The 133,997-nt window shown below is 40.3% G+C and overlaps 1 protein-coding gene and 1 long non-coding RNA gene across 4 annotated transcripts; one reads left to right on the top strand and one right to left on the bottom strand.

Annotated features, from left to right (window-relative positions):
* Positions 1 to 12,655: 12,655 nt before the first annotated feature.
* On the top strand, positions 12,656 to 130,001 carry PARM1 (prostate androgen-regulated mucin-like protein 1). 2 transcript variants are annotated; one of them, XM_025386487.1, is made up of 5 exons: positions 12,695 to 12,949; positions 19,988 to 20,092; positions 95,578 to 96,303; positions 116,442 to 116,520; positions 126,050 to 126,242. In XM_025386487.1, exons 1-5 carry the CDS (start codon positions 12,907 to 12,909, stop codon positions 126,132 to 126,134), a joined length of 1,038 nt encoding a protein of 345 aa, XP_025242272.1. In that variant the 5' UTR covers positions 12,695 to 12,906; the 3' UTR covers positions 126,135 to 126,242. The 2 variants fall into 2 exon arrangements, with proteins under 2 accessions (XP_025242273.1, XP_025242272.1); XM_025386488.1 differs by lacking the exon at positions 19,988 to 20,092 and having other exon boundaries at positions 12,656 to 12,949; positions 126,050 to 130,001.
* Positions 33,526 to 47,725, bottom strand: LOC112625252. 2 transcript variants are annotated; one of them, XR_003119551.1, is made up of 4 exons: positions 47,650 to 47,725; positions 46,838 to 47,004; positions 44,066 to 45,003; positions 33,526 to 34,937 (listed from the first exon to the last, which is right to left on the bottom strand). It is a non-coding gene; the product is annotated as an uncharacterized LOC112625252 (long non-coding RNA). The 2 variants fall into 2 exon arrangements; XR_003119550.1 differs by lacking the exons at positions 33,526 to 34,937; positions 44,066 to 45,003; positions 47,650 to 47,725 and adding exons at positions 42,501 to 42,758; positions 45,054 to 45,105 and having other exon boundaries at positions 46,838 to 47,487.
* Positions 130,002 to 133,997: the final 3,996 nt, after the last annotated feature.

The raw sequence follows: 133,997 nt of genomic DNA, 5'->3' as shown, positions 1-133,997 counted from the left end.
AAAAAAAAAAAAAAAAAAAAAAAAAAAAAAAAAAAAAAGAAGTACATGGGGTTTCAGAATGAACAGATAACTCGATAACCAAATGCTCTCACTTAAACTCCAGATTTTAGCATTGCATAAGATTCTGCAGCTACGGTTAATAAAAGATCCAGAAAGATAGGAGTAACTTATAATAACTAAGGTTAAACTTTTCAACCTACGTAATGATATGGGAAGCTTAAATTGGAAACTGTGTTAGAGAAAGTAAACAAAAAATAAAAAAGAGAAAGAAAAAAACAGGGCTAAGAAAACACAAGGGACTTTCGCTTCTGTAAATATAGAGGCGTGGCTATTCTGAAAAACCATATCTACTGCTATAAAAGATCTTTAAAGTGCTGGATAAACTATCAGTTTTTATAAATATACAGAAACACTTGAAAACAATCAAGGGAAATTTTTAGGGCTATCAAAAAGTTGGGGAATGGAGCTGTAATTAGAGTGCCCAGCAGTAGTTGAAGCAGTAGATGCCCTAGGTTTAATGGCCATATGAGATACAAAAGATAAGCTCTTGGCTTCAATAAGCTGGAAAAACGTAACCGAACTTGCATAAAGTCAGGGCCTTTGAAAAGTAGCTAGAGCTTAAATGAAAAGCTATGTTAGGAAAAAAATATGCCTCATGGTAAAAGGAGACATAGAAGATAATTTGTAAAAATCTCAACTAAGCTCCATAGTGAAAAAGGAAACAAAACAAATAAGGAAAATAGTCTATCTCATAAATCAGAATTATAGCCCTAATCTCACATGGATTTGGAGTTTGAATATACACTAACTAGCTCAAGAAACCCCAAGCTAATAATTTGAAGTTGCTATAGGATTGAACTAATCCAGAATATGTAGCAAAATCAAATGGAAATCTCTAGAGCATGGGTTGATAAACTATGGCCAGCAGGCTAAATCTCTTTTTGTACAACCCGTGACCTCAGAATGGTTGGAAAAATGCCAAAGAATATTTAATGACACCTGAAAATGATTTGAAATTCAAATTTCAGATTCTATAACAAAAATTATATTGAAACAGAGCTACAGTCATGTCTTTATTGCTTGTGGCAAATTTCATACCACAACAGCAGTGTTAGTGCTGAGTAGTTTTGACAGAGACTGTGGCACTTTCTGGGCTTTGCACTGCTTTTTGGTACACTACAAATTACAGTGAAAAATGCACAGGTTGGAAGCATTTTGAGTGTCACATGTATTGCCTGTCTTTGTTTTGTGCTACTACAACAAAATACCAGACACTGCATAAATTATAATGAGCATGAATTTATTGGCACTTGTTTCTGGAGACTTAGGCCAAGATCAAGGGGCTGGCATTGTGTGAAGGCCTTCTTGTTGTGTCATCTCATGGCTAAGGGCAAAGGAGGGCATGGCAGAGAGAAAGGGGTTGATCTTTTATATCAAACCCACTCTCATGATAATAATATTAATTCATTCACTTTACCCCCATGGTCTAATCATCTCTCATTAGGCCCCATCTACCAACACAATGTACTAGGAATTGAAATTTCAATACATGCTCTTTGGAGGACACATTCAGCACATACCACTGCATTTTATCTTATTTTTTTTATTGTTATTGCATACCCATCCTGCCAAAATAAAACAAACAAGAAAATGAAGAGAAAAACAGATTTTGAATATCACATTTTAAAAATAGAATGGAAAGTAGATTATTTTGTTATCTAAATCAATGGTAAGCATTGTGTTTTATACATGTTATTACATCATTACTACATTAAAGGAATACAACACAGGTCTACAGCACAAGACCAAATAATTGCCACACTATCTTTGATGTACATACTCCCTGAGTCAGAAAAATTTGAAACTTTAAACAAAATATCTCAGTAGATTTTTCCCACAAAAGTCTGAAATGAATCTTCAACCAAAGTAATTTTCCAAGTAGTTTAGTTTTTAGTCAAGCAAGAACAGCCATTTACCAGATGTAAGTTAATTAAATTTTATTCAATTGCAGCAACAACAACAAAAATAAGATGTCCAAAGACAATAAACTTGTTTAGATTATTAATCTTTCTGTGAGAACAGTTGCTTAATAAGTTGAGGATGTTGGGAGTCAATTTTGGATAAATTAAGAAACAAGGAAAATAATTTTGAATGTTTTTCTTTGACTCTTGATGAGTTGACAGTTGTTATCAAATACTATTCAGTTGCTGATGCTTATTTGATAATTTAATACTGACTTTGAAGTGAATAACATGAATTCATAGCCTCTATGAATGGTCTGAGTAAAACTGCAGTCAGGAATATTTTCAAAGTTGAGAAAACTCAAATTCAGTGTAATCTGAGGTGGAATCTACTAAAATGTGTAACAACTGATGCTAGTAAAAATGTTCAGAAAAAAAGACAGTTGGACAAATTCATAAAGTTTGTGAAAATATAAAGTGTTTAGAGGCAAGGGAAATTTATCAAAATGCTCACAGAGTAGCAGGAAGGGCAAGAGTGTGGTCGGGCCTCAGGGACAAGTGGAACCAGGAATTGGAATGGTACCAAGCCTTCTCCCATTTCTGATTCTCTCTGAGAGTTGGGTTTCTTTATCTTATTTTAGACTAGCTTTTTCTACATGGTTGGGTAATTCACCAAAATGCTAGAACTTCATAACTTTGATCTCAGAAAGCAACTATTAGTGGCATTTTCTGGTTCCAAGTTTAAGAATTCTGAGAAAGTATACTGAATATACAGAGTCTGGTGTCTACCCTATAACAGTTACCCATAGGGTAGGAGGCAACCTCCACAGGAAAATAGCCCCCACCATTGAAACTAGTTGCTTAAAGCAGAGGAAAGAACACTTACCAGAAGAAAGGGATACTCTAGGCAGATAAAACAGTTAATGTCTTTCATAATTTTCTAACATATTTCTCTAAGCCAGCAGTTCTCAAAGTGTGGTTCACAAACTCCTAGGAGTCTGATCCTTTAGATCTGCAAAGTCCAAGCTATTTTCATAATATTACTAAGACGTTATTTATCTTTTTTTCTGCATTTTGATTTTTCCATTGATACTACAAAAGCAATTCTGGATGAAACTTCTGGTGCTTTAACACAAATGTAGGCAGTGACACCAAACTATACTAGTAGTAATTGTATTACTCACCACCATTCAGGTCTTTATGAATGTCCTTGATGAAGCAGCAAAAATTCTTAATTTTCATAAAATCTTGATCTTGAACACACATCATTTTCATATAAATGAATGAAAAGTATGCATAAAGCATTTTTGCTGAATACCAACGTCAGTGGTTGTTCCAAGGAAATGTATGTGCATGATGACTTGAATTGAAAACTAAACTAGCCACTTTTTTATGAAACACTATTCTCACTTGAAAACATTACTAACAGACAAACTATGATTATTTAGGCTTCAGTATTTTTGACACGTTTTCTCTATGAAGTTAGCATTTTGTGTCAAACAAAACAAGTGTGACCAGGTGCAGTGACTCACACGTGTAATCTCAGCACTTTGGGAGGCTGAGTCTGAAGGATTGCTTGAGTTCAGGAGTTCAAGACCAGCCTGGGCAGCACACAGAGTTGCATCCCTACAAAACATTTTTAAAAAATTAGCTAGGCATGATGATGCACACCTGTAGTTCCAGCTACTCGGGAGACTGAAGCAGGAAGTTCAAGGTTACAGTGAGCCATGATCATGCCACTGCACTCCATCCTGGATCCTGGGAGACACAGCAAGACTCTGTCTCAAAAAAAAAAAAAGAAAGAAAGAAAGCAAAGAAAAATAAATGAAAGAAAGGAAGAAGGGAAGGAAGGAAGGAAGGAAGGAAATAATATAATTGATGTTGTTTGGTACCAATAAGATTCAAGCTTTCAAGGGAATATTAGAATTCTGGGAAACTTGTATTTTTTACTATTAGTTTGACAGTTTCCAATGATTAAAGATTTTTCTGATGATATAGGTGAAGATGTTAATAAATGTGACTTTTTGATATTGTATAATGAAATATGTTAAAATTTGAATGAACTTAGTGAACCAATATTTTCTATGTGACCAATGCATTATGATATAAAATCATGCATGGACAAAAGATATATTCAATATATAAGATAGATCAATGGATTCTAATTTGACAGAATATGAAAATTACATTGAAATGCTTTTGGATTCTGTATTGCAACAAACTTTTAAGAAACTACTACTTGTTGAGTATTCATGTTGTATAAAAGAGGACAGATTCCAATTATCTGAAGGGGATCTTAAAATGTTCCTTCAACCTAAATAAACAGTTTGGCCAGGAGTCAGGGGCAGGTTCTTAATAAGTGTTAGGGGTATAAAGGTTTTTTGGTCCTAAGACCAAAAAGGTTGAGAAATGCTACTCCAAACTATGCATATGTAAATTTCTAAGGATAAGGTATATTGTCAGTGTCTTTGAGTAGTAAGGAATCTAATTCTTCAAAATATTACAGAAATATTTGGCATGATTTTACTATTTTTATTTTTTATTTACTAAATGTATTTATTTGTTTTGAGACAGGTACTCACTCTGTTGTCAAGGCTAGAGTGCAATAGTACTATTACAGGTCACCGCAGCCTCAGCCTCCTGGACTCAAGTGATTCTCTCATCTCAGCCTTCTGAGTAACTAAGACCACAGCATATACCACCACACCTGACTAATTTTTTTGTGGTTTGTAGAGTCAGGGTCTCCCTATGTTGCCCAGGCTGATCTTGAACTCCTGGGCTCAAGAGGTCCTCCTACCGTGGCCTCCCAAAGGGCTGGGATTACAGACATGAGCCACCACACCCAGTCTGATTTTACTATTAATTATAATTTCTCAACATCATCATAATCATTTCTACCAAAAATAACAGCAAATATTTGTTAAGCGTCTACTCTGTTTAGGCTCAATTCCAAATAACTTCCATGCATTTAATACTTAAAACAATGCTTTGAAGTAATGGATTATTAATATCATCTCCATTTCACAAATGGAGAAACTAGGGGTTACAGGGGTTAAGTAAATTGCCTCAGGCCATGCAATCAGCAAGTTTCAAGCTTTCAACTACTATACAGTACTGTCAGCTGGGAAAGCCTCAGTAGCACTGTTTCTTACTTTTATAGAACATATTCAGAGGCATGGCAAAAGACTAGGTCCAGGTTCTAAAACTGCACTGTCCATTATGATTGCTATTAGCCATGTTTGGCTTTTGAACACTTGAAATTGAGATGAATTCATGTCTGAATTACAATTTCCTACAAGTATAAAATATACACTAGAATTTGAAGATTTTGAATTTTTTAAATGAAAAAATCTCAATTTTTTATATTTATTACCTGTCAAAATAATATTTTAGATATATTGAATTAAAGCATATTGTTAAAATTAATATAACTTAGTTTTACTTTTTAAAAATGTGTCTACTAGAAACGTTTAAATTTCTATGTGGCTTGTAATTTACTTCTATTGGATAGTACTGTATCAACTCAATTAAGTTTTACACTAGTTTAAATAGAGATTTCATTATGTGCATCACATCTAAGAAGGAGTTTCTTCCTTCCTGAAATATTGTCAGGGCTGTAAACCAAAAAGTATTTGAGAGAGGTCTTCATCAGTTTAGAAGTTTATTTTGCCAAGGTTAGGGACATGTCCATGACACAGCCTCAGGAGATCCTGAGAACATGTGCCCAAAGTGGTTCAGGCCATGACTTGGTTTTATACGTTTTAGGGAGACAGAAGACATCAGTCAATACTTGTAAGATGTACATTGGTTTGGTCCAGAAAAGCAGGACAACTTGAACTAGGAGCTTCCAGGTCATAGGTGAATTCGAAGATTTTCCAATTGGCAATTGGTTGAAAGAATTGACCCAAAGACCTGGAATCAAGAGAAGGGAGTATCTGGGTTAAGATAAGGGACTGTGGAGACCAAGGTTCTTATTATGCAGATGAAGCCTCCAGGCTTCAGAGAAAATAGATTATAAATGTTTCTTATCAGACTTAAAGAGTCTATTCTGTCAGTCTTAAGGTCTCCATTTTAATGTTAATGATGATCATCTATGCCTGAGTTCCAAAGGGAGGAGGATTAATGAGGCATGTCTGACCTCCACTTCCCATCATGGCCTGAACTAGTTTTTCCGGTTAACTATGGAATTCCCTTAGCCAAGAGGAAGGGTTCATTGGGTTGGTTGGGGGACTTAGAATTTTATTTTTGGTTTAGAGGGCTTTATTCTTAGTTAAAATAAAAATTACTGACACATGGTTTATTGTCCTCAAGTACCTCATGCAGCTTCAAACAATGAACAATGTTATTTAAATCAGGGAAATTATCATGTTTCATCATACTCTTTTAAAACTGCCCCATTCAAGCAGATATGTCTTAATTGAGTTCCAAATTTACCCTTTTGTACATATTGCACTTCTTCCTTTAATCTTTTTTGCCATTAAAATTAAAAATTGGGGTTAAGAAGAGAAAAGCAAAGTAATGGGGAGAAGTATGGCAGACCCAAAGAAAGTATTTTGCAATGCAGCTTGGAGAGAGAGAAATAAAGCCAAGACAAAATATATCAGGGTCTTGAGGCTGCTGCATTTTTGCCTTTGGGGAGGAGGGTGAGGTGGGGAAGGGGCTGACAGAGATAGTTTAGAACTTTCCACTGCAGCTCAGTTGTAGCAGGAGAGTGATTACTAGAGGTAGACCCCAAGACACATAGTTCTGTGTGTCAAGAAATAGCCACAGCAGGTATTAATGTTTTCTTCTTGTTTTTTTTAAATTTTTTTTTATTTTTTGTAAGACAGAGTTTCGCTCTTGTTGCCCAGGCTGGAGTGCAAAGACGCGGTCTCAGCTCACTGCAACCTCTACCTCCTGGATTCAAGCGAGTCTCCCACCTCAGTCTCCCAAGTACCTGAGATTACAGGCATGTGCCACCACGCCCAGCTAATTTTTGTATTTTTAGTAGACACGGGGTTTCACCATGTTGGCCAGGCTGGTCTTGAACTCCCGACCTAAGGTGATCTGCCCACCTCAGCCTCCCAAAGTGCTGGAATTACAGGCATAAGGCAGCATGCCCAGCCATTTTCTCCTTGTATTTTAGAGCATGTAATGTTTTAATGTACTCCAAAGCTTCTCCTCTAATAATGGCTGACATTCATTGGTACTTAGAACACACCAAGCCTCTCACATATATAATCCTTTCACTCTTCCCTATAATGCCAGGAGGAAACTATCCTATGCTTGTACCACTATTATATTTTAGAAGCACAAAACTTGTCTGATTTCATAGGTTGACAGCTAGAGAGGAATTTTGCCTCACAATGAATTATACCTCAAGTCTCACCCATATCTGATTTGTATAGTATTTCAGTGAGACTTTGGATTTTAGATGCTGGAATGAGTTAAGGCTTTTGGGGCTGTTGGGGTTGATGGAGTGAATGTATTTTGCATGTGAGAGGACATGAATTTCGAGGGGGCCAAAGGGTGAAATGTTATGAACTGAATGTATCCCCCAAAATTTATATGCTGAAGCCCTAACCCCCAACAGACTATAGTTGAAGATAGGGCTTTAAGTAAGTAATAATGGTTAAATGAGGTTATATAGACAGGACTCATCCAACAGGACAGGTATCCTTATAAGAAGAGGAAGAGATACCGGGAGTGTGCACATACAGAGAAAAGGTCAAATGAGAATATAGTGAGAAGACAGCCACCTGTAAGACAAGGAGAGAGGTCTTATCAGAAACCAATACTGCCAGCACCTTTGAGACAGGAGTAATACAGGGTGGTAGCAGGAGATTAGAAAATTCCAGACAGCAGTTTTGCCTGACTAGCAAAAGGAAACTGTTGAAATAGCTGCAGAAGCTAGGAACTGATAAGACCCTGAAAACCCGAGGTATGGACCCAGCTGGCTAAGACTAACTGGACCCAACATGGCACTGGATTTGACCTAGATTTCTCCTAGGACCTCATTATATTATTGTTAACATTAGCAATTACATACCCACCAGTGCCAGGACAGTCTGAGAACACCCATATTTGGTGTAAAAAATAGGTGGTACCACAGTTCTGAGAAATCCCGAACTTTTTCCAGGAATTTTAATGAATATTCCACCCCTTGGTTAAAGAAGCCCATAAAGACAGAAACTCCAAACTCCATTGAACAACTCTGTCTTAAGTACCCCCACAATCCCCTTTCTCGAGTATATGCTTTTCACTTCGCAATAAATCTCCTACTGTTACTATTTTCTGACTCATCCTTGAATTCCTTCTTGCAATGGTGTCAAGAGCCTGAACACTGGTATCGCCTTGGCCTTAGACATCCAACTTCCATAAAAGGGAAAGAATACATTTATGTTGTTTAAGCCACCTAGTTGGTGATGTTCTGTTACGGCAGCCCTAGCAGACTGATACAGAAACAAAGGAATAGAGGTGCCAAATAATTAATTAGAATCACTCAGTTAGTAGATGGCAGAGGGGATTAGGACCCAACCTCTAACCACTGCAGCTCTCTCAGCCAAGTTATTCTCTCACTTAAGCCAAGAGACCAGATGAAACCATCTCATGATATCAAGAATCCAGAAATAATACTTCTATATTATCTAAAATTATAAAGTATAATATATTCAGGATGTAAAAATCTAAGTCAGCCAAGAGTAATTTTTTTTGGTAAAATATTAAAAGTCCACAACACTAAAAATTCATTTTATCAATGATCAAAAAAGAGTCAAAGTCAGTAAAAGGTAGATTTATCTGAAACTTTATCCCAGTGGAGTATTATGAAAGAACTAAGAATTCTACTAAAAAAAAAAATGACTTTTGCTGTAAGTCAATGGGTTACATGCAAATTCCATCCCTGACCGCACTGAGGAGTACTAGTTCCCCTGCTATTATATCTCATTGCATCCCTTAGTTTCCTTCAAAGTTTTATTCTGTATAAGTATTTCTCAGTTTCTTACTTTGTAAAATTTGGATAATAATAGTATTTGGGGGGAGAAAAGATAAGTTTTCTCTCTATCCTTTATGAGTTCTAAGCTGGGATCCCCTATAACAAAAGACAGATTAACAACAACAACAAAAATCCCACAAGTTTATTAACATGTATATTTCATATATATATATATGAGATAGGGAATTAGTAATTTTCAAAGAGGTGGCTTTGAATTCAAACTTAAATATCATCTTCAGCTGAAACAAAGAAAGAGGAGTATCGGGGTAGGGGTGCAGTTATGAGGAAGTGACCAGGTAAAGCATGGTAAACAAAGGTAAAGTTTGTTATGCAGATTTAAGTCAGTGCCCTCTCCATTAATAAGAGTTTCTAGTAATTTAGTGCCATCCTTTTCTTCCTAGTACTCAGAGGAAGACATTCTTACAAATGAAAATTCCCTTTATAGATTTAAATTCACCCTACAAAAAGGTAATTCCACTCTATTCTCAGAGTTGCTCCTATAGCTGCTGTTTCTCAAACAAATACTTATACCAAAAAGACATATTTTGAAGTGGCATATTCTGGTCTTCTACAGTATCTATCTCACAAAGTTAGAGTGTAGAAATTTAAACACATGACTGTACATAAAATGCTTGGAACAATTAATAAATTTTCATTATTATTATTGTGGCATTTAATATAATGCTATTGCATATGTCTTTGTGATTATTCATTCAATGTTTAACTCCCCACTACTAGAAAATAAGTTTACTGGTGCAGAGACAATTAGCCCCTGTGGCACACATCACAGTGTTCCCTGCTATAGAGTTCTCGTCTCTATCCGAGCACACAAAAATAACATGCTTTCTTGCTTTCCTGAAGTTGGGCATGACCATTGACTTGCCTTAACCCATAAAATATGAACAGAAGTGTCACTTTTAGATGGAAGATTTGAATATTTAATTCTCCACTTCTCTCTTCCCCTAACTCAGTGGATGTGAAACTGTTAGCGGTGGAAGCTATCCAAGTCACTGGTGGGGAATCAGTACAGGTCTGCGGCAACCTCAATTCTTGCCTCGGAAGAAAAAATACAATTGAGAGGCATAAGGCAGAAAAAGAGACTGAGGCAAGTTTCAGAGCAAGAGTGGAAGTTAATTAAAAAGCTTTAGAGCAGCAAGAAAGGAAGTACAGTTGGAAAAGGCCCAAACGGGCATCTTGGAGGTCAAGCGCCCCATTTGACCTTGGACTTAGAGTTTTACATGCTGGCCTACTTTTGGCATCTTGCATTCCTTTAATGCCCCCAGAAAGTCATATCCCAGTTAAACTCCATCATTTTGCGTCTTAATGCACATACTTGAGTTCAGTCGCCCAACTCCTGAGATCTTATTGGAAGCTGCTGATTACCAGTTTCAGGTGTTCCCTATTTATGGGGAGATGGCCATTCCCTCGTGCCAGCTGTAACCAATTATTATTTTAGAGTGATAGTTAATAACTGCCTGGCCACCACATGATGGTTTCCTGATTTTCCTGGTGGGGTGTGGGGGGAGCCTTCTTCTGCCCTACTCATGCCTGGCTAGCCACCTATTGTAACAAAAGCAGTTTTCGATATGGTGGTACAACACTGAATCCTGAGGACAGCTACCCTGAGGAGTAACCTAGATCCATAGCAGATTTTGATGAGCAAAAAATAAACCATTATTGCTTAAGCTTGGGAGACTTTGGGCTGGTTTATTACAGCAGCAAAACCTACACTACCCTGGCTACTACAACCATTATATTCCCATTGCCCAGCATAAGGGCTGACATAAAATAAGTGATTAAATATGCTCTGACTAAATTAATAAATTAAAATTTTTAACCAGCAATTAAAACCAACTATTTTAATCAAATAAATTATTTCAACTCTATCCTGCATACAATAGAAAAGTGTTGGAAATTTTCACTGATTAGTGTGTAGGGGTCCTGATTATTTGAGAACCAAACCAGTATCTTAGATATCAAGGTTAGAGTTGCACATGCTTAGCACTCCGGAAAGACTCCTTAAAGTTTTGCTGAATTTCAATTGAATAAATTTTTCCTGTGAAGTGGTCTTCAGAAATCTTTATTTCTGCCATACAGTCACTTACTTAACCTGCCCTATTTAAAGCGGCCAGTGCCTGATAGAATGTCGCTACATAACTCCATCTGTGTGTGGTCCCTGCATCCATGACAACTAAAACCCAGATGCAGAAATTGTTCATAATCACATAGATTACCCTAGAAACCGGAAGTACCTTGAAGTCAAAAGCATTCAGAGAACGTGTTGAACAAATTGAATTTGCAGTTTATCTGGCCAGGGAGGACAGAGAGGGGATGGGCACTTGCTTTGAGTATTTTTTGTTTCTCATGCCAACAGAAATTTACCAACACAAAGAGAAAAAAATGTGATCCAAATTTAATCTTGTTGTGGAAGTGTGAGCAAAATCTACAAGTGGTAGTGTGATAGAGTCAGGCAGAGGAATTGACCATAGATAAGGTGCTCAGGCCTCCTAGAGTCAGCTTCTGGTATGTGAGAAAGAAGTGAGAACAGAGCCCATGGCATATGAAGAAGATATCAGAGAAAAAAGAAAGCTGTCTTCCACGCAAATAATTTCTTTACAAAGGCTTGTTAACTCCTGCAGTGCCCTAGCTCTGGTGACTAGGGGACCAACAGGTTCATTAATAACAGAATTGGGAGAGAACTTGCCATCTGCTTTGATCGAAGTGTGAGAATTAAGCAAGCCTAAAGTGTAGCAGGAGCAGGGAGCGAACTGAATGAAAGGTCAGTTCTAATCTGTAGGCTTTGGAGAAGCTTTGGGCTCTGGAGAGGGAGTAGAGCACAGAGGTTGAACAGGGTGCCCGGGCAGGCATCTTATCACTACTTGCGAGTTGTTTGAACTCGGGCAAGTTAAACTTCTCTGTGCCTCCACTTCCTCCCCTGAAAACGAGGAAATAATCTCCAAGGATTGTTGTGAGAACTAAATGACTTGGTTGATTCTTGAACAGCCCGTTGTCCAGAGCCTAGCACATAGCAATCACTCAGGAAATGTCAGCCTTTGTTATTATGGGCCTAGTGCACAAACTATTCTTACCAGTTATGCGACCGAGAGAACATTGTCTTCTCCGTGCCTTCATTTTCTCACCTGTAAAATGGAATAATAATAATTCTTGGAAGGATTCATGAAACAACGCCCAGTAGGGTGTCTGGCTTAGTTATTCCACCATCAGTTACCTGACATTAGTATTTTCTTCTAGTAAGAAGCTGAATACAGCGGCAGACATCCCGGTTCAGGCCCCAGGAAACTCAGCCGGGTTGAATGTGGATGGGGGTTTACTATGTACACGCAGAAGTGTTTGGACAAATGAAGAAGGTCCTCATTCTTGGAACATGCGTCGGTTCTCCGAGGGAACACCTAAAATGACGTAAGGTCACCTCTCTAAAGGCTGTAAGCTCATGTAAGAAAAGCTGAGCTAGATTCCTAAGGGCAGAGATGTGCTCACACTTCTTTGTATCCCTAGTTCCCAGCACAGTGCAAGGTGCTGCAAACATTTACCGAATCCAGGGTCTCGCGTCCTGACTGTCCAGCAGAGGCCGCTCTGGGCCGGGGCTCTCGGGACCTGAGGGCTGAGAGCTGGAAGGCCAGGGGGCGGCCCTGTCATTGCCGCGGGGCCCGGGTGGGAGGGGTTTGGCAGCGGCAGGCGCGGCAGCGGCGGCGGCGGCGGCGGCGGAGGCGGCCCCGGACTCGGGCGGCTGGGATGGAGCAGAAGCGCGCGGAGCACTGGAGGGCACGCAGCTGACGGAGCTGGGCTGCGTTCGCCTCGTCTGCCTCGCGCCTTCCACTGTAGCTGTCCGCGCCTCCTGGCTCCCACCGCAGCCCACCCGGCAGAGGAGTCACTACCGGCGCCCAGTGCGCTCTGTCAGTCCGCAAACTCCCTGCCGCCCGCTCCGGGCTTGGCACCAAACACCAGGCTACCATGGTCTGCAAGACTCTCTTCGCTCTTTGCATCTTAACGTCAGGTAATTGGCGCCATCCTCCCGGAAGGGCAGGTCGCGGGGTGGGCCCCAGTGGCGAGCGCGGGGTCGGGGCTGAAGCTAGGAGACCCGGCAGCTAGTCGCCGCGCGCCGGCGCCTCGAGTGGTGCGAGTCTCCGGGTTGAGTGCGCAGGTGTGTGCGCACTTAGATTTGAGGTGATGTGCGCCTTTGGCCGTCCCGAACCGTGCAGAGGGAGGGGACGATGGGGTCCTTCCTGCCGCAGCCCGCGCCCGCACCCGCTCAAACTCCAGCTTTGTGGAACAGGTGGCTGGCTGAGCTGCACGTTCGAGCCCAGGGTGGGCAACACGGACTGCGCCTCAAGGCTTCTCTTTCTTCACCAGGGTTTCGGAGCGCACTCTGCCAGAGTACGGGACCAGACTTCTTGTTGCGGTTCAGCACTGGAAGGGATGAAAAAACCGGGGAAGTGGGGGTGGGAGGTTCGCATCTGGGAAGGCTTCAGCAGCGGCTGCGCGCCTGGCGGGGCAGGTTTGCTTTCTGGAGTCTTGGCGGTCTCTGATCTCCGGCGTCCATTCCTAGTTACGCTTAGGATGATGTGGCACTAACAGCAGCGGCCCGGCCTTGGTCAGGCTCGCAGTCGTCACTGGGGGTTGCAAGGCTACCTTCTGCCCCAGAGCTCCCCAAAAACGTATCTCATGGAAGAAGCTATTAACTTAGCTAAACTAGCATCCTCTCCCCTCCCCCTGCACCACCTCTGAAAGGCTTCCTAGGAGCCACTCTCGGGTTTCGAGACCACAGACGGCGGCGACCTCTGGCAGCGGGGATGGGGAAAAGGGGAGCCAGACGACTGAGCTCGGCTTGGCGGGGACCGGGGAGAGATTCAGAAAGACGCTTTGAATCTGGAGTTCAGGTACTCATTTTTTCCAGAAAATGTCTCCCGCAAAGGGACAACTGGCTGTGGATATGGTGCTGGTGGAAAAGGTAGCCCGACTGCGCGGCCACTGGCATTTTCAGTTAAATGTGAACCAAAGTCACATAGCGCAAACCGATTCTACTCATGCTTGAGTCTGTATTTCCTCCCTCTGAGTTCGTCGGGTTCCTGCAATTGTGGACACGGGTCGTCGCAATCCCTTGAAAAGAAGCTAGAGGTTTCCTGGCAGCTCACAATGGGTAATGCAGTTATAAGGAAAAGTTTCCCAATTTGAAACTATAGCGTATTTTCTCTACTTACTGAACATCCATCTGAGAAAACCTCTTTCGCGCTGGTATCTCGGCACGGTTTGGAGACGCGTCCGCGGACAGTTCCCGAACCGCTGGGCTTTGGCTGCCCAGCCTCGGGCTGGGCTCAGAGAGCCTGGGTCAGGCAGGTGTAATAGGCAGCGGAGCTCCTGGCTGGCTGCCGGTGGTAATTCCCGTAATCCTCAAAGCAGGAGATGCTTACGTAATGACACGAAAGGTACCTTTACTTCTCCTCACTCAAAAATCTTTTCTTGAGGTTCAGAAACCCTTGAGTGAGTCAGTAGAGGGGTTCATTTGCTAATTTGATTTAGTGGTTTGTCTTATTTATTTAATCATTTCCTTTTTTGAACAGCTCTGGCAGTTGTCAAAACCGGGATTAACTCGAACAAGCAGTGTATTGTAGCTTCCCCACCCCCCCCCCCCAAACCGATTTTTTTTTTTTTTTTTTTTTTTTTTTTAGTTTAACTCCGCTATTGCGGGAGGAATATCACCCTTGACCCACCACCAGAGTGAGGAGACTGGTGGGCCAGGGACCGGCTGAGCACCAAACCTACCCCCATGCACTAATTAGGATCAGATTCCAGATGGTCACAGCCTTCCAGCTGTGAGGCTCGAGACTCAGGAAGACATACTGCCTCATTTCCCTAGTTATGTTTCGATGTGCATATCCCAAGCGGACAATGATGAAGCTAATGGACGCTGCATTCCCGCTGAAGTTTGTGCCTCTGAAGGAATCTCTTTAAGACATCAGTTTGTTGTTAGAGCTACTTTGCAATAAATTTCATGAAAAAAATATGAAAATTGTAATAAATACCTCATGAGATTCTTTGCACCTTAATTTTAAGGTGTTTTCAAAATGTAAAATATAGTTTTTAAAGAAAAAAATAGACGTGTTGGTAAAGAAGAACGAGATGAGGACTCTTGAAGTGGAAGTGGCACATGTGTTTTGGGGGCTTATCCCAGAACTCCCTAGCAAACCTCTAGTTACTTTCACCAGGCCTTATTTCTTTTTTGTTTCCTTCTCTTTTTCCCCTTCTAGCTATAGGCTTCAAAAATATTTCTGTAAAATTCTTAAGGTGATACTTTCTTGAGCCAGGAAAAGCGTTACGCAGGGGCTTATTTTTTGGCTCAACAAATCCTCTCAAAATATACATAATATTTCCTCCAGCACATATAATGGACACTTGCAAATATATGTGCATTGTCAACAAGCCAGCAAGGGTAGATCTCCACATTTATTCACTCGGGTATATATAAACATATTTATATATTTATGGAGAAAGGGCCTAGCTCTGTCACCCAGACTGGAGTGCAATGGCGCGATTCCAGCTCCACTGCAACCTCGGCCTCCCCATCCTCTCACCTCAAGCTTCCGAGTAGCTGGGACTACAGGTTCACACCACCATAAACAGCTTTTTTTTTTATTTTTATTTTTTGGTAGATATGAGGGGTATTCCTATGTTGCCCAGGTTGGTCTTGATCTCCTGAACGTAAGTGATCCTCCCACCTTGGTCTCCCAAAGTACGGAGATTACAGATGTGAACCACTGTGCCCAGCCTCATTTGTATTTCTAAAAGGAGAGAGAAATCTTAGATGGTCTTCAGTTCTCTCAAGGTTGATTATAGTAGAAAACTAGCATGTCTATTGTATAAACCATTATCAAACACTTCTTATGCCAGTATAAGGCATATTGCAGTACTGATTCCAGATTAAAATACAAACCAGAGACTCCAGCGTTTGTCCCCAAAACCAAGAAGGGAACGAGAATGGCAGGCCCCTGGTAGCTTCCACCTTTATCCCTCTCCTGCTCCCCATCTGGATTCTCTTCCTTTGTTCTTGCCACCATGGTTGTTACATTCAAGTTTTTCATGGCCCTATTTATTTAAAAACTCCCTCAGTGAAGTATGAGCTATATTAGAACTTTCAAAGGCATTTTCTGAATACTCAAGAAGGACAAAAAGGAAAGACACTAGGTAAGAGAGACACAAACCTCATGGTCCTATTTCTCCTGCACTGGATCTGCTCTGTTTGCCCCTGTCTCCTCTCAGGACCTTCCCCCCATTACCCAGCCACCCTGCGCAGACATGTTGGTGCCTTGGTGATTAAGACGTAGATCACCAGAGAGCTAGATTCCCAGTCTGCCACACAGCTAGGGATCCTATTTGTGTTCTGGTTCTGGTAGGTACCTCTTCTCCAGGTAACTAACACCTAGAAAGTCCTTATCCTTGAAGGAAGACTGACTTCACCCTGCACATTTATGACTCTGTACTTGATATATGTCAGCTTAGTAGCCTTATCACACATATATTAAAATGCACAAAGTTGTGCACACATTTAAAGGAAAAGGAAGGTTGATTATGGTTTGTTGGGGGTGGTTGTGAAGAGTCACTTGCATTCCTTAGCCTGAGAAACTCCTATACCCCTGAAATCGTTGGTCACAGTCAAAGATGTGACATTTCCTTCACATGAAAACTGACCTGAGAAGGTGCATGAACACTCTTTGTTGTTCTCTTTGTTGTTAACTGAGGCATTTACAGAGGTAGTGTTTCAAGATGGTAGGTGTGTAGATTCTGCAGCTAGATTGCCTAGGTAAAAATCTAAGCTTTACTACTTACTAATTGTGTGATTGAGGGCAAGTACATTAACCACTCTGCATTTTCTTATCTACAAAATTTGGAGAATAAAAAATTGGAGTTATTGAAAGTGTTCAATAACTGAATATACCTATAGGTATACAGTGCTGGAGACATAGCAAATGCTCAATACGTGTTAGCTGTTGTTGTTGCTATTATTCTTATTAATGAAGTGTACTATATTCTGCACTAATTAGGTCATTCTCTCCAAAAGCAGAGTTTATATGTTTGTACTTGGACTATGTAAATCAAAGATCTCAACTAATATTCCAGTGCAGTGCCAGCTGTTCCAGCAAACCAATGTGCAAATTAAGAAAATATTCAGCTGAGCCTACTAAATGCCTAATTTGAAAAGGTTAATAATGTGCCAACTCAGATTTAGCACAAGAGTCCAAAAAATTCTCAGTAACAAATAGATGTAAAGTCTCATCGAGGACTTTTATTTCTTCCATAGAAACTTTTGCAAACTGGTGTGTTTCAAAAACTCAACTCAGCTAAACCTCAAAGGTCAGTTCCCCAGAGCTACAAACTTGAGATAATTCAGATTAACAACTTAGGAAAAGACAGGTCATTTTGTCCGAATGCTCCAAAACAATGGCAATCCTCAATAATTTCCACATCTCTAATTTAACTTCAGCATTTGACCCCAGTCTAATTGTGCTTGGGTTTTTATGAGAAAAACATTGGCCAAATATTATACTGTTTAAGCAGACTTTCTTAAGCAGTAATTTACCCTAAGGGGGTTATAGCACCCCACCGGAAGCAATGGACAACAACATTTTTTAAGTGTTTTCAAAACGAATTTGACTGTCTTAAATCTAAATGAAGGAATCCTGAAATAGCAGTTAAGACTGTTTGCTTCCAAAAGAAGTATCTATCACTAAAATTGGGCACATTAGTTTAGAAATCAAACTTATTTGTCTTGTTCATAAGATATCAAGTGAAGCAGTTTCTTGGAAAAATTCATGTTTTATGTAGAAGACGTGGTAATTCTGAGAAAAGGTGGGCAGATAGTGAATGTCTGCTTTATCCAATGTTTGCTTTTTACTTAGACATACAGAGCTAATAGGTTGTCATCTAGTTAATGTGCAAGCCGGGCAACTATTCAGTAAGACTGATTTGTGTATGTAGTTCATGACATTTATTTTTTTAGTTACAGCTTAAATTATTTAAATGACAGGGTTGATGTAACATTGTATTTTCTGATGTGTGAATCTTTAAATGTTCCTCACAACCCTTTACACCAGCATAACCAATTTCTTTCACCTGTTTTAACATGGCTTATAGATGTTGGGAACTTTGCCATTGGGTAAGTAATAGAAATCATTAAAATGAAATAGACAGTTATAGAATTCATCTCATCTGTGCTTTTCATTGGTACAGGATGGTATAGTGTCAATTGAAAATAGTCTTAATTTTCCTTTGGCTAGTATTGCCGAATTTAGCAAATAAAAAACAAAGGTTGTCCGGTCAAATTTGAATGTAAAATGAACAGTGAATTCTTTTTTTTTTTTTTTTTTTTTGAGAGGGAGTCTGGCTCTGTCGCCCAGGCTGGAGTGCAGTGGCCGGATCTCAGCTCACTGCAAGCTCCGCCTCCCGGGTTTACGCCATTCTCCTGCCTCAGCCTCCCGAGTAGCTGGGACTACAGGCATCCGCCACCTCGCCCGGCTAGTTTTTTTTGTATTTTTTAGTAGAGATGGGGTTTCACCGTGTTAGCCAGGATGGTCTTGATCTCCTGACCTCGTGATCCGCCCGTCTCGGCCTCCCAAAGTGCTGGGATTACAGGCTTGAGCCACCGCGCCCGGCATGAACAGTGAATTCTGAGTACGTCCATGCAATATTTGGGACGTACTTAGACCAAATCTTTCTTTGTTGTTTATCTTAAATTCAAATTCAACTGGTTGTCTTGTGTTTTAACTGCCAACCATACTTTTGGCCTTTCATCTGCAGTTCATTTATGCAGAGACTTTGATACAGGATTAGCTTTATTTTGAAGCCTGCCTCATGGGGCTTTAGTTACCCTGCACCATTTCATTAGAAATAATCTGTTCATGGGAAAACATGGAGATTTAAGAGCAGCTCTCTGGGTTAGCAACTATATGGATTAGGATTTCGAGGCAGCACTCACACCAATGAGATATTTTGATTCTGATTATATATCCATTAACTGTGTATTTCTGAACATTGATGGGATTTATATGGCCTCCCTAAATGACTTTAACCCCTTTTGACTCTTCCTTTATATAAAAAAGTATATTTTTAATGGTAGCAATGGTCTTACTATAGGGGCTGGGACTCGAAGCCTTCCGGACTCTAACTGGCATTTAATTTAAAAGGAAAGTTATGATTAAAACTGAAAACTTTGAATTTCAGTGCTGTCTTTTGTGCCAGGATCTTAAGAAGTCTCACAAATATTAATTATATAAGGTTTACATAATCCCTGCTGGGTAAGTCTATTGGTATCACTTGCAAGCTGTGGCTATATAGAGCCTGAAGCAACATATTAGATAGAATTTTAAGACAGATGTTTAAAAAAATCCTTTGATCAATTGAACTGTGGTGGATATTTGTACCTTTTATACCTAAGGCAAAAATCTGTGAATACCTTACTGTTAAGTGGAAAAAATATTAAGATAAATTACCAGGTGTGATATTTAGAAAACATGTCTATTCAATACAAAATAAGGTGAGTGGTGGAATACACCTTTGATGATAACATCTTCCACTTACATTTCAAATTCCAACATTTGATTTTCTTTTCAATGAACAAGGAAATAAGGATCTGGGAACTTCAGTGCAGGTGTTGAACATGAAAGGAATTAGATGACAGAGGGTTTTGTTTATTTGTTTTTTGTTGTTGTTGTTTTGGCCATGATTATAAACTTGGAGCTACCATTCAGACTTCCCAGAGGTTAGAACACCTTATATTTCCTAATACGAAGTTAACAAAATCCACGTTACCTTTTACGTTGTGATATTTTTACCAGGGGTAGTATACAAGCATAACTTCATTACTTACAGAGTTCATTCACCCACTATTGTATCCATAATGGATAGTTATTGGTCCTCTATCCTTTATGACATGGTTTTAGTTTTGTTGGAAAAGCTTTTGTGATCTGTCTTAGTTCGTCCAGGCCACTATAACAAAACACCATAAACAGGGAGGCTTATAAACAATATTTATTTCTTACAGTTCTAGAGACTGGGAAGTCCAAGATCAGGGCATCTGCAGGTTCTGTGTCTGAAGGGGGCTATCTTTCTGGTTCATTAGCTGTGTCCTCCTCATGTGATGGAAGGGGTAAGGCACCCCTCTGGGGCCTCTTTTATAAGGCACCACCCTCATGGTCTAATCACTTCCTAAAGTCTCCACCTCCTAATACCATCTTTACCTTGGAGACTAGGATTTCAACATATGAATTTTTTCAGAATGCAAATATTGAAGCCATAGCATGATCCCACAGATAGACAGCAGATAGACACCATAACTAACTAGTGTTGACCATTATTTGATTGTTAGAACACTCCATACTGTAGGACTCTTGCTTTGTACTGTAATTGGATTCTTCAGGAAGAACAGTAACAATTATTGTAAAGGTTAAAGGCGGTCTGTTTATTTAGTATGTTAGTTACAATGCACTGACTATGTGTATTTAGGACGATGTTTAAGATCCCAGTCATTCTATTAAGTTAATGTAATGTGTCATATTAGGAAAGGATTTCAGTGTATCTCAGAATTACAACATGAGGTGACCTCACTGCCACTTGTTCATCAGAGGGTCCTAAAGAAAATCTGGTGAATTGAAGATGTCTTTCTTGGCCTTGAAAAGAGGCAAGTTATTGGTAGATCACACACTCTACTGATCATGGGAATTCTTGCTATTAATGAGCATTGCTGCCTGAAAGGCAACATCAAGACATACACTTTTACCACATTCAACTAGTGGGGAACCCTGGAGGTTTTATCTTAAAAATTACAATGTTGATGGAAATGACATTCAGGAGGAGAGCCCAGATAGTCTCCTTTTTGGAGACCTAGTCAGATAGGTCAGACCAGAAGAAAAAATATTCATCATTTACATGATAGGAAATGTTGCTGGGGGCAGGAAGTGTGATATCAAATTACATGCAGAAACATGGTAAGAAATGCGCAGTAGGAAGGGGCAGTGGCTGTTTCAGAATTTCTGCACAGATTACGGAGGAGAAGTTGGGGGCATAATGTTTCATGAGACCAAGAAAACATCAAATGGCTGAATCGGGGGGCAGGAGGATTAAAATTATTTTGGAGTACTAAGTCTCAAACCAACACTAGATGCTACTTCTAGATATGAAAAATTCATTTGATTTCATTTTTAAAGGAATAAGGGATACCTCTTCAAATTTATATGAATATAATATTTGTTTTAGTATGCCTCCTTAGTTCTGTGAAAAGTTACAAAGTGAGCCTTTCAGATGAAATGATGTGTTAGACTTTATGGTGGGCAATTAAGGTAACTTTGGCATCATGAAAGGGAGTGAAGAATAAGAAAATGCCCTGTGGTGTAAAGATGAAAGCGGCTACATGGTTTGACTCAGTTAAGGAGGGCAAAGTGGTCTAGGGTTGCCTACTTCCAGGCATCCTTCCTAGAACTGCTCTTCAAAAACAAACTGATTATGAGAAGACTCTCCTTTAGATGCTCATACGAAGAGAAACATAGCCCTGATATTTATCAGGTGATGAAGGGATTTGTGTTATTTTATATGAGAAGCAATATGGTGTGGTAACAGAGGCTTTAGAGTAAGATAGACCAGCAAGCAATGCCAACTCTGTGCTCTCAGTTTCCTTCCTTGTAGGGTTATGACAATAGACATAGAGTGCCATGGGAGTAGACATTCAACCAGTCTCCATCGAGTACGTACACCAACAGGAAAAGGATTTATTTTATTTTACTTCATTTGCTTTCTCTGTCTCCCACTACGAGATTGTAAAGTGCATGAGAACAGAAATGATGGTGGGGTTTTTTTCCACTGTTGTATCCCCAGCATGTAGAACAGAGCAAGAAACATAGTGTGTGCTTTATAAATTTTCATTCAGTTTACTTTTAGTTGAGAATCGACATGTGCTAAACCCTGTCCAAGGCTCTGGATATACATTAATGAACAAAGACAAAACTGCCCTCAGGGAATTTACATTCTTTGAGGATGAGAAATTTTGACTTAGTCAAAAGGAAATCAGTAGTTGAATATCTAATAGTCATCTCAAACTCAACATGTCCAAAACTGAGCTCCTAGACTTTCTTCCCCTAAGGGGCTTACCTAAAGCCTTCTCCATATCAGTGAATGGAAATGCCACCTTTCTAGCTGCTCAGACTGAAAATCATGAGTCATCCTTGAGTCCTCTTTTTCTCTCAACACTCCTCATCCCAGCCTTCAAGAAAGTCTGTCTGTCTGCTCTTGTTTTAAAATATGTACAGAATCCAACCACGTTTTGCCACCTCAGTTTCTCCCACTCTGGTTCAAGCTACTACTATCTTTCTCTAAGAGCACTGCAGTGGCCTCCTCTCAGATCTACTTGCTTTCACCCCTCCCCTCTCAGGTCTGTTTTCTGCATAGCATAGCAACAGCGAATTCATTGGAACTATGTCAGTCACTGCTCTGTTCAGAGTCCTGTAATGGCTCCTTATTGTTTTTAGAGTAAAAGCCAAAACCCTTAGAGTGACCATCAAGACCTCCATGAGCTGGGGCTTCGTTGGTTCTTGAATCGGATCTTCTACACTCTTCTTTGCTCACTTTGCACCAGCCACAGGACTACCTAGTAGCACATAGTAGCCAAGTCCTCTGTCTGGAATGTACTTTCTCCAGATACCCACATGACTAATTCCCTCACTTCCTTAAAACTTTTGTCAAATGTCACCTTCTCAATGAGACTTAACCCTGACCGACCTCTTAAAATTGTAGTCTGTTCCACTTGCCAACACCATATTCCTGGTGCCCCTTATCTGACTCTTGCCTCTACTTTTTCTTTAAAGTCTATCTCCCTCCATCCCTCCTTACGCCTCACTAAAACATAGCTCTAGGAGGACAGAGATTTTTGTCCCTCTTGTTTGCTATGGTATCCCACTGTGTTAGAACACTGTGTGGGCACATGAGGATACTAAAAATCTATTTGTTGAATTGGATGATTAAAATACATTTCTGAGGGCTGGCAAAATGAAGACTTAATTCAGATTTTGCCTTAAATGACCCAAAAATGAGACATTGGCAAACTTGCTTACTATCAGGTGCTTATGTCTAGTGCTTCCAAAAAGCTTTAAAAAAAAATGAGTCAGGCCTTTAGTCTTCATTGAGGATTACAGAAGCTAAACTTTGAAAATCAGCTATTTTTGAGCTATACACACACAAAATTCTTCTTCTTAAAATGTAAGCTTTATTTGGTGCCATAGACATCATTTAAAAATAGCTGAAACTTTATAAACTCCCTGGACGATTAAGAAAATGTCACCTTTGAGCTCAGCTAGGGAAGATAAAGATACCTTCACCATTTGAGCATTTTTGAGAATTCCAAATAACTAAAAATAACCTGGTGATGAAAAGTGATTTGAGTCTAAGGGAAGCACGATTGAAAGTTACCCAGTTAAGTCTGAGAAATTTAAGTAAATTAAGATGATGAGTGGTAAAGTTATAAGTTAGTCACTAATAAGCTCAAGAACAGAATGGGAGCTTTGTTGACCTTAGAGACCCTGGGCTACCGTCTTTGGTTATTCTGAAATATGAATTGTGTTTTATACTAAGCAATGGATAGAAGGGATGCAGAAGTCTTGCCTCAAATAAAACCTGTACCTTAGCCAAGGTTGGAGAAGGAAGCACTTGTCATCTACCCAGCAGGGCTGACACCTCTTGATGTGGCTGGTGTTAAAGTCCCCAAGGTTGGCATATCCCCCAGCTTCATCATGAAACAGATCCTCATGGTACACACTGACTTACTCAAAATAAGAATGTTTAATTATTCTTTGGCTGACAAAAAGAATATGAGCTTAAAAAATAACATGCTTGCCTTGCAGCCTTAGTAATCATGGTAAAATTTAAGATTATATCAACTCTAAGAGCAACTTATAAACAAACCAAAGAAGAGGATGACACTTTGTGTTTATTTAAAATATTTGCTTTGCTTGTTCCATGATATGTCCATTTGTCCATTCTTGAGAAGGGCAGGCTCTCAGCCATCTTGATGTCAGCAGCCCTGACTGTAAACAGAGGTGTGTTCCCAGAGAGTAGCTCTGACCTGTGCTGGAGGCCCAGCAGGGAGCTGTGTCTGGTCTTGTGCTTGTGGCGCTGGAGGACAGGTGACCATGGCCCCACCTCTTCTCCCATGAGAGTCACCATGTTCTCCGAGTGAAATGAAAAGCAGGGCCTAATTTCTCACCAGAAGGAAAAGAATTGCACATCAGCAAGAGCAGGCAGGCTTTCAATGCCTCCAATCTCAAAGACAAGTGTGGCTGCTCAGGAAGTGAAAATGGTTCCATCACTGAGAATAGAGTTTCAGATTGGAGGGGTAACAGAAAAGAGGAAAGTGTGGTTTTTGAGATTCAGAAATTTACAGCCAAGATTTTGGTTAAAAAAAAAATTAATGTCATAAGAAACAGCTGTCTCTTGTTTTATAATGCTTTTTTAAAGCCACATTACACAGAAATAGATAAGAATGTATCTGTCACCTACCCATACCTGATTCAAAGTCCTGTTTGTTTGCCTGTTTGGGTTAAGAACTGTTTTTAATAAAAATAAGTTAGAAACAATGTAAATGTCTAACAATAATGTGCTGGTTAGATCAACCAACATAAATTCAACATTCATACTGGGCAATATTAGGCAACTGCTTAAAATAATGAAATGGTCCATGATGTACTGACATGCAAAAATGAATATAATATATTGACATAATATATTGTAGCTTTATATTTCTCAGTACATTGGAAAAGCAAACTACAAAATTAAATGTGCATTGTGTGTGCCTGTGGAGAAAGGGTTTAGAAGGATACAGTGGTATCTGATAAGTGAACCTTGGGTCACTTTTACTTTCTCTCCCTCTCTCTTTCATTCTCTGAACTTTCAAAAAACAGTTTGTACTCCCTTTACAATTTTAAAAGTAGAGATATTATGAATATTGTTAATCCCTCTTTAGCAACAGTTAATGTGGTTATAGTGACTGCTAGATGGCTATTTTGATGTTTAAAATCTTGATTCAAAATTCATTCTGCTGGAGCCCTCAAAAATAAGATTTTAGAGAAGCAAATAACCTCAAAAACGTTTACCGGGCATCACTGATGTAATGGTCAGAGAAGGTTCTGGGAAGGAATTGACTTAAAGAAATATCCCATTTTCTAAAACCAGATGCTGCGTAAGTCATTGATCAGGACAACCATCTTGCATAGTATTTTAAGGGACTCTGTCCTAACTGATCAGTATTTAATATACTTTGTTAGTTTTTTAGGTCTCCTCTCTTCATCATATATGGGAGAAATTTCTTAAAACATTATTCTGAGCTCTTCTAAAATGAAAGTGGCCAATACAGATATCAAAAAAGAAAAACAGGCCGGGCGCGGTGGCTCAAGCCTGTAATCCCAGCACTTTGGGAGGCTGAGACCGGCGGATCACGAGGTCAGGAGATCGAGACCATCCTGGCTAACATGGTGAAACCCCATCTCTACTAAAAAATACAAAAATAAACTAGCCGGGCAAGGTGGCAGACGCCTGTAGTCCCAGCTACTCGGGAGGCTGAGGCAGGAGAATGGCGTAAACCCAGGAGGCGGAGCTTGCAGTGAGCTGAGATCCTGCCACTGCACTCCAGCCTGGGTGACAGAGCGAGACTCTGTCTCAAAAAAGAAAAAAAGAAAAAAGAAAAACAGCCCTCAGAAGAATATACAATTTATTTTTCTTTTGGCAACGTTAAATTTGTTATATAATCTTTTCAATAAAATAATCGATAAAATGTGGTGTAGGCAAATTACGCTGGAGGATACATTATTAATATTCTATGACATTATCAGAGAGCAGCACAGGTGTGACTGGGGAGAGAGCCGGAGCAGAACTGACTGGAAGTTTTAGGGGTGATCTAGGCCAACCTCTCACATTATAGATAAAACTAGATATTCGTGAGTGTCACATTTTAAAATTTTTAGTTTTGCTAGGTATCACACATTGTGCTACATTCATTTCATCTGCCACTTCATCTAATCCTCTCAGCACCCTAGAAAGTAGGTTATTCCCATTTTGCCGTTCAGGTCACTGAGGTTCAGAAGTCAAGTAATGAGCCACAGATCACACAGTAGATAAGTAATAGAACTGGACTGGACGTTGAACCCAGGTCTCTACTTTTTACCCACCTCTGCCCCATTCGCTTGAACTACCAAATCAGTTGCTAAATTCTCTTGCATAAATGTAGCCTCCAGAATTTTTTCCAACTCTGCTTCTCTTCCCCATCCCCACAGCCTTGTTTGAGAGCCTTATCATCTCTTATCAGTAACTCCTAAATGGTCACCCCTTTTCCTCCCACAGTCTCTTGCCAGTCTTGGGATTCATTTAGGCCATGCCAAATTGCCTGCTCTTTTCCAAAGAAAGAGGATAATCTTATAGGTGCTCAGATTATGGTTTGTAAATTTTATTTCCGCTAAAAAGAATGAAGGCTCCTTGGAGAAGTGGCTAATTCCAGGTCTGGGTTAGGAAATACGTAAGATGAATCTGGAATATCTTGTTAGACCAGATAGTAAACATATTCTCAAAGAATACTAGGATCCTGTCAGAAGGACTCAAAACCACTTAATGAGGCACCAACTGGCCAAAGGTGGGACAATTAGAGCATTGATGATGATTATAATTGTAATAGATTGAAACACATTAAATACGTTTAAACTCGTAAGTTCACAGTAATACCAAAAACAAAACAATAATAATACAAAATTCATTGACCTTCATTGGAGAATGCTAATAAGCAACATATTATTTTGAATACATAATAGATGACTAGAAAAAAAAATCAAGTATCTTATTGATTTATTTACCTAAGCCTGCCTTTATTTTATGAAGTGTACCATTGAGTGACCAAATATTAGATGATGGGATAATTTTCTCTATAGGATTATTCCAGCTAATAAATGAAGAAGGCATGAAAAAAATAGAATATCACCATATTGTATGACCTACTGAGTTAGTGGGCTTGGGTACTAATCATCAGTGACTGCCACCACCATGGAGTATGATGCTCTCAGGTACTACATCTCCTAATGGAGGAATGCACCATCCCCTATGAAGCAGTCTTGCCAAATTGAAAGAAACCTACATCTGATCAAGCTTCTACTTCCAACAATAAAGTCACAGGAAATACAGAGGACTGGGGAAGATGTTAAATCATACTGTGGGGATGATATCAGCAAACTCCAGACTGTGGAAAACTCTATGGGAAAAATAACCAAGTTTCTTCAATAAATAAGTTGCAAGGAAAAAAAAAAGAGATTGAGAGAAAGATTGACAGAGATAGGAGGAATTTATAGTCAAGAAAGAGACTTAAGAAACATAGTAGCCAATCACAATTATGAACCTATTTGGATCCTGAATCAAACCAAAACTGTAAAAATAAATGATGACATTTATGAGACAATTGTGAATTTGAACACTGACTAGATATATGATAACATCAAGGTATTGTTAATATTTTCAATATGATAATATAACCCTTATGTTTTCAACAACCCTTATCTTTTAGAGATACATACTATTTTGTTTATAGAAGAAATGCTATGATGCTTGGGATTTACTTCAAAATAATATGGGAGTGGGAATATTATAGGAAAAATGACTGTGAGTTAATAATTGCTGAAACTGACTGAAAGGAACATGGGGATTCATTATACTCTTCTCTCCTACTTTGCAGATGATTACGTTCTTCCATTATAAGAAGTTTTGAAACAAGTCCTCTAGACCCCCTAATTGCTTGCAAAACAAGTCCACAGTGTTTAGCAAGTGACTTGGGATCTGAACTAGAGGTGGAACAAAACAAGGGAGGTGCCTCTTATCATGATGTGAAAGGCCAGAGAAGCAGAGGTCATTCTTGTTTGGAAAGTCTTCCCCAAGAAGACTGCTGGACACTTTCAGGCCTCTCTGCCTTTGCTCATGCCATTTCCTCATTCTAGAATGCCACAGTCCTCCATTCTCTGCCAACCAAAAGTCTCTTCATTTTGCAAGCTCAAATTTTTCCCTGTGTTCTTCACATGTCAGCCCTACTAGTCTTTCAGCTTTTAGAGAACAGAGATCATGTCTCAGCTTCATGTCCCTTCCTCCCAGGTATGAGCACATATGTGGTAAGTGCTCTGTGCTTGTCAAATTGAACTACAGAAACTGAGGCTCAAAATGTGGACTCCCAGGTCTCACAGCTAGTTAGTGAAAGAACTTAACTAAAAATCTCATGTAAATGTTAGTCCCTTGACTTCAGGACCTCCAAAGCCTCTTCATGCTTGTTCACCAGCATTCCTTTCCTTGGGAGTTAAGATTTAAAGGCTTTATGATCTCTGAGAGAAGTAACACATTAACTTAGAGTAGTTGAAAGTTATTATCCATTACCATGTACTGGCGTGTAGAAAAGGAAGGCCCTGGGTGAGTGGCCTATAAGACAAATACATCTTATAGGGAAGAAGGAAGTAGGCTGGAACCTGCATCACCACTTGGATCAGAAATTGCACAGTGAGAGGCATGGTGAATGCACTGGACATCAAAAAGACACAGAGGAAACACGGGAGAGATGACAGGTTCCAGGAGATCCAGCTGGCCGGTTTCCTGTGATTACACGTCAGCAAATGGAATTTGAAAGGGCATTATAGGCCATGCGCCATGGCTCATGCTTGTAATCCCAGCATTTGGGGAGGCTAAGGTGGGCAGATCACAAGGTCAGAAGTTCGAGACCAGCCTGGCCAACGTAGTGAAACCCTGTCTCTACTAAAAATACAAAAAGTTAGCCAGGCATGGTGGCAGGTGCCTGTAATCCCAGGTACTCGGGAGGCTGAGGCAGGAGAATTGCTTGAACCCAGGAGGTGGAGGTTGCAGTGACCCAAGATCATGCCACTGCACTCCAGCCTGGGAGACACAGTGAGACCTTGTCAAAAAGAAAGAGAGAGAGAAAGAGAGAGAGAGAGGAAGAAGAAGAGGAATAAGGAGGAGGAGGAGGAGGAGGAGTGGAAGGAAGGAAGGAAGGAAGGAAGGAAGGAAGGAAGGAAGGAAGGAGAAAGCAAAGGCATTATAATACATGTGCCATGCTGGTTTGCTGCATCCATCAACCCGTCATCTATATTAGGTATTTCTTCTAATGCTATCCCTCCCCTAGTCCCCCACTCCCTGACAGGCCCCAATGTGTGATGTTCCCCTGCCTGTGTCCATGTGTTCTCATTGTTCAACTCCCACTTATGAGTGAGAACATGCGGTGTTTTGTTTACTGTTCTGGTGTTAGTTTGCTGAGGATGATGGCTTCCAGCTTCCTCCATGTCCCTGCAAAAGGACATGAACTCATCCTTTTTTAAGGCTGCATAGTATTCCATGGTGTATATGTGCCACATTTTCTTTATTCAGTCTGTCATGGATGGGCATTTGGGTTGATTCCAAGTCTTTGCTCTTGTGAATAGTGCTGTAATAAACATACATGTGCATGTGTCTTTATAGTAGAATAAGTTATAATCCTCTGGCTATATACCCAGTAATGGGCTTTCTGGGTCAAATGGTATTTCTAGTTCTAGATCCTTGAGGAATTGCCACACTGTCTTCCACAATAGTTGAACTAATTTACACTCCCACCAACAGTGTAAAAGCGTTCCTGTTTTTCCATATCCTCTCCAGCATCTGTTGTTTCCTGACTTTTTAATGATCGCCATTCTAACTGGCATGAGTTGGTATCTAATTGTGGTTTTGATTTGCATTTCTCCAATGACCAGTAATGATGAGCTTATTTTCATATGTTTGTTGGCCACATAAATGTCTTCTTTTGAGCAGTATCTGTTCATATCCTTTGCCCACTTTTTAATGGGGTTGTTTGTTTTTTTCTTGTAAATTTGTTTAAGTTCCTCGTAGTTTCTGGATATTAGTCCTTTGTCAGATGGATAGATTGCAAAAATTTTCTCCAATTCAGTAAGTTGCCTGTTCAGTCTGATGATAGTTTCTTTTGCTGTGCAGAAGCTCTTTTGTTTAATTAGATCCAGTTAGTCAATTTTGGCTTTTGTTGCCATTGCTTTTGGTGTTTTAACCATGAAGTCTTTGCCCGTGCCTATGTCCTGAATGGTATTGCCTGGGTTTTCTTCTAGGGTTTTTATGGTTGTAGGTCTTCCATTTAAGTCTTTAATCCATCTTGAGTTAATTTTTGTGTAAGGTGTAAGGAAGGGGTCCAGTTTCCGTTTTCTACATATGGCTAGCCAGTTTTCCCAACACCATTAAAAGTATCTTCTCAGTTCTGTGTAAGTATTACTGGATATGGGAACATAAGAAGTTACAAGAATCTTTCACTAAAAAATATAGAAAATGTGACCTTCTAGGACAGTGGTTTTCTGTTCGCCAATGTGAAAAGTGTGTGTTTATGTGTGTGCATATGCAAAATGTGTATATGCATATATTCATGAGTGAGATATATGTTTTCCTCTTTCCTTACCTGCTTCATTCCTTACTAAAGTAATTAGAAGTCTTTAAAAGGAGACCAAATAGCATTGAAATAATTTCTTAAGAGAAAATTAATATTCTATAGATTAATCCATTTTCTGGAGCATCTAAAATTCACTTTCCCTCCCCACAAAAATAAGATAGTCTGTATATTGAAGAGCCATAATCATATACATCCATTTCTTCTGATTAGTAACTACAATGTTTATTAGGTAAGCAGGGACATTTGTTTGGCTCTGTAGCTACCTATTTCATGTTCTTTTGGAATCACAGCTTTCCTTATATGTCATAGTGAAAATCAATATTTGAAACTTCTTCCTCTGTAAAAAAATGTAATTTCCCTTATAGGAGATTTAACTACTTAAATAGTTCTGCTTATATAGGCAAGAGAAATATTCTAAGAAAAAATGAGAGGTCTGCTGTCTAAAGCCTTTATTAATGAGAGATTTATTTATTATTTAAGGAATAAAAAAAATTAAAGCTCTGATGCTGCAAACAAAGCTCCTTGATGAGAACTGAGTTCATGCTGAGATAAAAAGTTACAAAGCAAGAGAACAGCCTCATTATATTTTTAAAATTCCACGGAAAATCACTGTTTTGCTAAAGCAATGTGGCAAGACAGCCTGGGACCCAACATTGGTGCCCAGGAGGGTAGGAGTAAAGAGCTTTAGAAGCTTTGAATCTTTTTCTAAAACAATTAAGATTAAAGGACTTAATCAGGAAATCTGAGGTTATGTAAGAGGTGAACAGGTCAACCAGCTCATATATCTCGTTTGGGGCACATGCTTTGGATGACCAAACTTTTCCATGGAAGATTGTACTTTATGATAATTCTTCCAGAATGAAAGAACTGACAAGAAACATTAAAGTTTGAAAAGCGATCCCCACCACCACTGACATCTGAGAACATCCTGGCCTCTCCAGAGACATCTGACTGAGGGAAACAGGTGAGCCAGCTTGGGCTCCAACCCCAGGAAGAGGAAGGGAAGTGGGTCACGCCTGGTGAAGTGGCCTGTCTCTCTTGGCAAGTCAAGCTGAGTGATTTGGAGACTACAGACTCTATCTTGGCTGGCCTGGCCACCTCACAACCTCCTCTCCAAAGGTGACATGTACTGCAGCTTAAGACATTACATGGCACCTGAAGCAAAAACTAAGAGTAGATATGGAATAAATCTTCTAAAGCTGTAAGGCTTGATATCCACAGTAGATTATTCTTAAGTTAGTGAGAAGAGAAAATTCACTATTTCAGCAAGAACTACCCAGGAAGAACCAAAAGCCTTCTGAGATGGTGTGTTCAGGGACAGGAATTTAGGGAATAGACCCAATTTTTCTTTTACTTAATCAATGTTGGGTTTTGGTGTTTCTAGGAGGGCACAGAAAACTTGAACTGGAGAAGCAAGGTTCATTGACATGTGCCCGTTGATACTTCACTAAGTCTTTACTAGTAAAAATGATGACATTTATCTTCCTTCTTAAGCCATGTCTATTCTGTTCCAATTTTACCAAGAATGACACCTAGGATTTGAAAGGGTGCCTGTGTTCTTTGCTGAGCACTTACTGCAAGGTTTCTAACAATGTAAACTTGACCTGTGTTTGACTCACAATGCCCAACAAAAAAATACTGCTGTTTTGAAATTATAGAGATAGCAAAGTGTAGCTTGAATCTTGCTGTACACTCAGTGATTCTACCTGCTCGTTTTCTTTTCACTTATGATGCTGATGGCCTATTCTAGCATCGTGCCGCATCATGTTAAGAAAACACCAATCAATCCTGCACCTGTGGGAGAGCAATTTCTGCTGGTTTCAATGACAGTGGAAAAGTAATAGGTCTCAAATCCTATCTGCAATGAGAATGTTGGCCCTCTTCACCAAGGCTTCTAAATGTGCAAATTATATTGTTTATGCATTTTCTTGATCTTATTGTTATAAAACTGCATTTTTCTTAGCATCAGACTTCAGTAACACTTGATTTTTCTTTTTAATGAGGAATTTGGCAGAACCTAGGCAATTATCTGGGAGCTGTGTAAATTCAGGAAACCTGATTAACAGATCATAATTCACCTAGGAATTTAGGCTTAAGCCATGGTGGATAAAGTTTCTTTCTAAAAGTGTTTGGCAACTTGGCTTTAAAAGGAGCACTAGATTGATTCAGTCTGTGCTTTCTTGCCATACGACATCATTTCAAGATACAAATTCCATTTATATTGTTGAAAATGTATAAGATATGCATAAGTTTATTTTGATTTAACAGGGAGGATAAATGAAATGTTCTGCTAATGAACATATTCCAAATAACTAAGCTTACTCTATATAATGTAGGCTGCAGATTTTGAAAAATGAAAAAAAAAACTCATTAAAGCTATATTTAGCAGTGGTAAGGTCACTGATAAGCTCCATACCTCCAGTTATCATCTGTTAAATAAGAGGATGAAATGAGATGATCATTAGTGTCTGCTTTTCTTTATGATCTGAAACGGATTCTTAACCTGAGGTCTATCTAAACATAAATGAACCACAAATTAGCAACAGAAAGCCCACAAAACACCCGAAATTGTATAAAACATTATGTGTATGTACTTATTTGCATTTTTTCTTGGATGATCCATAAATTTTATCCAAGACCTGAACTTTGTGCCCCTAGTAAGTTTAAGAATATCTAACATTCATTCTGTGATTAACTTAACTGTTAAGTGATGTAGCCTTTCTTTGAAAATTCATAAGGCTTCTCAGGATATTCTAGTATTGGCTTTAGTTTTTTGTGGCCATAGCTTCCATCACGTAGATGACTCTTGCATAAATTCATCTCACCCTCAGATCACCCTTGAAGAAAGACATTGTCCTCTCAAGTTACAGATGAAGAAATGGAGGGGCAGAATGTTCAGGTATGTCAGTAAACACAGGAGTCAGTTTTGGTTTCCTGGTCTGGTGCTTTTCCCATTACAGTCCATTATGTAGAGTATCATAAAACTTACATTTTAATGCACAAAGCTCAGTATTTTGGAAGCTACTTATGTATGCAAAGGTCTCCAAAGTTTAGACCTCAAAAAGAAAAAAAAACTAATTCAAAAGAAATCAGACTAGTAGCAAGTATGAATTTTAATTTAAAAATGGAAAATACCAGCTGAACATACAGTTCTTCAGTTTCTGCTCTCTAAATTCTGATTTAAAAAATTTATATAACACAATGTGATTTCTTTTACAGAGCTTTCAGGTGGAACACTCAGTCATCAAAAGCTCTTGGTAGTCAGCTAATGTCCCCATTATAGAGATGACAAAAGTCAAGACTCATAGAATTGAGGTGACATGTACAAAGTCAGAGAGAAAAGTGCAGACCTAGAACTTGATGCTGATCTCATTACTCCAAGTTTGCACTTTTTCATTGCACCCACAGCTGTGTCTGCAGTGTCCTTAGGGCATCAGGGATAGGGGAGGGGTGCATGGGCTGGGAAATATGTTGCCAGGTGAGACCATTTGTATAGACTCATGTGTTGGAGAGGGAACTGTCTGCAAAATAAATGCCATAGTAAGATAAACTACATTTTCTGGAGTCTAGATTTGAAAGTTTTTTCTGAAAGTTCAGAATCTTTCTCCATACCAAACAAAGGACAATTGTATCTATGAACAGCAAGAAAACAACTGAGACTGAAATCTTCCCCGTTGTAAATGCAGCTTACAACTTTTTACAAGACCAATTTTTGTGAACTTGTATTTCTTTTCTTTCCAGGGGATGACATGGCCTGATTCAAAACAGGGGGACTGTGGGAGAGATTTAGCACAAGAAAGGCTATTGGTGTTCCCTATGTCTTATTGGCTTTTTGCGAATTCCCTAGAACCTGAAGCCCAGTAATTACTCTATAATCTTTTGCCAATGTTAAGCTTTTTTTCCGAGTAGGTCTATGACTTTAAGTAGCTGGTATATATTTTTATGATCAGGCTGTACTGCAGGCACATTAGAATGCACTGGGAGATGCATGATTTATATATTTTGATTTTGACTTCTACAAGATTTACATCTGGGCTGAATACATAAATTAATAGTGGTTTGCCACTATAAAGGAAAGAATCATTCAAGTTCAGCCAATCTGATTGTATCACCAGAGTGGTGGAGGAGCAACTCAGACAAGTTCTCATTACAGATGTGCCAGGAACTTGGGTTTGGAGACCCACCTCCCTGCTTTTGAATTACATCTCTGCCATATAGTGGGCAAGGGAAGAGGGAACGAACATTTATTAAATCTAATAAGGTGTCAACCATTGTGTTAGGCACTTTACAGACATTTTAATTTCTACTCTATACCAGCCCTGGAAAGTTGGTACTACTGGTTTCAATCTCCAGATGAGAAAACAGAGATTTAATGAGGTTTAATAATTTGTCCAAAGCCACAGAGTTACTGACACCCACATTTGAACTCAGGTGTTTCTGCCAATAAATTCATGTTCTTTCTATTACTCAGCACTTCTTATGTGGGCTTTAATGTCTCCATCTGTAAAATAAGATCAGTAAGCATACCTTTTAAGACTGCTGGATTATAAGAGATTAATTTATCAAGAACAGTCTTGGATGAATAGTATTTCTCTCCCTACACTTTGTTCTGGTAATAGCTCTGATTTTGTTTTTTGATTTGTTTGTTTGCTAGCTTGATTGATTACGGGTTTTTGTTCTTTTTAAAGATCTGGGCCTACCTCAGCTTTTTCTAAGATGCAGAAGCAAAGAGATGATTCAATATAGAGGTGCCTCTATGACATTAGAAGACAAGGAGAACCAGAATAACATTTTGTTCTTCTGTCACTTATCTAGAGTAAAGAGCTGCAGGCAGGGAATGGGGTGGTGCTGTTCTGCACCCTGGGAGAGTGTGTGGGGTTGCCAGGTGTCTTCTTAACTGTGCACCAAGACCTTTGTGCACAACTTTAATATTCCTTCCTTAAGCAGCTACAGTCTGTCACTTCAGGGAGGGGTTGAAGGTAGACAATGGCCAAGCTGCACATTAATAGGCCTGCAGTATTCCAAATGGCCTCTTATTGCAGGCAGGTAGCCCACAGTGCTGCCCATGCCTGGTGCATGGTAGGAAATGTGAACAGAACTTCATGAGAATTGGTAGGGAATGGCAATATTTTCTTGCCTGTAAATGACAGACAACTACTCATAGAGAGGCTTGGGAATAACTACTTATCTCAGAAATAATGATTGTTTATTTATTTATACCTTGCTCCTGGCATGAAGGTGCTGGAGCTCTCTGCTTACAGATAACAATCTAAAACTGCATGTTCCAAGAATAATGGAAAGCATCTATATAAACCAGAGTGGTTGAAAAGGGTGATGACGCTTAATCCTAGGAAGATATTTTGATATTTTTATTCAGCTAACCTTGACTCAGCACTTTCCTTGAACTAGGGATATACAAAAATAATTAAGGCATAGCCTTCATCTTTAATGTACTAACAGTCTGGTAGGGGACCAGACATGTGTACTGAGACTATAAGGCAGCCTGGTAGGCTCTGTGCTGGAGGTATGAATGGGATATAACAGAAACCCAGAGCAGACAGGGTGACTATTTTACTTGATGAAGAAGTAATATTTGAGTTACTTTTTAAAGGATAAATAGGAACTTGCCAAGCAAAGAAAATGAAAAGTGGGGGGTAGAGGAGTACTCTGACAAAGTATGTAGAAAGGTCCAGTGTCCACAAGAAAGATTGTGAGGAATTTATGAGGCTCGGCCATAGGACAGTAAGACCAGAGACCAAGATTGGGGCCAAAGTGAAATATCTGGTACTCTGAGAAATGAAACTTAACGGGATTAAGCCCTAGCACTGCCATTTCTAGAATGTGGCTCTGAAGAACTTACTAAGTCACTCTGAATCTTGTTTTTCTCATTTGTGAAATGGGCCTAATAATAGTTCCTATCTCCAAGAGTTATGAGGATTAAGTCAAAATACCCCTCTGGACAATTCTAGCACATGGTCATGCTCAATAAATGCCAACTCTTTGTAGTATTTTTAGTAGCAATAGTCAATTTTTATAATAAAATCAATAGCACTATCTAAGAACATAAATAATGTCCACATTAGGCTTCTCAAGAGTCTTTTTAAAGGAAAAGATCTGGAATAGGGCTATCCAATACAAAACTCTCTGTAATGATGAAAATGTTCTCTATCAGTGTTGTCCAACTTAGTCATTATCTGACTACTGTGTCTGACTACCGAGCATTTGAAATATGGCTAGTGCAATTGAGGAACTGAAGTTTTCATTTTATTTAATTTAAATAGCCATGCATCTTAGTGGCTGTTGTATAAGACACTAGAGATCTAGGTTTATAAAATCATAAAATGTTTTATCTGTAAAAGACTTTAGAAATTGATATAAAGCTCTTATCCTCCCCCCATCACCATTTTACAAATGTTTCTCAGAGGGAAATTGATTTGCACAGGGTTGCATAACTAATGACAAACCTGGTGCTAGAACCCAGCAGCTCTTCTTGCATCCTAGGCAAAGTTCTCATTATTCTGAAGTCTGGTTGGATTATTCTTTCCACCTTAGAAAGTGTCTGTTGCAAATGCATCATGGGTTCTGATGTTCCACTCAGCCACCTTTCCTCCCCTCACCATGTTCATTTCTACTTCTTTTTTTAATAATATAATATGCATGCTACATCCAGTAAATCCCAAGTAATCCATAACTCACTGATAGATATTTTAGCTCCTGCTCATGGGAACATTTTGTATCAGCAGCAGCTCATTTAGTACAAAATTCTCAGCACCATTATTTTCATAACTAGTGTTTTGTTCTTTTTGTTGTTATACTATTATTAATTTTTGTTACTTTGCCTAAGTATTAAACTTGTGTCAACAAAAACATTGATCTTTTTTAGCATTTACAAAACATAAGTTCTGATTATTCATCATTAAGAAATTAGGATGATCAAACCATTTAGCAGAGTCATCGGTTAAGAAGGATTGATCAGAGCGCTATGGGAATATGGCAGAATAGGAAGCACCAGTTTCCCCATCTAAACAAAATTGCAGTTGCAGAATCTGTCTGGTCTATTTTGGAATTCTGGAATCTATTAGAATGATTGTAACTTCCAGGGAAATGATTGGTAATAGTAAATTTTGGTTAATTTCAGCTTGCAGCATGGCAGCAGCTATTCATTTTCCAGCCCCATGGCAGGCAGTTGTGCACATGTTTCATATGTAACTTGCAGGCAGTTTGTAGGTGCCAGGGTGAGCAAAAGGAATCCTACAAAAACTGGAGATATATATTCTGATTGCTGATTGCTGTGTCTAATCTTTGAGGTACACACATATAGGAGGAAGCCATTGTTGCAACCCTTTCTTCACTGTTGCAAGCCCTTCTCCCTTTGGCTAAAGCAAATTTCATAAGATCTAAAGGACCAGTGCACTTTTATTTTATTTTTTCTTCTCCTCCTCCCACTTTATTTTTCTCTTCTTCCTCTTTTGGAAGACAGACATTTAAAGTCTAAGACTTCTAAAAACAACCACGTATATGGGGCATTTAGAAAGTCACAAGATATGCCCAGGGAAGGACACAGTCTTAAAAACTAACTGAGAAGACCTTAAGTTTACATGTTGGGCTTATCACCAGCACTGACACAGCCTATAGCAATTAAAAAAAAAAAAAAAAATTAGCAAACCCTGGGGAAGGGGAAGAATCTAATTTCCAAAATCACTACATTATTATATTCAAAAGTCCAGCATTCAACAACAACAAAAATCACAAGACACAAAAACGTAGGAAAGTATGTGTGGCCCATTCAAAAGGAAAAATAACCCAATAGGAACATACTTAAAAAATACCCAATGGAAGATCTGTGGTACAAAGACTTTAAAACAACTGTCTTAAAGATGCTCAAAAACCTGAAAAATGATGTGGAGAAAGTCAAGGAAACAACGTATGAACAAAACAGAAAGATTAATAAAGAGAGAAAAAAAACTAAAACAAAACCAAAAGGCAGTTCTGGAGCTGTAAAGTACAATAACTGAAATAAAAAATTTGCCAGTAAGATTCAAAGACAGATTTCAGCAGACTGAAGAATCTGTGAACTTGAAGATAGGACAATGGAAATTGTCAATTCTGGAGAAAACAGAAAAAAATATCAAAGAAAAGTGAGCAGAGTGTAAAGAATCTGTGGAATATCATCGAGCAGACAAATATACACATAATGAAAGTCTTGGAAGGAGAAGAGGGATAGAAAAAAGGGAAGCCAGATTATTCAAAGAAATAATGACTGAAAACTTTCCAAATTTGATGAAAGACATGAATATAAACATTCAAGAAGCTCAACAAACTGTAACTAAAATGGATTCAAAGAGACTCACACCAAAGCACATTATAATCAGACTGTTGAAAGACAAAGACAAAGAGAGAACCTTGAAAGCAGCAAGGGAGAAGCAACTTGTCACATATAAGGGATCCTCAATAAGATTATCAGCATATTTTTCATTCTAAACTTTAGAGGCCAGAAAGCAGAGGGCTGATATATACAAAGTGCTGAAAGAAAACACACAAACAAACCTGTCAACCAAACATCCTGTATCTGTCAAAACTGGCTTTCAAAAGAGAAGGAAAAATTAAGACATTTCCTGAAAAACAAAACCTGAAAAAGTGTTTTACCACTAGACCGGCCCTAAAGAAATGCTGAAAGAAGTCCTTTTGGTTGAAATGAAAGAACACTAGGCAGTAATTTGAAGACATGTGAATAAATAATAAAGATCTCAATAAAGGTAAATACATGAACAATTATAAAATCTGGTAACTTTAACACTTTGGTTTGTAACTCCACTTTATGCATTTTATATGATTTAAGAGACTAATGCTTATTTTTAAAACTATTATCAGTTTTAAAATCTAGTCTTATTTTAACTTTGGTTTTTAATTCTACATTTTGTTTTCTACATTATATAAGAGATTAATGCATAAAAATTAGTTTATACCTTTGGACCCACAATGTGTAAAGATACAGTTTTGTAGTATCAATAACTAAAGAGAGGTGGGAGTGGAGCTGTATTGGAGCAGAGTTTTTGTATGTTATTGAAGTTAAGATGTATAAATTCAAATTAGAATGTGATAACATTAAGATGTTAAATATAATACCATAAAAACCACAAAGAAAATAGCTAAAGAATATACAGATACACAGAAAAAGGAGAAAAGAATTAATGCATTTAACTGCAAAAAAAAATCAACTAAGCAGAAAGGAAGACAGCAATGCAGGAAATGAGGAACAAAAAAAGCTATAAGGAATATAGAATAGAAATAAAATTGCAGAAGTAAGTCTCTTCTTATCTGTCATTATTTTAAATCTAAATGGATTAAACTGCCCAATCAAAAAACAGAATGAGAGAATGGATTTTATAACAGTATGATCCACCTATATACTATCTACCAGAGACACTTCAGATCTAAAGACACAAATAGGTTAAAAGTGAAAACATAGAAAAAAGTATGCCATGCAAATAAGAGAGCAGGGGTAAATAGGCCAGTCACAAAAAGAAAAATACTGTTTTATTCCATTTATTTGAGGTACCTAAAGTAGTCAAATTCATAGAAACAGAAAGTAGAATGGTGGTTGCTAAGGGTTGGGAAGAGAAAGAATGAGGGGTTATTCTTTAATGGGTATAGAGTTTCAGTTTTGCAAAATGAAAAGAGTTCTGAAAATGGATGGTGGTGATGATTGCTCAGAAATGTGAATATACTTAATGCCATAGATCTGTACACTCAAGAACAATTAAGACATCTTAAATTGTAATCCCCACATGTCAAGGGTGGGACAGGTGAAGGTAATCAGATCATGGGGGCAGTTTCCCCCACGCTGTTCTCATAAAATGAGTGAGTCTCACAAGATCTGGTGGTTTTATAAGCGTCTGGCATTTCCTCTGCTTGCACTCACTCCATCCTATCATGCTGTGAAGAAGGTGCCTGTTTCTCCTTTGCCTTCTGCTGTGATTGTCAGTTTTCTGAGGCTTCCCCAGCAATGCGGATCTGTGAGTCAATCAAACCTCTTTCCTTTATAAATTACCCAGTCTCAGATATTTCTTCATAGCAATGTGAAAACAGATTAATATAGATGGTAAATTTTATCTTATGTGCATTTTACTTCAATTTTTAAAAATGTGTTATTTCTTGAAAAGGTATATTAAACCGAAAAGAACTGAACATATAATTCAAACAGATACTTTTAGCTAATGTTCTTAACATCATTAGTCACAATAGCCAAAATATGGAAATAACCCATGTTCATTAGCAGATAAATAGATAATCAAATATGGTATATACATGCAGTGAAATATTATTTAATCACAAAAGGGAATATAGTTCTGATCCATGCTACAATGTGGATGAACTTTGAAAACATTTTGCCGAGTGAATGAAGTCAGACATAAAAGGTCGCATATTATATGATTTCATTTATATGAAATATCTAGAATAGGCAAGTCAAAGAAACAGAAAGTAGATAAGTGGTTGCCAGGGGCTAGGGAGAGGAAAGAAATGGGAGTGATTGCTTAATGGTACAGAGTTTCTGTTTGGGATGATTGAGAAGTTTTGGAAATAGATAGTGGCAATGGGTGAACAACATTGTGAATATAATTAATGCCACCCCATTAAGCACTTAAAAATGTTTAAAATGGAAAATTTTGTAATATGTTTACATATTATAACATTTACAAATCTTTCTATGTGCCAAAAAATAAAAATAAAAATGGGATAATCAGGTGTCGACAAAGACAAGATCTTTGCAGCAATCATTGTAGTTAGCTATCCTTAAACTAAGAGTCAAATGTGCTAATGGGACTGTTGTACCTGATCTACACAAGTGTATCTCTTCCCTTCTGCAAAGAGAAATATCACTCTTTAGCTGTAAATGACCCTCGTTAGGGAATGGCGCATGGTGTCAGGGAGTTTGACTAGACATTGAAAGTTTGCTGCCTTCTGCTTAAGACATGGGCATGGTTGTGTAGAAGCAGGGAGGGATAGCTAAGGAAGAGAGGGACAAGTCAATTAGCGTTATACTCACAGTTCAAATAATACTCTTCTTTTATGTGAAGGAGCTGTTATTAATACTTAGCTCTTGCCTTCCTGAGCACTTACCAGTGAGCTCTACCTGGAGAACAGCATTCACAATCTTAAACTTGGTTTTAGCCTGGCCTGCGTGATTGATGAGGTCACATTAGTCCCCCCACTTCAGACACGCTGTCATCTTAAGTTCCTAGAACATTCCCGCAGGTCCTGCTTTCAGCATTGGTCTGTAATTTTCCTCCTATTAGCCAGTTTAGCTAATGCTTACTCAAGTCTTCAGATCATTTGCAAATATTGCTCCCTCAGATAAGCCTTCCTGACCCCTACTCTTAAAAAGTAAATCAACTCCTTCCACACATGGAAAAATACACACACACACACACACACACACACACACACACTCACTCATTGCATCCTTCCTTGATCTTTTGTTTGATTCTCTTCACAGCTTTTAATACACTTCATTTTTATTATTATTTGTTTAATATCTATCTCCTCCTTAGACTATAGATTCTATGAGGGTAGAGACCCTATCTCCAGGGTCTAGTCTGTTCTCAGACATTCAGTAGAAGCTTAGTAAATATCTGTTGAATTAAAACATAGGTAAATAAAAGAAAAACTCTATTAATGGGTAGTGACTATCAACTAAACACAATGAATAATTTTTTGCTAAGTGAGTAAATGGATAAATTACCTGTCCTTATGAGAAATCTAGGTTAGTTTCTACTTCTCTTGAAAGTTTAGGAATAGACTTGCCTAAAGACCAAGAACTAGAAAGAGACTGAGACTCAAACTAGTAAAGCAAAATAATAAGTGAATTTGTGATACTTTGTGAATATGACTGTTAAGAAAGCCCAACGTTTAACACTTGATCAAAGTAAGCTCCTGTTCACTCATTCCACCCCCCAGATTCCAGCAGCAAGACAATTTGCTTCAACCTTCTAATTCGCTTCAACCTTCCAATTCATCAAGGATGAGGGGCATTGTTCAGAACTCAGTTCTCACTGATAAATTGTGGAGTAAAAATGTTCTTAATAAACTTTTTTTTGTATAAACGAAAAAAGTTATTTGAGATTGAAAAACTATTTCTTAGTTATTAATACTATCTTCAGGTGTCTTCTGTGCACATAGTCTTCAGAAGGTTTTTTGCTGAACTAGATGATGGCATGCAGATGCATAGCAAGAAGAAGTGGGGATCTGGGGTACAGATGGGCTAGAGCAGGTGGATTCCAGAAACTTCCTGGGCAAGTGGAGGATACAGGTGCTGTCCTTCCTTTGTAAAAGGGCAAAACTGATATTAGAAGGGATTTTCATTAACTTGTGCTCTGTTATATGTGGTGTAACTTTCTCCTCTTTTCCTTTCCCCACCTTCCAGTATGAAATCTTTAGTAAAATTCTTCACTAAAGCCTTGATAGGTGAGTTTCACTTTGGTTAGCAATGAGGTATGAAGAATCCTGCTGTAAGGTTAATGAGCAAAAATTGCCACATCAAAAAGTCATCTCGAAAACATGACCGTGTGATTAGAAAAATAACTTCACTTCTATGGTATTCTTTTCAAAAAATCATGGCCCATCTAATCATGGGAAAAGCATCAGACCAACCCAGACTGGGGACAGTCTCCCCAGTACCTGACCAGTGATTCTGAAGGGTGTCAAGGTGCTGAAAACAAGGAAGGGCTAAGATATCATTATATAACAGAGTAGACTGGGAAAACATTCCAACTGAATGCAATGGAGTTCCTGGATGAAATCCTGGAACAGAATGAAGGCATTAATTTTAAAAACTGGTGAAATTCAAATAAAGTCTAGATTTAGTTAATAGCCATGTACCAATGTTGGTTTCTTAGTTTCGACAAAAGTAAGATGTTAACAATGGGAGTAAGTGGGTGAGGGGCACATAGCAACTTTTCTATAAATCTAAAATCATTCCAAAATAAATAGTTTGTCTACAGGTAAAGCCTCAAAACTAAAATAGTCAATTTTGGCTTCTTGCTGAACTTAAGCTCTTTGCTAAGTGGACAGTGGTTGTCACCAAAGTCCCTTGACCTTTGGCTCCTATTAAACATAGCTATCATGTTAAAAAAAAATGTTTTAATTCTTAAAATGGCAAGAAAGACTTTATTCAGGACTATTGCAATATGTGTCAAGACTATTTTAAGAGGGAAAAGCAATCAGGCTCAACTCTAAATACAATAATGACAAATGGGGGTTTATAACCAATGAGTAGAGTGAGGGGCGAATGGACGGCAGATCACTGACAGGAGACATCCAGGGTAAGGGGAAGTTGCTAAACCAACTGAAGAGGTTTTTTGAAGGCAAGCCAAGGACTTACACATCAAAAGTGTGGGGTGAGGAACTTGGTCAGATATCAAGGGTGGGGGAATTCTCACTAAAATGACTTGGCAGAATTCTTGCTGAGACTGGGCTAGGCAAGCCACAGACAGGAGAGGCGCCAAGGTCGAGGCCTAGTCAAGAAGAGGGCTGAGGGTAACCCAGCTGAAGTTCAGTCAAGGAGAGGGTCTTTGTCATCATCAGTCACACTGTTTGAATTTGAGTGGTGACTATCCTACGCACATTCACTTCATAGCTTGACTTGTATCCAGATGATTTGGTTGTATTAATTTTCTTGGCCTGGGAGCAGATTCCACCTAAGATTTCACATTCACCATCTAGAGTTTGGCCATTGGCGTTACCAGTGTTGATGTTATTTGAGCCAATTTCCTCCCAAATTGATTGGTTTGTGGTCCTGGAGACAGTAAACTTTTGGGATTTGGCATGTGATTTTACAGATGATTTGGTACCTGGAATCCACCAAGCCGTTCTTTCTCAGAGCCAAAGCCCTTGAAATATGTTGAACTTTCCAGTCAAAAGATCCTTATCCAGGTGTAAGAACTGTAAGAACTTTACATGTAATGAAAACATGAATTCCATAAATCTGCCAATTTAGGTATAAAAGATAAACTACAGAAGCACTTTATTTTCCTCTGGGCCAGTCCAGCACATTAATTCACATTAACATATTGAGGTATGGAAGGCTTTGAAAAAATTAATAAGCTCAGTTTCCACTTTGCATTATTTATTCTTGAGAATGAGTGTTTTTGTTTGTTTGTTTGTTTGTTTGTTTTGGTCTTTTGGGTAATTCCTGGAGCAATGTCTCTCCATGTAAAACCAAGTGACAAAATGAGTGCAGTCAGACAATTTCAACTGGAACCAGTTTTGTTTTTTTGGCCTGTATTCTGACCTAAGATAATCTGCACAATAACCCCATTTCTTCACCTGACTTTGGCTCTGGAGACGCCTTAGAGTTCTGTCTGCAGAGACACAGATTGCGTCATGGAGAGCAGCAAAGCAGAAGCCTTGTTGGGGTAAGGCCAGTGGAGGCTGATAGTGGCACATGGGCTGGGCTAGTGAAAACAAGTTCAAAGTTGGTTGGATTTTTTTGTTTTGTTTTGTTTCAGTTCCAAAAAAAATTTTCATAGGCGAACGCATTCTGACTTTCCCAACTCCATAAATAAACTCTGAAAAGACATGAAAGAAGGTCACAAAATCCAACCAAATACATGCCTACCTGTAACGTCTTGTTCTGCTGTTATTAAACTTGTGGTTTTTCCTTGGGGGATCTTTTAATATAGGGAGAAGGTGAAACCATGGTTAAAATATTGGGCAAAATGTAACCATTATTAATAAGCAACACACAGATGGATTGTTAGCCAATGCCTCACTGCTTTGGTGGATTACTTAAGTATCCCACCAGCACAGTGGTAAAGTGGCAAACACAGAATTCTGTTGCCTTAGAAGAAACTGACCAGAAAATATAAGTGTTTCGTTATTTCTGAAGTGTTTGCAGGTTCCTCCCCTTTTCATTTTCCTTCTTGCAAAACTTTTTAATTTTAACACCATCTCTTAGCCAGCTTTTAAAATAAAATTAATATATGTTTATGACTTCATTTCTTTTCAACAGTTTATGATATTTAAGGACAAGCCAACCACTATTTATTTATAGAACTTGATCCTATTTCTGTTTCTCTATTTTGTCTCCTGGAAAGCAGAGGAAAAGAGCTCTAAATTTATCAGAGAAATTAGACATTGAACTTTACTTTCCCCAACTTCTACAAATAAACTTGAGCATTTGTTTCAAGATAAAATTAAGAGAAAAAAATTGTATCATTTGAAAATAAGATTACTAAAACATTAGGTCTAGATAATTAAATCTGTACAGGTCAGGAAATATAAAAGTTGATTATTCTGATTTTAAGCATTATTGTTTATAAGGATGCTGTAATGCTAATAAGACTTCAGCACTTCCTGAATTCTATACCATTACAACTTCAAATGAGATTTAAAATTTTTACATGTCACGCCCTGATTATTTGTCAGTGTGCATAGAAGAAGAAAGAGGAAGGAAGAGGAAGGGAAAATAATTCTGGAACTTAATTAATTGTGAAACCAGCCTCAGCCCCTGGACGTGGTCTTGTTGACTGCAGAGATAAGGCAGTTTGGGGTCAGTTGTCCATTGTGCTTTCTTTTGCCAATGATTGTCCTATTCATTAACTCATTCATTGCATTTTTTATTCATTCATTCAAAACAAATAAAAGAACTTTTCCTTTTGGCCATTTACTTCTGTTCCCCTTTGCTCAGAGGTGGCAAAATGCATGATGAAACTTCTTTGAACAGAATTAAAACAAGCCTGAGTTTGGGAAGGTGTCAAAATTAAATTCTAGAAATACGGGTAGATCTGTAGGATTTTTGGTTTCCAGTCATTCTGAGAATAGTGGTCATTTCCCATATTTAAGAAATGTTTTGAAAGACAGGCTTTGAAAGTAGGCTATGGGCTGGTTTGCCAGAGTAGTTTATGTTCAAAAATGGAAATAACCTTCTGACAGAGAATCAAAATGGACTAAATACAAGCACATGGTAAACCAAGTTTTGGCTGCTTCTCTCTCCTTGCAGGTGGACATTGTGACGGTAGGTGATGGTGTGTGCATAGGGCTTCTCCTGATGATGAGGGAGAGGGTGCAGAAGGGCAACTGACATCCCCTGCTGTTCTTTCTCATTTACAGAAGTACCCAGAGAGAGCCAAGCTCTTGGGTCCCTTGTCATTGTGTTGGGGGGCAGGTGTCCAAGGCCCTTTTATGGCTGTGGTAAGCTGTTTAAGGAGGGTTTGTTGGCACTTAGAGGGAAAGCATGAACCCAAATTTCTATTTAACATGTAAGAAGGGACTTAAGTGCCAGAATATATAGTACAGCACTCAGAATGTTGTATCACCCAAGTTGCAGACAACCAAGTCTGAATGTAGTTGCCACTCCATTGTATCCAGTGCTAGGACATGTGTTGTGTCTTCCAGACTCACCCAGTGGTCCCCTGCAGTCAGAGGAAGGCGGAGAGGGCACACGGCCTCACATTTCATGAGGAGGGCTAAAGGGCCCATCTTGCTGTGAAAACAGTCAGTGTTGCAAGAGGAATGATGTGTTTCTCAAGCACCTGGTCTGGAGGCAGAGCTCTGAGGCTGTCTCCTTTCTTCATCAGGCAGGGAAGCCAGAGAAAATAAAAGTTAAAAGACCTAGTAGTGTTGCGATGAAACTAAATACCTAGTGAGAAAGCAGATGTCTTTGTTCCTCTCCCAACATGGTCAGCTGGGCTGTTCCTTCTTTTCTGGGTGCCCTCAACACCTTACTATCAGCCGTCACCCAGTGGATAAGAATAAAGTAGCCGAGGAGCAGCAGGGGTTTTGTTTTTCACTGTTTTTGAGATTGTAGAAATTGATAGCGCACTACACTCTCATCTTGAGATCTGTGGGCCGAGCTCCCAGGGTTCTTAACCGGGGCCAAGTTAGTCTGGATGCAACCTTTTGTTATTGTCTAAGTCACTGGCAGACTTAAAAATCACAGCGGTTCACAACCAGATGATCAGCCTAGGGATGGAGGCGGGACAGGGGGTAGTCAGTATCTCCACTCACATGTCATCTAGTCACGATGCAGAGGTTGAAACACTGAGTTAAAGGAAGCTTATCTTCATATGAAGAATTAGAGGCCACAGCTCCTTAAGCTAAATTTAGAAGTGTTAGTATGTGAACAGGAGATATACAGTATCTCAGGTTTCCTGGGGCACCAGCCAGATAAGACATTCCAAATAATTCTCCTCTTTGCCTAACTTGTGCCTCACCAGGCAGGTCAGAGGAGGCACTGCAGAAGGAGCTATCCTCTTGTGTGGCTCTGTTCTTCTTTTCAAGTTTGAGGGGTTTGTGGACCACGTGAGGCTGGACGGCTCACATGTCAGCTGCCAGGCTCTTAGTCACAGACATGGCAAACTTCCATCATTTAAGCAGTGGCACAGGTGTTGTGGAGAAGTCCCAGAGCTCCAGCTGTGTGACAGAGGGAAGGGCCAGGTCTGTGAGAAAATAAAATTATTCTCAGCCTCTCTCCCATATTACAGTAAGTCTAGATAGAGTAAAACGTCTAATCTAACTGGATAAATAGCTATTCAATTGCCTGGCACGTGGATTACCTGTTTTATAGGTTTTACTGAGCATGTTTCAAATCCAGAGACCCTGTCTTGTTACCCTGGCAAATGTCTACCCAGGCTGCTTCCAGCCTGCCTGCATGTGTTCAGGGCAGCAATGTAATTTTTATGTTATCATAAGCTAAACCTAATCAGGAGGCAAATGTTCTGCTGACTAATTTAGCTCTGTTTTCCAGAGCAAGAGATAAATACCTTAGAGTGAGAGGCAATATAGAGTTGTGGGAGCCAGCACAAAGGAATCAGGGGCCTACTGTCAGTCCTGGCTCTGCTCCTTCTTCACTCAGTGACTTTGGGATAGTTTCCCCACGCCTGGATTTTAGGTTTCTCGTTGGAAATGAAGCAGCATGAGCATAGTGGGGAACAATAGGAGACCTAAGGACTGAGAAGTGAACATTTGGAGGCAAGTTGCTTACTATGTCTCATCAAGATATCCCTTCTAAGACACTGTATTAGTTTGTTCTCACAGGGCAAATAAAGACATATCTAAGACTGAGTAATGTATAAAGAAAAAGAGGTTTAATGGACTCACAGTTCCACATGGCTGGGGAGGCCTCACAATCATGGCAGAAGGCGAAGGAGCAAAGACATGTCTTACATGATGGTAAGCAAGAGAGTATGTGCGGGGGTTGGGGGGCTGCCCTTTATTAAACCATGAGATCTTGTGAGATTTATTCACTATCACGAGAACAGCACAGGAAAAACCTGACCCCGTGATTCAATTACCTCTCATCCGGTCCCTCTACAACACATGGGGATTATGGGAGTTACAATTCAAGATGAGTTTTGAGTGGGGATACAGCCAAACCATAGAAGATGTTTGTTTGTTTGTTTGTTTTCAGCTTTTGTTTTGTTCTTTTGGTTTTGCTTTTACCACTTTAAAAATGAGATGTGTTTCACAATCAATGGCATATCCTATTTTATTAACAGCATTTTATGTCACTCTTAACACTACATAAAATAACAATGTGTCTGATAGTTGGCACTTTTTAGATTTGATGAAATACAGTTATGTTTATGTTTCTGAGCTGAGTTTGCTTATCTGAAAATAAAGCATGTGGGCGAGGCAAGTCCTCAGATCTCCTTCCTGTCTGAGATTCTGAGTCTTGCTTTGCTGAATTGCACACTCCGTCACCTACTTGGTACACTAGTGGGGTTAATGAAGAGCTGGCTTAACCTTTTAATATCTTACCTTTGATGCTAATCTTTTCCCAGCCTAGTCTAGACTATTCTTTCTAGAATAAAGTTTTCAAGGTCTCTGAGAAGTTCAAGGTCTTGGGACACATTCTTCCTGCAGCACTGATTAGCTGGATGGTGTCTGCTCCTAACAAGACCAGAGGACATCTTTCACAGCCACAAGCATAATAATTTTCTATCACACATATTTATTATTCATATGTAGCTCCTTGAAGTTGCTGGTAGTGAGGGTATGGCTGGAGGTCTGCAAGGATGAGCAAGGATATTGACAACAAGCATGCCCTGTCTCTGAGCAGGGAAGGGGTAAAAACACTGAAATTCCTGAGAATGCTCAGTGGAGCAGTGCTGCCCATGTCACCTTCCCATGAAACTACAGGGACAGAGGGAACATGAGCTGAAAACAGGGCCACATAGCTCTGGGATTGCCTGAGCATCTGCAAGATTGTGGTGTACTGTTGGGGAGCCCTGATTTTTGCCCTGAACATTGGATTTGCTTTGTTTTTTATAATGCAAAAAGAAAATGCCTGCGGTAATACTTACCTTTCACTCATATTCATTCACTTAGTTTTGAAACCTCTTTCTGTTTCTTTCAGAATCCCTTTATTTGGCACTGAGTTACGTGTTTGTATGCTTCGTACAATAAAATAACTTCAGAAAGAAGCACAAATCTAAGTCAACACGTTTCTGAAATCTTTACCTTTTTGAACATCTGCAGATGGATCTGAATATTCTCAAAATTATGTCTTTTAGTGCAGCTCTTCGGTAGTAATATGTGAGTTTTGACATTCTGCTGTAAATAGCTTCTTGGAATCAAAAGTTATATTTGAGAGACTTGTTTCTTAGCACGCTTATGAAACTTCTTCTGGTAAATACACAAACTAGTACTTCATGATTTCTTTTTCTGGTCAGCAGAAAGTAACATAAGCTCAATCTGAGCCTAGTAACAGGTGAGCCTCTAAATTATTTGGGTTATTTTATTTTAAATGTTAAGTCCTTGACGATGTCATCTTGCTGATGCCTCAATGTGTGCAGGCAGTAAGAGGAAATGAAGACTTACACTGTGGGGACAGGAGGCTTGAGGACATCTGCAAGCTGGTACAGTGCAGTGGAGAAGGCAAGGCTTTGCTTTTGAGTAGATGACAGTTGAAAACATTGGCTCTGCCCCTTATCTACCATGTGATGTTTAGTTCTCTGAGCCTCATTGTCCTCACTTGCACATAATGAGTCAATCACACCTCACAGTGTTATTCTGAAGATTAAACAAAATAACGTAAGAATGGATTTTCTACAACCCCATCCCATGGGAGGTATTTAGATTTACTCCTCTTTCTCATGTCCACACTGCCTTTAGGAGCCTTGTTTAACATTTTTTGGGTTTGAATTTTGATTTTTGATTTTGTTTTTCCATCAATGAAGTATAAAATCTGAATATTTTCACAGTGGTACACATATGTAATATAAACTTAAAATAGAAAAATTAGTGAAACCTGCCATCTGAAGATACTGGACAGTACATATGAATATATAAAAAAATTTCCAATAAATATGAACAGACTTTTAAGGTGTTTAAAAGAATAAATGATCTCAGCATATAAAATGCTTTTATTTCCTAAAAGTAATTTTATTTTCCCCATAAAGATCTCAGCAACTTGTAAACAAGAAACTCTCCCTCCCAACCACCCCCCTGCCTGCCCCCGAGTTGTATATCACAGTCCAGGGATAGAACTGGAGACATCCGGTCTCCTCATCTGCATCTGACTCCTGGAAGGCAGTACAAGTTGAATACAAAGTCCTGTCCGGAGGAATCCTTCCCAGGACCCTCTTGCAGTGGCACAAGCCTTAAGATGGCCATAAAGTTAAATAGACCATTTTTTTAGGTAAATAAAACCCATACTATTCACACTCTGTAGATTCTGGTTGTCTTCTCTCTCTTGACACAAATTCCTACAGAGGAACCCAGGACACCACCCTCAGATTTTAGGACACTGGGATCCTATATTGATCATGATTAGAGAATCAAATAATAAAATATGTTCCGTGTGTGTGTGTGCACGCACGTGTGCGCACGCATGGAGAAAGAGAGAAAGAAAGAGTAAGAGAGAGAGGGATTTATTATAAAGAATTGGCTCGGATGAGTAATTACAGTGGCTGGGAAGTTCCACCATCTTCTGTCTGCAAGCTGGACAAGAAAGCCAGTGGTGTAATTTAGTTCAAATATGAGGGCCTTAGAACCAGGGTTGTTGATGGCGTGATTTAGTTTAAGGACCAGAGAAGATGAGGTGAGATGTCCCACATTATGCCATGAGGCAGAAAAAGAAGAGGCAAATCCCTCCTTCCTCTGTGTGTGCTCTGTTCAGGTTTGCCATGGATTGGATAATGCCCACACACTTTGAGGAGGGCAGTCTACTTAACTGAGTCCATGGATTCGCATGCTAGTCTCATCCAGAAACACCCTCACAGACCTTACCCAGAAATAATGTTTTTCCTGGGCACCGTTTATCCCAGTCAAGTTGACACAAAGAATTACCCATCATGGGTCCCCAGGTCTCCACTGTCATAGCAATGACGCCCGAGGAGGATGAGCCACTGGAAGTTGTTAAATAGCTTTCAACAGAAGACTTGTCCAGTTTTTCAGACTCCTGTATCTTTGTCAATATAATTTGACTCATTCAAGCTCAGGAGGCATGGAGACATATAAGGCTTTTATTCCCAGCACTAGCCTGTCAGAAGTTTTCTATTCTCTGTTATGGTTTGTTACTATAGAATGTAGAGGTGATTGCAGTCATAGTAGAGAAAGGTAAATGTGAATGCAGATGTTATTGTGACCTCCCAAAATTTGGCCTGAGGGGGTGACTTTCAGGGGCAGTGCTATGGACTGAAATGTGTTCCCTTAAAATTCAGATATTGAGGCCCTTAACCTTCTATGTGATGGTATTTAGAGATAGGGCTTTCAGAAGTAATTAAGTTTAGATGAGGTCACGAGGATGGGGCCCTTGTAATGAGAGTGGTGCCCTTCTAAGAAGCAACACCAGAGAGCCTACTCTCTGTCTCTCTCCATCATGTGAGGACACAGGCAAAAGGTGGTCATTAGCAACCCAGGAAGGGGTATCTCCCCAGAACCTGACCATTTGAGACCCTGATCTCAGACTTCCAGCCTCCAGAAATGTGGGCAAATAAATTTTTGTTGTTTAAGCCACATAGTCTGTGGCATTTTGTTATGGCAGCCAAAGCAAGTAATATGGACAGCATCAGACACTGCATCAGACATTTGCACATTCCCTCTTTCACCTAACCTTTGGATATCAGTGCAGTCTCTGCAAAACTAAAACAGGTGGACTTTGGCATCCAGTTTTTGAAACATTCCATCCCCTGTTAGATGTATTACACATTCTGATGTATCACTCTTTAAAAACCAAAGTATCTTTAGCCTGGCTTTAGAATTACATGAACTCTAGTTAGTCATAACCAGATACTGCAGTTAATGAGAGTTTTGCTTTTCCCAATCATGTTAGAGTGTGGTATTATTTTTTCTGTAAAACAAAACAAAAGCATAGGATGTGAAGCTCCACCTAGAAGTAGTTCAGTGATTTCAACTTCTTTAATTGACTTTGTGTGAGTTTTTGAGTAGTTGAAAGACATAACTATGGCTGTGAATAGAAGGGAAAGCATATTCTTTACTAGGTTTTGGCATTTGCCAGAAATTTTACCAGAACATGCACACCAGAGAAGTTTATAAAATGCATGTATTTCATGAACATGAAGTCAAAGGTATATTTTATAAACATGTAGTCGCCTTTGACTACATTTGTTATGTTAATTATATGCATGGGGCTAGGAGAGACAAGTAAATTGGTAGTTCAACAACTTCTGCATAATTATATAATCAACCTCGCAATGGCTTGAGTATAATTTTTAATTAAGCTTTGCATTATTATAGTTGCAGTATGTAGATATTGTAGAAAATTAGAACATTGAAGCAATAGGGAGGAGGAGCCAAGATGGCTGACTAGAAGAAGCTGCCATCAGTGGCTCTCATGGAGAAGAATGAAAATGGCAAGTAAATCCTGCACCTTCAGCACAAGTATCCAGGTTTTTCTCATTGGGGCCAACTAGACAGTTGGTACAACACCCAGAGAGTGAGAAAAAGCAAGGTGGAGCCACAGCCCACCTGAGAGCCACATAGGGCGAGGGGATTCCTACCCCCAGCCAAGGGAGGTGGTGAGTGATTGTGCTACCTCATCAGGGAAACCATGCTTTTTCTGTGGATCAGGAAATCCCCCTGTGAGCCCATGCCACCAGGGCCTTGGGTCCCAAGCACAGAATCATATAAACTCTTTGTGGCTGTTTGAGTTGTAGCCAGTGGCAGCAGGCTAGAGACTGCCTAAGATGACCGAGTTCCTGGAGAGAGGGGTGATGGCCATTACTGTGGCTCCAGTCTGCCATTTTCCCCTGCTGATGCCAGGGAAGCTGGGCCGTTTGGACTGGGAGGAATTCCCACAGTTCTGTACAGCAGCTGTGGCAGATCATGGCCAGGCTGCTTCTTTAGGTGGGACCTGAATCCATTCCTCCTCACAGTGGGGGGCCTCCCTGGGAATTTCAGCAATTCCAGCCAGGGCTTTACAGACAGAACTCTGAACTCTCTGGGATGGAGACCCTGGGGGCAGGGGTGGCCACAGTTTCCACAGTCTAGTGGACTTTGTCTTTCCTGCCTGCTTGCTCTGAAAAGTCTGGGCAGTCCAGATGAGGAGGACTTCCCCCATTGCAGGGCACCTGCCCTGCCAAGGGGTAGCCAGAGTATATTATTAAGTGGGTCACTGATCTGGTGCCTCCTGACTGGGTGAGACATGCCAACAGGGATTGCCAGATACCTTATACAGGAGTGTTCCTGCCGGCATCAGATGGGTGCCCTTCTGTGACAGGGTTCCAAGAGGAAGGAGCAGCCAGCCATGTTTGCTGTTCTGCAGCCTCCACTGATGACACCTCCAGGTGCAGGAGGGACTCAAGTGAATAGGGTCTGGAGTGGACCCCCAGAAAAACCACAGCAGCCCTACGGAAGAGGGGCCTGACTGTTAAAAGAGAAACAAACAAATATAAAGTAACAACAACAATATCAACAAGAAGACCCCACAAAAACCCTAACTGAACTAACTGAAGGTCATCAGCCTTAAAGATCAAAGGTAGATAAACTCACAAACATGGGGAAAAATCAATGCAAGAATGCCAAAAACTCAAAAACCCTGAGTGCCTCTTTTCCTCCAAATTATTTCAATACCACTCCAGTAAGGGAACAGAACTGGGCTGAGGATGACATGGATGAATTGACAGAAGTAGGCTTCAGAAGTGAGTAATAACAAACTTTACTGAGCTACCAGAGCATGTTCTAACCCAATGTAAACAAGCTAAGAACCATGATAAAACATTACAGGAGCTGTTAACCAGAATAACCAGTTTAGAGAGGAACATAAAGGATCTGATGGAGCTGAAAAACACTACACGAAAACTTCACAATGCAACCACAAATATCAATAGCCAAATAGACCAAGCATAAGAAAGAATCTCTGAGCTTGAAGACTATCTTCTGAAATAAGACAGGCAGACAAGATTAGAGAAAAAGAATGAAAAGGAATGAACAAAACCTCTGATAACTATGGGATTATGTAAAAAGACTGAACCTACGACTAATGGGAGTACATGAAAGAGACAAGGAGAATGGACCCAAGTTGGAAAACATTCATCAGGATATCATGCAGGAGAACTTCCCGAACTTAGCAAGACAGGCCAACATTCAAATGTAGAAAATTCTGAGAACCCCAGTAAAATACTCCATGAGAAAAATAAACTCCAAGACACATAATCATCAGATTCTCCAAAGTTGAAATGAAGGAAAAAATGTTAGGGGCAGCCAGAGAGAAAGGCCAGGTCACCTACAAAGGGAAGCCCATCAGACTAACAGCAAATCTCTCAGTGGAAACCCTGCAAGCAAAAAGGAATTGGGGGCCAACATCGACATTCTTAAAGGAAAGAATTTCCAACCCAGAATTTCATATCAGGCCAAACTAAGCTTCATAAGTGAAGGAGAAATAAAATCCTCTTCAGCCAAATAAATGTTGGGGGAATTAGTTACCACCAGGCTTGCCTTGCAAGAGCTCCTAAGGAAAGGAAAAACCATTACCAGTCACTATAAGAACACACTGAAGTACACAGACCAATGACACTGTGAAGCAACTACATTAACTACATTAACAAGTCTGCAAAATAACTGGCTAGATTCATGATGACAGGATCAAATTCACACATAACATCATTATCCTTAAAAGCAAATGGGCTAAATGCCCCCAATTAAAAGACACAGAATGACAAGCTGGATAAAGAGTCAAGACCTATCAGTGTGCTGTATTCAAGAGACCCATCTCATGTTCAAAGACACATATAGGCTCAAAATAAAGGGATGGAGGAAAATTTACCAAGCACATGGAAGCAGAAGAAATCAAGGGCTACAAGCGTAGTTTCAGACAAAACGGACTTTAAACCAACAAAGATAAAAAAATACAAAGAAGGTCATTACATAATGGTAAAGGGTTCCATTCAACATGAACAAATAACTATCCTAAATATATATGCACCCAATACAGGATCACTCAGATTTATAAAACAAGTGCTGAGAGACTTACAAAGAGAATTATACTCCCACACGTAATAGTGGGAGAGATTAACACCCTACTGTCAATATGAGACAGATCATCAAGACAGAAAATTAACAAAGATATTCAGGACTTGAACTCAGCTCTGAATCAAGTGGAGCTAATAGATATCTACAAAACTTTCTACCCCAAAATAATGGAATATACATTCTTCTCAGAATTGCCTGACACTTTACTCTAAAATTGATCACATAATTGGTAGTAAAACACTCCTCAGCAAATGCAAAAGAACTGACATCATAACAGTCTCTCAGACCACAGCACAATCAAATTAGAACTCAAGATTAAGAAACTCACTCAGAACCACACAGTTTCATCAAAATTGAACAACCTGCTCCTGAATGACTCCTGGGTAAATAATAAAATTAAGGCAGAAATCAAGAAGTTCTTTGAAGCTAATGAGAACAAAGAGACAATGTACCAGAATCTTTGGGATGCAGCTAAAGCAGTGTTAGGAGGGAAATTTATAGCACTAAAATGCTCATATCAAAAATCTAGAAACATCTCAAATAGACACCCTAACATCAAAATGAAAAGAACTAGAGAACCAAGAGCAAACAACCCCGAAAACTAACAGAAATAAGACACAACCAAGATCAGAGAGGAACAGAAGGAGATAGAGACACAAAAAACCTTCAAAAAATCAATGAATCCAGGATCTGGTTTTTTGAAAAAAATGTTAAACTAGGCAGACCACTCGCTAGACTAATAAAGAAGAACAGAAAGAAGAATCAAATAAACACAATAAAAAGTGATAAAGGAGATATCACCACTGACCCCACTGAAGTACTACAAACAACCATCAGAGAATACTGTAAACACCTCTATGCAAACAAACTAGAAAATCTAGAAGAAAAGGATAAATTCCTGGACACATACACCCTCCCAAGACTGAACCAGAAATAAGTTGAATACCTGAATAGACCAATAACCAGCTGTGAAATTGAGGCAGAAATAAATAGCCTACCAACCAAAGAAAGCCCAGGATCAGACAGATTCATGGCTAAATTCTACCAGAGGTACAAAGAAGAGCTGGTACCATTTCTACTGAAACTATACCAAAAATTTGAAAAAGAGGGACTTCTCCCTAACTCATTTTACAAGGCCAGCATCATCTTGGTACCAAAACCAGGCAGAGACACAACAACAACACAAAAGAAAACTTCAGGCCAATATCCCTGATGAACATCAATGCAAAAATCCTCAATAAAATACTGGCAAACCAAATCCGTCTGCACATCAAAAAGCTTATCTGCTATGATCAAGTCAGCTTCATCCCCAGGATCCAAGGCTGGTTCAACATACACAAATTGATAAACATAAGTCATCACATAAACAGAACTAAAGACAAAAACCACATGATTATCTCAATAGATGGAGAAAAAGCCTTTGATAAAATTCAACATCTTTTAATGTTAAAAACTCTCAGTAAACTAGCTATTCTAAGAACATACCTCAAAATAATAAGAGCCATTTATGACAAACCCACAACCAACATCATACTAAATGGGTAAAAGCTGGAAGCATTCCCCTTGAGAACTGGCACAAAACAAAATGCCCTCTATCACCACTTCTATTCAACATAGTGTTGGATATTCTGGCCAGGGCAATCAGGCGAGAGAAAGAAATAAAGTGTTTCAAATTGGAAGAGAAAAAGTCAAACTGTCTCTGTTTGCAGATGACATGATCCTATATCTAGAAAACCTCATCATCTCCGCCCCAAAGCTTCTTAAGCTGATGAGCAACTTCAGCAAAGTCTCAGGGTACAAAATCAGTTTGCAAAAATCACAAGCATTCCTATACACCAACAACACACAAGCAGAGAGCCAAATCATAAACGAACTTCTATTCACAATTGCTACAAAGAGAATAAAATACCTCAGAATACAGTTAATAAGGGAAGTGCAGGATCTCTGAAAGCAGAACTACAAACCACTTCTCAAGGAAATTAGAGAGGACACAAGCAAATGGAAAAACATTCTACGCTCATGGATAGGAAGAATCAGTGTCGTGAAACTGACCGTACTGCCCAAAGTAATTTATAGATTCAATGCTATTCCCATCAAACTACCATTGACATTTTTCACAGAATTATAAAAAAAACCATTTTAAAATTCATATGGAATCAAAAAATAGCCCATATAACCAAGACAATCCTAATCAAAAAGAAAAAAGTTGGAGGTATCACACTACCTGACTTCAAACTATGGTACAAGGTGACAGTAACCAAAATGCCTGGTACCAAAGCAGTACTGGTACAAAAGTAGACACATAAACCAATAGAACAAAATAGAGAACTCATAAATAAGACCACACATCTACAAACATCTGATCTTCGACAAACCTGACAAAAACAAGCAATGGGGGAAAGGATTCCCTATTTAATAAATGGTGCTGGGAAAACTAGCTAGCCGTATGCAGAAAATTGAAACTTCCTTACATCTTATATACAAATTAACTCAAGATGGATTAGATTTAAATGTAAAACCCAAAACTATAAACACCCTAGTAGAAAGTCTAGGCAATACCATTCAGAACATAGGCACAGACAAAGATTTCATGATGAAAATGTCAAAAGCAATTGCAACAAAAGCAAAAATTGAAAAACGGGATCTGATTAAACTAGAGAGCTTCTGCACAGCAAAAGAAACTATCATCAGAATGAACAGACAACCTAGAGAATGGGAGAAAATTTTTGCAATCTATCCATCTGACAAAGGTCTAATATCCAGAATCTACAAGGAACTTAAACAAATTTACAAGAAGAAAACAAACAACCTCATTAAAAAGTGGGCAAAGGACATGAGCAGATACTTCTTTAAGACATTTATGTGGCCAAGAAACATATGTGGCCAAGAAACATATGGAAAAAAAGCTCAACATCACTGATCGTTAGAGAAATGCAAATCAAAACCGCAGTGAGATACCATCTCACGCCATTCAGAATGGCAGTTATTAAAAGGTCAAGAAACAACAGATGCTGGTGAGACTGGGAAGAAATAGGAATGCTTTTACACTGTTGGTGGGAATGTAAATTAGTTCAACCATTGTGGAAGACAACGTAGCTATTCCTCAAACACCTAGAACCAGGGCTAGGTCGGTGGCTCATGCCTGTAATCCCAGCACTTTGGGAGGCTGAGGCAGGTGGATCATGAGGTCAGGCATTCAAGACCAGCCTGGCCAAGATGATGAAACCCCGTCTCTACTAAAACTACAAAAATTAGCTGGATGTGGTGGAAGGTGTCTGTAATCCCAGCTACTCAGGAGGCTAAAACAGGAGAATCGCTTGAACCTGGGCAGCAGAGGTTGCAGTGAGCCGAAATTGTGCCACTGCACAACAGTCTGAGCAACAAAGTGAGACTCTATCTCAAAAAAACACTTAAAACCAGAAATATCATTTGACCCAGCAATCCCATTACTGGGTATACATTCAAAGGAATATAAATCATTCTATTATAAGATACATGCACTCATATGTTTATTGCAGCACTATTCACAATAGCAAAGGCATGGAATCAACCCAAATGCCCATCAATGATAGACTGGATAATGAAAATGTGGTACATATACACAATGGAATACTATGCAGTCATAAAAAGGAACAAGATCATGTCCTTTGCCAGGACATGGATGGAGCTGGAAGCTATTATTTTCTGCAAACTAATGCAGGAACAGAAAACCAAACACCACATATTCTCACTTATAAATGGGAGCTGAACAATGTGAATACATAGACACAAGGAGGGGAACAACACACATTGGGGCCTGTCAGGGTCAGGAGTGAAGAGGGAGGGAGAGCATCAGGAAAAGTAGCTAATACACGCTGGGCTTAATACCTGGTGATGGGTTGGTAGGTCCAGCAAATCATCATGGCACATGTTTACTTGTGTAACAAACCTGTACATCCTGCACATGTACCCCAGAACTTAAAACAAATAAAATTAAAATTAAGAAAATAAAATAATAAACACATTCACATAACTTTTTTAAAAAGGAAAATTCAAGCAACAAACTTTTTTTAGTAGCAACTTTCTCTTCTCACCACCCAAAGATCACCACTGTACAACCTTAGTTCTTGAGTATATCTTTAAAATGATGTCAGAGACTCCTAAGATTAGGGTTTGAAACTGTGCCACCATTGTTGAATATGAATGTATTCCAGAGGCAGGGCTCTTTATTTCCAGGGTAACTTTCAGAAACAGTTCCCTCCGGGAACATATTCAGAGAAGTTCTTTAAAAGAAAACATTCTAAAGCAATCTCCTTAGTGATATGCTTGAATTAAGTTGTCACTATTCCATGACACGTACCGTTTAGTCCTAATTCATTTTATACACAAAATCATTATCACTCCTTCAGTCAATCAGCTCACTATTCAGAGGACAGCTCCCTGACCCCATGAAGTACACTTCCTAGTTTCGTACTTTTATGTTAACACTGCAATAGGGAAAAAAAAAAAAAATTGAATATCTACGGCCTTACCTCACCACTGACATCATTTGAGAAATTGTTCCAGGGACCAGATATTGCCTTGTATCTATAGTGACAACTCAGAGTCTTATACTAAGTTAGAGGGAAAATTAGAGGAACTGATTTCAACTCACAACCAGGACAGGTCTTACAAGGAGACTCTAGAGCATTCATCTGACCCGCCCCTCATGTACTATGAGAGTCATTATATATCTCAGTAGATAGTGGATTGTTGTGGCTTCAGTCACTGAATATGGTCTGGGAATAGGTTTTTCAGAAAACTAAAATATCCTTTTATGGAGAGAATGTCTGAAATCTTATAACTATTTTGAGGGGGAGATCTTTTAAACGTATGCTTTTCTGACTCAGGAGACGAAACAGACTGTGCATCATTCTTGCATCTGTGGATGACTCAAGGTCATTGTCACAGAACTTCAGTGATGGAGTGATGTCATAGGATGCTGGTACAGTGGATAGCACTACCAGTTATGAGACTTCAGTAGGAGTTTCTCCTATCTGGAAAGCTGGCTATTCTGGTCACCATGACTGGACCTGATTTATATGATCCCCGTCAATGCTTCTCTCTTCTGTATCTTCTGCAGCCCATGGCTCTATTCCTTCAACTTTCCCTCCTGCTCCCATGTACTTTATTCCACTACTTTTCCTCTCTTCTTAGATTTGGCCCTGGAGAATTTACCTTTTTAACCAGAACGAGTGCTTGGACAGTTTTTGACACTCAATTATTATTGTAGTTCCTTTTGGCTTCCCTTTCCACCTCACCCCTTCACCTTCCAGTTCAGCAGTCCTTCAAAACTTCTTGTTGTCTTTATTCTTTGTATCATTGATGTATTCTTGGCTGTTTTTTAAAGTTTATCTTTAGAGATGGGGTTCTCACTATGTTGCCAGGCTTGACTTGAACTCTTGGGCTCAAGTGATCAATCACTTGAAATATTTCAGGAATTCAAGTCTAGCCTGGAAACATAGCAAGACCCCATCTCTAAAAATTGCCTCAACCTTCCAAGTAGCTGGAACTACAGGTGTGTGCCACCACACTTGGCTTTCTTGGCTATTTTTATCATCTTTTTCCTCAGAGGGTGTCTGGACCATTAAGAGTTAACCAATTAGTGTGACTTACTATCTCCTGTCCTGTGAGGAGAAATCATTCTGCAGTCACCTGGAATCAGTAAAGGAAACTGCATGCTCCTCTGAATTCCACACCAACCACACTCTAGTTGAAAATAGTGGTCTAAAAATTGAAAACTGTTCTGTTATACACCAAACCTGTACTTCACTAAGTGGTAACTTAATGACCTGAAACAGGGTTTAACAACCTTTTTCATGCCTTGACCCACATAGAAAATGATAATATTTGCACAGTGCTCTGGAATAAACAGATGAAGGTGACCATCTGCCCTGAAGGTGGAGGAGTTCAATATCTACACACATACCTGTAACCTATTCTTGGCACCATGTCGGGAAGCCTGACATAAGGAGTTGCCCTGTTTCCAAAGACACAGAATTTACTTAAAGGAGTGAGAATAACTAGTCACTGTGCACTGTGTGTTTCCCAAAAGGTTCTGTATTGTTTTCTAACGTTATTTGGAGTACCAGGAGGGTTTCCTTAGGCTTGGAGATTAACAAAATAAAAAAGCATTAAGTGTAAGAATAGCTAATGTTTTTTTGAAATGTTGTTAACATAGCATAGACTGTTTTAAGTGTTTTACATGGATATCAGGGAAGATACTAGCCTCCTAAGAGCTGAGGTCACACCCAGCCCTCAGCCTATTTTTGTTCAACCTGTGAATTAAACTTTTTTTTTAATTTTTAAAAGGTTGTTAAAGAAAAAATACACTAAGAAGAATATGCAGTAGAGACTATGTGTGGCCCCCAAAGCTTAAAATATATACTTTCTGGCCCTTTAGAGAAAAAGTTTGCCAACCCTTGTCACAGAGGATGGCAGGGAGTGACACAGCTCCAATAAAGATCCAAAGGACATGAGTAAGCAATCAGGAAGGCTGGCTTTCCACAGCCCCATAGATTCCAAAAGTAGACAATGAGATTCAATGGATCTGAGCAAGACCATTTTTATTTACAGCACAGAAAGCAGCAGGAACATCATATGATACTGCCAGTTCCTCTGCCATTACATCCCACATAACACAAAGGGCCCAGGTGGCAGCTATGCAGGCAGTTGTGCTGCAGCTGAGGAATCTAGGACCAAGCCCTCAGTACCTTTTACGGCAAGTAATGAACAAGGCAGAATCTTTCCCCTGAGGAGTTAGTAGTCATGTGGTTGTTCGTCTGTGTCACCATGACCTACTTAATTGGCTATGTGATTAGCTACAGAAATGGCTCAGCATCATAGGACAGCTAGGCCTTGCATTTTGGCATACTCAGCAAGGATGGGTGCAGATGCAGGGGCCCATGACAGACTGCCTTTTCCAACAATGGGTTGTCCATTTCTTCCTTATCGCAATCCTGAGAAGAAGATACTACTATTATCCAGTTTCACAATGGAAGAAATTGAGGTTCAGTGAAAGGGAAGTAACAAAGCAACTTGCTTAAGGTCATAAGCAACTTGCCCAAGGTCAAAAGTAACTTTCCTAAGGTTGCAAAGCTAGTAGAGAGTGAGCAGTGATTTAACCCTACTCTGTCTGAATGCAGGGCCCAGACAACATACAACTGCCTCATTCCATTTGGCAGGAAATTGAGAACCACAAGGAACAGATTTAAATTATGTATCTGAGAGAATAATTCATTGGGGTTTTTTGTTTGGTTGTTTTGTTTTGTTTTTGAGATGGAGTCTCACTCTGTCACCCAGGCTGGAGTGCAATGGCATGGTCTCGGCTCACTGCAACCTCCACCTCCCAGGTTCAAGTAAACCCTCCTGAGTAGCTGGGACTACAGGCGTGTGCCACCACGCCTGGCTAATTTTTATGTTTTTAGTAGAGACGGGGTTTCACTATGTTGGCCAGGCTGGTCTCAAACTCCTGACCTCATGATCCACCCGCTTTGGCCTCCCAAAGTGCTGGGATTACAGGCATGAGTCACTGCACCCAGCCCTAGAATAATTCATTGTTTTGTTTTTCTCTTTTAATGATAATAATGCTGAGAGATGGCATTTTGACAATACATGGAGTCTTTGGTGCATAATAATTTTAAGATTTATGTATGTTCAGATACTAGCAAAAGCTTGCTAAAATCTTTCCTGATTAACAAAGAAAAGGATTTGGCTAGATTTTACCTTTGCCAATTGTTTGGAAAAGTTTCCTTTGCAGTATGAAAGGCAAAACACAGATTTAATTATCTTTCTCTAGCTAATGTTTGAACTGCCTAATTATACTCAAAGTGCCAATTACAGATATTACAAATTGCAACTCACAATAAAATATTTCTTCATGACTTAACCAGGCCCATCAATTAAATGAAGTCCCAGACATCTTCCTCCATACCCTTTGTGTTACTCTCTCTACATTTCCACAAAACAGTAACTGATTTGTATGCATAGTATAGAAACAAGTGCAGAGAGGCGTTGTGCATATGTGTCTATCTGTGAAAAACTGACACAAACAGCAGAAGAGGTTGCCGAAAACAAGAATGACAGCACATACACATGAAACTTAGTGGCAATGCTAGGTCCAACACAAGGGGGTGGAAATGAAGGGGGCAGGGCTGTTGCAGGGGACTTTGGGGTTTCAGGTAACTGAAACCTCTGAAATTGTTTAAGCAAAGGAAAAAAAAATCAATGGAAAAAAAAATGGCCTTCCTTGTAATATCCAGGGCAGAAAGTTCAGACAAGTCTTAGACAAGATCAGGAAACCTCTTGCTAAGGAAGCCTACCAACTCTCTGTGATCCCGTGGTCCCTCACACGTGCTCTACTGCTCCAGGGTAGTAGAACGTCAGTCAAAAGCTGGGCTCTGGAGTCAGACAGCTAGATTCACACCCCTGCTGTGCACTTCCATTGATCTCTCTTTGTGTCAGTTTCTTTAACTGTAAGCACTTGAGTTTAATTGAGTTCTATGAGAATTAATTGAGCTAGGACCTAACACATACTAAATGTTCAATATTATTAGCGCTTCTCTTTTATATTTGCTTTATCCTTTTCCATCATCAAATTGGCTTCCCCTTCTTTTTATGCATGTGATAAGATGTCTTCCCAATTTAATCACTGATTCTAACAGACTACCTAGTGCCTCAGTCACAAATACAATTTCCTAGAGGAAAGAATCTGGTCCGGCACTGGTAAGGTTCTTTTCCTGGTCCAATCAGCTGTGGTTGGAGGACAGGATCACAGGGTTCAGGTGTGACTACAGAGACCCATTTCTTTGTTAGCTGGGGGCATGAGGAGAGACAGAGAACTTCCATAGTACTTTTGAATTCAGTATACATATTAATAGTTATTGATATTGAATGTTCTACTGTTTATAAATGGTAGAACATCTTAATATATAAGGAAAGATGCGTGTAAATCAAAACCTGTTCTAAATGGTGTCTAAGAAGATCATCAAGTAAAATTATTTGTAAAAACTTCTTTTAAATTTGAAATAACATACTGAATATTTATTTTGTATATTAAAAATGAAAATATTCAAGGTGTTTGTTAAGACAGGTTATGTCAATGTCAAGAGATGAAATTGTGAAGTTTTAAAGTTTGCCATGCAGTTTGCTTTATCTCCTTTTAAAGAAACTAAACTTGACAGATCCTCTGTTGTTTGTTGTATTTTCTTATGGTTGATCAAGAAGGACAGAATTCTGTTCTTTTTTTGAAAGAGATTAAAATCAGATGTAAAGAAGCAAGTTGGCACCTACTTCCTCTGAGGATACTACATGATCTTTGTTCTCCTTTCGATTATTCGAGATACAAGCAAATAGATCATCAGTATCCTTCTGATTCTTGATTGTGTTATTTCATTTATTCAGAAAAGTTTATTTCTGCTCAATTTCACTTTTACTGTGTGTCATGTGAGGCCCTGGGCTAGTAGGCTTGTGAGTGAGGTCAGGAGGAATGAAATGTGCTCTTTTCCCTTGGGGACTTCATTATGGGAGAGATGGCTGTGTATGCAGGGGATACATTTATTTACACAGCTATGGTAGGCATGGCTGTGTATACAATGAGTACCTTTATGTAACTGTTGGAGAGATGGCCGTGTGTATGGTGGACACATTTACACAACTGTAAGAGAGACAGCCATGTACACAGCGGATAATTTACACAACTGTGGGAGATGGTCATGTGCACGGTATACATATTTACCCAGTGGTGGAAGAGATGGCTGTGTATACAGTAGACCTTTTCACAACTATAGGAGAAATGGTTGTTTATACAATGGACACATTTACACAACTGTAGGAGAGACGGCCATGTATAGAGTAGACACATTTACATAATGGTGGGAGAGATGGCAGGTATGCAGTATACATAGTTATGCTGCTGTGTAAATATGGGAGAGATGATGATTAGTGGGAGAGATAAGAGAGACGTGGGAAAGATGACCATAATTCTGTAAACTCTGTAGCATGGAACTTTCCACATCATTGGTGCTCAGTTCTTGTTGAGTGAATAAACTAACTGGTGCATCAGGCAGGATGATAAAAGTTTTATTGGACAAACACAAAATATTATAAAAGTGCAAAAGAGAGCCATTCACTCATTAAATAAACATTTCTTATATGCCTACTATATATCAGGTGCTGTTTGAAGCATAACTATATGGCTGTTACTTCTGGTTAGAAACTTTTAGAAAATGACAAAGGAGTTGGCATGCTAGAGTTGGTATGCTAGACCTTAAAGTCCCAATTCATAGATTTAAACAGGCAAAATGGGCCTGAGAGAATTCCAGGATCAAAGTTAAGTTTGGCTGGAGATGGCAGATGTAAGGTGAGGCACAATGGTTAAGATTACAAAGGTAGTATAAGCCAAAACCACTGAGGAAAGGGCATTTGGTGCTGAAGGGTTAGTTTGGACTTAGTTTTGTGCACAGTGAAGAGTTGTTGAAACTTAGAAGTCCTATAAGCTGTTTGTCTTTGAGGGTGTCCAAGGACAGAGAGGAAAAAACCAAAGTATTTTTTCCTGTTCTCTCTTATGTCTTAATACAACACAGCACCTCTGGTCACCAAAATGTGCGGGCATTTCTCCCCATTAGCAACCAACCCTCCCGCAGATACCAGCTGGGTCTCCTCTAATTCAATTTAATTCTTATACTATCTACCTGAAGATAGTGTCAGATCCCACAACTTAAGGGCTCAGTCCCACAAGACTGCCCCTACTTCAGACAGCAATCCCAGGAAATAGGTTGTTATTTATATTTCTGACCCAGTGGCTATAAATCAAGATTCCTATACCCCCCTCTTTGTGTTCAATTAATTTGCTAGAGCTGCCCACAGAATCCAGGAAAACACTTACATTTACCAGCTTGTGTTCAGGGATATTACAAAGGATACAGATGAACAGCCAAATAAAGAGATGAATAGGACAAGGTGTTTAGGAAGGGATGTGGAATTCCCATGCCCTCTCTGGCAGCCACCCTCCAGGGACCTCTTTGTGTTCAGCTGTCAGGAAGCTCCTCAAACCTGTTCCTTTTGGGTTTTTATGGAGACTTCATTAGGTAGGCACAATTGATTAAATCAGTGGCCATTGATGATCAACTCCACCTCCAGCCCTTCTACCCTCTGTAGAAGTTTTAGAGTAGGACTGAAAGTCCCAACCCTCTAACCCTGCCTTTGTCTTTTGGTAACCAGCCCCCATCCTGACTGCTGTCTAGAGTTGCCAGCCACCAGTCATCTCGTGAGCATACAAAAGACACTGTTATCACTCTAGAGATTCAAAGTGTTTTAGGAGATGTATGTCAGAAAATGGGATAAAGGCCAAGTATATATATCACAATATCACAGAGGAATTCACCTAGCAATGCTGTGTGGATTGTATTGGTTGCCTCACCAGGAATGAGGCCTTGCAGCAAGGGAGTGATCATGGGAATGTAGAAAAAAATATGAATATGATAAACACTGGAGGGTTAGAAACTATAACATACAAGAGGCATTTCCATGTAAAACTTATGGAACTAGAGGACATATCAAGTAATAATAAGAGACCAAGGCATCATAGATGATTCCTGAGCTTCACAGTTTCCTGTTTAGGAGATTGAAGGCACCACTAATGAAAATAAGGATCACAGGGGAAGGATCAGATTGGCAGGGAAGATGCATTTTGGACATACTAGGCTTGAAATGAGAGCAGAGTATGCACATGGAAATGTGTAGCACGTTCATTACACAGGGTTATTTATTCAAGCAAGCAAGGCCTGGGAGCAACTGCAGTAGGTACTTGAAGGAGTGACTTTCACCTATTAGATAGTAATCTCATTGATATCTTCATCTACAATATCAGTGTTTCCAGCTGGAAGGAGGAAGAGTCTTGCAGCTGCAATGTAAATAGGGATTAGTGAGCTCCTCCAAAATACTGTTGGCTTCAGCACAACACAGAGCTGGCCAGAGATGAAACTTAGATATGCAGGCACAGTACCAGAAACAGCAAATGGACTTCAGGCTCTGTCTGTGATCCAAGAGACAAGAACTTAGGACCATCCAGGGAAAGTCTTGGAAAGTCACAGTTGCTACTGGCTGAGTTGGGAAGACACCAAAAATCCCAGCAGAGAGTGGGATCAGAAAATAGGGAGTTGGCCAAAATAATGTGTGTCAACCAAGCATAGTAAATTAGGATAATCAGACTAATTTTGCCAGATGGCAAAATTTTTCACTTGAGTTCACCTTTAAAACACTGTATTTGGCACATAAATGCCAGTTGGAGGCCCTCCGGTGTTATAAAGTCGCTGGTCAGTATTTGACAAAGATAATAGCTGAAACCGTCAGATTGGATGACATTTCAAAGGTGTTTTCTCGTATTTATGGAATGGTAAGAGAAGCTAGACGTGAAGAAGACAGAGATAAGAGAAAGACCAAAAGGATGTAGTGTTTTTGAAGCAAAGGAAACAGACTTCACAGCCAACTTTTCCAAGAGACCAAGTAAAGATAAATATATACTTTCAACATGTACATAGCACTGTGTTAAGTGTAAAAGAAGTCAGATAACATGGGTTCTGCCCTACAGAAGCACCTTTTCTTGAGCATAAAGGATATATAAAAAGCTTGGGGGGTAAGTTGTGTTACAGGTTATTAAAGCAAATGGGAAAGATTTCCACCTCTGAACATGATGGAGTAATGGAAACCAGATTCAACTTTCTACCTTAAACAGCTAAACAAAAAACAAATCACAGACAAAATATATGAATCAGTGGTTTTCCACTATTGGTCAACAGGCAGCAATTTCTAACAAGAAAAACAAAGTGAGCCCTACAATTGCCTCAACTTGATACCTAGACAGTTTCCAGGCTAGCGTTTCAGGGAAAAGGAATCTAGGCAGAGCCAGGCAAGCTTCCTGAGTTGAGAGGCGCAGTTGAGAATTTTAAGGTAGCCTAAAGCAGCTAGGATTCCTGAGGCAGAATACCAGAGATGCAGAGATAGCGAGCTCCAGAACCTGAGGAGGATTCCTTTTAAGTCCAAAGCTGAGTACTGATTAGCGCATGCTTATGTAGAAACATCGCCAGAAAAAAATTAACAGAACAATTCCTGACAGTAATTCAGGACTGGAAATAATTCACATTTCCAGCAGCCAGAGGAAAGAACCCTTGTAATACAGGGGGCATTAGGTTGAGTACTCAAAAGGGTATTACATAAGTAGAGGGGCCAAATTAATGAAAGCTGCTGTGGTCCCCATATAACAAAACTTAACCGCAAGCTGAGAGAATCAAAATGTTTCTAGGTAACTTAAGCATGTCCCAGAACAAAGTTCAAAAACAGTAAACCTAATGCAAAAACAAACAAACAAAAAAAATTAACACCAACCAGCATTGTCACAATGTCTCTCACCTAATAAAAAATGAGTGAATTTGAAGGCAAAGTAAGAGAACGTTTTCAAAATAAAACAAAGAAAACAACACAACAGAGCAGCAATGAGTTGTTGAACAACTTCAAGAGGCTTAGGACACATGTCCTCAAAGAAAGAGGCAGTGCAGAAAAAATATTTGAAGACCTAATGGCTTATATTGTTTCAAATTTGATGGAAACTATAAATTTAGAAATCCAAGAAACTCAACAAAATCAAATAAAAGAAACAGGAAGAAAACTGCATCAAGGCACATTTTAATGAAATTTTTTAAGGCCAGTGGGGCAGGGGAAGTCTTTACATCAGCCAGAGGGGAAATAAAACCACAGTATAGAGCTACAAAGAAAAATAACAGCAGAGTTCTCAATGGAGACAATGCAAGTGAGAAGAAAGTGAAGCAACAGCTTTAAAGTACTGAAAGAAAACAAACATTCAATTTAGAATTCTATACCCAGCAAGAATGTGTTTTTAAAAACAAAGGCAAAGTCTCTTTCAGACATAACACAATCTGAAGGAATGCACTGTTATCGGATAAGCAATGCAAGAAATTCTTCAGGTAGAAGGAATGTGACGCCAGATGAAAATCTGGATCTAAACAAAGGAATGAAGTGCTCTAGAAAGTATATTTTTTAAATAAAAATAATAATAATGTGTTGTAAACTTTATAACATATATACAAATAAAACATAGTAGCAGTTTCTAAATAGCTTCTAATTATCCCCCCCTCCTGATGTAATGCCCTTCCCTTGTATGTAAGATAGACTAGAGATTTATTTCTAATGAATAGAATATGCCAAGAGTGTTAAGATGTCAGTTCTGAGATTAGGTTATAAAAGACTGTGACTTTCATTTTGCTTAAACTCTTTCCCTGTTTCTTCCGGCTTGCTTGCTTGGATGAAGCAATCTACCATTTTGTGTACTGCCTTATACGGAAGCCCATGTGGCAAAGAACTGAGGGTAGCCATGGCTTCTGGCCAGTAGCCATGAAGAAACTGAGGTCATCCATTCCAAGGTCACCAGGACCTGAATTCTGCCAACCACCATATCAATGAGCTTAGTAGCTGTTTCTTCCCCAGTTGAGCCTAAAGATGACTGAAGCCCTGGCTACACCTTGTTTGCGGCTTTGTGCAAGGCCCCAAGAGAGGATCCATCTGAACTGCTCCCAAATTCCTGATCCACAAAAACTGTGAAATAATAAATGTTGTTTTAAGCTAGGAAGATTTGGGATAATTTGTTATGCAGCCAAATATAACTGATACACCAGGAGAAGTGAAAGGGAAGTATATATGAGGATCAAAATAAAATATTTTCCATTATTTTTTACCTGTCTTTAAAAGATAATTGAGTGTTTAAGATAAAAATAATAACAATGGATTATGATTTTATAACAAACGAAGAAGTGAAATGTATGACCATTTTTTATTTTTATTTTTTTTTTAATTTATTTATTATTATTATACTTTAAGTTGTAGGGTACATGTGCATAACATGCAGGTTTGTTACATATGTATACTTGTGCCATGTTGGTCTGCTGCACCCATCAACTCGTCATTTACATCAGGTATAACTCCCAATGCAATCCCTCCCCCCTCCCCCCTCCCCATGATAGGCCCCGGTGTGTGATGTTCCCCTTCCCGAGTCCAAGTGATCTCATTGTTCAGTTCCCACCTATGAGTGAGAACATGCGGTGTTTGGTTTTCTGTTCTTGTGATAGTTTGCTAAGAATGATGGTTTCCAGCTGCATCCATGTCCCTACAAAGGACGCAAACTCATCCTTTTTTATGGCTGCATAGTATTCCATGGTGTATATGTGCCACATTTTCTTAATCCAATCTGTCACTGATGGACATTTGGGTTGATTCCAAGTCTTTGCTATTGTGAATAGTGCCGCAATAAACATACGTGTGCATGTGTCTTTATAGCAGCATAATTTATAATCCTTTGGGTATATCCCCAGTAATGGGATGGCTGGGTCATATGGTACATCTAGTTCTAGATCCTTGAGGAATCGCCATACTGTTTTCCATAATGGTTGAACTAGTTTACAATCCCACCAACAGTGTAAAAGTGTTCCTATTCCTCCACATCCTCTCCAGCACCTGTTGTTTCCTGACTTTTTAATGATCGCCATTCTAACTGGTGTGAGATGGTATCTCATTGTGGTTTTGATTTGCATTTCTCTGATGGCCAGTGATGATGAGCATTTTTTCATATGTCTGTTGGCTGTATGAATGTCTTCTTTTGAGAAATGTCTGTTCATATCCTTCGCCCACTTTTTGATGGGATTGTTTGTTTTTTTCTTGTAAATTTGTTTGAGTTCTTTGTAGGTTCTGGATATTAGCCCTTTGTCAGATGAGTAGATTGCAAAAATTTTCTCCCATTCTGTAGGTTGCCTGTTCACTCTGATGGTAGTTTCTTTTGCTGTGCAGAAGCTCTTTAGTTTAATTAGATCCCATTTGTCAATTTTAGCTTTTGCTGCCGTTGCTTTTGGTGTTTTAGACATGAAGTCTTTGCCCATGCCTATGTCCTGAATGGTACTACCTAGGTTTTCCTCTAGGATTTTTATGGTATTAGGTCTAACATTTAAGTCTCTAATCCATCTTGAATTAATTTTCGTATAAGGAGTAAGGAAAGGATCCAGTTTCAGCTTTCTACTTATGGCTAGCCAATTTTCCCAGCACCATTTATTAAATAGGGAATCCTTTCCCCATTTCTTGTTTTTCTCAGGTTTGTCAAAGATCAGATGGCTGTAGATGTGTGGTATTATTTCTGAGGACTCTGTTCTGTTCCATTGGTCTATATCTCTGTTTTGGTACCAGTACCATGCTGTTTTGGTTACTGTAGCCTTGTAGTATAGTTTGAAGTCAGGTAGCGTGATGCCTCCAGCTTTGTTCTTTTGACTTAGGATTGTCTTGGAGATGCGGGCTCTTTTTTGGTTCCATATGAACTTTAAAGCAGTTTTTTCCAATTCTGTGAAGAAACTCATTGGTAGCTTGATGGGGATGGCATTGAATCTATAAATTACCTTGGGCAGTATGGCCATTTTCACGATATTGATTCTTCCTATCCATGAGCATGGTATGTTCTTCCATTTGTTTGTGTCCTCTTTTATTTCACTGAGCAGTGGTTTGTAGTTCTCCTTGAAGAGGTCCTTTACATCCCTTGTAAGTTGGATTCCTAGGTATTTGATTCTCTTTGAAGCAATTGTGAATGGAAGTTCATTCATGATTTGGCTCTGTGTTTGTCTGTTATTGGTGTATAAGAATGCTTGTGATTTTTGCACATTAATTTTGTATCCTGAGACTTTGCTGAAGTTGCTTATCAGCTTAAGGAGATTTTGGGCTGAGACAATGGGGTTTTCTAAATATACAATCATGTCATCTGCAAACAGGGACAATTTGACTTCTTCTTTTCCTAACTGAATACCCCTGATTTCTTTTTCTTGCCTAATTGCCCTAGCCAGAACTTCCAACACTATGTTGAATAGGAGTGGTGAGAGAGGGCATCCCTGTCTTGTGCCAGTTTTCAAAGGGAATTTTTCCAGTTTTTGCCCATTCAGTATGATATTGGCTGTGGGTTTGTCATAAATAGCTCTTATTATTTTGAGGTACGTTCCATCAATACCGAATTTATTGAGCGTTTTTAGCATGAAGGGCTGTTGAATTTTGTCAAAAGCCTTTTCTGCATCTATTGAGATAATCATGTGGTTCTTGACTTTGGTTCTGTTTATATGCTGGATTATGTTTATTGATTTGCGAATGTTGAACCAGCCTTGCATCCCAGGGATGAAGCCCACTTGATCATGGTGGATAAGCTTTTTGATGTGTTGTTGAATCCGGTTTGCCAGTATTTTATTGAGGATTTTTGCATCAATGTTCATCAGGGATATTGGTCTAAAATTCTCTTTTTTTGTTGTGTCTCTGCTAGGCTTTGGTATCAGGATGATGTTGGCCTCATAAAATGAGTTAGGGAGGATTCCCTCTTTTTCTATTGATTGGAATAGTTTCAGAAGGAATGGTACCAACTCCTCCTTATACCTCTGGTAGAATTCAGCTGTGAATCCATCTGGTCCTGGACTTTTTTTGGTTGGTAGGCTATTAATTATTGCCTCAATTTCAGAGCCTGCTATTGGTCTATTCAGGGATTCAACTTCTTCCTGGTTTAGTCTTGGAAGAGTGTAAGTGTCCAGGAAATTATCCATTTCTTCTAGGTTTTCCAGTTTATTTGCGTAGAGGTGTTTATAGTATTCTCTGATGGTAGTTTGTATTTCTGTGGGGTCGGTGGTGATATCCCCTTTATCATTTTTAATTGCGTCGATTTGATTCTTCTCTCTTTTCTTCTTTATTAGTCTTGCTAGTGGTCTGTCAATTTTGTTGATCTTTTCAAAAAACCAACTCCTGGATTCATTGATTTTTTGGAGGGTTTTTTGTGTCTCTATCTCCTTCAGTTCTGCTCTGATCTTAGTTATTTCTTGCCTTCTGCTAGCTTTGGAATGTGTTTGCTCTTGCTTCTCTAGTTCTTTTAATTGCGATGTTAGAGTGTCAATTTTAGATCTTTCCTGCTTTCTCTTGTGGGCATTTAGTGCTATAAATTTCCCTCTACACACTGCTTTAAATGTGTCCCAGAGATTCTGGTATGTTGTATCTTTGTTCTCATTGGTTTCAAAGAACATCTTTATTTCTGCCTTCATTTCGTTATGTACCCAGTAGTCATTCAGGAGCAGGTTGTTCAGTTTCCATGTAGTTGAGCGGTTTTGATTGAGTTTCTTAGTCCTGAGTTCTAGTTTGATTGCACTGTGGTCTGAGAGACAGTTTGTTATAATTTCTGTTCTTGTACATTTGCTGAGGAGTGCTTTACTTCCAATTATATGGTCAATTTTGGAGTAAGTACGATGTGGTGCTGAGAAGAATGTATATTCTGTTGATTTGGGGTGGAGAGTTCTATAGATGTCTATTAGGTCTGCTTGCTGCAGAGATGAGTTCAATTCCTGGATATCCTTGTTAACTTTCTGTCTTGTTGATCTGTCTAATGTTGACAGTGGAGTGTTGAAGTCTCCCATTATTATTGTATGGGAGTCTAAGTCTCTTTGTAAGTCTCTAAGGACTTGCTTTATGAATCTGGGTGCTCCTGTATTGGGTGCATATATATTTAGGATAGTTAGCTCTTCCTGTTGAATTGATCCCTTTACCATTATGTAATGGCCTTCTTTGTCTCTTTTGATCTTTGATGGTTTAAAGTCTGTTTTATCAGAGACTAGGATTGCAACCCCTGCTTTTTTTTGTTCTCCATTTGCTTGGTAAATCTTCCTCCATCCCTTTATTTTGAGCCTATGTATGTCTCTGCGTGTGAGATGGGTCTCCTGAATACAGCAGACTGATGGGTCTTGACTCTTTATCCAGTTTGCCAGTCTGTGTCTTTTCATTGGAGCATTTTGTCCATTTACATTTAAGGTTAAGATTGTTATGTGTGAACTTGATCCTGCCATTATGATATTAACTGGTTATTTTGCTCGTTAGTTGATGCAGTTTCTTCCTAGCCTCGATGGTCTTTACATTTTGGCATGTTTTTGCAATGGCTGGTACCGGTTGTTCCTTTCCATGTTGAGTGCTTCCTTCAGGGTCTCTTGTAAGGCAGGCCTAGTGGTGACAAAATCTCTAAGCATTTGCTTATCTGTAAAGGATTTTATTTCTCCTTCACTTATGAAACTTAGTTTGGCTGGATATGAAATTCTGGGTTGAAAATTCTTTTCTTTAAGAATGTTGAATATTGGCCCCCACTCTCTTCTGGCTTGTAGAGTTTCTGCCGAGAGATCTGCTGTTAGTCTGATGGGCTTCCCTTTGTGGGTAACCCGACCTTTCTCTCTGGCTGCCCTTAAGATTTTTTCCTTCATTTCAACTTTGGTGAATCTGGCAATTATGTGTCTTGGAGTTGCTCTTCTCGAGGAGTATCTTTGTGGCGTTCTCTGTATTTCCTGGATTTGAATGTTGGCCTGCCCTACTAGGTTGGGGAAGTTCTCCTGGATGATATCCTGAAGAGTGTTTTCCAACTTGGTTCCATTTTCCCCCTCACTTTCAGGCACCCCAATCAGACGTAGATTTGGTCTTTTTACATAATCCCATACTTCTTGCAGGCTTTGTTCATTTCTTTTTCTTCTTTTTTCTTTTGGTTTCTCTTCTCGCTTCATTTCATTCATTTGATCCTCAATCGCTGATACTCTTTCTTCCAGTTGATCGAGTCGGTTACTGAAGCTTGTGCATTTGTCACATATTTCTCGTGTCATGGTTTTCATCTCTTTCATTTCGTTTATGACCTTCTCTGCATTAATTACTCTAGCCGTCAATTCTTCCACTTTTTTTTCAAGATTTTTAGTTTCTTTGCGCTGGGTACGTAATTCCTCCTTTAGCTCTGAGAAATTTGATGGACTGAAGCCTTCTTCTCTCATCTCGTCAAAGTCATTCTCCGTCCAGCTTTGATCCGTTGCTGGCGATGAGCTGCGCTCCTTTGCCGGGGGAGATGTGCTCTTATTTTTTGAATTTCCAGCTTTTCTGCCCTGCTTTTTCCCCATCTTTGTGGTTTCATCTGCCTCTGGTCTTTGATGATGGTGATGTACTGATGGGGTTTTGGTGTAGGTGTCCTTTCTGTTTGATAGTTTTCCTTCTAACAGTCAGGACCCTCAGCTGTAGGTCTGTTGGAGATTGCTTGAGGTCCACTCCAGACCCTGTTTGCCTGGGTATCAGCAGCAGAGGCTGCAGAAGATAGAATATTTCTGAACAGCGAGTGTACCTCTCTGATTCTTGCTTTGGAAGCTTCCTCTCAGGGGTGTACTCCACCCTGTGAGGTGTGGGGTGTCAGACTGCCCCTAGTAGGGGATGTCTCCCAGTTAGGCTACTCAGGGGTCAGGGACCCACTTGAGCAGGCAGTCTGTCCCTTCTCAGATCTCAACCTCCGTGTTGGGAGATCCACTGCTCTCTTCAAAGCTGTCAGACAGAGTCGTTTGTGTCTGCAGAGCTTTCTGCTGCTTTTTTGTTGTTGTTGTTGTTGTGTAGCTGTGCCCTATCCCCAGAGGTGGAGTCTACAGAGACAGGCAGGTTTCCTTGAGCTGCTGTGAGCTCCACCCAGTTGGAGCTTCCCAGCAGCTTTGTTTACCTACTTAAGCCTCAGCAATGGCGGGCGCCCCTCCCCCAGCCTCGCTGCTGCCTTGCCGGTAGATCACAGACTGCTGTGCTAGCAATGAGGGAGGCTCCGTGGGCGTGGGACCCTCCCGGCCAGGTGTGGGATATGATCTCCTGGTGTGCCTGTTTGCTTAAAGCGCAATATTGGGGTGGGAGTTACCCGATTTACCAGGTGTTGTGTGTCTCAGTTCCCCTGGCTAGGAAAAGGGATTCCCTTCCCCCTTGCGCTTCCCAGGTGAGGCGATGCCTCGCCCTGCTTCAGCTCTGGCTGGTCGGGCTGCAGCAGCTGACCAGCACCGATCCTCCGGCACTCCCCAGTGAGATGAACCCAGTACCTCAGTTGAAAATGCAGAAATCACCGGTCTTCTGTGTCGCTCGCGCTGGGAGTTGGAGACTGGAGCTGTTCCTATTCGGCCATCTTCCATTTTTTATTTTTGATGACAGAAAGCAGATAACTAGTTGTCTGAGACAAGGCTAGGCATGAAGAGTGGAATTGCAAAGGGGTATGAGAAAACCTTTGTAGGTGATGGGTCTGTTCATTATTGATTGTGGTGATGTTTTCATAGGTAGGTACATATGTCAAATCCCATCCATTTTGTACACTCCAAATATTACTTTATTATACGTCGATTATACCTCAAAAATATAAATAAAAGTCTAAGGAACAGACAATAGAAGTTTACAAAAGAGAGAAGTTGATGTAGGTATAATTATTACAAAAGACTTCACAGAGGACACACCAATAGAATCAGGCTTTGATAAAATGGCAGAAGAAATGTAAGGAAGGAATTAAAGTGGAGGACAGTAGACTAACAGGGCCAAGAAGGAGGAATTGGTGTGATGTGTAGAGGGAAAGAACATTGAGCAAAGCATGCCTTCTGAAGAAAACCAGCTTGCAAGGGTAATTTTCTCCTGAAAGCTCCCAAGAGGCAAATTCTTATAAATCAAAAACATAATCACTATTAGTTTCAAGAGATGTTGATGCATCTTGAGACCCCAAATTAAGCCACTCATACTAAAACAACACCAAATTGCCTTAAAATGGACACTGTTGCTTCAGCAGATAACATTCATCGGCATGGCATGGCCTTCCCAAGCAATTTCCCTTCATTAATTATCTTGTAATAAGGCTGAATGTATTTGCTCAGCTCATTTATGGCTACTGCATAACATAAACTTAAACCTTTGCTGTCCTTTTTTAGGCCACAAAAAGCTATATAAATCAATTAAAAAACAATGCTGGCCAGGCACGGTGACTCACACCGGTAATCCCAGCACTTTAGGAGGCCGAGGCAGATGGATCACCTGAGGTCAGTACTTCAAGACCAGCCTGGGCAACATGGTGAAACCCCGTCTCTACTAAAAATACAAACACTTGCCAAGTATGGTGACACATGCCTACAGTCCTAAGGCAGGAGAATTGCTTGAATCCAGGAAGCAAAGGTTGCAGTGAGCTGAGATCGCACCACTGCACTCCAGCCTGGGTGACAGAGCAAGACTCCATCTCAAAAACTATGAATAAATAAATAGCAATGTAAATGATGCATAAGATTGTCACTACAATAAACTTAAAAACCAAAAATACTGGGAACACTTCAGAACTGGGAAGATGACTTCATAAGGGCTGTTGTTTCCTGGCGCTCAGTTACTTGGGAGGTACACACAATCCAAAACAGCTCTCATAAATGTGGGTGCATGCATCATAGGCCAAAGCAGATATTATATAAAACTCCTCGCAAATTTAAATTTTTGTAAACTAAAGGGCATATCCTGGGATATAACTGTAAAGTGAAATACACTTAGAGAAGATTAAATATGACCAGTCTGGGGAAGTGTTTGCAATGTTGGATTAAGGATTTGGAGCTTAATTGGGAGCCTTATAAGATCTGAATAAAGAGAGTGACATCATGAAAGATGTCTTTAAGATTAATCTAGAATTCATGTGCAGAGTAGAATTAGGCAGAGTACAAATAGAAGGAAAGGTGATTTAAGAGGTCATCATGGGGTAGATTGAGTGAGATGTGGTGAGATTGTGGATAAAGGAAATGACAGTACAATCCTGAACACATTTACTACTAATTAACATTTATTGAGTATTTCCATGTGCCTGGCACTGTTCTATGTGTTTGCATGTATTAACTGTCCATTTACTAAGTGTTTACTATGGAATGTATACCATTATTATCCCTACTTCACTTTTGAGAAAACTGAGACACAAGAGAGAGCTAGTGAGGAACCCGGTCAGGGTTTGAATGGGGTAGTCTGGCTCCAGAGTTTCACACATACTCTGTGCCCTCTTAAGGATCCATTCACTCTGCATGAGTCCTATGAGAAGTACTCAGAGTGCCATTAAAGAAGGAACCAAGGCCAAGAGAGATCCTGAATGCATTCACTTTTCTCCATGGCTACTACCTTAGGCCAGGACAATGTCTTCTCTCAGCGTCAGCCCCTAGCAGCTTTTCCTGCCTCCAGATGTATCCTCCTCCATCAATCAGTTGTCTGCCCTCACCAGAGTGATCTTCCAAAAGCATCATGCTTATCACATCATCCCTTGGTTCAAAATCACTGAGATGAAGTTCAGAGCTCATACGTGTCTTACAAGGTCATACATGATTTGGTCCTGGATGATTTTTTTAGCCTTGTCTCTCATCCCTCTCCATTTTGCATCCTAAGTCCCAGATATAAGGCTTCATATGCTCTTATGTCTGGAATTGTTGACATAATGCTTTTAAAGCTGGAAATGTTATTCCCCCTTCCATCCACACCACTGTTCTTCCTGGACTGACTCTTACTCATCTTTTCCATCCAATCTGAGAGGTCACGTCCCTTAGAAAGTCTACTCTGACACCCTGACCTGCATCTGTTGTAGGCCTGCCCCACGATGTGCTTGGACAGGCCCCTGTGTTGTCACTAATTATACCACATTCTAACTTCATACTCTGTGGTGGCTCACTCCACTGAATACTGGTGCTGTGAGGGCAATGACTCTGTGCATTATTTTATTCCCAACACTTAGCATGGTACCTGGTACCTAGTGGGCTCTAAATAATTTTTTAAATTGAAGAATAAACGAGGATTGAGTGTGACAGGACATAGAAAAGAAAAGCAAGAAACAAATCAAACTTTCTTCAAATACATTAAACCTGACCGGTGCTATTGACAGAATCAGGGAGCATTTAGGAAAATTGTTTTGGAGGTGGGCAGTGGGGAATTGCTTAGTGTAGATTGATCTATTGCATTTGATGATAAAATGTCCTCCAAGAAGAAATGAATGCCCTGTGTGCAGCTGGAATGATGGGATCAGGGACTCATTTGAAATTGAGCCTGGAGATTCAGACTTGCTAATTCCTGGAGATTTTACTTTTCTCTTAGGGAATTTTGCTGTTCTCCCTTTGCTCTGTAGTTTTTATGGAGATTGATTGATTGTTTTATTACAGTGAAACAGAAATCAAAATTATTACCAGACCCATTCCTTCCCAGATTGTGTGGGTAGTCATACATAGAAAGGAGAATTAATTTTCTCTACATCTTTCAGAAAGTTTGCTTGTAGTTTTTATATGATGCTCATACTTGCTTAGCTAGTGAACAAAAGGATAGATTTCAGAGAGAAGAACCAAAGCTGAAATGCTTTTGATTCAATTACATAGGAAATAGAAATGCTATTTCTGATTTTCTAAAAAATAATTTTGGCTTTTCTATATGTGACTATTTGATAAGGACTTAATAAAAGGCAGATTTTCTGGATGAAGACTAGTGAATGCAATTACAGCCCCCTAGCTACACCAGGCTGACATGCTTGTGTTTCCAGCTGCAGAGACCTGACTCTCAGCTGATAAGTGCCTTTAGGATGAGATGAACCTGTCATGTTAAAAGCAGCCTCTGAGCTAGAGAGAAGGTGCATCCATAGTCTGACTGGCAGGTAGTTTCTACCAAGGGACATGTAGGCATCTATCCTACGGTCTGAAGAGTGACACACCCATTGCCTTCTGGGTAGCTATATGAAGAATGTGCACATTTGGCTGGACAGAAAAAGTTCTCTTTCTCTGATGGATCATTTAGAAGGGTATATATGTGGATAATATTTCAGCCCACTGAAAAATAAGTGCTTTCCTTAATGGGCATCATGTTTATAGAAGTAGGATCCTCCTTCAAAAAGACCTGAGGGATTACTGGAATTGTCAGACCTATCTGAGCCCAAATCCCAGCTCTGCCTCTTGTGAGCTGTTTGACTTTGAATTAGAACTTGGATAAGGTGCAGGATAATGACAGAAATAAGGGAGCTGGTATGATGAGGGAAAGATAAGCCAGATATGTTAGATTTACTGACTTTGAATATAAAGCCCAAAAGACAGAGGACCGGAATACAGGAGAGAACACAAAGCTGGATATCCAGATTTGAGACTCACCTTTAAAATAAAGTCAAGCAGTAGAGGTGACTCTGCCTCAGATGAAGCATGTGTATATTTGGGGTGTCACTGTATATTCCCAACATTGCCAGAGGGAACATAGGAATATATTAAAAAGTGGTTTATAAGGTTTAAAATGGGCAGAGTTATTTTTTGAATATTTTTTCTAAGCAGCGACACATATAGATTTATTCTAAATAAGTGCACCAAAAGTAAAATTATTCTTTGAGTTGAGCTCAACAGAGCCAATTTTTATACAGCTTCCGCAATTCACCCAAGTTAGCTCATGTCGCCAGATTCTGTCCTTCCAGATTGATGTGTTTAATAGCATCTGTCAGCAATGGTTGCAGAGTAGCATTTTAATAGTTCCCACAGATTTTCATCAGAATGTGCTGTACTCCAATCACAGTGCCAATGACAACTCCCCAGTTGGCGTTGCAAACACTTTCTTTAGCAGAGGTGGCCATGCTGCAGGCGTTTGAGAGATACTGACGGTTGCAGCAGTTGGAGGTTGGTTAACAAATGAAACACCGAAGATGGTGTTTATGTATCTATGTGTACCCAAGTAGTGATTTATGTTATTTTCAGCAGAGATGCAAACTCTGTAAGAGCAAGCTGCCTCTTTCTGGAATAGTGAATGTGTTAGGTAACAAAAGCATAAGAAAGTCTGGCCTTTTAGGCAAATTAAAAGTCTAAAAGCTTCTTGCAGAAGAGACAAATTGGAAGGTAATTAATTACACAAAATGAGGATTCATCATGGAGTTTCTTCAGACGTCCAGTTTCCCTTGTCACTTAAAGTATTTGATTAAAATTCATTACCCACAACATCTCTTACATAAAGTATGGCTCCCCACATTGATTTCAACTGATTTAATTCATTATGAGCAACATTTTTGCAGAGGGTATTCATTCCTACAAAATTAATAGGTTACCTTAATAACATCTGAACTGGAAATCAGATTTGTTCCAGCTTAGCTTTATGCTATTCATATTTTGGTGTGAGCTACAAGCATGCATGCATTACAGTAATCTCCCAATAATTGACTTCCATTCTCTAGCCCCCTTTCTTTATTCAGGGAAAGAATGAATACATGGTTCCTACGCCCCTCGGATTTCCTGCCTATCTTTGATGATATATCAGGACTTAGGAAATATTCCACAAGAAAGGAAAACCCAAAGGCTCTCCTGGAGTCTCTGGTGATAAGTTAGGTCCTGCTGTACATTGTGGCTCCATCAACAGCCTCCTTCCTCCACTCAATCCTAGTTTTTAAAATGACCACACAGCATAGAGTGTCCGTGACGGGAAAGAGCGTTAATTATCAGGGGCACTGGGTCTCATAGACGAGAAGCTGCTTACCTAAAGACCCACAAAGGCAGATGGAGACTTCAGAGATCCAAACTCTGCCTCAGTACATCCAGCCTGGTACCCTCAAGGGAGCAACCAACTTCATTCTCATTTAGATGTCTATAGAGGACAGTGACTCTCGGATTCTAAGAACTACATCCCAACATTGTAAGTTTTAAAAGCTGCTATTTAGAAGACAGTTTAGGAGGAAGAAAAAGAGCTGAACGGCAGATATCATAATTAATGAAAACCTTACACTGGTGCATTACTTAATTACTTACCAATCCCTTCCTCTCAGCATGCTTGACGAAACAGACCATCTGTGGGGAGAATATGTGGGAGAAGAGAAAACATGACTATTCCACTATCAGAGACCTTTATTCAGAGAGGTCAGGTGCAGGAGACATTAAGCATCAAAATCCATTAAAGGTAAATAGGGCCGAATTGCAACAATCATGGAAAGATTGTATGAAATATATAATAAAACAAATGCATATGTTTTTCCAGTATACCTTCCCTCATATAATTTAGATGCCTGGGTTCCCTGTGCACAGCAGGCGCTCTATACATAGTTGTTGAATTGAACTTAAACAAATAAAAATCTAAAAGAATATTTAAAAAGTAAACTAAGCAATGCATGAAATAAATAGTATAATAGGATGCCATTCTAATCAGTGTGTGCAAGCTTATGCCTCACAGCACTGATAAATTCAGGCCAGGTTTTCTAAAAACAAAGTGTGGTCCCTGATTGTTGTTGAGTGCTGTTTCCTCTGCTTCTTCAGCCTCCAGGAGCCATTCAGCCTGATGCATGTCATACCATGACTCATTTTGAAAACTGCCCCAGAAGTTTCTGAACTTTTTTTTAATAAGGTGGAAAAACACAATCATGTTTATCTGGGTTTTTTTCTTTTTCTTCCTGGATGCATCTGTGGGTGTGTGCAGCAGCTTGGCTTTCCTGGGCATCAGCTTAGAGAGTACCTCTGGGACACTGACGGGTCCAGCTGCTTCTTGCTTTGTTGAAGGATGTGGGAAGCACTCCACTCCTGACGCTCACAGCTGATACCATGAGGAGTAATCATCTCCCTCTGATAGTGGCCGCAAAGTACTTTTAGAAAATCATTAGCAGATTACAAGAGGTGACAGCCTTTGGGCCCAGGTTCCAATTAGACAGAGGTTAACATAGTAACCTCATATTTATTGAGCTCTTTGTGTCAGGCATTGTGATTAGCTCTTTACATGGCCTAACATTTACTTATATTGCAAATAATGGGAAACCTGATGAACCATGCCTTAGCTCCCAAGGTATATAGCATTTATTTAACAGGAAGTCTGGAGATAGGCATCCCAGGCCTGGCCTGGTGGAGCAACAATATCATCAAGGAGGAAGTCTCTTTCTGTCTTTCATTTTCATCATTCTTAGTGGGTTTACTGGCATCCTTGGCTTCACAGAATGGCTGCCACTGTGCTAGACATGGTTGCGAGAAGGAGGAGGAAAGAATAGTCACCAAGACTATTCTTGGGTGTCCTTTCTTATACGTTGCTTTTATAAAGAGGCAAACACTTTTCCAGATGTCTCATAGCATATGTTCCATCAATCTCATTTTACAGAACTGGGGCACGTAGACACCCTTAGTTGCAACGAAGGCCACAAAGAGAGCATTTAGCTTGGAAATGGATTGGAAGTGGCTGTCGGATTACCCAAGTGATAGTATCTGCCTTAGTATTTATTTAATTCCTAAATTATCCCTTTGACTGGAGATATTGTTGTTATTTCATGTTTGTAGATGAGGAAGCAGAATGATTAATGAACTTGTCCAAGATCACAAAGCTAATAAGTGGTTTGACCTATAGTTTTAACCATTGCAGGTAGCTATATGGCTTGGTGGTTAAGGGGGCAAGAGATAATTCAAGGTATACTACTACTTAGTCCAAGGTGTACTACTTTCTAGCTGTATATCTTGGGATGTTATTTAACCTCTTTGTGCCTCAGTTGGTTCTTGTAAGATGGAGATATAATAATACTTCCCATAGGTTTATTGTGAAGATTAAGTGACTTATTACTTATAAAATACACAGAACATGGCATGTAATAAGCATTAGAAAAGAGTTACTAAGAAGCCATGAAGCAAGCAGCTTGGTTTGTAATAATCCTGAATCAAAAACAGCCTAAATGCTCATCATTTGTAGACTGTGAAAAAAAATGAGGCATATTCATACAACCAAGTACAAGTTATCAATGATAAATGATGAGTTAGTAATACACATAGCAACACAGGTGAGTCTCCCAGTGAGTGAAAGAATTGAGACAAAAGAGAATACACTGTATAATTCCATTTATGTGAAGTTCAGATACAGAAAAACCTAATCTATTGTATTAAAAGTCATAATGTTCCATCAGAATAAGCATTACCTTTGGAGAATTAAGTGCTGAGAGGACATGATGGGGTGTTCTGGGTGCTGAAAAGGTTCTGTATCTTGATCTTGGTGGTGGTAGCACAAGTATACACCTGTAAAAATTCATTGTTTTGTACAATTAAGACGTGTGCATTTCACTGCATGCAAGTTCTATTTTATTTTTAATAGTAAATAAAAATAAAGAAAAGAAACCATGAAGTATACCCATTCATGCTGACTGGCATCTTCGGTGAAAATCCTTAGAAGAAAATGGTGGCAGAGAGAAGAGAAAGGGGCACAGCAATATTACAGATTATTTGCCTTCTCTCAGAAAGTCCCTAGTTTCCTCTCCCCCATCAGAGGAAACACCCTCTAAGTTTGAGCCATTTTTCCAGTTGTGGAGATGTGTTTGCACTGGAATCATCTCTGTCCCCTTCCCTGTTCCCTGGATGGTCAGCAGTGAACTTTGGCAGTGAAGCCAACATGAATACAAAGCCTGCTTGCATTTTCTGAACATTATCCTGTAATCAGTCAAATTGCCTACTGATTCACCAAAAAGAAGGCCAGGATGCATTAGCCTGGGATGCCGCTGAGAACTGTCCTTTCAAAGGCAAATTGCCATGGAGCTGACCACTTAAAGGGCTCCAGCTCTCTGGGGAACAAAGAGTCATGGATGGTGCAATTAGCTGAAGTAGAGACATCAGGAAAAGAAGTGGACAAGTGGCTACAAGTAAAGCATTAGGCTACAAGAGCAGCCTCAGCCATTTGGGCAATTCTAAGCCTAGAAAAGATCCTCTGAAGGAAGAGGTTCAGAATCAAAACAAGGCAACATGTGGGCTTTGTTAAATTCTGGTTGTTGCCAGGGGCTATAGGGCTTGAGAAATGACTGGATAGCAGTTTGTGCTTATAAGAGGTGGGTTTCTAGAAGGGTATGCCACCCCTCGACTAGGCAACAGATACCTGAATTTTACAAACACCCAAACTCAAAGAATTTTTATCTTTTTGAACCCATGAGAATTTTTTTTTAATTTCAGTGAATGATTGAGCAAACAAGAGAAGTATACAGGGAGTAAACTGGTCCCCCAGGCCAGTGTGTGTGACCTGCAGGCACAGGAGTGAGGGTAGGAAGGAGAGAATCACCACCTTGGCTCTAGAGAATCAGAGTGTCTGTCTTTGTTTAAAGCTGGTCACTGGCAAAGCATTCAAAGTGCTGCCTGAGTTCTCTCCCTCCCTTCTGCTTGAAAATGCCTGAAAATTCTGCCAGAAAAGTGAGGCATAGAGAAGGGAGACTGCCCACCAAAGCTGCCCAGGAAGCATGTCCAGGTCAGTCTCCATCTTGGCTCCTGGTGGACCCAGCCGCAGCTTTGGCCTACCCTGCCCCAGCAGATCCCTTGTCCCATTAGCCTTGGGTCTGCAGAGGGTTACCCTGGGAGTGGGCTGCAGGGCCCAGGATGGAGCGCAGGCTGAGCCATGGGCACATCTTAATTTGTAAGTTACATATTTAGACATGCTCTGTGTGGGCCTTTGTTTGTACTCTTGCCCTGGGCCCCACAAATGTTGGGACCGGGCCTATGAAAGGAAAGAATCAGAGAACCTGATGTTGTCCTTCAGAAAATCTCCTTCCCACTCCCCACCACCATGCCCATATCCACCTTCAGCCACAAAGTGATGGAAGAGAAGCTACTTGCCCTCCTGCATAGTCTCTCTTTATCTCCATTGCCCCACCCTGAGAAACCCCAGTATGGGGATTTCAGGCATTCGTTGGCATCCTTGCTCAGCTCGGCTTCCTTCTGATATGACCACCATAGTCCCTCCCAACCTAGAAGCAGTAAGTTTAAGGGACTGACAAAGACAGATGTTGCATCTAAGGAAAAAAAGAAAGAAAGAAAGAAAGAAAAATGGCATATTTTTCTCCCAGGAAGTACAGCATTCTTCACAAATGTTATTCTTTCATTAGAATTCACAGCACCACGGGGAGCCTGCTGATATCATTAGAACTGATTTTATGGATGGAGAAATTGAGTCATTCACCAGGTCTGCAGGTTGTGATTCGGTGGGTAGAAAACAGAAGCTCTTTCCTCTTTTTTTGATTGAATTATGTCTCATTTCCATAAGCAAAATACTCAGGAGAATATGGCTTTCCTACTTCAAACAAGTATCTTCTTAGACACAGTTTGATGGCTTTGGGGCATACGCATTCTGTTTTGACATATGATAGCTTTCAAATACCATATGGTTGGACCACACTCTGATTAGGAATGGTTTTGCAGATGTTAGATGAGCCTTCTGGAGCATTGGCTGCCCTCAGCAGACCCCACCAAAGACAACATGGGAAACTTTGTAGGTGCGAAACTTTTGTAGGTCCCTAATAGTGATTCAACCTAAAACACACTAAAACCTAGCTTTGAAATGTAAATAAATAATTATCATTTTAACATTCTCTCTCTCTCTCTCTTAAATACCTGCTGAAATTCAATTCATTCAATGTGAAGATGTTAAAACTAGCCTGTGTTTGGCCCAACTGATAGGTGGTCACCAAAAGCTGCTGACCTTGGTCTAGATCATGCATAAAGAAAGGAAATCCATGCAGTCTCCAAAGTAAAAACAAGCAAACAAATATAACAAAAGTCTGTCTGGAGGCCCATCCACAATTTTGTGTTAACAGGTCATTTTCATGGAGCTTACAGACAACTCAAAGGGAGGATACATTTCTGTTATCATGACTCAGCATATAAGCCAGAGAACATTTCTGTTTTCAAAGGGTAGAAAATCCATGTTGCTACTCAATGAATATTTATTGAGCACTTTCTCTGTGCCAGGCACTAAGACACAAAGAACAAGTTTAGTTTTTATTATCAGGGCTGCCAGCCTGAATGGGGACAAGCGTGGAGAAAGACTATGGCTCAATATGATGTGTGCTGCCATTAGAGTCTGTGGGAAGTGAGGTGGCTGCACACAGGAGGAAGGGTCTATCAAGTTGGAGAATATTTCATAGAGAAGGCAAGGCTCTGGATTTCTCAGAACTGGGATGGCAAGAGGGGAGACATGGAGAGCGGAGTCAGGGTAGAAAGAGCAGCGGTGCAAAGGCAGGGAGGCAGATGGCCATGGGATACTTCAGGAGCTTACGGTGATTCAGACTGACAAGACCGTAGGCTCATGAGGGGTAAACTGGACAGACTATGAAAGGTGGCATGTCTTGTGCCAAGGAGCTTAGATTTTATCCCAAAGGCAGTAGGAATTCTGTGATCAGATTAAAGGGGAGGGGAAGGGTTCATACAGTCTAATAACTTTTTAAAAGTCACTTAGTTGCCCACACTAGGGAATGTACTAGGGAAGATAGAAGCAAACTGGTTACCAACTGCCTCACAAACATGGAGCCCAGACTTCGAAAACACCTTTGCTTTTCCCAATTCAATACTATAGAATCATTAAAAAGCTGATGGTTAAAAGTCAAATGGTGTTGCATTCAAGCTTCAGCTGTACCGTGTACTAGCAGTGTGACTTTATGAAAATTACTGAACTTTTCTGTGAAACTTGAGATAACAATAGTGCCTACCTCGCAGAGGTTATATTTCCATTAAATGAGATGATGCATGTAAAGTGCTCAGTACACTTGTTAATATATATGTTAAACAGTCCCGCTGGCCTTTTCAGTAGTTCACTATGGTGGCCGTAACAGGTGGAGAAACTGGTAGCAATTACTCAGCACACAGACCTTCAGCAGCTGTGGGGCCTCTGCCAGGGGACCACAGGCAATGCTCCCGGCTAACTTGGCAGCAGCAGGAAAGGGCTTGACTGCATTTTGATCAAGTTTCACCAAGTTTGCCAAAGCTTTGTCACATGTTTTCTCACATGTTTGACAAGCTAAGAGCAGGGAAAGACATGGCTGGGGCAAAAAAAAAGAATAGGTGAGCAACACAGAAAATCAGTCTGTCTGCAACTCTGCCACTGACCCAGGTTGTTGCTCATGGAATCCAAGAAAAGGTGACAGAGTTCAGAGCACTCACTGCCTGTATTCCTGACACGCAGTCAGGTCAGGAGGCACAGAAGGCAGACTCTGTACGCTACAATGCCTTTAACTCCTCTCAGCACGGTAAGAACTCGCCTGCATATCTCAACAATCAGCCCCTACGTCCCTCCTAGCAGGTCTAGAAACTGAGGACCAAGCCACACACTAGCTCTTTTAAATATCGAAGAGATGTAAACTATAATAGTGGTCTCCCCATAGAGGACAATACACATGGAAACAAATAATTTTCTATCTCACTAAGAATCTGGTTTTCTTCAGAGCAACAATTTGTCAGCTATTCTTGCCACAAAAAAGCTTGAACCTGACCAAACTTCAGGAACCACTGCTAATTGTAAGCTTACAAGGAGGAATTCCAGATTGAATTGGTCATCAGGCTTTTCAGCTGCACACGTGGGCTAAGTCTAAGAGATGCCCTTCCCTGAATCTGTCCCTTTCACGTCTGTGGGCCTATCACAGCCCGGGCAGGGCATACCATCCCTGGCAATGTCACTGTGTTTTGAAACAATGCTCATTCACCTCTAACTGAGAAATTAATGGGTTCAGTTTCTTCATCCTATCTTCTCAAGGAAATACTAAAACTAATTCTTTTCTTCAAAGAAAAGTGGCTGTGCTTTGGGTGGGAAGGTGTACGGAGGCATGACTTTTTTACTTTTTTTATTACGCTTTAAGTTCCAGGGTACATATGCACAATGTGCAGGTTTGTTACATATGTATACATGTGCCATGTTGGTGTGCTGCACCCTTTAACTTGTCATTTACGTTAGGTATATCTCCTAATGCTATCCCTCCCCACTCCCCGCACCCCACAACAGGCCCCAGTGTGTGATGGCCCTCATCCCATGTCCAAGTGTTCTCATTGTTCAATTCCCACCTATGAGTGAGAACATGCGGTGTTTGATTTTCTGTCCTTGTGATAGTTTGCTCAGAATGATGGTTTCCAGCTTCATCCATGTCCCTACAAAGGACATGAGCTCATCCTTTTTTATGGCTGCATAGTATTCTATGGTGTATTCTATGGTGTATATGTACATTTTCTTAATCCAGTCTATCAATGATGGACATTTGGGTTGGTTCCAAGTCTTTGCTATTGTGAATAGTGCTGCAGTAAACATACGTGTGCATGTGTCTTTATAGCAGCATGATTTATAATCCTTTGGGTATATACCCAGTAATGGGATGGCTGGGTCAAATGGTATTTCTAGTTCTAGATCCTTGAGGAATCGCCACACTGTCTTCCACAATGGTTGAACTTAAATGTTAGACCTAAAACCATAAAAACCCTAGAAAAAAACCTAGGCAATACCAGTCAGGACATAGGCATGGGCAAGGACTTTATGACTAAAACACCAAAAGCAATGGCAACAAAAGCCAAAATTGACTAATGGGATCTAATTAAACTAAAGAGCTTCTGCACAGCAAAAGAAACTACCATCAGAGTGAACAGGCAACCTACAGAATGGGAGAAAATTTTTATGATCTACCCATCTGACAAAGGGCTAATATCCAGAATCTACAAAGAACTTAAACAAATTTACAAGAAAAAATCAAACAACGCCATCAAAAAGTGGCGATGTATATGAACAGACACTTCTCAAAAGAAGACATTTATGCAGCCAACAGATACATGAAAAAATGCTCATCATCACTCGCCATCAGAGCAATGCACATCAAAACCACAATAAGATACCATCTCACACCAGTTAGAATGGTGATCATTAAAAAGTCAGGAAACAACAGGTGCTGGAGAGGATGTGGAGAAATAGGAACACTTTTACACTGTTGGTCGGACTGTAGACATTTTTTTAACTTCTTTAGCTGCCCAGTCTCACATAGGCTCCTCATTGCATTCTCTGTAATAGTGGTTGCTAAAGTAAGTTCCACTAGCCTTTTTGAGGCTGGGACACAGGGTATCAGTGGGGGTCAGAGAGCAGGAGTTCTAGTTCTGACTGTCCCTGCACAGTTCTTTCCAGGTAGACACTGTCCAATTCTTCTTCTTAGTGTAAGGTCAGTTACACCACTTCCTCTCTCTGTGTCTGCGCCCTCATTTATCAAATGAAGGGTTATACTCACTCATTAGTTAGACCCTCTCTAGCTCTAAAATTTCCTTGAAATCCTGAGAAAGGGTACATTCTTGCTGGTTTGACTTATGCAGTTTGTTATTCCTGCAGAGACACGAGTTCTACAGTGATTCTGAATGTTGAAGCTTTAGCCCCCAGTGTGATATTTGAGGATGGGGCCTCTAGGTAGTAATTAAAGTTAGATGGGATCATGTGGGTGAGGCCCTTATGACGGGATTAGTGCCCTTATAATAAGAGACATTAAAGAACTTGCTCTCTGTCTTCACTCGCATGCCATGTGACGAAAGGTCATGTGAGGACACAGAAGGCGATCATCTGCAAGCCAAGGGGTTGGCCCTCACCAGAAACTGAATCAAACAGCACTTCGATCTTCAGCTTCCCAGTCTTTACAGCTGTGAAAAATAAATTTCTGTTATTTAAGCCACCCCATCTGGTATTTAGTTATAGCAGCCCAAGCAGACTAAGACAGCAAGCATTCTCTAGGATCATCGTGGTGCCTTAGCCTTGGCTATCTTTACATTGGAAAAAGACCTACCCCAGGAGTCAGTGCATTATGGAATGTACCATCAAATAAGGCAAAGCAGAGGCTTCTAAAGCCTCATTCAAACGAAGATAACCAACATTGTCACACAATTTCATGCATTGTTAGTTTTATAGGTGCAGAAATTGCCTGAACTAGGCTGTAAAGTAAAGTTCTTTAAATAAGTACTCAGTAGATAGCTATGGGAAATGAATGACCACTTCCAGTCTTCTTTGGAAGCAGGCGAGGTAGGAATTATATAAGTGTATTAGTAAAATTAAACAAGAAAATGGATATTTCCAGCAACAAAACCAATTCCCAGAGCTTGTCATTTTCAGCACTATAATGATTTCCATGGTACAGCTTTTAGCTCCAGTGGAAACAACAATGCAAGTGTCATTCTGAACATCACATATCTTAAGTGGTATCTTCTGCATTCTTATTCTTTCAGGATGAATTCAAATATCATCTCTTCTGTGACTTTTCTAAATGTCATTTGAAAAATGACATTTGTATATTTTTACATTCCATGGTATCAGTACAGAATTTATTAATCTTTCCTCAGGGTTTCCATTACAACTTGGTTTTACTTTTATATAGCACTTATCATGTCATATTACAGGAAGCTGAGTATGAGCTCTCTGAGGGAAAAGCTCAATAAATGCTTGAATGAATGAACGAGTGAATTGGTTCTCCTTTGTAGATGACTGATTTCTCATTTATCTCAGGCTTGGCAAGACTCTTTGACTCGACTAACAGACTGAGGCTCTCTCTACCTCCATCTGCCTATCTATTATATGATGCTATGCATGGTAAATGGTGTCCTTTTTTTTTTTTTTTTTTTTTTTTTGCCCTTAGAATCTTCAATCAGCCATGACAGCTGCCAGGATGCAAAGCCAGTAAGCTCCAAAGGTCATAGACAAGATCCCATGTTTTAATAATATTTGTCCCAACTGTTGTTTTGTCCATATTTCAAAGATTTCTTGATCTGGATTCATTCTAAAACTGTTGACAGTTCACAGCTGCCAAAAGACCACTATAACAGCATGGAATAGCATGTGACCTAAGTTGGGAGGTCTGTCCTCCTCTTTACCAGGAAATTAACTCTCCTGAAGCTTATGGCCTTAATGAACTCCTTTTAAATAAAATAAAGCCAATTATTTTGATGACAATCCAAATGTTAAATTCAGAATAAACTCTGTAGCACAGCCTTCCATCAGCTCCTGAGTCAGCCGAGTGGCAAATGATGATGTAAACAGATTTTACCCTAGTACCTGAATGTTTCCCTTTTGATCTTTTCTCCCTTCCTCTGACTGGCATCTAGGCAGTGTTCTATTCTTTTTGAATATTGATTATGATTGACCTTTACCTATTTGACACCTTCAAGGAAATATACTCAGGGTACGTAGAGTTAAATAGTTGAAGACCTAACTAGACATCAGTCATAGGCATATGTCATGTTGGAATTAAAATGAGTAAAGCTGATCTTTAAGCAAGAATCTTGCCCTCAAATAGTACCAGGTAGGCAGCCCTCCCTGAGGAAGCCATGATGGATGTGGCCATAACTAAAGTGACATGTGGAAAAGAGTGGAGAGATGTTGGAGTATTCATGAATAAGGTTCTTGGGTTAATTCATTTTTCTACTCTTCCTTCATTTCTCCCACAGGTCCTTATTAAGCACTTACTATGACCTAATGCTGTCCTAGGCTCAGGAGAAACAGCCATGAGTAAGACCAGGTCACTGTGCCCTCATTGAGCTTCTATTCTAGTAGAAGAGAGAGACAATACGTAAGTGAATAAATAAATATGTAATTTCAGGAAAACCCTTCTCTTATTGTGAAAAACAAAAATGAGCAAAGGGTATAGCATTTCCTCAAAAAATTAAGCAAAAAAATACCATATGATTCATTAATTCCACTTCTGGGAATATGCCCCAAAGAACTGACAGCAAGGACTCAAACAGATATTTGTTCATCCACGTTCATGGCTACAATATTCACAGTAACCCAAAGATGGAAACAGCCCAAGTGTCCATCAGTGTATGAATGGATAAGCAAAATGTGACACGTACATACAGTGGAATATTATTCAGCCTTAAAAAGGAAGTTTTAAGTCATTATGCTAAGTGAAATAAGCTAGTCATAAAAGGACAAATATTCTATGTGAGGTACTTAGAGCAGTTCAATTCATACAGACAGTAGAGTGTAGAATGGTTGGTTGTTTTTATGCCATTCCAATGTGGAAAGGGAGTTGTTTAATAGGCACAGAGTTTGAGTTTGGGAAAATGAAAAAGTTCTGCAGATGAATAATGATGGTTGCACAATATGTATATAGTTCCTGCCATTGAACTGTATACTTAAAATTCATTGTAATAGTAAAGTGTTATGCATACTTTACGACAATAAAAAATTTTTTAAAAAAATTAAATGGACAATGGGCTAGAGGAGAAAAGAATTAGTTAGACTTGTCTGGGATGATTCCTTTGAGGAAGAGGTGACATTTGATTAGAGACCAATCAAATTGATGACGAGAACATGAGATTACATAGGGAAGCAATTCTGGATTTTGTTCTAAGTACAACAGAACACCTTTGGAGGGTTTTGATCAGTGAAAGGACATGAGCTGATTTACTGCTATAAAAGATCATACTGGCTGCTCAGTGGAAAGCACACTAAAAGGGAGGAAACCTGGGGGCTAGAAGACCAATTAAGAGACTGTTGCAGTTGTGTTAGGCTATTCTTCGCATTGCTATAAAGGAATACCTGAGGTCGGGTAATTTACAAAGAAAAGAGGTTTGATTGGCTCATGGTTCTGCGGCACTTGCTGTACAAGCATAGCAACAAGTCTACTCAGCTTCTGGTGATGCCTTCAGGGAGCTTTACTTATGGTGGAAGGGGAAGTGGGAGCAGGCACATCTCATGGTGAGAGTGGGAGCAAGGGAGTGTAGGTGGGAGGTACCACATGCTTTTAAACAGCCAGATCCTGATAGAACTCACTCACTACCATGAGGACAGCACCAAACCATGAGGGATCAGCCCCCATGACAAAAAAAAAAAAACACCCCGCCAGGCCCCACCTCCAACGCTGATGATCTCAACCTGAGATTTGGAGGGCACATCCAAACTAATCAGCAGTCATCTAGGCTAGTGACTATAATGGCTCAGGGGATGGGAAATAATAGGAGAGATAGTGAAAAGTGGTTGAATCAGGATTATATTTGCAAGGTAGACTCATCCTGATCCACTAATGGAATTGATGTGGGATGTGAGGGAAAGACATGCCTGAAGGGTGACATCTTGGTTTTTAACTGAGCAACCTAGTGAATGGGGTTCCCATCTACTGAGATGCAAATGACTGGGGGAAATACTAGTCAGGGAATGACAAGGGGGTGTGGGGAGGCAATCAAGAGATGTGTTACCTAAAAGTGAAACCATAAACCCCATGTCCAGGAAAGTACTGGCACATAAAAGCCCTTTATTAAATAATCATTGAATGAGTCAGTGAATGAAACCAAATGCGTAAGCGTGGGGAAGGAGAAAGGAAGAATGGAAACTAGCTCTAAATTTTACTACATATGAAGGAGTGCATTTGGCAAATGATATGATGGTAAGGACCCTGGGCTAGAATTTCAGACAACTGGGTTCTCAGAAAATATTTCCAAAGCTCAGATTTCTCTTTCTAGCTTTTATTCTGGGACCTCTCGCTTTTTCTTTCTCTGCAGGAAATGTGTTCACATATTTATTCATCCCAGCCAGCAGGTCCATATCCCTTACATCCCTGTGCGTAAGTGCAGAATGGGTAGCCCCCAAGACATGGAACAGCCAATCAGTGAGCTCCTCAGCTGTGGGATGGAACGAGACTGAAGCCCCCTCTTGCCAGCGACCACACTCATCACCAACCACTCCTTCCCCACTCCCAATGTCCACACTCCCAGCGTTCCTACTGGAGCTGTGGAGTTGGCTGCTCGACAGACCAGACAAATACCCATAAATCAATTCCCCAGAGGGTCTTACTCTCTAAGGACATGATTTTAAGCAAGTTGGGGACAAGATTAGTTCATACCATGCATTGGCTAGTCTTGAATTGACAGTCCTACTAATTGTTCTTATGGAGTTTTGGGCAGGTTCCTACTGAGACTTGCAGAGCAATTGGTGGGAAGAAAATCCGTTAAAAGTTGCCTTCACAACTGCGGCGGGCACAATGCAAAATGAGAAATACCTGTGAAAATACTGCAAAACAGCTGTGGAGTAAGAGCGTTGCCTCTATTTCACATATTACCGTGTTTCACATATTAACCACTTTTGTACTGGCTCTTCCACAGGATGGAGGGTACAGAGTCTGCCGACATCAGCTCCTTTGCCCGTTTCTCTTCCGGCAAACACTATGCCACCAATCACCATCTGGACTAGCTCTCCACAAAACACTGATGCAGACACTGCCTCCCCATCCAATGGCACTCACAGCAACTCAGTGCTCCCAGTTACAACATCAGCCCCAACATCTCTGCTTCCTAAGAACATTTCCACAGAGTCCAGAGAAGAGGAGATCACCAGCCCAGGTTCGAATTGGGAAGGCACAAACACAGACCCCTCACCTCCTGGGTTCTCGTCAACAAGCGGTGGAGTCCACTTAACAACCACTTCGGAGGAACACAGCTCGGGCACTCCTGAAGCAGGCGTGGCAGCTACAGTGTCGCATTCCGCTGCTGAGCCTCCCACACTCATCTCCCCTCAAGCTCCAGCCTCATCACCCTCATCCCTATCAACCTCACCACCTGAGGTTTTTTCTGCCTCCATTGCTACCAACCACAGCTCCACTGTGACCAGCACCCAACCTACTGGAGCTCCAACTGCATCAGAGTCACCGACAGAGGAGTCCAACTCTGACCACACACCCACCTCACATGCCACAGCTGAGCCAGTGCCCCAGGAGAAAACATCCCCAACAACTGTGTCAGGCAAAGTGATGTGTGAGCTTATAGACATGGAGACCACCACCACCTTTCCCAGGGTGATCATGCAGGAAGTAGAACATGCATTAAGTTCAGGTGAGTCTCTGTCTAGTCCACTAGTTTTCTTTACTACATCCACACGTTAAGAATGCAGTTCAGTGAACCAAATACAATGGAAAATTTGAATTTTGCAGTGTAACACCTAAGTTGAATTATAATTCACAAGAATTTCCACAAGAGTGCAAACTTTTAGTCCCTTAACAATTTTCATGATTCACTGTGGCCAATTGCACCTTTATGGCCTATTTTCACAAGTCATAATGATGCTACAGGGAATGTAAGCACATAGGACCAGATAGCAAAGGGATTAACAGCATGGCTTTGGCCAAGCTTCCTAGGTTTCAACTCTGGCTCCTGACCTTTGACAAGTTACTTCACCTCTTTGTGCCTTTAGTTTTCCACATCTGCAAAATGGGATAAAACAGGTTCTACTGCATACAGTTCTTGTGGAGATTAACTGAAATGACATAAAGCACTTAGAACAGTTCCTGGCAGGGAGTAAATGCTCAGGAAAAGTCATTTGTATTATTCTGCTCAGCGTTTTAAAGTAGTGTCTCCCTTTTGGAAACCAGTCAAAGTAGAGTAGGAGTGGAGAAAACTTACTTATTCTTTATAGTCACTGATGTATTTCAAGGGAAAGACAATAAATTTTACAAGATGTCACATCTGCTTTTATTTTCCCAGTAATTCTATGAAGTTAGTATTATTTTTATCTTTGTTTTGTAATCTTGGAAATTATGGTGGAGAGAAATCGAGGGCTCTTTCTGAGGTCACCCGCATCTGACATTGATGTGAAGACTATACAATTTAAGGTGTTGGGCAGGAAGAGGCTTTCATGGGAGCATTTGGCCACTTAGCTGAGAAAGAGGGAGATGAGCTCATTTTAGATGAGCCAGAAGTTAGTGGGGGAAATGGAGCTGCAGCCCCTCCACTGGGTGGTCCTGTGAGAGATGTGGACTGAGAAGGTCATTTCCAGACAGCACCCTGCATGGTCAGTTGGGGTCAAAGGAATGGCCATCACTGAGGAGAGAATCACAACTTTTAACAAACAATTGATGTACATCCATCATGAATGGAAACTGTGCTTGACAGCAGAGGTAGGAAGAGACAGAACTAAGATTAAGATGTGATTCCTCATGGAAGAGCTCACAATTTAGTAAGGGAAGAAGTCCCAAAGAATTGCACATTTTTATTTCAAAGGTCCAGTATATCATTGAGGATCTCGACAAGAAAAAGAGAGACACTCAGATTGGGATAAAGAAACTAATGACAAAGGTCTGGCTGGGGAATGGGAGAACCACAGGGGGTCACGATAACAGGGCTGTTACAGGCCAGACCTAGGAGGAAAGGAGAGAGTAGTAACCAGAACCCAGAAGGAGAGGCCCAGTAGAGTTGACCACGCCAACAGGAGCAGTGACTCTTGGCTGACGGACACAACGATCTCAAGGTTAACCTCCCTGGAGTGAAGGGAATGATTACTGTGTCCTCCCTCTCCCAGCTCCTCTGATACACAGCCAGAAGCCAACAAGGAGACGCACTGGTGTGGTTCATGCAGGTTGACCTCCTAGAGGGCTGGTCAGAGAACCACACAGAGAAGGGTGGAGAGTGGATCTGCAGAGGTGAAGGAGGGAAATCTGTTGACTCCTCTGTGCAGCCCATCACCCCATTAGCACCCTTTTTATACCTCCGGGCCAGCACTTAAAACATTGAGCTTGAATGTATATCTTCAGTCTCTCTCTGTCCCAACCCCTGCACCCCAGGCTCCCAGCATGAAGATAACATCTCTGACACTGGTATGTGGAGCAGAGTGGGTGTTGACTTTGATGCGATATCTTAAGAACCATCTTAAGCAAAGGGAGCATCAAAATACAGTGACCCCATCTCTTTTCTTTCCTAGTTCAGGCCCTCACCACCACTTGTCTGTACAACTTTTTCAGTTTTTAACCGGCCATCCTCTCTTCACTTTCTGTCCCCGTCAGGATACCTTCGACATAGCAGGTTGATATTCCTGAGCACAAAATCTAAGCTTAGCATACATGAATCTCTAAACTGACACATCTACTCCTTCCTACAAGTACTCTAGTTTTATGGGCTGGATTATTCAAGACAGTTCTGTTCTAATATCTTGGCTTGATTTTAGGCTCTATATCTTGATTTCCTCAACTCTAGGCCAGCAGGGTCAAGAGGCCCCAAATTGGTGGCAGTTGGCTCATAAACCTTGAAGTTCATGGGAATATCATATACAGCAGAAACTCAGAATAAACGACAGAATGTTGAAATGGCTGGGGAAGAGACGTGTGGCAGATTAGAGGGACATCACTGACCAGTGCACATTTCACAGACCAAAGAGTGTTTATCCCTATGATCTACTAAATGAAAAAATATTTAGATTGCATCTACCAAGACCCTCTTCTTCATGCAAACAAGTACGAGACCTATCCTTTGAGATTTTATCGTTTAAGTAGAGAGAAAGGACACAGGACAAGTAACTCTTAATATCACTACTTAGTTTCTAATATGAGAATGAACCCTGGTAGGCAGAAGGACCTCTGGGATGATATGATAGAACCTGCTCACTTCAAAGGTGAAGAAACTATGTCCCAGAAGTCTGAAGTGCCTCACCCAAGATCACACGGCTCAGTGGCAGCATTGGGCCCTGTGCCCAGGGCCCAGATCTCTAAGCCAAGTCAAGTCCTCTCTCACCACTCTGAATTGCTGCACTGCTCCTTTATTAGCTAGCAGACCAAGCAGCATTCTGTGGGTTTGCGCTTCAGGTTACTATTTTGGGATGCTCTTATTTAGAGATTCTTTATACTGCTTTTAGTAGTGGCAGTAATAAAACCACATTTTGCATAGCATCTTGTCTTATCCTGTGTGGGTTCACATAGTATGTTTCTATTAATCCAAGGATTCACCCACTCAACAAATATCTAAACATAGTCACCAATGAATAATTCTGAAACAAGGTGAATATTGTGGGAGTTAAATTTAACTATACATGTTAAGGAAGGGCTCCATGATGGAGAGAGCAGGGAGCTGAGTTGCAGGAAATAAAGCAAATTTGGGCCTAAAGGGAGATGAAGGAGATTGGGGCAAAGGGAGTTTCAGGTGCTCATTTACAAAGGCAAGGAACCAAGAGCACGATCGTTAAGGCTGGACACACTTGCATTCAGAATCCACCCAGAAGCTGTAAGCACTTAAGCTGCTCTTGTTGAATAATCCAGTGCCCTCCACATTGCCAGGTCTAATGGTAAATTCTTAGACCTATTTTATTTGTTTATCATTTCAACTTTTATTTTAGATCAGTGGGTACATGCCCAGGTTTGTTACGTGAGTTTATTGCGTGATGCTGAGGTCTGGGGTACAACTGATCCCGTCACCCAGCTGGCGAGCACGGTACCCAATAGATAGTTTTTCAGCCCTTCCCCCATTCTGCCTCCCTGCTCTTGTATTCTCTGGTGCTTTGACCTGGTTTGACCTGACCTGGAGCAGTGTCTGACTCAGATGATCACTGCCCTCATCGTTAAAGCACTGGCTCTGCTCGACGTTCAGGGTGTGCATCTTCACTACCTTCTGTCTCTGCTGCCTCGCTTCACTTCCTCATTTTCCTTCACTATCCAGGTCAAGTACCTCAGGCCTCCTCTCTCCCTGATCTCTCCACTGTCACTCCTGAGTGGATGACTCATGACTTTCAGTGTCATCTGTGTACTGATAACACTGAGATGTAAAATTCTCCCCCTGTTTTGCTTCACTGAACTATAGACATGAATAGCCAGCTGTCAGCCAATTCATTGTCTCCATTGGGTGGCTCATAGGCATCTCACACTTAATATGTCTAAGGCGAATTACTGATTTCCTTAACTCTCGGCCTGTGCCCCTTGATCATTTCCTGTCTTCTGTCAATTCTTCAGGCCAAAACCCTCGAAGCAATCCTAGACTCCTTTCTTTCTCATTTACTCTATATCCAGTCCATGAGATCGGGGCTGATCGCCTCTTGTCCCTCTGTCATCTTTCACGCGTGTCACTTCAATATTCCTGCAACTGATCTCACTATTCACTGCACCCTTGTCGGGCAGATCTTTTCAAAACTCAGAACAGACTCCACTGTTCGTCTGCTCTCACATTCCAGTCGCTCCCCTCTCTGAATCAGAGTAAAAGCCAAAGTCTCTACCATGCCTACAAAGCTCAGCAGGATCTGACCATAGGACCTCTACCCTCACCTCTTCCACTCTCACCCTCAGACACACTGGCAGTCTTACTGCTTCTTGAACATACCGGAGATACTCCTGTCTCAGGGATTTTGCACTTACCATCCCCGCTGTCTAGAACATTCTCCCTCCAGATCTTCAGTGGCTCCCTCCTTTTCATCCATCAGGATTCTGTTTACCTGTCACCTCCTGAGCAAGCCTTTATTCACTCCCCCATCTGAAATAGTAACCCCCATCACTACTGATCCCTTTCCCTATTTAATTTTTCTTTTTATCACTTAACCATTTTCTGACATCATATGATTTATTTGATAAGTTAGTGTCTGTTTTCTGCCACTAGACAGAGTCAGTGTCTGTTTTCATGTCACCATGAAAGCGAGGACCTTGTTTGCAAATAGGAAGATATGGGCAACACCCCCAACCCCTAGAACAGAGCCCAACACATGGTAGACCCTCAATAACAATAACATCTGTTGAATACATGAATAAAACAGTCAATCAACTGATATTAGGGAAGTTAGTAGATCTCCCTGAGCCTTGATCCTATCATCAGTAAAATGGGATAGGGATAGTATTCACATGATGGGGTTATTGGTAGGTTCAGGTAAGATAATAAATTTACAGCATATGCTATTGAGCAATATCTCAATCAATGGCTATGGTTGCTACTTTACTATTATTTACCATTATTACTATTCTGCTCGTGTGATTATCATTGTTATTATTTTATTTATCATGTTGAAGAATGCCCACCATCTTCAACAAATATTTATTGAGCTTCTACTATGAGCCAGGCATCTGGTTAAATACTAGGGATATAGCCATGAGTAATACAGTCACTTTACTCATGGACATTACAATGTAGTGTGCACATGGTGCACGGCATAGTGAGTAACCTAGTTTGGGTCCCAAGCTACATGGAGGGAGACACTGCAGATGTAGGAAGGATGCCTTCAGGACAAGCATTAGGGAACCCTAGGGAGCAGCCTAAGACAATTGGTTATACTTTCTAGGCCATTGATAGTCACCAAGGGCTTTTGATCAGGGGAAGAACATATTGAGAATCATATATTAAAAGTATTCAACTGATGGTAATATGTATGTCAAGTTGCAGGGAGTTCAGAATTGGAACCAAGTATGCCAGTTTATAACTGTTTTCTGGTTTGTCATTGTTGTGCACTGATAGCAGGCACATCACTTAACTACTCTAACTTAAAAGGGCTTGGTTGTAAACTGAATACAGGAGAATCAATCTCTCAGGTCCTTTTGGCTTTTTATACTATGGTAATTATTTATTACAATTATCCTTTACAGAAGACATGAGGTTCATGGTCATATGAAGCGTACTGAGAATATGTATGTTCCAAGAATTGGGCTAGGGACTGACACAGGTAGCCCTCATCTGATCCTAGTGGCATGAGCTCAGCAGTATCTGTTCTACAGGTGACAAAACAAGTCCAGAGAGACTAAGTTCTCACTTGAGTGACCAGACCAGGATTGAAATCCAGTTCCGCTGACTGACCCTAAGTCAAGTGTTCCTTTCACAATGCCCATCCTACCTGAATTAGTAGAAACACAGAGTTAGGGAAGAACTGATGGGCTTCAGCATTACTGCAGAAATGAGCTAGATGGGCTAGTTGCCAGATGTTGCCAGCTGGGTCCCAGGGGTGGAGGTGCCCAGTGAGAAGAGAAGCAGATGGTGGTAGCCGCCATGCAAAATTGGCTGTGCAGAAGAAGAGTTTGATGGATTTTCATTTTTTAGCTTTTGTTTGGCTCTTAAAGGAAGAGAGAAAGATGTGATGTGTTAAATTTGGGTCACTTTGTTTTATTAAATCAGAGCTCTTCAAGGATGAAAACTATGACTATAGTGTGTTTTTGACTCCCTGAACAAAATTGAATGGTGCTATGAACAATTTGCTGCTCAGTACATGCTTGAGGGATTAACTGACATTGCAAAACAAGTAATATTCAAAACATCATCAGTTCTTGCATATGCAGACTTTAAAATTATAGTCACTGTGCTTGTTGTAAAGTGGATATTCTCTTTTGTCTGTAAAATCCACATGTACACTGGTCTTTCACTATCCTATTATTTTCATTATGAAGAGAAGCACACACAACTGTGAAAATTGGTGAAGACCATTGAACATTAAATTGCTGATCTGAACCGCAGTATTTACTCAGTGTGAGCTATGCCAATAAATACCTTTAAATAAAGGGCACTAAGCAGGCATAGACATCTAGACATCTCTATGTCCATACCGGCAAGGGACTTTCAGCTCTACAAGACACCCATAAACCTTAGATTTGAAAAAAGACTCAACTTGTAGAAACGATGAAACAATAATTTTAAAAGGATACGTAGAAAATTTCAGAAGTGAAAAAATGTATATTGTAGTATGTTAATGACCATCATGTTTAACTGACATATTAAAAATAGGTTAAAGGGGAAAACAATTATTTAATTAAAAAAAAAAAAAAAAAAAAAAAAAACAACGTAGGTGTGAGAAGACTGTGGTAAACATTTCCTGGTCAGATTCTTTTAAAATGGCCAGAATGTATCAGAAAGCAATAATCCTAACAAGTATAGTGTCTTAGGCTCAACTTTACAAATATTAGATCATTGTACATGCCCAGGCCTGGTCCTCTTACGGTGAGTGCTGCCACCATCTTTTCAGTTCTCTCTCTCCCACTCCCTAGCTCTACTCTGTCACTGAGTACTGTTGATTTTGAACTCTTGGTAGCTCTCAAATTCATCTACTTCTCTTTGTTTTTATCTCAGAGCTCCCATAATCGCACTGCAATAGCCTCCCAACTGCCCCTCATTTCCCCCCCTGCACCCATCTCCCTACTCTGTGTTGTCCACACAGCAGCCAGAGTGACAATTAAACACAAATCTGATCAAGTCTCACATAACCTTACTACCACCACCATCTCTGGGGGCACCCCACTGCTTTTAGGGTGAAGTCCAGACAACTTCACTTTATGGGGGCTCCACTTGTCACCCCAGTGTCATCCCACAACCCTCCCCTCGCTCTCTACACCACCCACACTGGCTGTCTCTCAGTTCCATGAGTGCCTACATCTCCCTCTTGATTTAGGGCCTTCACTCACTTGGACGCTACCTGGGACTTTCTCACAACCCATCACTTCACCTGGTTAATTTTAGCTCATTCCTCAGGTCTCAGCTCAAATAGCACCTGGTCAGAAGGTCTCTTATGGGGCCCCCTGTCCAGTGTTGGCCTCCCAGTTACAAGTTGTCACAAGTCAATCACATCTCTTCTTCACAGCATGTGGAGAACACATTTTTCTTGTGTTTCTTTGTTCATTGCCTTAACTGCTTTTAAAGTACCTGAGAGTGGGTCCTTGTCTATTTTGGCTCACAAATATATTCCCAGCACCTAAGAGTGTCTGGCTCAGGGTAGGTTTTCAATAAATGTCCAATGAATCAATCAAATCAATCAGTGACTTTTGGAGACAATATCAATCTTTAGACAATAAATTCACATATTGTGTTAGCCTCATTAATCCTGTGCTTTGAAATGAGAATGAAGAAAAATTGAACATCCTCACTGTGTCCGCAGAGACATCCCTTCGGATGCCTTTAAGCAGTGTAGATGTCTAAAGGACTTTCTGCTGCCCACCCCAAGCCCACCCCACCTCTCTTCTCACCATTCTGACTCCCTTCTTTGGCTTTCCCATAGACTCCAGGGCTGCCAAAGCTATGGGTTGTTATAAACTCTCACTCATATTTTTTCTTTTGTGCCCAGTTCTTTTTTTTTTTTTCTTTCCAACTTTTATTTCAGTTTTGGAGGGTACATGTGCAGGTCTGTTACATGGGTATATTGTGTGCCATGCAGGTTTGTTGTACAGATTTTGTTACTGAGGTAATAAGCATAGTGCCCTATAGTTTTTTTATCTTCACCCTCCTCCCACCCTCCACCCACAAGTAGGTCCCTGTATCTGTTGTTCCCTTCTTTGTGTCCATGTGTACTCAAGGTTTACCTTCCTCCTAAGTCAGAACATGTAGTGTTTGGTTTTCTGTTCCCGCATTAATTTGCTTAGGTTAATGGCCTTCAGCTCCATCCATGTTGCCGCAAAGGACAGGATTTCATTCTTTTTATGGGTGAATAGTACTCCATGGTGTATATGCACATTTTGTTTATCTAATCCACCATTGGTGGGCATTTAGGTTGATTCCGTGTCTTTGCTATTGTGAATAGTGCTGTGATGAACATACATGTGCAAGTGTCTTCATGGTGGAACTATTTATATTCCTTTGGGTATATACTCAGTAATGAGATTACTGGGTCAAATGGTAATTCTGTTTCAAGCTCTTTGAGAAATCTCCAAACTGCTTTCCACAGTGGCTGAACTAATTTGAATTTCCACCAGCAGTGTATAAGCATTCCCTTTTCTCTGCAACCTCACCAGCATCTATCTTCAACTTTTTAATAATAGCCATTCTGACTGGTGTGAGACGGTATCTCATTGTGGTTTCGATTTGCATTTCTCTAATGATGAGTGGTGTTGAGCACTTCTTCATATACTTGTTGTTTTCCTATTCTTTAAACTTAGTTTAAACCTCAAAGTTTCCTAAAGCCAAATAAACTCCCATAAGGGGCTCCAACTGTCAGATTTTATTTTAAGTAAAAATTATTCCGAATTATTGTCTCTTCTTCTTATATTTCTCCTTTGGCTCAGTTATATTACCTAAATCTTAATCTGGTTTTGAAATATTTCCAAAATATCTTTTGAGATATATATGTCAAGGTAATCAAATCAGCTATTTACTATCTATTTAGTTTGTCATGTAGTAGCAATATAACTCTATCACATATTTTAATTGTCCCAACATCACCTTTTATTACATTTGGAAAGCTTTTGTCTTTACAGAGCAATTTTCTTTTTCTGTTTCAAATGCTTTCACCAATCGCATATGATGAAAGTGGCTGTGGAAATGGTTTACTGAGAAGGTGGGATTTAACTTATAAACACAGCTGATACCATTAATATGTCGGATATGGATATGCTTGATTCCATACCCTGACTGAACCCTTACTCTAATCTTCCAACTCAAAAAAGCATGTCTTTTTAGTTATAAAATAATTTGGCAGGGAAATGAGAATGGATCAACACCCTCCCATCATCTTTATCAGAAAGGTTCTAAAAGTCCCATGCCAGAGAGTCAACTCAGGAATATTGCATTAAGAGTGCATAAAATGGATGCTAACTTAATACTGTCCTCAGCATGCTTTGTTCCCCCTCGGGTCCTAGGATACAAAAATATTGGCCAAAAAGATGATATTTTATTTAACAGTATAATGCTTTTATTGTCAGACTCATGAAGGCAAATGTTAAAATTATAAAATCTCAGTAGGTCCATGGATATGGGCCATCAAAAACACTTTGCCATATTTCCATGTGGAGAAATCATGGAGTCATTTCAAAGACAGGCTCTAGGAAGGCAAGAATGGTAGTAACAGCACAAGTTTTGGCATCAGACTGCCTGGTTAAAAATCTCACCTGTGCTATTTGCTAAATGGGAGAAATGAGCAAGTTTGTTTATCACAGGTGTTCCATTTTCCTCATCTAGATGATGAGGGTAATTATAGTACTGTACCTGTTTTACAGGATTCTTATTAGGGTTAAATGAGACAAGTATATTAAGTGCCTCTTACATAGTTAGCACTGTGTAAATGTTAGCTATTATTATTACAGTTGGGTCCTTAATTCTCAGTGTGGATACCAACCAGCAAGAGTTTTGACTCTTCTAGACTTTGATTTTCTTAACTCGAAGAATTAGAATGTTTGTAAAAACACTTTCAGATTCCCAAAGGGATTATTACTGTGACCATTAGATAATAAAAGTCCACTTAAGTACCCGCCTACAGCATAATACAGAAAAGCACAATCCAAAAAGTGTAAAGGAGAAAAATAGCTATGTTCACATTTGAAACAGTAACAGTTTCAGAAAACTTGGAAAATCCAAAGAAAAGTGGAGTCCAAACAACTGAAGGTTTCTAGCTAAGAGAAAGGCAATCTTGGGGCATTGGGGGAAACAAAAGCTGAGCTGTAGGATTTAGCCTGTGTCCCATCTGCCCCCAAGGTTGGACAATTGAGACCTAGAAGTTGTACTCTTCCCTTAACTTGCATCAAAGTTTGGAAATTATTTTTCTTTCCAATGTTTTTAACTCCAAAACTTTGAATTCCTGAGTCTGGGAGAAATTAACACTTGGTAAATACAGTATACAAAAGCAAGATCCTGCGTGGCCTTGCTGATTAATGACATGGAGTGAGGCTAAATTTAGCTAGTGGTTCCTAGGAGATCCCTGAGTCCTTGGGACTGTAGTAATTATATTGATGTCACTGCCCTTGGCCAAGGTGTCAGGAAAGGTAACCTGAAACTATGACTCTCTGTTCCCTGCCCATATTCTGTGATAAAAAATATAAACTTGCACACTGCTTGGCAACCAGGGTTAGGACTTTGTCTTGGGCTCTTAGAAGTTCTTCCTTCTTGCTTATGTCCTCTGAACCAAGAAAATACCAGTGTGGAAGCTCTCACCTGCCAAGGTTGGTGAACTCCACAAGAATCTGAGCCTTTACCTTAGCAGACTGGATGATTTTTGCAAAGGACATACGCCAACTTTTCTCATTTATTTTTCCCTTTAGTTTTTTGTTTGTTTGTTTGTTTGTTTTCTTTGAGACTGAGTTTTGCTCGCTCTCATTGCGCAGGCTGGAGTGCAGTGGCACAATTTCGACTCACTGCAAACTCCACCTCCCGGGTTCAGGCGATTCTCCTGCCTCAGCCTCCCAAGTAGCTGGAATTACAGGTGCCCACACCACACACCGCTAATTATTGTATTTTTAGTACAGATAAAGTTTAACCACATTGGCCAGGCTGGTCTCGAACTCCTGAACTCAGGTGATCCACCTGCCTTGGCCTCCCAAAGTGCTGGGATTACAGGCGTGAGCCACTGCTCCCAGCCCCTTTAGTATTATTTTATCCATGATCATGCCTTGTTTTCATCACTGAAATACTAAAGAGACAGAGGAGACAGTTAACAACAACAGCAACAACAAAAAGCTCTTCTCTCTCATTGTTCACGGAGATGCTGGCACCTACTGAGCAAGATGGTGGCATGCTTCCTGCAATCCATATTCACCCCTCTAAGCTTCCTTCACAGAGATGACCTAGGAGTTGAGATTCCCCAGCCTGGCCTCTGATGTTCCTCATTCCTGGCACACTTCTTTTGATCTGGGGAGCACCATTAGCACAACTGAATGAGGGGATTGATCCCGGACACTTAGCTGGAGTTGCTGTGTGTTAATCGGTTGTTCTAAGGTGGAAAATGGCTGCTTTGCCTTGAGAAAAGGCAATGAAGAATATCTCTCATTATTCTTAGAAAACCAGTATAGTTCACATTACAGGTGTCAAAAGAGAGCTGAGATTGAACAACCTGAACACACAGTTAAAATAAATTCCAAGCGGAAAAGAGGCTTCATTCGTGTGGGAAAAGATTGTAATTCTAAGTGAAGTGAAGAAACTTTAAAACCATGGTAACCAAGAACTGTGCCGACATGTGTGCCTGGTTTGCATTCATTGCAAACGTGCGCTTCCCAGGTCCTTAAAATACAGCTGATGTGCCCCTATGAGAGAGGAATGAAGAAAGAGGAAACAAGCACTGGGCTTGTGCAAGAGCAAGTATTTTATTATCTCAACCAAGGTTAATATTTCTAGCATACATTTTTAATTACAGGTTTTAGGTAGGTAACATCCTTTTAGATAAAAGTGAAGCCACTCTCTAAACCAGGTCTTCTGATGACATGAAGTGGAAACATAGATGTTGGGATCCTACCCCACAGTTCGAATCCCAATTCTGCCCACTAACTAGCATGTAGATAAGAGTATAAACATGAGGTAAAACATTCCAGCTGTGATAATACTTGGCTAATTTTGATAAAATTTACCTCTGCCACTCTGTATAAACAAATGACTAGTAACTTAATGATGTAAAGATTTTGAGAGAGGAGTAATGGGGAAAAGGGCTAATTTACTTATTTACAGGGACAAGCTTAGGTTGTGTTAATTAAAAATACTTCTGTAGCATAGTTTTATGCAAGCTGTTTTCTTTATAAAGATGCTTTCTTTTTGCAACGTAACAACTAATAAAGTTCAGGTTTTTTAAAGTGGCTGTGCTTCAGAAGAAATCAGAGTGATTTTGTGAATCACTTACTTTAGGCCTAGACAGATAATAAAGTATAATGTAGTATACCTGGCTTTAAGAGACTTTCAGTCTAGAGAGTAGGCAGAACGTATTCCCATAAAACCACTGGTATGACAGTGTATTTCATACATCTACGTCTTATATGTATAATATACATAACCACCCACAGCTACATATGGCAGTATCAGTTACATACTAAAATAAATTTACTAAATTGTCCCATACACAATAAGACAGCAAATGTCTAGAAAAAGAGGACTCAAGATAGTGACTGTCATCAGGGATGAGTTCCAAGAGAAAGTTGGACTTGAGAAGGATTTTGCATAAAAGGTGCATCCTTCTTCCCAAAGCATTTCCATGGTCCCTGTTCCCCAAACTATCAAGCCAAACACCATGATCCCTGGCTTTCAGAGTTTTTATGATTTGGTCCTGAGTACTCAACCATTTACATGATCTCTGTTAGTTTCCATTATGCCTTCTTATATAGCCTGTGGTCCTCGTTTTGTCACTTAATCAGTCCTGCAGCCTTTCAGTCTCCTAATCCATAAAATGAAGGCACTGGCCTCTACAAAGATCTCAACAGCCCTCTTTGTTCATGCTAATTTACAAAGCATTTCATCTCATTTGATCCTCCCAGTAGCCCTGTCAGGTGGAGAGGACAGGGATTAGTCCATTTTTTAGATAAGAACACCAGTCAAGGTGCTCTGTCTTTAAGCCCAGTGCAAACCCTTCAGGCCCATAAATGTTGGGTGTCTGCTCTCCTCCGAGGTGGTTCCTGCCTTGATCCTCCATTGCTGTCTGTCCAAGTCCTGCCCCATCCATCAGAGAACAGCTTCATTCCCAGCTCTTTCCAAGACTGCTCCAGACTTTACAGGCCCACCCACTTTAGTTACAGGCAGAAATACAGAGGCTGGCACTACTCACCTCTCTTGCCTCCCTGCCTGTCTATCCATCCAATCCTGCACACCCCAGTATGGTTCCTGGGGCCTGACACTTGTCTCTGCCACGGAGTGGTGACACCTCAGGGCCCTGGCCTATTGAGTCTCTGTACCCCACACTGTCCTGGCTTAAGGTGAGCCCATGGAGTTCATTCAGGAGAAGCTTATAGGGTGGATTTGGGGTAAGAGGGAGGAGACAAGATGTGCTTCCCCTGGCATGGGGTAGAATGGAAAGAAGAATGGGAATGAAATCCAAGCAGACAAGGCCAGAAGACAAAGAGACTTTCAATAATGGTAAAATTAGGATCTACCTAGGTTGCAGTGTCTAAGAACTGAGGTTTTCTTTTCTAACTTTCTCTCCATCTCACAAACTACACCCTGCTCCCACTACCGCCCCACTAGAAGCAAATTGCAGTTACCATGTACCCTGGGTTATTTAATACACTGAAATGAACAGCATTTGGCAGCATTCTGAGCAGTTATTTTGCACCACAACACACACTAGAAACCAATGACCCGAACAATCTAAGGCTGCTGTTCTAGAACTGTAGTCTGCTTCTAACTAGCCCTCTTTCCAATTAATTTGAATTATTGAGCTTCAATCTTCCTTCACCAGTATGTACAAGAGGACCCACGCCATCACACAGCCTAAGGCAGGCCCTGATTCCAGGGCAGCTAAGAGAAAGCAGGCAGAGGATGCACCAGAACTGTAGGTTTTATTTTAAAACAGTTGAAGATTTAGTGCTAGAGCCCAGGGTGGCAGGAGAGCCTAGTGGGTAACACATGGACTCTTGAACCTGTGCTTGTATCCCAGTTCTTCTACTTAGCAGTTCTGTGGCTTTGGGTCCTTAGCATCTCTGTGACTCAGTTACCCCAACTGTAAAATGGAGATAACAAGAATACCTACTTTATGGAGTTCTCATGAGGATTAAATGAACTGAAATAAGTGAAGCTCATAGAACAGTCCCTGGCACACAGTAAGTAACTGGAAAATGTTAGTTGCTTTTATTTTTGTTGTTGTTTATTTATCTTGCTATTACTGTTGTTCTTTGGAGGAAGGAGAGATGATCTGATACTCTTGCTGTGAAAATGAAGAGCCTAGCATAATATATAGAGATTCAGCAGGCACAGAGTTCTAACTGTCAAGCCCTCGCCAGTGACCCACTTCCCTCCTCCAGCACATCCACAGACACATGCTTTTAAAGAGAAAGAATTCCTCTGACACAAAATGTTCCTTCCCTCTTGGTGACCTTGACTGAAGGAGCCGCCACACACTCTGAAGTGGCCACCTGCTCCTCTTCTCCGATTCTTACCTAATCTCTGGACCAGGAAGTGGAAAGAAAAGAGCAAGAATATTGAAAAACAGTCAAGAGGTTTGTTAAAGACTCTTCTCAAAATAGATCAGAGGCATGCACACATACTCAGGAACTTGGTCAAGTATCTACATGCACCTTCTAAATAAGCTGACTGGTGAATTTTCAAGGAGAATGTGGCTCAGGAGTCATCTATGGATAGCAGTGAGACACTCACCTCTTTTTCACCTCTGGAAACTTTCCACCATCACCTCCTCCACCCCTAGCTCTCTCAGAGCAACAAAAACTTCTTTAAAGAGCCCAGCAAAGTTCTTTCTTCAGAGATTGTTTGGGTTCATCCCATCATGTCCTAATATTTACATTTTTGATACAATTGGGCAAATACTAATATTTCTTCCAAAGAGCTCAAATAAAATGTTTATTTCATGTTTAAAGTGAAATAAAAAGAAAATCCCTCAATGAGAAGAGTCCCTAGAGGAACATTTGAGGTTTGAGAATATTGCTAAGCCCAGGAATACAGAAGGATCCTTTTAGTCAAGTGAGAGGCAGGAGGCTTGGATGTGAACAGAACCCCTTCTGAGTGTGTGAGAAAGAAAAGGGGCCCATGTGTGTGGCGTGCGGGCCCATGGGGATGTGTGAGTGTGGGGAGAGAGACTCTTAAATGATGCCACACATTCCTGGACTGCCTCAGGGTATAGAACAGAGCTAAAACAGGGAAAGGAATAACCCCGAAGGCAGCCTCCTTCCTCAGGGTTGTAGAGGAGTGGAGTAGTGGCCGACCAGGCTGACCAGGAGTTTACTCTGGCTGCTTCAAGGATGTTATCTGACTCTATTTAGACAATTATTCCTTGATAAAGTTTGGCGGTGTGTCCCCACCCAAATCTCACCTTGAATTGTAATAATCCCCATGCATCATGGGAGGGAACCAGTGGGAGATAATTGAATCATGGGGGTGAGTTTTACCCATGCTATTCTCATGATAGTGAAGATCTCATGGTTTTATAAAAGGGAGTTACCCTGCCCATGCTCTCTTGCCTGCCACCATGTAAGATGTGCCTTTCACCTTCCATCATGATTATGAGGCCTCACCAGCCATGTGGAACTGTGAGTCCATGAAACCTTTATATATATATATATATATATATATATATATATATATATATATATATCACTCTGGGGNTATATATATATATATATATATATATATATATATATATATATATATATCCCAGTCTTGGGTATGCCTTTATTAGCAGCATGAGAATGGACTGATTCATTCCTAAATGAACTCTCCTTCAGCTAACCACCTTGGTCACTGATGGGGACTTTCAAGTGCACAGTGAGAAGGGCAGGGGGCTGGGGAGGTGGGACCACAGATGTAGTCGTAGGAGTAGGCACTCAGGTAAGAACTGGAGCAGGTGATTCCAAGGTGAATATGTGGTGAGTCAGCTGTGTGGAAACGTTCTTAGCACAGCTATTAGGGTATAAAAAAATTTCCAGTAATCTTTTTTAAGCTAAAATTATATTTGTTTATTCAACATTAAATACATCAGTTAAGTATCCACTGTGGGACAAAGATGGTGCCTTAAGCTAACGGTGCACAAAGAAATGGGAAGAGATGCAAGATGGCCATGAATAGAATTGACCTAGGGAAGCATATGAACATAACACAGAATGCTTGAAAGAAGTTGATGCTGAGATCTGAGAACACACAACGACACTGTAATTTATTCAGGGGTGTCAAGGAAAACAGCTCAGAAGGGTTGATATTTAGGTAGATGATGAAGAAGAATAGGAACTGGCCAAGCTAAGAAAAGTTAATGATTAAAAATGCAAAACCTGGATTAAATAGTACTGGGTCCAATTGCTAGTTCTATCATTTACCTCATGTAAAACCTTAATCTCTCTGAGCCTTAACTTCCTCATCCATAAAATGGGAACAATTCTTCCTGGTAAAGAGAATTAAATAAGATGATAGCTGTACAGTTTTGCGCACAGTCTCAGCCCAAAGTAGTCGCCTGCAAACGGTAGCTATGGTTATTCTTTAGCCCGTTTATTCTGGTCCTGGGCCATTAAAAAAAAGTGGCAAAATGCAACCCTGAGGAATTCCAGACTTCAGGGAGACCAAAATTCAAAGAGGCTTTGGTTCAGAGGCCTTCACCAACCCTTTGGATAGACAGAACATGTTGGTAGAGTGAAATGTGCTAGTACAGTGGAATATTCTTGTATCTTGGATTATAAAACATATAGATAAGTTTCCTCCAGTTCTTAATTTCTGCCCATTCCAGGGCTTTATCACATGAGTCACACCCACTCTCTAACTTACAAATCCCAATGAGGAAGAAATGAAATGCGAGCCACCTTCCCCGTGTCTCCACTCCCAGTGCACTGCCTGTCAGTGTCCCGCACCTTCCTCGTAAGGCAGAGGCTCCCCTGCCCCCCAGCCACACCTTCCTCATTTTTTCTCTCCCTTCCTCATATTGAAAAATGTAAGAGGAGGAGGAGGGGAATTCCAGTTTAGTTTAAACAGAACTCAGGGGGAAATGGCATTTGTTTTCACAAGGAGGAAATAAAGCCTTTTCAGTCACCCTATAAAGTTGTGCTAACATGGGCTCAGCAACCCCTTCGTGTTCTCAAACTGTGATGCCCTCAGGTGTGGAACTTCCCAGGGCTGATGTTACCAGCTGCTTCTGAAAGTAGCCACTGCTGTGGAGGTAACAGCAAGCTCAGGATACAAGATCTCCTAGGCTCAGGGCCAGATAAAGGTTGTCTGCTTCTGGAGGACTCTTGTTCCCATGGCTGGCATCCACTGAGAAGAGTCAGTGGGTAGCAGAATAGTTAATACAGTGGTTCAAATATTTAAGTACTATCTATTTTGTCTTATACCATTTGGCCTTATATTGGGCTGTACAAACTCTCAGAAGTGCCCCTTTGCCCAGCTGCCCTCAAGGGCCCATCAGGAGGAAAATAACTGGCTAATTCCAGCTCTGGTCATATAGGCTGTCGTCTGTGGACATGGTAGGGTGACGTGGAAGAGCCCCATTTGAAGATTGGGGGTAAACTTGGAGCTAGAGAGCCACCCATTACATGGAGGAGAAGTGGTCACTCTATCACTTACAATCCAAAAAAAAAAAAAAAAAAAGAATGCACTTTAGTTGGAGAACCTGCCTGATTTATCTTTAGAAAGAGGTGGTATATAAATAAACTCAGTAAATCACAAAGTTGGAGGGGACCCAACTGCTAAAGTTAGAGAAGAATCTCTGAAAAAAGGCCAAACCTGTGATTTCCTATATTAAGCTATCCCTGGAGAAAGAAAGAAGAGTCTTGCGGGAAAATCAGCTATATTCCTTCTTTTTTCTTCCAGTTTTAAAAAAGAAAAATTAAATTAAAAGGTCAGTTTTTTACACTTCTCTTAATTGCAATTACTGTATCTTTTTGAAACTTAAAATACTCCTATCACCTTACCCTGTGGTTATAACCCTCCTTTCATAAGCTTTTAAAAGAGCTATTACGAGGCATCAGTGAACTTTGAATTGTTCTAATTTCAACACAGTTTAGAGGCCAAGAAGCCAAGAGGAGTCTTTCGAAGTAGGAGTGGAGGTTTTCCATAAGGGGAACTGACCTCGGATGTTCTCTACTTGACCCAGTCTGCACATTTGATCATTCAGTGCCGTAATTCTGTCTTTACAATAGTAAAAAGGAAAGAGAATTATTAAGATAATTATATTAATCTGGCTCAAAATGATTCCAGGAGCAAAGAAATGGATCTGTGAGTGTTCAGAAGCTTGTAAGCTCTGAAATGGTTAAATATGATAAGTCTTCGTCTCAGTTTTAATGTTAGCAATGATTTTTTTTTGGATCTCTCTTTTAGAAATTATAACCAACAGGAGCATAGATGTCTGATGTAGCATTCTTTCATCCAAAGCTTTTGAGAACTTACTAAAGAATTAACAAGTGGACTGATTGGCTTCTTAACTGTGCTACAATTCTTTTGGTGGGAAGGCTAATAAAGCGAACAGTAACAGGAGCCATTCATAACCAGCAGACAAAAATAAATAAATAAAAGAAGAGATACTAAAATAATCTACAGTGATAAATCTCCAAAAATGTTGGGGAGAGTCATCACTTTTGAGACTTTTGAGACTAGAGTCATCTCTAGTGCACGAGAGATGAGAATTGGTCCAGGATCATATATTTGCATAGTGCTTTAAACTGGTGCACCTGGCATCTCATTTAATCCCCTTAAAATCATGCAAGATGGGTAGAACACTCTTATTCCTCTGTCTCAGCAGGTAAGTAGTGTAAGAGTCGTCAGGGTTAAGTAAATAGTTCATGGTCACACAGCTACTAATAGTTGGACCACACTCAAATCCACATATTCAGACTCCAAATCTCTTGTGCTCTTTGCAGTGTGTTTAAAAGAGTCCAATTCATTTGTTGAAGTACTAGTAAATAATTTCCCAGTTGCCTAAAAGAGTAAATGGGGTCCCTAACACCAGCTTTAGTGCCAAAAACTCACTTTAAGTATTAGGGGACAAGAACCCAATTGATTCTTGCCATTTTTAAGGTGAAATAAAACTAAAGTATATTCATTATTAATGCAAAGCTCACACAAAAAGCATGTTGTGCTTCAAAGTAGTATTTGGAGGAGGTATGGTTATTCTTACATGGGTACATGCTCAAAGAGTTTTTTTAAACTGCCCATTAATAGTTGCTTTTGGAACCAGATTTCAAACTACAGAATAAAACATTCACATTACTTTATATCGCACCAGGATATTTCTACAAACACAAAATAGTGTTACCTATCAGACCTGACCTTATTCTATATATCAAACTTTGCTTTATTCTCTATAAAACCAAGTTTACTATTCAAGAATGAAAACTGAACATATTTCTCACAGAGGAATGTTTTAAAATGCTTTGACTTGATTGCCTCATGAAAATTAGTGTATTTCCTACCAAGGCGACCCTTTTAAAGTGGATACTGCTGATATTTTTATGAAAAAACCAACCACATTACTTTGTAGTGACCCTTGAATAAAACATCCTAAGTCTCTCAATATTTCACAAGTAGTAGAAAGAAGAGGCAGAGCCCATAAAAGAAGAAAATAGGACAAAAAGAAATGTAAAACCCACTACCCCTGCAAACAACAGCAGCAGCAACAACAACAGATTGATGTCATTCTTAAAAAGATAATCAAAATATGACTAAGTACTCCTCTCTGAATTCCAGGTCAGCCAAAAAGTCTTGATAAATATTGATCATTTACCCAATTTTACCTGCATAAAAAGTGTTTTGGTAACAGAGTTAAGATCCTGGGTTTTATTCTAACTGTGAATGTCATACAGAATGATCTGAAGTAGCTTTTTCCCCTTTCAGAGAAAAGATGGGATCAGGCAGAAGGTGGATACGATGCACGCCAAAGTCACGTGATGCCCCGTATCCTCATGTATCTTCTTTTCTGTGCCCTTCCTCCCCCACAGGCAGCATCGCCGCCATTACCGTGACAGTCATCGCCGTGGTGCTGCTGGTGTTTGGAGTTGCGGCCTACCTAAAGATCAGGTGAGACGCAGCTTCGTCTTCTCTTTAAAGAAAAGGATTCTGTGTTATTGGGCTCTGGTTCTGAGCGCTGTTTTGCTGGATACTTGTTCCTTAATAGGTATCTGAGCCCTCAGAAATATTGGCAGAGAAGTGAAAAATGGTGGGTGTTCTCCTGCTTCGCACAACACAGGTATAGATGTACCTTGGCAAAGTAGAAGTAGTAAGCTGAGATATACAGCATGATGATGCAATGGAAGAAGAATTAACGTGGAGTCGGGAGACTGAAGCCTAGGCTCTCTGTCCTGAATGTACCTCATTACCCTGGGAAAGCCACATGCCTCCTAAAGCTCACCTATTCTCATCTATGAAAGGGGGTAGAAGGGTGGGATCGATGGTTCCTAAATTCTGATGTTCTGAATACCGAACTGTGGATTTGTACCCAATCTGTTAATGAGGTTTCCACTGATTCTCATGCAAAATGTAAAAAATATAAGGAAGGTGTGGCTTTTCCTATAAAACTATTTTCCCCTGTGATTATGTCTTTATATTTTTGGTTTTAAAATATCTTTTCTCCTATGAAATTAAGTAATAGTAGCTGAGATTTTACTTTCTTTAGCCTAATAGGAAGTTGCAATACTCTGTGAGTCCTCCATTTATGTCTTCTATTGCTCTGTGAAATCAAGTCTCAATACCACGTTACTCACAGTCTCTGAGTGTCCTTCCAGCTGTAATATGCCAGATGGCAAGTGACCGTCTTACTTCCCAGTCTGTGCAGTGCCCATAACAAAGGACAGAAAGACACAGGCTGCGTGGTGAGGACACTCACCTTTGACCTCCAATTCGTTCTCCTCTCAGCAGCCAGAACTATTTCTATGTAAGCTCCTCTGCCCTGTCACTCCCTTCCTGAAAAACCCCAGTGGCTCCCCTTGCACTGAGAATTAAATTGTAACTCCTCAGCATGGCCCTCAGTCATCCTGGACCATGCCTGCCTCCCTCTTTCCAATCATCACATCCCTCTCTCCCTCAGAAGCCCTGAGCTCCAGTCACTCCAGCTCCCTCCAATTCTTAGGACACATCAGGTTCTGTCTTTCCTTCCCCAGGCCCTGGGATCCTGCTAGTCCCTCCCTGAGATGCTCTTCTTCTAGCTCCTTCTCATGCTGTGTACATTGACTTTCATCTCACTTCCTTTGAGAGATATCCTTTCCAGTTCAGGGCCCGTGTTATTTACTCTCTTAGTGCCTTGTTAAGTCCATCCTGGCTATGACCACTGTCTATTATTTTATTTTCTAGCTATCATTTTGTTTTTGCATATGTGTTGCTTATTTATTGTCTCTTTTCCCCACAAAAAAATGTAAGGCCCTTGAGGACCTGGATTTGTCTGTGAGGACAGTGCTAGGGACCAAGACGGTGCCTGATATATTGAACAAATAAGCAATGAAACATAAAGACACACAATCCCATGGGCACTGTGGCACACACACAGACACCCGTGACTTGTACCCCCAGCAGCCATGCTTCTTCCTCAAGAAGCTGTGCCACCCTGTCCTTCCCTCCTGCCCTTGTTCCCATGTAGAGCTCATGGATATGATTCCTCATCTCAGAGCACACATCCACTCTGCTGCTGCCTCGTCTCATCCCCACTCATCGCCCAGCCCCACCCAGTGCCCACTGGGAGCGCTTCCCTCCTCCTTCCCTTTCATCTCCCTCCATCTTGTGTTCTAAATGTGCACCAAATCAATCTTGATAATGTCAAGTATGAGAGTGCCTTGCAGTATCACCTGCATCAACGATACAAAGAACAGGAAAGCCAGGTTTTGAAGAGAAATTGGAATGAAAGGGCCCACATGATCTGTTTCTAATAAAACATTTTATAAAAGCATCCAGAAGTTTCCCCCAGATTTAAAAAAATATTTCTCTTCATTAAGTCTGCATGTCCTTGAGCACTCAACTTAATTTTATAAATTATGTCTTACTGAATGGTACCTTTTTCCATCTGGTTTAATTATTAGTTTATTGCTGCAGATACACCGTATTTTAATTATGAGTTAAATTGGCTTTTATGAACTACTCTGGGAACCTCGTTTCCATTTTATAACAAAGTATCTGTTGAAAAATATGTTCTGCCCCTCCTCCCCAAAAAGGAACTTACACATACATTTTAGAGTCATTTTAGAATCACCAATGGTGAGTTCCTAACGGGCTACAGTATCAAAAATACAACCTTCACTGACTTGTGGAGTGAAATAGAAACACTTCCTTCTTGCTACACACTTCCCCAAAACGGTACGGAAGTAACTGGAAGGACTCTTCCTCTTCACTTTGGCAAGAATTCAAGTTTACCACCTCTAAACCCACACTGGCTATACGCAGGCAGTCTAAAACGGTGATTAACAATTCCGACTCCACAAGCAGGGAGACCTCAGTTCAAATCCTAGCTCTACTATTTCCAGCACTGTGACATAGGCATATCATAGAGCACCACTCACCCTCATTTCCCTCACCTGTAAAATAAGGGCAGTAGTTTCTACCTTGTGGCTTTGTTTGGAAGCAAGTACATAGCACTGCCAACATCATCATCATCATCAAAGTGGTAGACTGGAAGGAGCCCCGGGACGACAGTCCTTGATAGACAGCTGTAGAGCGTCAGCCATGTGCCAGGCCACATCAGTGATGTGACACAGTTCTGCCATCACAGAACTTACCATGCTTGGAAAATTTTGTTAGCAGGCCATTACAATTTGCTCTGATGAGTGCTGATTAAAATTTTATTTTAAGCCATATTTTCCCCAGGCCTTCAGAGCACCAGATAAATTAAGTCAATGATTAAATTGAATAAATCATTATTATTCTTCCCCATTCAGCTTCTGTCTCCTAAATATAGTAAGATCCACAGTGGCATAAATATAAGGTTGCTATTTATCTATTATGCTACTTAAGTTTAAGCACTATAAACTTAAGAATGAATGGATACAGTTATTAGACCCTTAAGGGGTTTCAGAAACCCCCTAAGGAAAACCCCTTTCTGCCTCTCTATTAATTATTTCGGTAAAATGATGACATAAAGAGATTAATCGTTGTTATGAATCTTAAGGCTATGCTAAAACCCCTTCAACTGTTATTTTGCCAGATTGTCGGAAAGCCCCATTAATCATTCATCAAAAATACTTCAATTGACATGTGTGTGTGCATGTATGTTCCTAAGGATAGGCTTTGCTTTGGCTGGGAACTTACTCTTCTTTCTTCATTCCAGATTTCTAAAAACAATAACATAACAAAAAGTCTGTTTCTGTGGTCTTTTAGCTGGTTTGGCTGGAGCAGCAAGTGACTAAAATCACAACCCATAGGGAGCCATTAGCTTCTGACCTGCAACCATAGGATATGGCCCTGGCCCAGCCAAGTTCTCTGCAAATGCAAGGGGAGAATCTGCTTGAAAAGGCAGCCTCATGACCAGAAAAATAGAATGCTTGGCAAGCTCTGCTAACAGTGGGTTGGGACTTTTCACCTTTCTTCCCAAATCCTCATTTCCTCTAAAGACATTGTAAACTTAAGAGCCATCTGCTTTTCACACTCCCTTTCTCCAGGGACCCATGACCCCTAGTTTTGTCACAGTGACCCCTGCCTGTAGAACCACATCTTTTTGTAACCTGAGCCACTTTTGGATGTGACTTATAAAATGAACTGCCCTGAACCCAGGGTCCTTCTTGGTTTATGACCCCAGCTTTTAACCTGCAGCAGTGTGGTGTGGAGGGAAAAATGTGAGCTTTGCAGTCAAGTTTAATGCTGACTCTTCTGCTTACTATTTAGGCGGCCTTGAGCAAATTATTAACTCCTTGATCCTCAATTTCTTCAATCTGCAAAAAACAGAGCTAATAATATGTATCTTTCAAGGTTGTTTTAAAGATGAAATGAAGTAATGAATGCAGAGTAACTGGAGTGACTGTAGCATGGTGACTAAGAACATGCACTCTGGGACAAGTTTCTTTTTTTTTTGAGACGGAGTCTCACCCTGTGGTCCAGGCTGCTGGAGTGCAGTGGCGTGATCTCGGCTCACTGCAACCTTCGCCTCCCGGGTTCAAGCAATTCTCCTGCCTCAGCCTCCTGAGTAGCTGAGACTATAGTCACATGCCACCACACCCGGCTAATTTTTGTATTTTTAGTAGAGACAGTGTTTCACCATACTGGCCAGGATAGTCTTGAGCTTCTAACCTGGTGATCCGCCTGCCTCGGCCTCCCAAAGTGCCGGGATTACAGGCGTGGGCCACCGCGCCCAGCCTGGGGCAAGTTTTTTAATCACTCTGTGCTCAGTTTCTTCATGTAAAATGAGACTATAATAATAGTAGTACCTAACTCAAGATTGTTACAAAGATTAAATTATGATACATATAAATGTTCAGTGCCTGGTATGAGGTGAGGATGATGGAAGGGCAATTACTGTTACTGCTGTAGTCATTGTTAGAATAGCGCTTAGCAAATAGGGACTCAGTGAACTGGTAACCACCAACACATAGGCTGTGAGGTTGGGAGCGCAGTGTCCATCCTACCATTTCCATTCAGTAGGCACAGGAATTCAAAGGAGAGGGGAGAGGAGGAGGAGAAAGATGGTACAACAGCTCATTTCCTAATTGAATATTGATATGTTGGTCTTCCATGTTCCAGTTTGGCAGTTTCATTAGTGCTGTTCTGAAACGCCTGTGAAGTTGCATCCATGTTACACATTTATAAATGGAAACTATCTCTGAGCAGTCTTTATGCCAGGGTTTGTTTGCAACTTTAAAAGAAAGCAAAGCCCCTGCCTGCCTTTTGCAGAAGTGTCTTTAATTAGTGATGATTGAAGAATGAGATAAGTCTGTTTTGATTTGTTTAAGTTGGCTCAAAACTGTCCAACCAAGAGATAATCTCCCTGCACAGGAGACCATATCTGCTAAGACCGGTGATGTGGATGTTGCTATAATTAGGTGTGCTAGTGACCCAGACAGACTACATGGGGTGTTCTCTTCACAAAAATAAATGCAATCTTGATTTATAAACGCAACAGGACCTGTCTTTTAAGATCTCTTGTTAGATGTCACCTATTTTACTTTATGTCTTCTAGTGATTGCATATTGTACAATTGGATTTCTTCTGGTTGTTAGAGTAGGCCCAGCCAGCCATAAAGGCCGAGATCTTCTAGAATTTGTTATACACAGTTGACTTTTTCAGGTCACCTTTTGGAGTTCTGTAGGTCTTGTTTACTCCATTTTCTCCCTCAGTGGTTCTTAAACTTTAGTGTGCATAAGAATCAATGGGAGAGCTTATTAAAAACACAATTTCCTGGGTCTCATCCCCATAGATTCTGATTCAGTAGGTCCAGGTGGGGCCCTTGCATTTACTTTTCTAACTAGCTCAAAGGTGATGTCAGTGCTGCTGGTCCAAGGATCACACTTTGAGTGTTTTACCCACTCCAAACACACTCTCTGCTGTAGAGTTTCTCAGAGAGATTGCCTTGTTGTTTCGTATATATTTCAGATATGTTGTCCTGTTTCAGATATATCGCCTTTGGAATTTTGAACATGCTGATCCTTCTGTGAGAGGTGTTTGGTTCACCCCTTTCTCATCTGGCTAATTTCAAGTTGTCCAGCTCAAGAGAGACCTTCTCTGGGAAGCCTTCTCCCACTTCTCCATACTGAGTTCCTTGCTGTGCATGCTTCCCTCATACCATGTGCTTCCCTGTACTGGAATCAGTGCATTCTCTACCAGTTTCCTCCACTAGAACAATATCAAGTCTCTGGCATAGTAGTTGCTTAATGAACATTATTGGATGAGTTAATGAGTCTGAATAGGAAAGTTTGGGGGTGCAGCAATAACATTTGTTTACTCCTAATCAAGAAGAACCAGGGTTTGGGGAAGGGGAAGCCATGGGAATCTGTTAAACCACACAGACTTTTACTAGCTACCTTGTGGCACTGAACTAGTTTACAAATAAACAGATGTGCCAATGTGTAGACCTTTTCTGTGATGATTGTCTGCCAATAGTAAGCCATCTGACCTAGAGAGAAAGTTTAACATGCTTACTAATTATTGTTCTCTTATCACACATACAAAAAAAATGTGTTTGTCTTACTCTTACTACAATAGTATCCAATTTATCCAAACCTGGCTGGAATCCCTGCACACCCAATTTTTCCTGTTTAAGCTCATTAATGTGGTAAATAAGCCCTGTGGGTTCAGTACATCCCCAATTTTGGTTCATCCATATCTCTTGTATATCTTTCCTCACTTATCAGCATTTTACTCAACTCACTGTTTCTTCAATGGGAAGGCAAAAAAAAAAAAAAAAAAAAAAAAAACAACAACAACAAGAACAAAAAAAAATGGAAAGTAAAGGCCAGTCTTTCTCCTTTATTTTACTAGTGTTTGTATAGATGTGTCTTACAATATAGGAGATTCAGATATAACATTAACCAAATAGTCTTGCCTAAGATAACCATAGCCAGTAAAACCTGACAGCCCGAAGATTTTTAAACCTCTAATCCCCATTCCAACATATTAATAAATTTTAAAAATTCAAATACAATAACAATCATGTAAGAAACTGGTTTTATAACTATGCCTGGGATATAGTTTCAAGAGTTCCTAGTGGGAGGGAGGTTCACTTTTCATTCAATGACATTTTTTACTATTTGGCAGATTCACCATGTGCTTGTATAAGATTTATCATATTAAAAATTTAAAAACAATATTGGCCAACATTCAGTGTGCATTTACTATGTGGCAAGCCTTTTATATTCATTACCTTATTTAATCCTCCTAACAACCATAAAGCAATTTTTTAAAAAGTTTCTCCATTATATAGATGAAGAAACAGGGGGTTAAAAACTTATTCAAGGACATACATTTATTGACCAAACTTGCATTTTATGGGAATAAAATTATATGATAGATATAAAAATTCTGTGAGAAGTTCAATTACCATACAAAGGTGAAGCAGGAGTACCCTATCAATAAAGCAGCATGTTTATTAAGTAGATGTTTGCCAGGCTTGCAGCAGTAAGTTATGCTGAAATTTAGGCAGGGCTCCAGGGCTTTAGTTACAAGGTTTTAACTTGTTCATTCTATAGCTTCCATTTCTCAACTATCCTGCTAAAGGACTTGATTGGAACTGGAGGTTTTAAATTTGGGCCATAGACAGCCCATGACCTTTGTTTACCAAAACGACCTCCCTTATTTCTATAGATCAAAGAAGCAGTGGTGTTTCTGGGTTTCTATTTGTGGTCTCTTTCATTCCCACACCCACAGAAATGAATGTGAGCCTTTATGGAAAGCAAAGTAAATTGTGGAACATCTTCAGGTTTTCGGGTACTTAGATTAGGTCAGCTGAGTCAGCCTTCAGGACATAAATCAGAATTTTGAAGGCTAAGAGTTTGAAATGAGCACAGCCAAGGTCTAGTTCTTTGCAAAAAGAAAAAAAAAAATCATCTTTTTGCAAATACCTGGCAGATGTAAATAAGCTTCAAAAGTGCAGTAGCAATTATTTTAGCACAGACAAAAGTATACCAAATGCTTTTGCACCTTCGAATTGTGTTTTCATTTTGTTTAATTTTCACATCTAGCTGAGATAAAAATTAGTGGGAGTGGTCATTTTTTGTGCTGTATCTAGCATACATGATTTCCAGTGGCAAGGTATAATAATTTATATGCTAGCATGAGCCTTAGAGGTAACAAATGCTCATTTTGTGATGTTCTTCTAATCCTGCCATTGGTTTTAGTCTTAAAATGACCATATTCCTTTCCAGGAAGCTCCCGTCTTATGAACAGATCAGTTTTGAGGGGAACTCTGGATTTATTTTTTACAATCACTGTTTCTTTCATAAACACATATTGAGGACTTACTATGTGTCAGATATTCTTCTGGGTGCTGGAGTTAGAGCTAAGAATAAACACAACAGGCAAATAATCCATACCTGCATGGGGGTTATAGTCTAGTTAGGGAAGAGAAGCAATAACAAGTAAATTATATCATGTGTTAGAAGGTGATGAGTACTATGAGAAATATTAAGCTGGGAGTCTGGGGTGGGGGTTGAAAACTTAAATTGAATTGTGTTTTAGTCCGTTTTCACATTTCTGATAAACATACTCGAGACTGAGCAATTTACAAAAGAAAGAGGTTGAATTGTACTTAACAGTTCCATGTGGCTGGGAAAGCCTCAAAATCATGGCGGAAGGCAAAGAGGCACAAGTCACATCTTATGTGGATGGCAGCAGTCAAAAAAAGAGAAAGCTTGTTCAGGGAAACTCCCGCGTACAGAACCATCAGATCTCACGAGACTCATTGACTATCATGAGAACAGCACAGGAAAGACCCGCCCCCATAATTTGATCACCTCCCACAGGGTTCCTCCCACGACATGTGGGGACTGTGGGAGTTGCAGTTCAAGATGAGATTTGGGTGGGGACGCAGCCAAACCATATCAAGTTGTGAAGGAAGGCCTCACTGAAAAGATGACATTTGAGCAAAGACTTGAAGGAAATGAAAGAATGAGCTGTGTGGAGAACTGGAGGACAATTGTTCCAAGCCAAGGGAATAGTCAGTGCAGAGGCCCTGAGACAAAGTTGTGTCAGGCATGAGAGTGAGGAGAAGGAGACAAGTATGGTTGTAGCAGAGGGAGCAAGGGTCCTTTAATAGGGGCTGGTATGCTCAGAAAAGTACCTGGGGCCAGACCCCATAGGGCTTTGCAAGGCATTTTAATGACTTGGCTTTTACTCTGAAAGGAGGATCCATTCAAAGGTTTTGAACAGAGGAGTGATAACAATCTGATTTCATTTCTTATAGATGTATTATTAATTATGAGAGAGGGTCTCACAATTAATTATCCACCAAATTCTGCTTAACCCATATTACCATTCAACTAAGGTGCTAATGAGACTCTGGGAACTTGAACTCTGAGTGCTGGATTTAGATACAGGAGATGGGGATTTGGCTGACAGCTTAGTTGGATGACTTTGGGCTCTTCAAGTAACATCTCTGAGCCCCATTTTCCTTGTCAGAGAAATAAGTATAAACTATACCTGCCCCATGGCTTTATTCTAAGGATCAAGTAAAAACTAAATATAGAAGCACTTCATAAATTATAAGACAATATAAATGTCAGGAGAGGTGGTGATAGCAACAGTGGTTGTGGTTGTGTCACCATTATTTCAGGGAAAATTAAGCCCAGAACCTAAGTCAGAATGTTAGGAATGCAAGCTTCCCTTTCCCATCTCTTCTTATTAAATTACTATGGAAATGGAGCCTCCTCTTCCTTCCCCAGCACTGGAGATCCAGAAGACGACAAGGACTCAGATGATCCCAACAGAACGTGCCAGTCGGGATCCTAGCAGGAAGAGTTGTCACTGACAGGGTGTTTGGTAGACCGGGGCCTCCACAGTGGGTGGGTCTGTTGTCCTAGTGACAGCATCACACCTTTGCCTCTCTTTTGCCCCGTAAGCATCCCCAGTTCAGTGCAGGGCATTACGCTGTCCTCAGATGGATGATTTTCCAAGTAATCACCACCCTCTTCTGTTTCTCCACCAGGCATTCCTCCTATGGAAGGCTTTTGGACGACCACGACTACGGGTCCTGGGGAAACTACAACAACCCCCTGTACGATGACTCCTAACAACGGAATATGGCCTGGGATGAGGATGAACTGTTCTTTATTTATAAGTGCTTATCCAGTAGAATTAATAAGTACCTGATGCGCATTGAACGACAATCTTAAGTCCTGTTTTGTTGGTATGGTTGTTTTTGTTTTCCTCCCTCTCCTCTGGCTGCTACAACTTCCCCTTTCTGGTACAAAAAAACCATTCTTTAAAGGTGAGTGGAGGCTGATTTGCCGCTGAAGTGGGCCAGCCTTGCACCAGCCAGGCCAGACCACCATGGTGGAGGCTTCTTTCCCCACTGCAGGACCCACTTTGAGAAGGACCGAGGAGGAGGATTTGGGTTGTTTTGTCAGGGGTTACTTTCAGGGGAACATTTCATTTGTGTTATTTCTTAAACTTCTATTTAGGAAATTACATTAAATATTAATGAGGGAAAAGGAAATGAGCTCTATGAGGATTTCACCCTGCATGGGAGAGAGCAGGGTTTTCTCAGATTCCTTTTTCATCTCTGTTTATCTGGTTGTTTCTGACAGGATGCTGCCTACTTGGCTTTACAAGCTGGAAAGCAGCTTCTTAGCTGCCTAATTAATGAAAGATGAAAATAGGAAGTGCCCTGGAGGAGGCCAGCAGGTCACGGGGCAGAATCTCGCAGGTTGCTGGGGGATCTCAGTGTGCCCCTACCTGTTCTCCCCTCCAGGCCTACAAAGGATGTCTGTTCTGTTCAAAAGGCAGCTGGGATCCCAGCCCACAAATGATCAGCAGAGTTGCATTTCCAAAGAAAAAGGCTATGAGATGAGCTGAGTTATAGAGAGAAAGGGAGAGGCATGTACAGCGTGGGGAAGTGGAAGAGAAGCTGGCGGGGGGAGAAGGAGGCTAACCTGCACTGAGTACCTCATTAGGACTAGTGAGAATCAGCTGTCGATAATGGCCGGAGACATCCACAGCTTGGAGGAGCCCAGAAACTCTTTGCTTTATACCCACACAGCAACTGGTCCACTGCTTTCCTGTCTGTTGGATAATGGCTGTAAACTGCTTAAAAACAAAACAAAACAAAAAAGAGGCACTGGTCTAGCTGCAATTACTCAATGAGGCATTTTCATAGGAAACAGACTATGATTAATCCGTTTATTCTTCCCACACACTGACCTTACTAATTCTTCCCTTTAATAAATGAGCAGCTCTGGGTATAGTCTTAAAGTTCTGCACAATAAATTTTGAGAAAGAATTGTTCCTCTTTGTTGGCATCCGTGTATTGCAATCATTCTCAGCCCGCAGGTGATTTTGCCCCCTGCCTCCACCCTAGGGACTTTCAAAAATGTCTGGTAACACTTTTCATCGTCATGACTTGGGGGTGCTACTAGAGACCAGGAATGCTGCCAAACATCCTACCATGCACAGCATAACCTGCAACAGCAAAGAATCATCCACCCCAGAATATCAATAGTGCTGAGACTGAGAAGCCCTGATTTATCACAGTGCCCACTGTGACAGAACAAGACACTCACAGATCAGTGATACGTTTTACTGTTAATGAAGTGAAATGATCTGTTAAGTTTTTATCTCCAAAGTGTTTAGTTTATTGGCTGGTGGGTTGTTCTTGGTATGCATGGTGACCTTTTTATTTCTGTGTGCTTCCTAGAGAGCTTTATTTCGTGGCTACAACTCTGTCTTCTTGTAACAGCTGACATTAGCAAGCAGCATCTATGTCCTGATTTTATGTAGTAGAAAACAAACATTGGGTCTGACTTCAAAATGTGTTATATTGTCCTACGGTGTCATAAAGAACCTGAAAATGGACTTTTGTTTCTCAAGTTGGACCATGCTGTCATGACTGTTTAGTTTACAGAAACTTGACCCCGGCTCATCCTGTCTCTGGCTGTGGCCCGGCAAAGCACTGACATGAAAACCACCCTTGCTTTTCTAAACCCCTCTGGTCTCAGAGACAATAGGGGCACTGCCACTTTCTACAACCTGCCAACCCACACACTGGAGTAATTCTGAAAAAAAATTATTCCTAAACTCTCTAAGTGCAAACGGAGAATGAGCAAGCCCCAGCAGTGTTTTACAACCAGAGTGGGTACTGAGGAGGGGGCTTACTGGAATCGTGATATCTCTGAATATTGAAAACAACAACCAAAAAAGTCACCTTGTCAGAAAAAAAGGGCAGCAAATGACCAAGGGTGCCCCTTCTGGCCGTGCTTGGCTTGAGTAACTGTCTCTCTTTCCCCACCCCCATCATAGGGCTTTCAGTTTGGCAAAGGAAAAGCAGATAAAAACAAGACATTCCATGTGTTGTGTTCTCCCTTGGCCAAAAACATTTTGACACAGTGTTTGTGAAACACCTTTGGAGAGGTGCACGTCTGATTGCTGCCTCTGCCGTAAATGCTGGGGCAAGCCTCTTCCCAGGAACCATGGCCTTCTATAAACTGTGAACTCAAGCAGGCATTTTTTTTCTTACTGAAGGCTGCTGCTGTGCAAGGGCACATAATGGGTTTGTTGCTCTTATTGGCTTCCAAATGTGTGTGGCAAAGAGAGAGTTGTGGGCCTAGAGCAGATGTATTCAGCAAGGCGACAGTTTCCCATAACAATTCTAACACTTCTTATGTTATGTGAGTGTAAAATATGTAAGGGTTGAACCTTATTTTGCCAAATGTATCTTTTCTGCTTTTGAATTGGCCAAAGGATTTTAGCAACTGTATTATACAAATGTTACTTAAAACACACACACACACACACATATATCTGAAATATATACCGAAAATTGACGTCCTTGACCTCAGGGAGAACACCTGTTCAGGTCTACCTAAGGGAAATGGCTCCAGTGGGTCTATACAACCATGTCCCATCCGTGGATAGGTCTAGTCATAACACTTTAGAGAGAATGTCAGAGCAGGAGGGAGGCAAGCTGCCTCTTTTCAACCATCGACTGCAGATGATGAAAGAGCGGGATTCTACTTTGTTTTCTTTTTCTGTGGCCACAGTGAAATCTCCTGCCCTCCCTGCACGTCTGTGTCTTCATTTCTAAAATGGGGGTGATGCTTTCATATTGATCTCACCCCATACTACCTCACAGATGTGTTGTGAGGATTAATAAAATTACGTCTACGGTATTTTCAGTTTCTGGAGAAAAATACTTACAGACAGTTTGACTATTACATAGATGTATAAGTGATCCCAGTTTCTTGTTTGCTATGATACTAGTGTGTTGTTTTTACTTATTCTCTAACATGACAGTTGTGTCCTAGCCACATCAGACAGCTATCTAAGCTCTGGACTACCCTTTTGTGCAGCTGAATCACTGCAGGATTGACCATGCCTGGGGTCACAGCAATGGTTTCCATTTCTAGATGAAAGGATGGCCTAGGACATAGGTCTCAAAGACTCTTGAATCAGAATCAGGAGATTAGGGAAAACAGGATGGACACCTGAGCACTAACAGCAGTAGACGTAGACCTCTGGCCTTTACCATCTGAGGTCTTCTGGATTATTTGTGGGGTTGATTTTGATTTGATGTCATCTGTTTGCCCTTCATCTTGTTGCAAGTGTGCATGGTTCAATCCCTCGCATCCAGGAAATGAATTTTGCAATTGGGCCAGACGCTAATTTGCACGTTGATTCACCTTCTTTGCCTTTAACCTTTTTTTTTTTTTTGGCAAATGAATGTACCATTTCATCTTTGATTTTAATAGTGCTAGTTGATGTTGGTAATAATGCTAACGAAGAGATCAATGCCAGATTTCTCTCTTGGGGTGAGTTAGCTGAAGTCATTTAAAGATGGAAAGATGGGAAACTTCTTTGATATTTGATGTCATTGTATCCACATTTGTTGTAAGACATATTGCATACCAATTATAATTATATCAATTAAAGTTGATAAAAGCTTCCGTCTGGCTGTGGGTGATTCACATTTTGATATATTTTGTTATTTAAACCACTTGATTGATATGCTCAACACTGCTCATATTAAGTAGTTCTGACTTGTTCTTAAAGAAAATGTATCCCACACCAGTAAATATTTTCTGCATAGCAGAAAGGGCTCTCTGACCTTGAAACAGAATTGAAGAATGTCAGAATTGAATAAACTTTTCAAGCAGTGATTTTACTCCCAAATATACTCTGGGCCTTATAAAATAGATGTAAAAACAAACACTTTGATTCAATGAGTTGATAGCAATACATAATCATGTCATATTAAGGCATATTGGCACTAGTGACACATTTGACACTTGCTTCACTCCCCTTTAAAAATTAAATTCAGCATACTCATCCTTATCTGACAGTTAAATAGCAGGCAATTTCAGTCATCCAAAATGTAATTTCAACCCCCAAAGCTAACTGAAGATGATTCTGATTCCAAAGAAAAGAGCAGCAGCAAAACCCATTCATTTTGTTCCATAGGAAAGGAATGGATCACCTACAAACTAGAACTTGTTGATTAGATGATGGGTATAAACTTAAGGTCAGGTTTAATAGGTTTAGTTACTTGGTCAGATTTCATAAGTTTAGTTACTCGCTTTCAGTGACATAGCATGGAGGATTGACTGGAATGAGGATTGAGCATGAAACAGGCCCTTTCCATTAATTATTTGGTCATTTCTTGAGGGCCATTTCATGGGCACAAAAGCAACTAAAAACCCTATTATTCCAAGCTTGCCTGAATGAGGATTGGTCAGAAAGTTACCTTAAATGGGCATAGAAAGCAAAGGCTTATAAGAATGTGTGGTGTTTACATATTATGAATTTTTGTGTCCAAATCTAATTTTTCCTATAGTATAGGTTTTCTAGGTCAGATAATAATCTATTTAGATTATTTAGTAACATATCTGTGATCTTTTACTCCTCCAAAATTCGATAGTACTCTACAATAGCTGGCTACATTTTGACTTTTGTCAGAAAGCACTGAATCATAAATGACTTTTAAAAGCACTGATCATATTGGGAAAAACCAATAAGAAGCATGATCGCTTCCTTTAAAGGATCTAGTCTTTGGCAGATGTAGACTACATTTACTGCACCAAAACACCATTAATCAGTTTGACTCAACAAATGTACTGAATTTTTATCCTAAGCAAAATATTCAATAATTACCACAAAAAAAAGGAGTATAATATTCTTTAGGGAACTTGGGTGTCTGTGAGCATTATCTAGTATAATCCTTGCATCTGCTTTAGTGGTCATTACATTATCTCCATTTTACAGATGGGGAAACTGAAGTTCCAGAATGTTACATTTGTTCATCCACATACTAAATCCTTCTATGTACTCTGTAATGAACAAAATAGTCCCTACCCTCCAAGTATTTACAGTTTAGTAAGTGGCAGAGGTGGGGTTCAAACCATGTCCATCTGGCACCAGAGCCCTTGGTCTTTTATCACCCAAAGGATAAGTGTCCAATGTAAATCTTATCTGGGTATTAAGACCCTCATACCTCATGATCATATGAGACCTTCCACCCCTTGCAGAAATTGCTGAAGTCCCTCTCAGCTATTTCAGGCAGTCTCAAGGGTGTCTAGCATGCAGTCCAGAGCAAGCCCAGTCAGCTCTTAAAGCACATATCCCCTGCCAGACACTGTCGCTTTCTGCTGACTCCCACATCTATGGCTGTGTTCTTTGCCAAGGGGGAGACTGCCTTCCCTCCTGTCAGGACGCCAGCACAGAGCCCCATTGTCTCACAGAATTTTGGTGAAAACTTCTCTTAATTTCAACTTACAGCCTCCCTGCTCTTCCCAGGAATCAGATGTGAATTCATGGCAACCTAGGCTAGAGATGCTGCCCTCGGAGTCACTCCCTGATCTTAACCTGAGATTCCATCACCGGGCCAACTTGTCTTTCCTCAGGGTAGTAATAATAATGACAACTTATTCTTACATATCACTTACTATGAACTAGATACTGCTGTAGGAACTTTACCTGGGTTAACATCCCTGTGAAATAGATATTATTAACATCTCCATTGTACAGAAGAGAAAACTAAGGGCCAAAGAGGTGGAGAAAATTGCCCAAGGTCACACAGCGGTGGGACAGAATTGAAATGGGGACCATGGGTCTCCAGGGTCCATGCTCTGGACCACTCCCAAGCCAAATTCTCACTCCATGCCAGAGATTCTTGACATGTACGTGCTGCTGCCCATCAAACATGCCCAGCCATGTGAGACAACCTGAAGCCAAAGTTGAGCACCCAATGCAGAAGCAGCTTTCTCCCTGAAGAAAGGTTTCTAGAATGGCCCAAAGGGCCTATTTTAAGGGCACCCACAACTAGGCAGCTCTGTGGTTGATTGAGCCTTTACACATTCATGTTTGTCAGGATGGTGGCTTGGGATTTTTTGAAAACAGTGGCACCCTCAGAACCGATGACCTGGCAGATTCTGACTTGTCTCTGTCTACACCATGGCACTTCCAGTCAAAGTCACTGATCCGATAACCACCAGCTCAACAGCAGGGCACTCCAGGCTGACCCTTCCCTTGTGACCAGATCCATACAGCAGCTGTAATGAGACAGTCTAGGCAGCTGTAATGAGACAGTCTAGACTACTGTCTTTTTCTCCCACTAGCCATTTCTCCCTTGGCATTTGGACAGAATTTGCTGCCACAAACACCACTGAGAAGAGTGTTGAAAAGTTCACACCGGTCGTAAGCCAAGTGTTGTCAGGTGGTAAGAGACAAATGCTCACTGCCAGCCCCTGTGCCAGGACATTCAGAGGTTTGACATGAGAAACCAAGACACTGCTCTGTGTATTTCTGGAATATATGTTAAAAGTATTGATACAAAGTTGTGGATTTCCTATAAAACTTAGTTTCTCATACAGACTTTGAGAGAGCAGGAGAAAAGGTTAGGGAAACCACCGGTAGATAATTGCTAAAATCCCAGGGTTTCTGGAAAACGGCCACCATCTCAGGCTACAACAGTAAAGTGAATGGTTCTCAAGAGCTCACTGGAAAGTTACACCTGCCCACACACCTGATGGCAACTGTTTCTGAAGAAGAATGGCTTTGCCTTTTTTCCATCTTCCGTATCTTGCCTGAGAACCTCTCATAGACAAACTCTAGCCAGAGCCATAAGGGAAAGAGTATTCCGAGAAATGTAATTTCTGGCTTCTCCTCTGTATTACAAAGATCTTAGAAAGGTGATAATGCTGAGCTAAAAGTAAGCAAATAATCACAGGCCACCTCTGTTACCACAAATGAGAACTTGGCAAAAAGTCAATAACAACAATATGTTATCTGTAACATTATGCAACTGTTCCTTACACAACTGAGGATGCACACACCTTCTCCCTAAAAAGAAAGACACATCATTCCATCTGTTGCTTTATCTCTGGAAATATTCATGCCTTTCCCAGTTCAGATGCAATCTTCCTTTGATACCAAATTATAGGGTTAGCCACTTTCACTCACTTTATGTTGGACAGGGGGAGATCAGAAAGGACAGAAAAAAGAACTGATTTATACACACACACATATACATATCAAAGCAAGCAAGAGAATATGCATAGTTACTAAAAATTCCCTTTTACCCCTAGTCATATGACCATATTGGTATTTATAACTTTCTTCTTCCACTAATCATTGCGTGTTCCTCTTGTCCTCAGTCGACATTTCATTTGGTCCTGGTTCTTTATGTGGCAGGGTGACTCAAACCTGTCTTCAAAATACAGCTAACACTTGGGTACTAGGAAAGAAAAAGGGAGTTAGTAAACTGAATAATGTTTCTACCACTGAAAAGAAAGACCAGCTCACATTGCATGTAATGTCCCAAATACATTCCCCTTCCTATTTTCATTGTTTTTTTTTTTCTCTCTCCTCTCCCATCCTTCCAGCCCACCTCACCTACCCTTATCAAAAAGGTAAAGAAAAAGTGGGGGAGAAAATAGAGAAGGGAT

The sequence above is a fragment of the Theropithecus gelada genome, chromosome 5, assembly GCF_003255815.1.
Source record: "Theropithecus gelada isolate Dixy chromosome 5, Tgel_1.0, whole genome shotgun sequence".
Lineage (NCBI taxonomy): Eukaryota > Metazoa > Chordata > Mammalia > Primates > Cercopithecidae > Theropithecus > Theropithecus gelada.
The sequence above is the reverse complement of the archived record's forward strand: the minus strand, read 5'-3'. Positions and strand labels throughout refer to the sequence as shown.

Bases quoted from the DNA above. Each gene is read 5' to 3' on its own strand.
- PARM1 (XM_025386487.1), top strand. From the start codon at position 12,907: ATGGTCTGCAAGACTCTCTTCGCTCTTTGCATCTTAACGTCAG. The intron at 96,304-116,441 runs GTGAGTCTCTGT...CCTCCCCCACAG, and splicing joins AGAACATGCATTAAGTTCAG to GCAGCATCGCCGCCATTACC. The intron at 116,521-126,049 runs GTGAGACGCAGC...TTTCTCCACCAG, and splicing joins GCGGCCTACCTAAAGATCAG to GCATTCCTCCTATGGAAGGC.